Genomic DNA, 121,896 nt, shown 5'->3' on the forward strand with positions numbered 1-121,896 from the left:
AAGGGCAGCTGCCTTCCTCTGCAAACTCAGAACTCCTGCGATAATTTTCTGGTTATGTATTTATCATTGCCATGAGCTTTCTTCTAAAATGCTGATACTCTACTGTTTTCAAGTGTGCACAACTCTAATAACTTATATTAAACACATATGAAAACAAATAGAACTATGATTTACCTGTGACTTGGGTGTCTCATTTTAGGACATAGTTGCTGCCCTCCTCTTCCCAGAATCAGGCAACTATGTTGTGTCAATAAAGAAAGCCCATGGCACAGAGCTGGAATTTTCTCACCGGGGTTGCTGATGTTTCGGTAAGCTTTGGCCTGCCCACCCTCCCACTCAGCTTGTGGAGGAGTCTGAGAGTGGCAGAAATTGGAGGGCACAGAACGGAGTGCTTACTTCCTCTGTGTCAAGGAGCCTAGAGACAGTGAAGGAGCGGCCCTGGGTGACCCAGTAAAGACTTTGCAACTAGGACTCAGAGGAGAAACCACGGACCGTACATACATGTTGTGCAACTGTACTGTACTGCAGCCACAGACTACAGGGAGCAATTTAAAACTGAATTTGTATAACATTTAAAATGTGGCTTCTTGCTGGCAGTAGTCACATCTGAAGTACACAAGGCCGACTGTGGCCTCTGTAGACAGTGAAAACAGGGAAATTGCGCCATGGCAGAAACTTCTACTGGGAAGGTCTGATCCAGAACATGAATAATGATTATAAGAAATCTAAAGATGTGTTTCTGCTCTGCAAGTGAGTGTTGGGGAAATATAGACGTGGTTTGCTGAATATGTGGGAGGAAAACAGTATGTTAAGAGATCATTAAAAGATTCTCCATCCGTCAAATGAAAGACGGCCACAGAGAAGAGAGAGAAGAAATCAGGAATAATCAGATGGCGGTCATACCAGAGGCCCCTCCAACCAAGAGGACCTATCACTTTTTTTTTATTTAATTTATTTATTTTAAAGAAAACAAGCTATCTTTTTTCATTTTATATACCATTCTCTGTTCCCTCTCCCTCCCTTTCTCCTATTCCCTCCACCTATCTGCCCCCCATCTACTCCTCAGAGAGGGTAAGGCACATTGCTTTGGGGAAGGTTCACGGTCCTCCCTACTACAGCTAATCTGAGCAAGGCATCCAACCAAAGAGAATAGGCTCCCTGAAAGCCAGTACAAGTAGTAGGGATTAGTCCTGGTGGAGATTATTAGATATGGGTTAGTCAAGATGTGAGTAAGAGGCTGAAATTAATGGGCCAGGCAGTGTTTAAAAGAATACAATTTGTGTGTTGTTATTTCGGGGCATAAGCTAGCCGGTAGTCAGGAGGCCAAGAGCCAGGCAGCAGGAATACAGCCTGCCACTCAACACTACAACAAACTTTAGATGCAGCTGGACCACAGACCCAGACATGACCCTTGGCAGCAGCTTGGGCCCAGACTACATTCTGGCTCCAGATGGAAGCACTGATCACTCAAATTAGGATGGCTCTGGTAACAGCATGGCCCCCAAGCACCATCAAGGCCTCAGGTTGTGGCCCCAATCTTAGCATTCTATGTGACCTTTGGTGGCAATACAGGCCTTGGATTTCAGCACAGACCCAGCTGTGGTAAGGACCACAAACCAAGACATGATCCTCGGCAGCAGCCAGGTCAGGATGTCACCATTGCCCCAGATGGCAGTGTGGCCCTCGGACACCAATATGGCCCAGACCTCAGGCAACCATACAGCCTTCAGTGGTAACAGGAACCCCGGACATCAACACAAACCCTAGCTACAGTAGGGGATCCATCATTTCTAAAGCAAAAGGAAACCAGTGCCCAAAGGCTAAGTTTCTAAAGTTTGCTGGGATGTTGCTCAGCTTCAGAGGTTCCTTCATGGTTCATCCTGCATTGAGCTCCATTGATTTGAGGCCATGGTAGAGCAAACATGCTCACCTCATGATGGTTGTAAAACAAAGGGAGAGATAGAAAGGCACCAGGAACAAGATACACTCTTCAAAGGCATGCCTCAGTGACCCAGTTCCTCCAATCAGGTCCATCCCCTAATTCCTACCACTTCCTAATAATGCCAGCAAATTGGAAATCCATCAACAGATTGATCATTCATCAATTAGGTCAGATCCCTCAGGATCCATTGACTTCATTGGATCACCTGCCTGTTACCTGCGAACCAAGCCTTAATATATGAGCCTAAGGGGGACATCTGATATTGAAGGTGACTGGCCGTCCATAGGTCAAAGATACATTGCAAATTCAGTGTGTAGAAACTATGACTATCAATATAGTTAGAAGATTGATGTGGGATGCCTTTCTGTGTGCTGTGAATATGTTTTATTACCATTGGCTAATAAAGAAGCTGATTTGACCAATAGTCAGGCAGAATAGAACCAGGTGGGAATTCCAAGCAAAGATACAGAGAAAAAGGAGGCAGAGTCAGGGAGATGCCAGCATCTGCAGGGGAAGTAAGATGTAAGGTAACAAGCCATGAGCCTCGGGGGCGGGAGGGGAGAACTAGAATAATAGAAATGGGTTGAATAAGTTGTAAGAGCTAGTTAATAATAAGCCTGAGTTTTATAATTAATATTAAGTCTCAGAATGGTTATTTGGGAACTGGCAGGTGGGAGAAAAACCTCTAGTTACAGAAAATTTAAAAGGCACTTTCTACAGAGCCATCAAAGTCAGCATTTGTATATCAGGGCAAAGGCAGACATCCATATAAATTAATCCAAAGACGTTTCTCTTTTGCTATACTGTAGTGGTTTCTTAAGATAAAGACATTGGTATTCTGTACCCTCATCTTCCATCCCTCCTGAAAGCTCCATGGGTGGGATCCAATCAGCAGAATGATCTAGAACTATGCAACTCTCCTCTGCTGCACTCGTGGAACTGAACATAATAAAGAGCAGCTATGGGCTTGGGGGAGGTGGGATTGATGCAGGCTGAGACTGCTCTGTATTGAAATGCCAGTGTATTTCCTAATGAGAGTGTTGTTTACAAATTGACACACCCTTGGGAACACAAAGAGTGGGCAGGGCTGTACAAACGGGATAGAAAGGGTTTTCCTGAGAGGGAATTCAGAAGGTAAGAGTGTCAAATCCACCGCTCGACTGCCTGTCTTCCTGCCCTGTCTATGTGCCTGCAGATTTCAAAGCACTTCATGTCCACAGAAGTCTGCCTTCATTCTTCTAAGTGTTCGACCCTTTCTTTGTGATTGTGTCAATAATTACTAACGTTTTGGCACTTTTTCCTTATTTCTCCACTTACTAAGCTCTATTTTCTCTCATAATTTTCTATTCACACCTTTCTCCAAGGTTTTTCCGGTTTATGTGAGGTGGTCCCATTTTAATCTACCTGATATGCATGGGATATTAGTTATAGTCTTGATGTCTGTCAGCTAACTTCAACCCAGGGAGAACATTTAATCTGCTATTATTATTAAAAGAAGACAGGAAGAGAAAAGAGAGAGAAAGATGAGAGAAAGAGAGAGAAAAAGAACAAATAAATGACACATGATACCTTGTGACCAGCTATCACATCTATGATGTGATAAATATCTATGATGTTCCACATGTAGGTATAAAAAGGATACATGAGAATTGTATGTAAATGGTATCTAGGACTAAGCCACCAAGAGAACACCTTCCAACAAGACAGCAGCTACGTTTGGAGGATGACCCTACAGCCCAGTCCTGGGGTTGGCTTGGAACCAAGTCACACACGTGACAGGCACTGTGGCTCCTTCAGCTCCAGCAAGAAGCTTGTGCTGAAATCTGCAGGAACCCAGCTGTTTCAAAAAAAAAGTCTGAAGAAACAGGGGCTGATGTAAGGACAGAAATAGGGTTGTATGCTTTCAAGGTGGCGCTAACTGGCTAATAATATCTAGCTGAGGGGATGTGCTGCCGGCTCTCAAAGGCTTCTGCCAACACCAGCTAATTAACCTGTATTCTGAGGTGGGTGCACATCGGAATTGTTACCACTTCAGCGTGCAGAACCACTTAACTCTATCACACTTCTTGAAACAACATGCCAAGTGATCGCTAGAAACATGCCGGGTTTAAAATACCTGCATTTAAGCAACGTTGCTAGGAATTCTGAGGTGCTCGTGCATCTGAATTAGAATTCGCTGTCTCCCCTCCCTGGCTCTGTCTGGGTGGCTATCCAACCACTCGGATATCCTCCTCCACAACGCTCTCCTCTGCTATGCTTGCTCCTAAACTGATTGTTCTCAGTGGTGACCGACATCTCCAGTTTGTCCAGGGCCATCTCAGAATTAACTCTCAAAGTCCCATATCCAATCAGCCCAGACTGCTGGGCCAACCTGAGCCTTTCACACCCTGAAGAATCTGTAGCAACAACTACACAGCTGTAATAAACCTGTATCACTGTATAGTACTGCAGTTCAGTGAGTCACAGGCTGATTTTATCTTAAGGTAATAAAGGGTTTAAGATTAACCACCTTTTCATCTCTTAGGATGCCTAATTCAGGTACCAAGAATTATACACTGAGGGCTGGGAAAATAGCTTAGTTGGTAAAGAGCTAGCTGTGTAAGCATGAGGCCTGAGTCTGATGCTCTAGAACCCGTGTTTAAAAAAGAATACCAAGTGCTTTAGTATATGCCTACTGGCCTGCCAGCCTGACTAAGTCAGCGAGCTCCAGATTCCATGAGAAATCCTGTCTCAGGCACAGAACAACTGAGAAAGACATCCAGCCTTGATTGCTGCCTTCCACACACATGTGTGCAAATATGTACACACACACACACACACACAATCACATGCTCACTTTATTTCTTTCAATACCAGTTCTCTCCTATGACGTATTCAAACTGAGATGGCTGAAAGGCTTTGCCTTGGGAGCACAGGCTGTCTCCCCGCCATCTGCTATCAGGAGCTCTGATCTTCAAAGCCAAGGTCCAGAAAAAGAAAGACCCAGAGTGCTACCTGCCCACGACAGTCTTTTGGAGTGGGTCCCTGGGAAACCTGTCTAACTGCAGATGCCCAGAGCCCACTTCCAGAATTCCCCATTCAAAACCACTGCTCCCTAGCAATTCTGATCCAAGAGAGCTTCAAAACCCAGGCAAGAAAATCACTTGACCCACTTGGAACTAGCTGGAGGCTGTCAATGTTTAAAAATCTTGAACAGTAAAAACGCGTCTTTAAGAAGTACAAATATCATTTACTTTAAACAGTTTGTGTGGCCTTGGGTTTGTTCACTGGATGCCTTTAAGAGCGTTTTCTTTTTCTTTTTTTCTTTTTTCTCTTGTATAAACTGTATCCGTGCTTTTCTAGTTCTGATTTTCCTAAAATAGAAGAATTTAAGGACACTTGTGGAGTATTCTGGGAGTGGAATCCTTCCAGACCGTTGCAGTATTTCTTCCGATCTTCTTACAGTCGTCTCACCCACAACAGTCTGAGCAATTTACATATGTTCCGTCTCCCCCAAAGCCTTCAACTTAGCTCTCTAACAGGTAGTTTGTCTCTTTTGGGATAAAATATAAGTGATATGGAGAAAGAATGTCGTTGTTCTTTGTTTACTGACTTATTCTGGACATGAAGACCATGCCTGGTATCTGGAGACTTTCCATTTGTTGAATGAAATAGAGCACAAAATACTTACGTGATTAATTAAGTGCTGTTAAGAGCACAGGTGGCATAGAAAGGCTCGGAAAGCTCACAAAATTAACTCTTATTAGACGAGTGAGCGTGCGAGGCGGTACCGGTCCACAGGTGTGAACTAGTGTTATTTACTCACATCTTCCTATGCCAGGAACCTGGGTGAATAAAGTTATTCCAGGCTATACCTAGAGAGATGTCAGTGAGTCAGCCTGCTCTGCACACCTGGCATGACGACAACCGTGAGAAACTTCTGTCTTCAGTGTTAATACTCCGTAGAGTTCTTGGGGAAGCAAAACAGATAAGATTCATCTTTTCCTGCCGGGCAGTGGAGGCGCACACCTTTAATCCCAGCACTCGGGAGGCAGAGGCGGGCGGATCTCTGTGAGTTCAAGGCCAGCCTGGTCTACAGAGATAGTGCCAGGACAGGCTCCAAAGCTACAGAGAAACCCTGTCTTGGGAGGAAAAAAAATCGTCTTTTCCTAGTGGTAGGGGAACAGCTCAGTGGGGTGGGGGATGTGCTTGCCTAGCATGTGTGGGTCTTGTTGGACATGGTTTAAAGGGTTGACGTTGACATCCATAGGTTAGGGCTGCTTTTAGCCTTAGTCATGGGAGCTTCTCTTGGCAGTGGGTGGTGGTTAATGAGGAGACTCAGACCAATCACAGTGCTGAGAATAAAGGAATGTCAAGCATTAGCCCTAAACTGAACACAGTAAGAGCCAGAGGATGAGGGAGAGTGCTATGAGATGCTGGGGGCTGGACACGCATGACCATCATCGAATCCATGAGCTCACAGTGTCTATGGTGACCTGCACCAGTCGAGTAGCCCATGTTAAAACACTCATGTGCTAGTAAATAAGCCCCCACCCATGCTCATGCAAGCAATTTTAATTGAATTCAGTGGGTCACCAAATCAAATAAAAAGACAAGAAAGTCAGGGAGTGGCTTGTTGGTAAGAAGGGATCCTGTGGGAGAGAAGGGAGGATAAGAGAAAGTAAGGGGGGAGTTGACTAAAATACAATATATATATATAGATATATAGGTATATATATAGTATATATAAATATATATATATATTTGCACGCACATATAAATGTATATATGTGTATGTGTGTGGGTGTGTGGGTGTATATGTGTGTGTGTGTGTGTATATATATATATATATATATATACACTTTCAAAGGGTTGGTCTGTGGAATATTAGGGTTATTGATAGTCTTCGTTGTGAGCACCCTTTAGTGTTTACTGTCCCTTCAGATAGGCCACTCTGTAAGAAGATGGCCGGTTTGCGGATTTGGATTTGTTGTCGTTTTGTAGACTGGCTTGGAAGTAGCTACTGAACACAGGCTAGGCTCAAACTCATGGTCATCCTCTTCTATCACCACATGCCAAGACCGCAGGCCTGTGGAGTTTCTCTTGGGTGCACTGCCCCCAAGGTTGCAGCCCCACTAAAGGCTCCTCCTAAACAGTCTTCAGGATCTGCTGTGGCAGGGTAAGACAGGCTGAGTCTTAGCACATGGCTACCACAAAGTCCCTGACAAAAGCAGCCTAAATAAAGGAAGGTTTCCTTTGGCTCACAGCGTGAGGATATAGTCCATTGTGTCAGGGTGGGGCTGGCAGCAAGAGCAGCCCTATCTGTGACAGCAAAGTCATGAGCACTGGTCACACTGGAGAAGAAGAAACTCTAGAAGCCATGCCCCCCCCCCCCCCCCCCGCTTTATTCAGTCCAGGACCTCAGTCCATAGATGGTGTTGAAGCATAAATTGAATTAATCTAATCAATAAAAAATTAGGAGTCAAATATCAGAGTAAAACCTGGAAGATCAGAGAACCAGGACCAGCTGCCAGTCACTTCCTTCCTTTCTCGTCCCTCAGCGCAGAAGTGCTGAGATCCTGCACACCCCCAACTTATCACTTCCTGTCTCCACCTCCTGAGTGTTGGGATTAAAGGCATGAGCCACCACTACCCAGCTTCTATAGCTAACTAGTGGCTAGTTCTGCTCTCTGATCTCCAGGCAAACTTCATTTGTACAGAACACAAACAAATATCAAGCAACTTGGTGTCACTCCCAGCAGGGTGGCTCTTCTCTCCTCAGTTAAATCTCTCTGGAAACGTTCTCACGGACACACAAGGAGGTGTCTCCCAGGTGACTGTAAATCACACCAAGTTGTCAATCAAGATTCATCACCACAGCCCGTTCCTGGGAGCTGAGAACCCTGGTACCCAAAGTGCAGAGCTGCGGCACTAGGAGCTGGCTGGAGAGCTCCAGAGAGCATTGGGGACAAATGGTCAGGAAAGTAAGACTATGTAAAAAGTGGTGGACGGGGAGGGTGAGAGCTCGTGCAAACTCCAGAATACAAAAGGCCTGAAGGTGGAGGCTGTGTGTGAAGACGGCAAGACCCAGAAGCTGGAGGAGTTCAGTAGCTCAGCCAAGGGCTCTAAAGAGCTAAGAGACTTGACACTCAGCTCTGACTCTAGAGGGCCACCGGGTCTTAGCACTCTGATCCTAGAACGTTAAGCCTTGCCTCCAGCCCCTGGCACTGTAAGCCTCCTGCTTTGAAAGCCTGGAGCCTTAAGCCTCCAGTTCTCAAGGCTTACAGTGATAAGCCTCTGGATTGGAAGGCTGGCTTGTGAATCTCCGAGACTCGGGGTCATCAGTGCAAAGGGACCTGCCCCTTACAGTTTATGATTTCTAGAGAGAGCAAAGCATCCCCTAGTCATCCACTTATGCCTAGAACTCAGTGAGAGAACTCATTTGAATCATTTGAGTGACATCTGTCCGAGAGCAGACTCTACAAGTGATGCTGATCTGTTGATATCTCCCCCTGTATTTCGTCAGGACCTATCTATCAGAAAGAAAGATCTATCAGAAAGAAAGAAGTAATGAAAATTATGGCAAATTTAATTAGTTCCTGGCACGGAAGAATGAGCCCTGATCTATCGCATGTCATTAACCTTTGCAACTCCAGACCACACTGATTTGGAGGATAATCAAGAACTTGGCAAATACAAAACAATGTCATGTGAGTTCCCAGGCAGGTTGTGAAGACATATTGTTCCATGAAAGAGGGGCTCACCCCTACTTTACTTCTGTCTCCCACCTACACCTCCACTCTCACCAGGAGCTCCCTATGACGACTCAATACTGGCTTCAGAGGGACCTGCCTGAAGTGCACGTACCACTAGCCCTCCTCCATCCTTCTTGAGCATCCCCTAAAAACTGTAGGCAAGGAAAACCGTCCTATATCCTACATGGCTGACCTTTCAGTGGGGCATTCTATTGCCCAGTTCTGCTGGCTGAGAAAGCCTGACACTGAATATTATTTGCTTCTTAAACAGTGGTTGATGTTAGTTAGCTGGTTGGGAACCTGGAGGAAACAGTCTGGAAAATCAGTACAGGGAGATTGCAGGCGCCGTAGGATAGGCATCTAGAAGTGTCTCGAATGTGCATTCCCCAAAAGACCTTTAGTCCACAGTGGGAAAGTTGAAGAGTGGTCAAGATCAGCCCTGTAGTCACCGGCCAACTCTTTCCCAGCCACTGAGGGATTCCTCGATGGGCTTATGCACAGAGCTGGCCTGAAATCAGGAGTGGAATCCATGCATGGAGTCAAAGACGCGGGCTTCCTTCTTCAAAGCTGATCTGATTGCCTTCCCAGTGAGGCTCACGTTCCAAGGGCAGCAACTTTCAGCCGCTGTAGTCCCTTCCTGGTGGAACCAGCCTGCCCCCTGGTGGTGAATCACCTGTATTCAGTCCTTTCCATCCCTCCCGCTGTAGACATCTGCCCTCGAGGATACAGACTTGCTCTGGATTTGAATGAACATCTGCACCTACCATTGTTAGAGCAGCATCACCAACCACACACACCGCTTCTATCTCAGCAGCACACATTTCAGAAGAGAAATAAGTCAATGGGGTGATTCTGTGACCAACACTGGACAATGTACCCCAGAACTAGCACGCTCGTACACACACACACACACACACACACACACACACACACACAAAATGCAATGTTGAATGTTGTTTTTTTGTCCCCCTCGATTGTCAAGGGGAAGTAGAGTTGCTGCCACAACTGAGTCAATCTGCTGCAGGTGGGTGAACTCCATGGGAGTCAGGAGCTCTCTCCCGATAATGCCATTTTTTATTTTTATGATAAACTGCAGCAGGAGGTATAGTAACCCTCTTCAGTATTGGCTCCCCGGGATGTGAAATATACTAGGATGAAGACTGTGTTGCTCCAGCAAGTGTGTGGTCCTATCCAGGGGAAGGGATGACTGCTTTCAAAGGGAGTGTGGCAATGAGGGAGGGGAGATGCATCTGACAACTTCAAGTTCTTAATCAGATACAAAAACACGCTATTAATTGTCACCTAAAGGCTGATATTTTAACAAAGTTTCCTCTCCACTTATTTCATTATTTCTATTACATTTACTTATTTATCTAAATGTGTGTGTGTGTACACTCAGTGCATCTTCTTAGGCCCAAAACAGTAAAGCAATTACCATTCTGTTGCAGCTTGAAAATGTTCAATGACATCCTAGAGCCCACTCTCTTCTGGCCGACTGGCTGCTCAGGGAAGCATCCCCTGCTTTGCTGCTTCAATTTCCCCTCCTTTCATCATTTTAGCTGATCTCCTCTAGACCTCTTCCAGTTTATCTGCATCTTCTCAATACCATGGCAGTCTGACCGAATGCCAGGCAGTTGCCTCTTTGACTCATTATGTGCCTTGGGCAGCAAATGCAGCAAAAATCAAGTAAACATCTTATCCCATTATTATAATTGTCTTTCAGACCCAGGCACACAGACAGAGACTGTGGTAGTCAGAGAATTAAATGTCTTATGAAGGTCAAAGCCCACATGTCTTAGGGTTAGAAAAGACAGAAATAAATAATTTCATAAAATTGAAGAGAATAGCAGGAGCAGTGGGTGAAGAACCAAGGGTGTTAGCAAAGGTTTCTCTGCTCCCACAGGCTGGGAGACCATGGAGAAGTTACTCACCAGCCCAACTCCATTTCCTCATGAATATATATATATATATATATATATATATATATATATATATATATATATATTAGTACACAGGTCATCACAAAACCTTTCCCATCAAAGACACAATACCAACTCAGTAACTCAGTAATACCCAAACCAATGAAGTTCAATGATAATGAGGCTGAATCTAGACCTGAATTACACCCGAATCTCCAGACCTAATCCTACTGCCTATCTAAGCATGTTAGTTTTTAGGAAAAGGAAAGAGACTTCTGTAACTGTGAGGGGCAGGGTATGATGCCCTCCTAACCACCAGAATCTACAAATATTATAAGGCATGTTATAAGGCAAAGGAAAATGAGAGTGTAGGAATTAAAGTTGCCAGTCAGTTGAACTTGGGATACAGCAGTATATTGCTTTGTTCAGAGAAATAGGAAAAAGAAAGAAGGAGAAAAGAAAGGGAAAGTAAAGGGAAGGAAAGGAAGGAAAAAAGAAAGAAGGTGAACAGAAAGAGAAAGGAGTGGCAAGATGAAAGGAGAAAGGGAAGAGACCAAGAGAACGCGACGGGCCGAAGCATAGAACAGAGAAGAAGAGAATAACTGAGAAAGCAGGCAAAGGAGAACGGGAAGAGATAAGGAGGACTCCTCACGAGGAACCGAGAAGGACGGAAGAAGAAGAAATGACGAGGCGAAGCGATCAAGACGACATAGGACCCCGGCGAAGAGAAAGATGAAGGAGAGAAGGAGACAAGAGAAAGCGAGTGAAGAAAAATAGGGAAAGAGAGAAAGAGAAAGGAGAGGAAGAGAAGAGTAAGAGAGAAGAGAAAGAGAAGAGAGAAGGAGGAAGAGAAGAGAAAGGAGAAAAGGAGGAGAGAAGAGGAAAACGAAAAGAGAAAGGAGGGAAGAGAAAGAGAAAGGAGGGAAGAGAAAGAGAAAGGAGAGAAGAGAAAGAGAAAGGAGGGAAGAGAAAGAGAAAGGAGGGAAGAGAAAGAGAAAGGAGGGAAGAGAAAGAGAAAGGAGGGAAGAGAAAGAGAAAGGAGAGAAGAGAAAGAGAAAGGAGGGAAGAGAAAGAGAAAGGAGGGAAGAGAAATAGCAACAGTGTGCTGAAGAGGTAGTAATGCTATTGGGAAATTCTGTGTTTATTAAAAGTATAAAAACAGTCTGTATTAAGTCTAATTTAAACATTGCACAGTTGGACATGTGCATCTCGTGTTTATGTATAATATTTGTGTTTTTGCATAATTTAATGAATAATTTAAATTTTAAAAGGAATAATTAGTGGGCAGGTGAGATGGCTGGGCAGGTAAAGTTGCCACCAAGTTGGACAACCTGAATCCCCAGGACCACATGGAAGGAGAGAAGAGACTCTGCAAGTTGCCTCTCACCTCCACATGTGTGCCACAGCGTACACATATACATGCAAAATAACTACATGTCACTCTTAACACAGTGTGCACATACACATATACGTGCAAATTAACTACATGTCATTCTTAATGTTTTAAAAGTTATTCATGTCACATGTAAAATGGAATTCAGGTCTGGCATTAGACTTTGATCAATAGATTCTTCACTGACATTAACGACCAATTAGGCATTAAAAATTAAAAATAATGTAGAGAGAGCCAAGACCCGGCGAGCTCTTGCTGCCAAGCCTGATAACCTGAACTGATCCCTGGGACCCACATGGTAGAAGGAAAAAGCTCACTCCCACAAATTACACACACACACACACACACACACACACACACACACGAGGTGGGGGAGAATAAATGTGATTAAAAATTTAAAAATAATGCAGAAAAGCCAGAGAGATAACTCAGCTAGGAAAGTGAGTCCTCCAGTCCTTGTGCTTGATTTGCACAGGGATCATAGTTTAATCCCTGCCACCAATGTGAAGAAGACCAGGGCAGCAGTGCACCCCTGTAATCCTGTAATGCACAGGAGAAGCAAAGACAGGGATCCCTGAAACTTGCTGGCTGGGCAGTCCGATCAAATTGTCAAGCTCTAGGTTCAATGAGAGACATTGTCTCAAAAAATAAGGTAGCAAGCAGTAAAAGAGACTGCTACATGCACATTCACACACTCACTAGCACACATGTGTACACACATGTATATACCCCCACATGCATGTACACACACATGTACGCACATACACATGCACACATACCACACACACAAATACACACGCAATAAAAATAGGCATTAGAGACAGTTCTTCATCATGGAGGAAAACCCCAAATATTACAGGATGCCTACAAGTCCTGGCTTGTACTACAAAGTACTAGGAATGTTTCCAACTACCGTGACTACAAAAACATGTCCTACATATGAGCATGGTAGTACACACCTGTAACCCCAGGATTTGGGACATGGGGGCCAGTAGATCAGGAGTTCAAGTCAACCCTGGCAACATCATGATTTTAAGGCCAATCTGTCTCAAATAAATGAGAGGGGGGAGAGAGGGGGAAGAGGTATAGAGATGGATGGATAGGTAGGTAGATAGATGGATGGACGGACAGACAGACAGACAGACAGACAGACAGACAGACAGATAGATAGATGGTGGAGGATGGATGGAGAGATGATAGATGGATGGAGAGAGAGAGAGAGAGAGAGAGAGAGAGAGAGAGAGAGAGAGAGAGAAAGAGAGAGAGGTGACCCCACAGATTTCCAAAAGACTGAGATGAACTCTCAATGAACAACATGGTTCCTACAGTAGACCGTGCTGATCCAAGCACTCCACTTTGAAAGGAGAGTGATGGGTGAGGTGTGACAACTTGGGGTTTGTATATTTTATAGTTTGGGATGACACACAGTAGTTGAGCATATTTATAAGGTACAGTGTGGCATCCTATGTATATCGGTTAGATCTGATAACTGGCTTGCTTACCACCTCAGACACACAGCATCCCTTGGTGTGGGCAATGTTCTCTACAGACTGTCTCAAAGTACCAATTAACATTGCATGACCACAGCTACCCTGCTACACTGTAGAACATTAGAAGTTATCCCTCCAGTCTGCCTGAAACCCCTGGATCCACTGACCATCCTTTGTCCCTCCCACCAAACTGGCTTTCTCTCAAAAGCCATTGGTGGATAGAGGATCCCCAGCCTGATGGGTTAAGAGACTGTCTTTGTGCTCAGCAAGAAGACTTCTGCTCCCTACCCATAATATCCTGTGTGAGCCAGACCAGGGGGCAGGGTAGCCTGTAGACAGGTATTTACCACGCAGAGATGCCAACTCTTTTCTCCTAGATGGTTTTGGTGGGTTTGTCTTGTTTTGCCCATACATTGAAATTAACGTTTGCCCCCGCCCCCCAAAATGCAATTGACTCAGATCACACTCCCTTTTCCCACATTTTGCAAGCTGGTTCAGAATGTGGAACCAAGAAGGAAATACCAGGTTCTAATACTCAGAGCCACGTGCGTTCCAGAGAGCAGAGAAACCTGTGGAAGGGAGACCAAGGAGGGAAGCACTGCTTAGCAGACAGCAAAGCCATTCAGGACAATTTACACACAAGCAGCTCGCAAGTTTAAAACTGGCTTCTTTCTTACACTGAAGACTTCCTTCCCCCTCCTGCCCCCTGTAGCGTATAGGAGTAAGCGTCTTTAGAATCTTTCCAGGACAAGGAGGAAGCAAGGGCACTAAAGAGAAACTGCCTTCTGAAGAAAGGGGAAGGAAGAACTGGCTGCCACCGCTGCTGCTGCTGAAAATAAAAAGGCCTGTGCTGGTGGCAGTGATGACCTCACAACCACCTAGAGGGTCAGGGCCTTTCATGTTCCTATATAGACAGGTACTGTATCCACTGGAGAAACTGCACCCCAGCGCTGCTATAGTATCTGCCCAAGGCAACACAGCTAGTAGGCAGAAAGAGAGGAAGGGGTTTCCAACATCCTGCTTTGAAACCTAAATGAAATTTACCACTATGGATAAAGAAAGTTTTGTATACAAATAAAAATAGACAGACAGACAGATAGATAATGGTCTAGGAGGGACAGGAGAGAGACGGCTCAGCAGTTAAGAGTACTGGCTACTCTTCCAGAAGACCTGAGTTTGACTCCCAACCCCCACATAGCAGTTTTACAACTATCTCACACCCTGTTCTGGCCTCCATGGGCAACAGGCACATACATGGTGTACAAACATACATGTAGACAAAACACTCATTTATATATAAAGCAAATACATAAATTTAAAATGGAAAAGTGTACGGAAGACTCAGAGAAGGAAGTTGAAACAGTTTTATTTAAGACTTTGGGGGGCAGATATCAGCCTAGAATGGCAGGTACACTGACCATGGCTAAGAACAGTCTGTAAACCCTGAACACATGACCCTTTCTTCCCTTTTATTGATAGCCTGGAGGAATCAATCATCCGAGTCTTATCTATTCCTCAGTCACTTGCTTATCTTTGTCTTTTTCTCAACAAAAACTCTGTGGTTTCGTGTCCACATTTTGCATTATCTTTGTTTTATTTTAAAGCTCAGCTTTCCTGCGTAGGCAGAGGCTGCTTGTTCATTCCCAGCTGTCTAGAACCAAAATAATCACACAGAAACTGTACTAATTAAATCACTGCTTAGCCTATTAGCTCTAGCTTCTTATTGACTAGCTCTTACATCTCAAATTAACCCATTTCTATTAATAAGTGTATTGCCACGTGACTGTGGCTTACCGTCAAGGTTCCAGCATGTCTTTCTCGGGGGGGGGGGGCAAGTACACGGCTTCTCCTGACTCTGCCTATCTCTCTCTCTCTCTCTCTCTCTCTCTCTCTCTATATATATATATATATATATATATATATATATATATATATATATATAAAATTTATATATATAAAATGTCCAGCCTGGCTATATTCTGTTAAGCCATTGGCTGAAAGCAGCTTCTTTATTCATTTACCAATAAAAGCAACACATATACAGAAGGACTCCCACACCAGGCCTGTGACCTTGCAGACTTGACCTTGGCCTTGGCTTTTGGTAATTTTCTCTTCTAAACTTCTAGTTGGGGAGTATCTTAGCAGAGTTTGGGGGGATAGTTAGACTAGCAGACACTAGCAGGGTACAATGTTTTCCACTCATTTGTAGCTGAACCTAAGCTATCTTGAGGCTCCTGTGAAAAGGAACCATTAGCTGTCATTTCTAACATACATGAATTTCTTTTCAGTCATAAAGAATGAAGTTCTGTCATCTGCAGGAAAATTAATATAATCAGAGATAAGTATTGTCTAAGTTTCCTTTCTGTTACTGGAACAAACATCCTGTCCCAAAGCATCTTAGGGAAGGAAAGGGTTTATTCATCTTAAGGTTACAGTCTATTTTACTGAGGTAATTCAGGACAAGAATTCACACAGGAACTTGAAGGCAGGTCTGCTTGCTCCTCCACACAGAATCACCTCTACCCAGGAAACTTGTTCAAAGCCAAGGAAGTTCAGCAGAAACCATGAAGGAAGAGGCTTTCTGACTGGCAGGTAGACTTACACTTAGCTAGCTTTCTATACATTCTGGGTACACGAACAGCTACAGTGACACATGAACACACGTGTGTTCATACATGAACATGAGTGAATACACATGAAGGATAAGATGAGGTGGGGTGGGGAGAAGAGAGAAGAGAGAGAGGATGGACTGTCTCTGCCCAATGACCATGTAGCGGTCAAAGGTGCCACTTCAAGTCACTGTCATGATAGATTTAACAGATCAGTCGCTGCAGCTGCCTCTCAAATAACAAAACATGCATTAGATGCAAGCTTGGAGAGTTTTATGTGTTCATGGACTATGCTATAGGCAAGGAAGGGAAGATGAATGGTAGACATACAGTGAGGGTTCCTTGTATTTATTATTTTCCCTGTGTGTCAATGGATGTTCAATGAATGTCCACTGTTAACTAAAGGGAAGTACATACGGAACGTGTCAGGGAAATCCTGGTGAGACGTCTGATTCAACGCTGGTGAGTCACTGTGTCTGTTTCCATGGATACAGTCATATTTGCAGTGGATCCCAAAGCCATCCAGCCTCTGGTTTCCATAAAGGGGTGATGTTAAGAGGTTAGCACTGGTACAGTTCCTTCCACACACATGCTTTGACTTACTTGGTGAAGGAAAGCTTATGTTTTCAATTCTCCTCCTGTATTTTGTAGTCCCAGGAGGTGTAACATACAACTCAGAGATGCCAGGAAGAAAGCACCAGATGGGATCTGAGGGCAGCTGGTGATGGAGCTGGCGGGGGACAACAGGTGGTAGTTAAGTGTTTCATACGGAGCTCAGGTAGGAAGAATGAAGAATGACTGGACCACGTTAGATCGGATCGAAAGGGTCTCTGTCCTAGTTACCTTTAACTGTCCATGTGATATAGCCTTGTGTCATATGAGAGGACGACCTTGACTGAGATCTTTCTTTTTAAGACAGGATAGCTGTCCTGGAACTTGCTTTGTAGACCAGGCTGGCCTCGAACTCTCAGAGATGCACCTGTCCCTGCCTCCCGAGTGCTGGGATTAAAGATGTGTGCCACCCTTTTATTTATTTGTTTTTGAGACAGGATCTCACCATGTAGCCTTGACTGGCCTGGAACTCACTATATAGTCTAGGCTGGACTTGAACTCAGAGAGATCCTCCTGCCTCTGTCTCCCAACTGCTGGGATTAAAGGCATGTGCCACCATCCTCGGCTGTCTTAATTTTCGATTGATAGAGAAGGACCCAGCCCACCGTGGGCAGCACTATTCCCTGGGAAGGCAGTTGTGGACTTTATAAGAAAGCTAATGAAGCATGAGCCTGTGAATGAGCCAGCAAGAGGTCTTCCTCTGAGATTCCTGCTTCAGTCTCCTGACTGAGCTCCTGTCCTAACATCCTCAATGATGGACTGTGACAATAAATATAAGCCCAGCGAATCCTTTCGTCTTTCCTCCCTTACATCACTTTTGGTCAGAGTGTCTTCTCATAGCAACAGAGATGGAACTAGAACTGCCTCTCTGAGGAGACGACATTGAATGTGAAAGGCACCCCCATGGGCCATGTGTTTGAACCTTTGGTCCCCACATTGGTTGAGCTGTTTTTAATCCCAACACTCAAGTCGCAGAGGTGGGTGGATCTCTGTAGGCCAGCCTGGTCTACAGACCGAGTTCCAGGACAGCCAGGGGTACACAGAGAAACCCTGTCTTGAAAAAGAAAGAAAGGAAGGAAAGAAGGAAGGAAGGAAGGAAGGAAGGAAGGAAGAAAAAAAGAATTAAGTCTTAATGAAATATTTGATACAGCATCTTCAGTGTTCTTTGGAGTTGATAGTTTGATTTTATAATGGTCAATGCTGAAAATGCAAAATTACAAAAATCATAAATACACAGTAAAAAGAACAGCAGAAGTATATTTAGGGCCATTTCAGAAATTACTGAAAATTCTGTCCTAATCCTGAGCCAAAATTCTTCTAACAATTTTTTGAGTATATTATTTTTAATTGCATGTATGTTGGAGAGTGCTTGTGCACATGAGTTCAGGTACACACAGAGGCATCAGATTCCCTGAAGCTGGAGTTCCAAGCAGTAGTGATCTGGGAGCCAAACTCTGGGCCTCTAGGAGCAGTGAGCACCCTGTATGTTGAGCCATCTCTCCAGCCCCTCATTCAGCGAATTTTTATGAGCTAAATCAGGAACTCAAGCAGCAATCTTTAAAACCAAATATCCTAACATAATACACTCCCAAGATAGATTCATTTGATACTTACATGCTGAAGAATTAGAGCAGGCAAATATCAAAAATCTTTGATTCCATAATGAAAACATTATTTTTCTATAAGAATAGAAAACTTTTAATGGATAGTAAAAACACTGAATGTATAGCATACAATAGTCTTGAATCTAAACTGAGGTACTTCAGGCCGTGTTCATGGATAATGTGTGGTGTAACAGAACGGTGTGAAGCATGAATGTAGAGTGTTCGCTTCCAAGGCTGCAGCGAAGTCACGTGATGCAATATGTGCAAACACCACCAGAAACACCTACAATTCACTATTAGTTTTGAGTTAATTTGCCAGATTTTTTATGACCCTTCCACTGCGTGACCTAGTCCCGTACAACTTCCTAAGCCACAGTTTAAAAGCTGGGTTTTAAACACTAAAAGGCATGAATGACTGAGCTCTTGAGAACAGTAACTATACTCATCAAACTCATCACTGTCAAGATGATGGCGTGGAGCCTGCACACCTGCTCGGCCACTAGTCAAAAGCAGGCAACCTTCTGTATTGTGTGCATAAGTGCCCTCTGCTGTTCAGAGTGGGTTGGTCCATTAATGTGGATTCTTCATTTGAACAATACAGAAGTACTAAACAGCAGCTCTTTTAGGTTTTTGTGAATTCTTGTGGGGGGGCACATGATGAACAATTTTAAAGCAATTTCACTAACCATAATTGATAACACCTCTATAGTGAAAGATCAAATCCTTTGCTTCTCAAGAAAGCAGCATTGTGTGAGAGAAATCAGGTAAGTTCAAGGCTTACTCTTTTACTGTAAATTATCCAACATCTAGAATATTTTATCCTTGAATAAAAGTGTCAATTCATGGCTTATAGAAGATGGAAAAGCTGCTAACCCTTCATAAAATCTTCATAGAAACTCCACGAGACAATAAAGGTCTAAGGTTTCAAACAGCTTTGAGAAACCTCATCACATCCACATGTGTGATTTCTTAGAAAATGCATACAGTGGTATTTAAACTGGGCCTGAAGGGACGAGCTGCATCAGTAGATCCCTGTTGATGGAGAGAAAGAGCAGAGATGACACAGGGTGTGCTAGAGAGAGTCACAGACTCCGAGGATGGTCTGTTGGTGGGGCCCCAAAAGACTCACTAACTGGATGATGAGCTATGTGATTGGATCCAAGCTCCAAAGACACTATAAAAGGCATATGCAGTACACCTGAAGAGAGAAGGGGGAGGATAAAGAGAAGCCATCAAAGGACCTCTTACAAACAGACCCCAGGTCTCCAGATAATGTGCCATTGCAAAGAAAACAACAGGAAAATATTGAGAGGAAGGGGTGAAAAAAAGAGGTATTGACTGGGAGAATGGAGAACCATTTCATAAACATCACATAGAAGCTTTAGAAAAGTTAGGGTTTTTTTTTTCAGCAATAACCATATCTCTTATGCTTCCCAGGCTTTTCTGTGTATACTCCATACCCTCTCTCTGTTCTGTTTTAGTTGTTGTTGTTGTTGTTGGTGGTGGTGGTGGTGGTGGTGGTGGTGGTGGTGTGGGTGGGGGGAGACAGGATCTCATTATACAATCCTGGCTGGCCAGGAACTCACTATGTAGACCAGGCAGTCCTTGAACTCATAAAGATCTGCAAGAACTCAGCCAAGAACTGGGAATTGTATTTGCACTGGTGATTCCTAAGATTCAACCTGTGGTGGTTTAAAAAAAAAAATGGTCCCCAAAGAGAATGCCCCTACTAGGAAGTGAAACCTTGTTGAAGTAGGTGTGACCTTGTTGGAGGAAATGTGTCACTGTGGGGATGGGCTTTGAGGTCTCCCATGCTCAAGCTACTCCTACCTCAGTTCACTTCCTGTTGTCTGTGGATCGAAATGTAGGATTCTTAGCTCCTTCTCCAACACCATGTCTGCTGCCATGTCCTGCCATGATGATAAAGGACCTGCCATGATGATAGTGGACTAAACCTCTGAACTGTAAGACATCCCAATGAAATGTTTTATAAAATTTCTGTGGTTATGGTTTCTCTTCACAGCAATAGAAACTATAACTAAACAGAAGTTAGTATAAGGACCGGGGTATTTCTATGATAGGCCTGACCATGCTTTTGTTTGAAGGAATATGGACCTTGGGACTGTGGATTAGAAAAGCAGTTGAATGCTATAAAGTGCTGCTTACTGGGCCATGCTAGTAGGAGCATAGATGACAGTTGTGCTGAGTGTGATTTGATGAACCGTGTAGGCCTTGCTCAAGAGGTTTCAGAGAAAAAGAATATTAATATGTGGCCTAGAGATTGTTCTTGTGACATTTTAGTAAAAAGTTGGCTTATAGTGGTATTGAATCTGTGTTTTAATAAATAAAGCTTGCCTGAGCATCAAAGGGCAAAGCAGTCACACTAGTCAGTCATACAGGCCAGGCTGTGGTTTCACACACCTTTAATCCCAGCAGCTACACTAGTTAGCTACAGAGCCTGGGCAGTGGTGGTGCATGCCTTTAATCTCAGCCCTAGAGAGGAATATAAGACCAGAGGAGACAGGTCTCATGCTCAGTCTCAATCTGAGAATTTGTAGAGGCAGGATCACCTATTTTGGTCTGAGGTAGAGATAAGAGACAGTGGCTGGCTGCTTTGCTTTTCTGATCTTCAGCATGAACCCAAATATCTGTCTTTGGGTTTTTATTATTGGTGCTACAGTGGCTGCTTCTTGTCCTTTTCTGAAGAGTCTGCCTGAGGCTAAAGTGAAGAGATTTGGGTTAATTCTATTGGCAGAGAAAATCTCAAAATAGACTAACATAGACTCTGTCATGTGGTTTCTAGTGCCCATGCTTATAAAGATTTATAATGAAAAGGAGTGAGGTGATCAAGGAAAAATACAGAATATACAACTTGAGGAGAAAAAGAGTGCCAGGAAGTGGAATGGAAATAAGTCCTGTGTTCAAGAAGATAAACAGATTAAGACATGGAATAAAGATGATGGTGACCTCAGAACAAGCTCCCACACAGCTAAATTCCTACTTAAATACATACACATGTATATGAATACATAAGTAGTTACATGCAAGAGTTAAGGAATAATAATAAAGCAGTGTTTGTGATTTGGCTTAGGGATAGAGCACTTGCTTAGAATGTGTAATGCCCTAAGTTCCATCCCAAGTTCAGCAAAAGGAGAGGAGGAGAAAAATCCTGGATAGACTTCTTAACCAGCTAAGAAAGTCAATATCACACCCATGCAGTATGTCATGAATGTAGCAGAATCCCCTGCCAATCCCGCCCTGGTTACCCTCCATCCGTCTCCCTCAAAAGGAACTACCTTGTCTGGCTTTTCCACTCCTTATTTTGGTTGTTTAATATAGCTGCGTGCTTCCTTATATGTAATCCTGGTTTGACTATTTCTAAACATCGTATTGTCTTATTAGCTTGTTTTTCTGAGACTTTCCTTTGTTGCTCGACTTCAGGTCCTAGAGAACTTCCAGTGGAGTGGTGTTCACACTATCCATCCATCCATCCATCCATCCATCCATCCATAGGCACTTAGTTCTTTTGTGATCTCAGTTTCATCTATGCTTTGGTCCATGGACATTTGGATGGGTTCATGGGTTCCTTATTTATGTATTAGCTCTAACAAACATGGCACTCAGGCCAATGGTGGAGCTCGGTAGTAGAGCATATATTCAGCCTATGTGGGACTGAAGGTTCAATACTGAGCACCAAAACCAACAAAAGGCTGCCAAGGGTTTTCTCCAGTGGAGGCTGTATACCACACTAGACTTCAAGTCTGGAATGATGGGATAGTGCTGTGGGATAATGCTCTTGTACACTATAAAGACTTGTCACTCCTATTTGTTTAATAAAATGATGATTGGCCAGTAGCCAGGCAGGAAGTATAGGCAGGGCAACCAGATTAGGAGAATTCTGAGAAGAGGAAAGGCAGAGAGTCAGTTACCAACCAGACGCAGAGAAAACAAGATGAGAATGCCTCACTGAGAAAAGATACCAAGCCACATGGCTAAATATAGACAAGAATTATAAGTTAATTTAAGTTGTAAGAGCTAGTTAGTAATAAGCCTGAGCTAATAGACCAAACAGTTTATAATTAATATAAGTCTCTGTTATTTCTTTGGGACTAAATGGCTGTAGAACTAGGCGGGACAGAAACCTCTGCCTACAGAATCAACATAACTCTCCCCCTTTCTGCTAGCTGCACAACCATGATCACATCTTTCTTCCTGGACACGTCTAAACACAGTCAATAGCTGTTTAAGGAACAGCCATCTGGCAGTGACAGGGTAGATGGGTGGGACTGCCTTGCCAGGTAAGATGAACAGGAGAGCAGAGAGCACCATAGAGTGTCCTCTAGAGGACGCTCCCTAGAGAGGCTCTTGGATCTAGCAAGATGCACACTCCTTTTGAGGCAGAATGCTTACAGTTTTGTTCCTGGATATGAGCTGCCCACCAATTGTACTGCACCTAACAATGCACTTAGGAATTTTAATGCCCTCATGTCCCAGGTCTATTAAAAGCATCTGGTTACAGAAAAGGTATCAGGCAACTTCCAACCCAGCCTCACTTGTTGGCCACTCAGGCATCCTGATCCACTCTGCAGGAATACTGTATGAGACGACAGATAACTGACAGTAATGAGCTGGGGGAACCTATAAAACTGGGCATATGTTGAGTTCTGTTTACAAGTAAGAACAGGTGACGCATGAACCAGTTGGAAGCAGGACTGAATACGACTAGTCCATATGGTGCTTCCTAGCGACAGCTTGAGTCTTATTAAACTGAAAAAGGTTAGCTTTGTATCAACAGGACTTTCCCCAAACCTCGGGCTTCCTTCACCTCCTAAGTAGTAAAACAGGGTTAGAGTGGGGGAGGTTGAGGAGGAAAGCAGAAAGGGCAGGAAGCATAGGCAGGTTTCTTAAGGGGCAGCAACTCCCTGTGAAGACATCACCTGCACACATGGCATGGCTTCATCTTCATCACTCATGTTATCCTGTTTGACCAAGGACCCGGGAGACAGGCACTTCTCTCACTGGCTCCTTGTGGCTGGTACAACTGCTTTGATAGAATATGGACCCTCAGTAGCAGGTGACATCATGAATTGTTGTTATGTCCTCACTAGTTAATAAAGAGAAACCCTCACAAATCACTGGGGGCCAAATGTAAATGATGCTGATGGCGAGGCGTGGCCTGTCTCAGCAGATGCTGACGGCGAGGCGTGGCCTGTCTCAGCAGATGCTGACGGCGAGGCGTGGCCTGTCTCAGCAGATGCTGATGATAAGGTGTGGCTGTGGTGTGGACTGTCAGCAGATGCTGATGGTGTGGCATGGACTGTCTCAGCAGATGCTGATGGTGTGGTGTGGCCTGTCTCAGCAGATGTGAGTCTTTAATTTGTGACAACTGCAGACCATAAACAAGAAGAAGGAATGTGATTGCAGGACCTTCTATCTCAGTAAGCTCCAGCTGCAATCACAAAATACCACAGACTTGGTGGCTTAAAGAGTAAAAACTAGAACCTGGGGAAATAATTCAGTTGGCAAAGTCCTTGCCTCAAAAGCATGAGGATCTGAGTTCCATTTCCAAAATCCATGTTTCAAAAGAGCTGGGTATGGTGGCACATTGTAATCCTCCCATGGGGAGGTGGAAACAGGCAGACACTGAGGCTCATTGGCTCACCTACTTGGTCGGTTCCAGGCCATCTTGTCTCAAGAAAAAAAATGCAGGGTAACGGTATCTGAGGAAAAACACCCAGGGTTGACCTCTGGACTCACACAAACACATATGAACATACACCCCTTGTGCACCTACACATACATACAAATACACACACACACACACACACACACACACACACACACCACAGTGGGGACAGCTGACTTCTAAGTCTATCTGTACATACATGATGGAAAGGAGGAGGGAGTGCTCCCTTGGGCCCTTTCATAGATAGGGACATGTGTCTCCGTCATGAGGAATCCTTTTTCATAACCTCCTTCCTAATGCCGTCACACAGGGACAGGGATGCCAGTTGCAACACTTGAACTTGGAACATCCATTCATTCCACAGCACCCCGCTACCTTCTGGCCTCCGCTGAGAGGAAGGAAATTACATTAGAACTAGCTGTGTCTCTGCTCTGACAGATAAGCCTGACCTCAGCCGTTCCCTCCCATGCTCCTCGGAGGTGAGTACCACTACCACAGCAGTGCCCTTGCTGCAGTCTGGATCTTGGGTGTCACAAATGTCTGTATGTTAAAGGCCTGGTTCTCAAGATGGCACCACTGAAAAGTGTTTGGATCTGTAGGGTGAGGGGTCTGATGGGAAGTCCTTAGATCTTTGGGAACATGCCCTCTAAGAAGATTGTGGAATTGTAACCCTGTGCTTTTCCTCTTCTGCTTTTTTAGCAATGAAATAAGCGGGTTTGATCCAGTTGATGCTTGTGTTATATGGTGCCTTGGTGCAGGCCCAAAGCAACAAGGTTAACCAGTAAGAACTCCTCTGAAACTGTGAGCCGAAATAAACTTTACTCTTAGTGAGTTAATTATCTCATGCACTTTATCATAATGGTGGGAATCTGGCTGGCAGGTCCCTATCAACAGGAGATATGTTCCGAGATCTCCTGCAAACGCTTGAAACTCTAGTTAGTACCAGCCACTTTGAATACAACATTTTTTTCCTGTGCATACACACCTACAATAAAAGTTAACATCTAGAAAGGGTAAAAGAAATGACACCAATAACCCATAATAAAATAGAACAATGGCATACTATAATCAATAATAAAATTGCTGGTACCACTACTTTTGTACTTTGAGGGCCATTATTAAGTAAAGTTAAGTGTTACTTCACTAGAAGCACTGGGATACCTGAATGGCTGATAGGATAACTGAACTAGCTCCTTACTAATGGGTGGATGATTCATACAGCATGGATACATTGGACAAAGAGATGATTCCCATACTCAGTAAGATACAGTGGAACAGCCTGCGCACACGCTAAGCATACACTCCTCCAGAGGTCAACACCCCCAGCCTTTCGCAGTCATTTGTAAGTCATCCATGAAGGAACCCCTAAGAAAGAGCTCTATTGGTCACTTTGCAGACATGGAGATCTGAGAAGAAGGAGGTGGAATAGCTCCTCTAAGATCTCAGAGATGCTGAGCGCCAGGGTCAGGCTCCTCCTCAGAGCTCATGACAACCAATCAATGTCTCTTTCTACCTGACCACATTAAGTGATGGCTTGCACAACGCTAGCAATAGTAAGTTTATGCAATACTCCTACCTGATTCAGGTAAAGAAACTGATTTGAGGAACAGAAACTTGGTCAAAGTTGGTGCACTGTAACAAAGGAGAAAGTTGAACACTTAAAATAGAAAGATCTGTCATGTGATCAAGAGCATGAAAATTTCAGAGGTTGCTTGTCAAATGTCTTCTTTTCAGACTTGGAAACTCTAAAGTCCAGCACAGACTCCTCCAGGCCCCCATAAAACAACTGTTATTAGGAGAGAGTAGTCGTTTGCAAAACCACAAGGCCTCCCTTTGTGACAGCTTAACAAAGTACTATGAGGGGCCTAGAACCCACTCACCTTTATCTCCACTCTACCCTTGAGGAGAACAAGGCTGGGAGGAAAACAAACCAAACAAGCATTGGCTTCCTAAAACCAAACGACCAAGGGTTGGGCTATGGATTGTTATGCCCAGATCCGCGAAGTCCACCAAAAACCAACAAGGAGACTGAGTCCCATATGTAAAAGCAAAGAGCCTTTATTTTATACAAGTTTGCAAACTAGGTCTCTCCATGTGCCAAATGTATTAGAATAATCGGAGAGCCCCGAGCTCAGATAGAATTGGGGTTTTATAGTAGTAAGGGTAGGGGTGAGGGTTTTCTGAGGTTTAGGACCCCCGATTGACTGACATTTGTCTAGAGGTGTCCTGGTGCCTGTGTGCTGGCAGGTGATCCTATCTACAAAGGTTGGAACGCTAGGCATTTCCTTTGGATGCTCTGTTCTTGGGTGGTGTTGTTCGGGTAATCTAAGTTTGCGGTTCTTCCTGCAACCGGGTATTGCTTCAGGGTAAACTACTGAGACTCAAGCCTCTATTAAATTTATCGATGGCTGAGTCCTACTCTGGCAGGTGATAATGGTTGGAAATAAAGAACTTCCTTTGGGTGGTCTGTTTCTATTTAGCTTATTATGGCTGGCTCCCATATGGATCAATTGGTGGAGGTCTTGCCCAGCATGCACAAGGTCCTGGGTTCAAAGAGCAATACTGAATAAAACTAGATATAGTGGTATCAGCCTGTATTCCCAGATCTAAGAAGATAGAGGCAGCAGGATCAGAAATTCAGAGTCGGTCTGACTCAACGGTAAATTTGAGACCAGTCTGGGATAAATGAGACCCCGTCCTAAAATAAAATAAAATCGTGTGGCTTTTGAATCTCAGGTGGCTGGGTTTGTTCTGTGGGGCACGGTAGAGGAAGGTCAGGAAGACGTAAATTTGAACCCTGCCTTTGCCACTTTCTTAGGCTGGTACTAAGCAGCTTATTCGTGGATCCTCAGTTGACTTATTTGTAAAACAATAAAACTCAACCGCCTGGGGCGCAACAGGGAGAAGAGAATGCTTGAGAAGTGCCCAGCTGAACCCTGACCTAAGGCAGGCATCCCGAGCACTGGCCTTTGTTTTCCGTAATAGGCATAGCTTCTTTTTATTATTCTCATTTTTCGTGTTTTCTAGCCATTCGTCATACAACACAGAACTTAAAGATACAGTCCTGTTCATTGGTTTGGTTTCTTATGAGGAAGCTCTTGGCTGGGGATTATAATTTGCATATGGTTTGTCCCCTAACTAATGGTGTGCTAGATTAGCAATAATGGGAGATGGTAGAATCTTTTTTTAAAAAAATAGGTTTTATTTTCATTCATTTATTTATTTATTTAGTATGTATACAGTGTTCTGCCTGCATGTATGCCTGCCCACCTGTCTGCCTGCCAGAAGAGGTCACCAGATCTCATAGATGGTTGTGAGCCACCATGTGGTTGCTGAGAATTGAACTCAGGATCTCTGGAAAAACAGTCAGTGCTCTTAACCTCTGAGCCATCTCTCCAGCCCAAGATGGTAGAATCTTTAAAAGGTGGAGCCACGCAGAAAGTAATCAGGTCAGAAGACACCATCCTTAGAAAAGAATAGCACAAAAAAAAATCAGAAAGAAAACCCACAAAAAATAAAAGTTCTTGGATATTTTTGAACATTTTACTAAGTGAAAACACATATACATAGATAAAACTAAAATCTTTAAAAAATTTTAATTTCCATAAAAATTAAACTTTTAAAAAATTTTATTCATTTAACATTCCAACCACAATTCTCCCTCCCACCCCTCCTCCCACCCATCTTCACCTCTCCCCCAACCCACCCCTCATTCACTCCCCCCAAAAGGTAAGACCTCCCTTGGGGATTCAACAAAGCCTGACACTTTAAGTTGAGGCAGGACCAAGCCCCTCCCCCCTGCATCAAGGCTGATCAAGGCTTCCCACCAGATGGAAGGGACTTCAAAAAGTTAGCTCATGCACCAGGGATAGATCCTGGTCCCACTGCCTGGGGCCCCACGAACAGACAAGGCTACGAAATTGTAACCCACATGCAGAGGGCCTAGATCGGTCCCAATCAGGCTCTACAGTTATCAGTCATGAGTTCATGAGTTCCCACAAGGTTGGTTCGGCTGTCTGTAGATTTTCCCATCATGATCTTGATCCACTTTGCTCAGATAATCCCTCCTCCCTCTCTTCGACCGGATTCCCAAAACTCAGCCGGTGTTTGACTGTGGATCTCTGCAGCTGGACTCGGTGCTTGACTGTGGATCTCTGCATCTGGCCCTATCAGTTACTGGATGAAGGATCCACGATGACAGTTAGGGTAGTCACCAATCTGATTACAGGGGAAGGCCGGTTCAGGCACCCTCTCCACTGCTGCTAAGAGTCTTAGCTGAGGTCATCCTTGTGGATTCCCTGGAATTTCCCTAGCACCAGGTTTCTCCCTAACCCCATTATGGCTCCTTCCATCAAGATATCTCTTTCATTGCTCTCCCTCTTCCACCCTCCCCCAACTCACAGTCTGTACTCATGACTCATAAGAGGATACTACACATAGAGTCAATAGCCAGACGACAATCCACAGCTCCAGAGAAGCTGGGCAACAAGGAGGACCCTAAGAGGAGCACATGAATCACCCTGGGAAGGGGAATTAGACGAGAGCTCTTGGTAGAGTGGAGGGGATGGGGAATGAGAACATAAAAATTAAACTTAATTTATTGGGTATTTTTAAACATTCTACTAAATAAATCTAGGATCTGAAAGAAAATAAAAGCAAAGTATAAGCTACTTGGTGCTGAACCACAATCAGAGGGTGTGATACTGATGGTGGATATGCAGTTATAACTGCCGACCTGGCCACACACGCTACATGTAACATTCATTTTATATATATATATATATATATATATATATATATATATATCATACATTAAGACACAAAGATACAGAATTTCATGTCCGCCAGTGTATTAAAGGAACAGTATAATGCAGCCATCCAACCTCCAAGGAATGTTGGCTGCTTCCTTATTAAAAATTACTAAACGGCCTGAGAAGATGGCTCAGAGGGTAGAAGCCGTGCATTCAAGCATTAAGGCACAAGATCAGGAGAATGGCTGGGACTGGCTCACTGCCAGTCTAGCCAAGAGCACAAGGGACAGTGACAGACCTTTTCTCCAGGGAGTAAGGCAGAGAGAGGAATTAACTAAGAGACAGAAGTATCTCAGAAAATAGAAAATGTTTCTAATAGGGAAATTAGAAATAATGTTTATTATGAACTAATAACACATAAAAATGAGCAAACAATACTCCAATTTTGTGTTGCAAACTAGTAATTATGGTTCCAGCTCCCAATGGAATGGTATTACATGTTCATTGATAACTTCATTGTTCAGCTCACAGTGGAATGGTATTACATGTTCATTGACAACTGCGTTGTTCAGCTCGCAGTGGAATGGTATTACATGTTCATTGATAACTGCGTTGTTCAGCTCGCAGTGGAATGGTATTACATGTTCATTAATAACTACGTTGCTTGCTTTCTGTTGCTATGATAAACACAGAGGCACTGTAACCAAAAGCAACTCGGGGAGAAAGGTTTAATTTTTGCTTATGATTCTCAAGTCACACTTCATCAGTGAGGGAAGACAGGACAGGAACTCAAAGTAGGAAAGAATGTGGAAGAAAGAACTGAAGCAGAGGCCTTGGAGGAACTGACTACTGGCTTGCTCCCTGTGGCTTACACCGTCTGCACTGTTATGCAACTAAGGACCACCTGCACAGGAGTGGCACTCCCACGGTGGGGTGGGCCCTCCTGGAGTGGGCCCTCCCCCACCATCAGTCACTACTGTATAAAAATGCCCCCAGACTTAAATATAGCCCAATCTGACAGAGGCATTTTCTCTACTGAAGTTCCCTCTTCCAAAATGACTCTAGTTTGTGTCAAGTTGATAGAAAACAAACAAACAAAAAAAGCAAAAAAAAAAAAAAACCACAGCACATGGGATAAATGAATGAGGTAATAATCCTAGTAAATTGGTTAAATCAATAAAAAAATTAATGAAATTAGCATAAGTGACCATGTACATCCTGTGTATTACTATTTGTTTCAGGATCAGTAATACAAGTTGTTCTTGAAAAAAAAAAAACAACCTGCTTCCTTAGCAATAGATTTGGGCACTTCCTTACAGTTTAAGGATAACACCCTCAAACGCTGTTCCACTAAGTCGAATGCAGACACGGCAGAGCTGCTGTGCCGTAGGCGATCTCTTTAATGACACGATCGCAAGAGAAGAGTTCTCTAGGAAATAGATTCCAAAGAGGAAAAAAAAATCGAACTTTTACTCTCAGTGGGGGAGGGGCAAGCTCCGCCTGATTCTGATAAATGGGTGTGGGAAATGACAGGTATTCAGTCTTCCTCAGGCTGGGATGGCAATAATGCCACTTGGCAAAGGAAGTCAATGAAAATGTCATAGGTAATAAGCACAGAATCTGTCGGTCTAAGCAGCAGCACAGACAGTGAAGACTGATGAACGGATGCCATGGCATTATGAAATGACAGGCATTCCATCCAGGGCAGACAGACTCTAAGAATGGCGAGAATTATGGGGGAGTCCTAGGAAAACTTTAAGACACGTTAAAGACAGATCGCCTAAAATGCTTTGTCTGGACACTAAGGGAAACAATTTGCTACAAGACGTGCGGTAACAGAGGGAGCTAGAGGCTAATAGATCATCCTCGCACATACACTACAAGGGCATGGAAGATGCTCGGTAACGCAGCCACACAGCAAAACGTTGACTCATCCTATTTATAAGCCAGCTCTTGCCCTGTGTCTCAAAACATTTCCCAGGGGAAAATTCATGACAGATTTAAACTGATCCATCTGATTCTTCCCCTCGACTTTCTTATAAGCACAAATCTAGAAGGAAATAAAAATGTCCAGGATTAAGCGGTTGCCTTCAGTAATGAAACTGTGTAAAAGCTGCCTAGTAGAAGCCTGGCTTGAACTTGGAACGTGCTCCAGGAACTGTCTGTGAGCCTGAGGTGGAGCCAGCAGAAGACCTGGGTCCTTTGTTTCCCAGAGGGAGATGAGTCAGCCTTTTCATGTCCAGGGAGCCTAAGTTTTGTCTGAGGAGGGAAATAAACCTTCCCATATATGTATATACGGGTCCACAGCTTCTCAACAGGCATGGACTGAGCAAACACAATCTATAACTTGTAATAACAGGTTAGTAAGAATTGGCCCTTATCTGTGATGTAGGTAAGCTGGGTGATCAGTTATGTTGAAATCATTTCAACCTTTGTTATCCAGTAGAAATAAAAGAGAATTGTTTGAATTATAAAATTTACTGGTTGTGGAAAGTGGCAAAATATTTTCTCCAGCCTGCATTTCACCAGCCCTGGGAGGTAGGACTTTAGTCCAGTTAAACTGCAGCTGGCTGTCACTATTTGGGAACATCTTGCCGTTCTGCTCGTGGCTGTGGATTTTAGGCATCATGAGTGGATGTGACTGCTGATTATTTTCTTCCCTGGCAGCCTGCAGGGCACCCACTCAGAACGGTGAAAGCTCGTTGTGCTCGGGGAGTGGGCTTCCAGGTCAGACCTGGCACAGCTTTCCGAGTTCTGTATGAAATGCATGGCGTCTTCAGCAACAGGAACTCATATCTGCAAATTCTGGCAGGCACTTAAGGGCAACAGCACTAAGCCTGTATCATGTTAGGGCCCTCTTGAATTCCCTTGACCAATAACTCAAAGGGACATTCCTCATCCCTGGTGCTGGGGTTTTTGTTAGTTAGCATGTACTGTGGCCCTCAAGGGGAGCATTATCACTAGTCATACCACTAGAAATCATACCTAGTGGTATGACTTCACACACACACACACACACACACACACACACACAAAGAGTGTTATTCACTCCTCCTCTCTCCCTCTGTATTGCCCTTCTCCTCTCCCCTGCTACCCCCCTCATTTTTACTATCTCTCCCTTCCCAGCACCTGTATCCTACTATGGCCACTTTCCCAAACCAGTATCAATCTCTAACCGCGTTTTTAATACTTATCGGTAAGCCCACAGATAAGTGTGGCTCTCACTCCTCATAAAAGAACTTCTTTGGCAGCATATGGAAACCATTGCAGAAAGTCATAACTGGTCAAAATACAGAGAACCACTGGCCATGGGGTACCCAGCCCCAATTGATACACCTACAACCCAAAATGCAAAAGGATATGGAAACATTGCATGAGGCAGAGGACCAGAACACGTACTGTGAGATCACATCAACTGTGTATAATACGGAAGCTGTACCCATGCACTCTTAAAAATATGGTTGCCTAAACAAGACCTGAATAGTAATAATACCAGTTGACATCCCAGTGTGGATGAGGGAAATCTTTCAAGGGTCACGCCCCTTAATGAAAAGCTTTAGGCAATTGTTGACTAATGAGAGGAGAATCTGTCTTCCCCAGGGATGAACCTTCTTATAGTACGCAGGCCACCAACCAACCCAAGAGTGCCACACCCAGAGTGAGCTGGGACCCCAAGTGTCAATCATCTGTTAGTAAATGCACAACCTTGCTCTCGGGTCAGTCTGGTGGGGGCTTTTTTTCAACTGAGGCTCCCTCTTCCAAAATAACTCTAGCTTGTGTCAAGTTGACAGAAAAACTAGCTAGCACACATATGTAACAATAATAACTACAAAAATGAGGCTATGAATTTGAGGGGGGATAGGAAAGCCTAAAGGGGGGAGAATGAAGGGGAAGTAGTATAAATACAGTACAAATATAAAATGTAAAAGTAAGAAAATAAATATACTGTGTCCTTTCTGCTGCCTGTAGCTTAGAAATATGTATTACACTTCTTCTGGCTGGATAAGTATTTCAGGCCTCGTGAGCAAGCCATTTATTATCTGTTCTATTGACAATTCTGCATTGCAGTGTACGTAAATGAGGGAATCCGTGTTCCAAGAAAACTTTCTCTATAAAAGTAGGCTTAGCCAATAGTTTCATCACCCTTTATGAACTGCAGCATTATATCCTATCATGAAACATGCTTTCATGTATAGTAGGCAGAGACAAACGAGGTCTGGATGACACGGACACTAGAGGGGAAGCACTCGGAGGAGAATGAACTGCCGTGATGGTGGTAATAGCAAGAGGGGGACACAGAAAGAAAGAAAGAAAGAAAGAAAGAAAGAAAGAAAGAAAGAAAGAAAGAAAGAAAGAAAGAAAGAAAGAAAGGCTCCCGGAAAGAAAGGTCGTGAGAAGAAGGGTCGTTCTACCATCAACAAGACGGCAACCTGAGAATGCACAGTCACCATTCATAAGCTCATCCATGGAATGGGCTTCAAGAGCCACGCCCCTTCTCCACTTGTAGAAATTTGGAGAGTTGCCACCAGGGAGGTGAGGATGCCTAGTGTGCACTGCTACCAGGCTTGACACATGGGTCAAAGGAAGAAGGAATGTTCTATATCATTTTTGGGTACGTTTGTCCAGAAAATGTAATGAGGACGAAGAGTCAGCAAACCAGCTTTGTAGTCTGATATGTAGCACAAATAGTAAAGACTCAGAAACAGAAATTAGGGTTCAACCTGAAGACCAGATAAGCAAGGCAGTCAAATCACTAGAGAAGTCTTACCTCTACCAAGGCTGGGTGACTGCAAACTAAGCAGACAGCCTCTCTCTCCTCTCATTTTATATTCCCTCTAGTGCTGGGATTAAAGGTGTGACTCCCTACTACTGGGATTAAAGGCATAGGCCACCACCACCTGGATTTATTTCTGCATTGATCTTGTGTACCCAGGGTGGTCTTGAACTCACAGAGATCCATCTGACTTTGTCTCCCAAATCCTAGGATTAAAGGTGTGTGTCACCATTGCCTGATCTCTAGTGGCTTTATCTTTGCCTCTGGTCTTCAGGCAAGATGTATTTATCAAAATACAATTAATATATCACTACACTGATAACCCATGTCTCCTGTTACCATATAAAAAAACCTACAGACAGCCACTGTGGATAAGAACTAAACATTCAGTGTCAAAGATGTAAAACTGTGATAACAACAACAACAACAACAACAAAAGGAAAGGAAGGCACGAAGAGGCTAAAAAGATTACCTAAGAACTAGCAATGAGCCAGGCCATGGTGGTGCACACCTTTAATCCCAGCAGAGGCAGGCTGATCTCTGTGAGTTCAAGCCCAGCCTGGTCTACCAAGTGAGTTCCAGGATGGTCAGAGTTACACAGTGAAACCCTATCTTGACAAACAAAAAACAAAACAGCAGCAACAACAACGAAAAGTTAACAGTACGAGGAAGACAAAACTGTCAAGTTAGACTTACAAGACTGAACCAAATTTCCCCCTAAAGACTGGTAAGACTTTCAGGTCAGTAAGCACATTATGGTCGTGACACCCTTCGCTGTCGATTGTAGAATTACTCACCCATTTCAGACTGTGCACGTGAAACGCTCTATTACTTCCGTTTCCCTCACCATTACTTGTTAGCATTTGGCTATCTACTGACTATGGAGAGAATACCAGTCACAAGGCAGAGAGCCACAAAGGGCAACATCCATCAGTTCGCTTGCTGTGGTTTCTTATTATGAAAATCAGCACACAAGAAACAAAGTGTTTATAGGGAACCTGAAATCCATTCACGGGGAGCAGAGCCATCTCAGACTGCCAGAATTGGTACTGCTGCAATCTGGAGTCCAAGTGACACCCTCAAGTGACCTGTGGTCTGTCCCGTGGTAAAGGCTTGGTCCCAAGAGAGGTGCCACTAGGAAGTGGTGAACCGTATAGCCAAGTGAGCCCTGGAAAGGGGTGGTGGGACTCTCACCTTTCCTCTTTCTCTTTCACTTCCTCGCCACGTGTTGAGTGGTTTTGCTCTTCCACACATCCCCCCTGTGGTGTACTGCCACGGGCTAAGGCAATACTGGTGACAGTCTTCATACCTGGGAGCCCAAACCACCCTGTCTCTATAAATTGAACTTTCACACGTATTTATGACAGGGGCAAAAGGGAGCACTGCATGGACAAATATAAAAGCTTCCTCTTCATTGCCCTGCACCTTATGATTTTTTGGCAGGTGTGAATTAATTCAATTATAATAAAAATTGTTGCACTAGAAGCTTAATCTTGAGAAAAATAAATTAATGTTACCTAAAATTGTGTTGCAAATCAATTCCCCTGGTGTTACTATGCCTCAGAATAATATAATACAGCAACTCAAAAGGAGACAAAAGTGGGAGAGGCAGTTTGGACACATCTGAATACTTGAGAGTGCCTTGTTCATTTAAATGATATAAATGAAGCATCAATCTAGTGCATTCAAAATTGGCTGCTGTAGTGGGGAGGCGAGCAGGCCTGCTTTTTGTCCTGCCCAGATCCCGCATGACTAGCTTTACACCTGAAATAACAACGCACAAATTGTGTTCATTTAAACACTGCCTGGCCCATTAGCTCTAGCCTCTTACTGGCTAACTCTCACATCTTGATTAATCCATTTCTATTAATGTGTGTAGCACCATGAGGTGGTGGCTTACCAGGAAAGATTCAGTATGTCTGACCTGGCTGCTGGCTCCATGGCGTCTGCCTCATTACCTTCTTCCCAGCATTCTGTTCTGTCTACTCCACCCACCTAATTTTCTGCCCTATTAAAAGGCCAAGGCAGTTTCTTTATTAACCAATGAAAATAACACATAGACAGATGACCCTCCTACATTATTTCCCCTTTTTCTGTTTAAACAAAAAAGGCTTTCACTTTAACATAGTAAAATTACATATAACAAAACAGTTATCAAGCAAGAATTACAGTTACAATATTTATATCTATTTCATCTTTTATCATAACTAAGGAAAACTATAACTATCCATTCTTCAACTCTATCAAAGACTCCAGAAGGATATAATATTACCTAAGCAAACAAGAAATAAGCAACTTCTAAAACTCTAGAAATGACAGAGACATCTCACTGCCTGGACAGTCACCCAAAGTTCTTTTGTACCGTTGGGGCATCCATCTTCAGCCTACAGGCCCATAGTTTCCAGCAGACATTTCCATGAAGCAGGAAATTTCAAAGACAGTTCATTCACTTTCTTCTATATCCTGCAGAATGTCTTGCAGACTCTTTCATGAATCAGGAATCCCAAAAGACCATCTCACCTTTAGGCAAGTTCAGCAGTCCTCTTTCTGTGGGTTCTTTGTGTCCAGTTTATGCAACAGTCCAGGCAAGAGCAGTTTCTTGCCCAAATGGCTAACCAACTCCATAAGGAGCCTCTTTAATGCCCATCTTCCTCTTGAAGTAAGATTGGTGCTGCCAGGAGCAGACGTGTCTCATTCTCATGAAAAGCCCTAAGTTATTAAAACATTAAATGCCATATTCTGTAGTCTTTGAAAGATATGAAGAATGCCTATTTGAAATATATCTATGCACATCTAGAAAATCTAACTAACATGACTACAAGCTTGACTATTATCGATGATTATTCATTAACAACCTATATTTCCTAATTATACATTACATTTTTAAATGAACTACACAATCACAATACCTTAATCAAGATCAGAAATATGCATATACATATAACAAAATTGACCTTAAAATCCATACCAATGCAAATTATTCATATCTATATCATATCCCCCTTTAAATGTAAAAGAACATTTATAAACAATATTTGGAAATATGGGCATAGTTATTTCTCTCCAAACTTCTTCCTGCTGTCTGGGGGCGCTGTTAATCAGGTCTTTCATAGTATAACCTGTGTGCTAGATTCATCTCAGTCAGCAGTTGACTGAAGTGATTTTTTGAGGGTGTTCACAGCAACCTTTCAGGAGGGCGTGGTCTATCATACCATATTGGGATAGAAGCAATCCACAGGGTCTCATCCTCTGTGAAAACAAAAGAACTTTTCCAAAGCATCATAACCTTAGATCCAAATTTTGAAGTCAACGTATTTTCAAAATATCTATCTTGGATTAATTCAGCAGCATTTATAAACAAATATCTTTTAGCAGCTGTTGTTCCTTCCTCAGCATTCAAACAATTCAAAGAGAGCATAATAGCATACAGTATCAAGATTCTCTGTGTATTTTCCATCTTTGTGCGGCTTTATTTTAGCCTCTATTTTGTTTATTTTTATTTTTTGAGATAGGTTCTCTGTATATCTTTGTCCTGGAATAACTCTGTAGACCAGGCTGTCCTTGAACTCACAGAGGTACTTCAGTCTCTGCTGGGATTAAAGGTGTGAACTCACGAAGACTTGTCTGTCTCTGCCTCCCAGGATTTGGAATTAAAGGCATGTGCTATCACACCTTGAAGTCACAGAGGTCAATCTACCTCTGCCTTCCAAGTGTTGCGATTAAAGGTGTATACCACCACACCCAACTACTCTCTTTTTTTAAAGAACTTTAACCTTTTTCTTTTCTCTCCCAAGCCAGCATATATTTTTAAGACACAGTAAACCATTTAGAGATTTTTTTAATCTCTCTTTACTATATATCTCTCTTTTTCTGACTACATAAGTCTTTAAGGAGAGGATGAAAGCCGTGGCTTTAAAGACTGGATCCAGCCCATTCCTTAGCTTTCCAGCCTCATGGCGGAGGTACCAGCTGTAGCCATTTTTATTGCCACAACTCTATGGCATTTCAAGGTCCTTGCCAGCAAGCAAGCTGCAGCATTCTGTTCAGAGACCACACTCAGTCGGACTGCCTGCGTGAAAGAGTCAGAGTATGCCATGGCAGGACAGCCCAGAAGGCCAGCATTTTTAAACGATGCAGCTTTTTTCCTGCTATGGCTGAAAACCAAAAAGCATGCGTTCAGCTTTTTATTAACACCATTTAAGTGTTTCGTGGCAGGACCTCTTAAAAGAGCTGCAGGGTTTTGCAGCTAAGGCTGAGTCAGGAAGACTGGGAAAGAATAGAGTAAAGCTGTCCTGACTCTGTAGACCAGGTGGGCCTCAAACTCACAGAGATCCATCTGCCTCTGCCTCCCAAGTGCTGGGACTAAAGGCATTAATAATTGTTATATTGTCATCTTAGTCCAAATTCAGGCCACTTTCATCGTACAAGACAGTAGTGATTATTATAAAGGAACACCAGTTTTGGAGACTATCACTAAGAGTTATAGTTATAGACAATTCTATAGTGACTTAACCAAGATATTCTCAATGATGAAAAACAGAAAAAAGTAAGCAATTCAAGTTGGTGTAAGCAACCACAAATATATTGGCTCTCACAATTGCAGATCTACAAATAAACTAGGCTTCAGAGTTGGCTTACTCCAGTGGATATGGTCTAGTATCTCCAGTAATGCCCTGGGCCTCCCCATCATCCTGTGACAGCTTCCTCGTCACACTGGTGTCGAGAGATGGGCAGATGCCACACACCGTACATGCTCTGTTGCTTTCTTTCTTCTGCTTTCTGAAACAGGGAAATGTTTCCCCAGGATCCTCAGGACAGGTGCTCTCTGTTGCTCTTTAAAAGAGCAGATGCCCCATCCCTGAGCCAAGCTCTGTGTTCAAAGGAACAGCATGTGCTAACTTACGTCTGGTTGTCTGAACAAATCACTGGAAAGAGGGACTATATTGTTAAACTTCGCTTGAAGAAATCATGGGTTATGTTTTGGGATTGAGATTAATTTCTGAAACCTCGTGGTTATTAAGCAATAGAAGAGGTAGGGACCGGTATGATTAGCTCAGCAGATAAAGGTACTTGCTGCCAAGCCTGATGACCTGAGCTCAATACCCGAGTCCCACATGATGGAAGGAGAGAACCAACTCTCCAGAATTATCCCCTGATCTACAAATGTGCGCTTACATGCACACACATGTACACACACATAATTTTAGTATTTCTTATTGTTTTTAGCTAAAGGCTGTGGAAACCTCTTCCTGTGTTCAGAATAGAAATCAGGACTTATTTTCCCAGAACGTAAGTTTTGATGGAGATTGACAGACTTTGCTTTCCATGACTGAAACTAAAAATGTTCTCTTTGTGACCCTCCCTAGGCTCCTTTGTAGCTAGGGTGTGAACTTGCAACCAGTCTCCCTCCAGACCTCCCAGACAGTGAATCAAGAGAGCGATGCAAGGTAACAGAGACTGAACAAAATCAGCGTGCTCTGGCTGGGGCTAACTGACTATAGATACGGTTTCTAGGCGCAAAAGCATTAAAGAGCCCACTCGGGTCTGATAAACAGACGTATGGGCTTGACCATTGGAAAAGAGACTCTCAATTCCAAACCTAGAGTTTGAGTCACAGCCCCAGAGTCCCTTGAATGAAGGAAGGATTCCATAGTAAGATCAAAGTGGATATAATAAATCTTCGTCATGATCCTCCCCAAAACAGCTGCCTTCCACTGACCAGGTACGTGTGTACCTAGATCTTTGGAGGATTAGAAAGTGGGCCTAGTACCAACACTATTTCCTGTGAAAAGAGAAGGTCAGTTTCGATCAGAGAAAGTATTTACGGTCAGTAGGGTAATAAACTATGTTTTGACAAACATTTGTCTTCATGAGGCTCAATGATCTCACGGACCCATGCTCGTCTCTCTGGCTCCTGAGGGCATAAGTGGAATACATAAATAACAGAGTCAGTCAATCCCCACAGTGTCTCTCAGCTCCAGGGAGTGAGTGGGCCACTTGTCAATGGTTACCTCAAGGAGCTCTAGACGTTCGGAATGGTACATTCCAACCATGCCCTTCTCCAGAAGCCTGTCTGAGATGATGGGCCTAAGAGATGCGCAGGCTGTGGCGGATAGCACATACCGGTTAAACTCTCTAGTTCGGTTTCTGAATATGATCAGATGGGTTGAGGAGCAATAGTGTGTTATGAATGTCATCAGACCTGCTGTTCTGCTTGGCTGACAACAGTAAGTATATAGACTGCCAGACATGTCCATGAACACACATATCCGCCAAAGACTTGTCTCCATTTCAACATCTAGAACACGGGAAGAACATTGTCTATCTGTCTGTTTGTTGCATTTGTCTGGGGTGATGGTTAATTTTTCCCCTCCACAGTATGATGTTAGTTCTCTGACGCTGTGCTACAGTCCAGTCTGTGCAAACCTTGATCTTCTCACAGGGTGCTTAGACAAGGGACTCCAAAGGGCTAAAATGACAGACACTCATCTGGATGAAATGGTTCACACCAAAGAGTCAAAGAGGTAGCTCAGAAAGCTACAGAAAACTTGGAGAGGAGGTTGGGAGCATGCTCTCTTGTCTATCTGCCGCATGTCTGGCTCTCTCTCTCTCTCTCTCTCTCTCTCTCTCTTTCTGCAGAACAAGTTGCTCTACCTTGCAAGTCTTCCCTGAAAGCAGTGCGGCCTGTGCCAAGTTTTAGACAGGTAGAAGGCATCTGGGTGTGTGTCTGAGGCGTGACCCACTAGCCCTCAGCTTGGAGAACAGAAGGTCCAGAGCTAGTCCAGACTTCAGTACCGGTTACCCTACCACTCAGCCCCTGTGAGTCTGCTGACCCAAGGAAGCCTGACAAGTCTCTGGCTCACCAGGATGTGGTAGGAAATATCCAGTCTTTAGAGGACCAGCTTTTGGGTTCTGGGCCTCAAGGCCATTGGACCCTTCATATCTGTGTGTTCTGCACCCATGGGGTCAACTGATGGGAGATTAAAAACACATTTTTAAAATTGCCTCTGGGGCCCAGTGTGGTCTTGCACACCGTTAATTCCAGCACTCCCATACTGAGATAGGAGGCAAAGGCAGGAGAATTGTCCAGAAACTCTCTGGCCATCCATAAAGTACAACAGCAGAAACAACAAGAGAAATCCCGGGGTTGAGGGAAAGTAGCAACTCCTAAAATGTCTCCTAGCCTCCTCCTCAAGCAGGCAATGGCCTCTGTGTGCCCCCTCCCTAAATTAATCAATTTAAATGAAATTGTAGCCATTGCACATGTACTGAAAACACGCAGGCTTGTTTCACGTTTTGTCACCTGTCCGTCCCCACACAATGCCACATGACACCTGCACAGCACTGACACTGCATAGGATTACAGTCGCTCTACAAACAATTTAGAGCTTGGGGGAGGAGGTCCTAAGTCACACACAGATACTGAACTATATTCTGCACGTGGCGGGAGCACCTGTGGGCCTGGTCCATTTCTCGGCGAGTAGAGAGGGGCAAACACGGTGCTTGAGAGTTTGGGGTTTGGATCTCATCTCAACTGCTCACTGGCAGTGAGGTTCTGGGCTGCCACCTCACCTGACATCCCTTCCCTGATGGCCACTTACTATAGGCTGCTCCGGTGTAGCACCACGAGGGGAGGCTTGCCGGTAAGATTCTAGCCTACATCTGCGGCGAGCGAGCCCTGACCAGCAGGGAAAGATCACCATCGACATAGGATTTTTCTCTGATCACACTTTATTGAAGCGCTGTTTGGTTGAGGGAGAGCTGGAAGCAGGGGGGCCCTGAGCCGGGCTGGGTGGCGGCTTATATACAGGAGGACGGGGCGTGTCTACTGATTAGGTGACGTGGCAGAAAAGGATTGGTGGAAACCTGTTGCTAGGCAGATGTGGCGCGAAAAGTTCGCGCCACATACTTGTTTACTTTAGCCCTCGGCGCCATCTTGTAATGGCGAAATGTAAGTGCGGCCGCCACAGTTCCCCCCTTTTAATTTTATGACATTTAAAAGACAGTCAAGGCTGAGGTCAGAGGACCTTACCCTGAAAATGTAGACATGTCCCGTTTTTCTCAGGGATGGGAAAAATAAGCGGGACTACCCATATGTATAAGGTCATGATCTCCTGAGTGGATCTACTCAGTGTACTCTTAGGTGCAAAACCTCCTGTCCAGGACAACACATCCCCAGATTCAGGGGAACCTCATCGATCCCTCTTTCCGAGTGTAATGGCTCAATGGCCTTTGGGTGCAAAAGCAGGGATTAGGGTCAGGAGTCCTGTAAGATGCTGATCCAAGCTTGGGGGGAGTTACCGGCCTCCAAGGCTGCGAGGGCACGAGCAATGGCCACCTTTTCCCGTTTCCTTACCCGAATCAGCCTTAGAATCAGAAACAACGCCAATATCACTCCCGAAGTTAATATTAATCCTAGCACGCCAACCCTTGTCCATTCCTTAATATATGAAAAGGTATCTACCAGCCAATCTGTAAATTTCCCCAGCGAAACCATAGTCGCCTGGGTTTGATTCAAAGCCAAAATCTTCAAACTAAAATTGGCTTGTAATTGTTTCAATTTTCTTGTCCAATTGTCATTTAGATATTGAGTGTGGACTCATTGTGAACAGGAATTGGAATGGGCCATGTACGGGCCACAGCCCAGAAATAAGATTCTTTAGATTCAACTGGAACCGGCAGGTTCACCAACAGGATCAGGAGCAGCAACATCTCCTTGTTTTTTGTCAGGCTGTTTCAGTGTTGTCACGATCCTTGTCAGTCTGGTAGGGATCCACACCGGATCTGGCCGATTTTGAGGAAAGACATAAACAGCTCCCCTTCGGGGAATCGAACCCCGGTCTCCCGCAATTAAAGCAGGTACCTGATCTTCCCTGCCCCCTGGAGACTGCTAGCATAGCAGCCGTTAGACCAGCATTAGTTAGAGGGCCGCCTATCTCTCGGCAGGCCTTAAGCCAAGCATCCAGTCCTTTATTTTTTCACGGCATGATGGCTCTCTTACATTCTTTAGTAGCCTGTTCAAACACTAACTGCTGAACCAAAGGCATGGCTTCTTCGGCTTCACCAAACACCTTTCCTGCGGCTTCCATCATGTGAGCTACGAACTCCGAAAAAGGTTCAGTAGGGCCTTGAATAATTTTAGTAAGGTTGCCCGTCACTTTACCTCTTTTTGGTATCATTTTTTATGCTCTTGTATAGATTTTATTAATTTGTTGATAAACCTCCATTGGATAGGCTGTTTGATTAGCCGTCCATTGTCCCTGTCCTAATAACATATCTGCATTTCAGGGAGCTCGATTTGGCGTTTGTGCATTTACTCGAGCCTGAGTGTGAGCAGCTTCTACCATTATAGATCTATAATCTAGATATTGACCTGTAGAAAGGCATGCTCTAGCAATTTCCCACCAATCTGTTGGTGTCATAGCTCTGGTGGTCAACCGAGTCAGTAATGTGCGAGTATACTGTGCATTAGCTCCATAAGTCTTTGCCGCTTTCACTAAATCTTTTAACTCTTTATAAGGGACTGGCTCATGATATCTTTGTTGATTTTGATCCTCAAAAACAGGAAATACCACCACTGAAGGTGGATAATGCACAGCTAACTGCGCAAGAGTGCCCCTGTCAATGAAATGGCAGCTACTCCTGGGCTGCACGTAAGGAGGGGGAAACTCTCTAGTGGGCACTTTTAGAGCTGGCCCATATCTCTCCTCCTCATAACGTGCATCTTTCTCCTCTAAGCTCTCCTCCTCTGCCTCTACCAGCTCTTTTTTAGCCAGCCGCAAGGCTGCGAATTCATCCAGCACCGGATACAGGGGAGGTGCTGAAGGTTTATTTATCTTAGGATCCTCTTTTTCTTTTATATCTTTCTTTTTTCCTTTTTTGTTCCTTATTACCGTGCACTTTTCTTCAGTATCCTCCTCTGTCTTTGAACCTGCTTCTGAAAGGCTGTCGTGGTGTCTTGCCAACATTTTTTTTTTTTCTCTTAACTCCTCTACATTTTTTCCGTCTTTCAAACAGGAGTGTACTAATCTCCAAAAAGGATAAGTCCCCTTCTTTAATTGCCCCTGTTCCTTTGCTGCCTCCAAATCTTTGCCTAGCTTTTTCCAGCAATGTAGATTTAGATCCCCAGACACCGCAAACCATGGCGCCATGCGATCAATATCCCCGACAATCACCTTTATGGTGGATTTCGAGATTTTTAATCCTCTCTCCTGTAGTAACCGCTGTATAGGATCTACAAAATCGCATGCACCGGAAACAGACTGATCGTTGTCCATCTTTGCTTACTTTTCTACAAGAGGCTTACAAAAGGGCAGAAAAATCGCATTATCTGCCACGGACTTACTTTCGCTTTAGATGTTACAGCAGCGACATTCCTCTCCTGGTCTATGACAACGGATAAAAATGCAAAAGGCATAAACCACTACAGCAAAAACAACCACTGCTAATGCAAACCACAAAGGACTAATTCCTCCAAGAAGCATACCTGAGGATACTTACCGGCGCCGACCGCTTCGTGTGTAGAGTTCTGAATCCTCTTCGGCCCCACCCCCCCCCCCCCCCCCCCCCCCCCCCCCCCCCCCCCCCCCCCCCCCCCCCCCCCCCCCCCCGCGTGTGTCCGCCGAAGTTCCCGGGTTTCGGCACCAGCTGCGGCGAGCGAGCCCTGACCAGCAGGGAAAGATCACCATCGACACAGGATTTTTCTCTGATCACACTTTATTGAAGCGCTGTTTGGTTGAGGGAGAGCTGGAAGCAGGGGGGCCCTGAGCCGGGCTGGGTGGCGGCTTATATACAGGAGGACGGGGCGTGTCTACTGATTAGGTGACGTGGCAGAAAAGGATTGGTGGAAACCTGTTGCTAGGCAGATGTGGCGCGAAAAGTTCGCGCCACATACTTGTTTACTTTAGCCCTCGGCGCCATCTTGTAATGGCGAAATGTAAGTGCGGCCGCCACATACATCCATCTTGGGTCGGAGCTTTATTGCATCTGACCCAGAGAGGAGAGGCATGACGATTGCCCGAGGCGCCTGCCTCACTCCCAGCATCCTGTTCTGTCTACTCCACCCACCTATGTTCTAACCTATCAGGCCAAGCAGTTTCTTTATTAATTAACCAATGAAATCATCAGATAGATAGAAGACACACCTACATCACTCCGGGTGTGTTGTTTATGAAAAGTGTGTGGCGTGCGCTGCGTGTGAGTGCTCCATGAATATTCACTATTGGCTCCAGCATGTTGAGTGAGCACGAGGCATAGCGCCAGCAGGGTCTTCCATGTTTGCCCTCACCCCCGGCATTCTCATCAGTGAGAGGAGGCTTCTTACGGGTCCTGAAGAAACTCCATCACCACTCGCTGCCTTTCCACTCCCTTCTAGGAAACAAATGAGTCACATTAAATCATGAAGAGCTTCAGGTATCAGCTAGGGCGCCAGCACACCAAAGTTAACAGTGGCAATTCCTCTACTTTTGCCTGGGAGTCTACGCTGAGGTGTAACGTCACAAACCTGTGGCCCCTCTCACCCTGCTTTGCTAGGTGAGCTCTTCTGGCTGGGGGCTTCTTGTTAGATCTCTGGGCTGCAGGTGGCAAGACCTCACTTTGTTATGGCTGCTTTGAGAGCCCCGTGGGTTTTCTGAGCCCTTTCTTCCTACTTGCTTTGATCATTTCTTTCTGTCATTAGTGCCCCACGTGGGGTGAATAGGCGTCTGTTCATGTCTTCTCAGGAAAAGCCACAGAACACTAAGCTAGAGAGTTCCAAGAGGGGCATGGTGGGACACACTGGTAATCTCAGTACTCAGGAGGCTGAGCCAGGTGGATCTCAAGGGCTATCCTCCAGTGGGTGACTCAGCCAAATCCCATAATGTGAAGCCTGGCCACATCAATAAGGATAATTTCCCCCAATTTAAGTTAAACTAAACAGAAGGGAAAGCAGGAAAGACAGAAACGATTGGATACAAAGTCACCAAGGCTAAGAGTGGGGTGGCATTTCCAGTGTAAGCCTTTTCCACTCAACAGCGTCATGCCATGGCTGTTGGGCTAAGGATGATGGAACTATAGCCATGCGGTGCAGCAACTAGCAACTCAAAGGCAAGAACTCTTAGATTTAAAGGACGTTCTTCACAAACTCTTTGAATGGAGTTATTTACATATAAAATTTTTTTTAGGCTAACAATTCATCACATATAGTTTTGAGCAAATAAGTAGAAGTCAAAGGCACAAACCCAGCCAGCTGATCTTAGGACTCTCTAATCCTTATGAGGTTTGTATAATAGTTCACATGATCCAAGGGAAGAAAAAAATAATATAGCAGAGGTAAAAGAGACCTGAGAAGGAAAGAAGAGCTGAAACAAGTGTTTGAGGAGAGAGGGAAAGCCTTAGGAAGAAGAGTGGATCATTTACTTACGGTGACAGAAGAGGAGGCTAGGACAGGTGGATGCAGAAATGTTGGTCTGAGGAAGTCCTCCAAGAGACATGGAAGCAACATTATCATTTGAAAGTGAGAACGGGGCAGGCATTGGAAGTATGAGAACAGTTCATTCAGGAATGTCAGGTTGGTTTGATTCTCAAAATCAATCTCTGTAGGTTGTTATGCTAACAAAATGGGAGAGCCAGTGGTCATCTCCGTGGACAAGACAACTGCATCTGAAGAAATTCAATACTCATTTATGATTTCAAGGAATAAAATACTTGGTGCTAGAGCATGTGCTTAGCATGTGACAAGCTCAACCCTCAACAGACAAAAATACACACACACTAAATGTCTTGTGTAAGGCTTCTGTACATTTTTAAAAAATGAAGAAAATAAAATTTCCCTAAAATCCCAACTGCTCATGCCACTGAGTGACTCCCTCTTGAAAGTCTTGGTTCTTTCCCACACCCCTTCTAGTCTGTCTCACCTTTTGGGCAGTAACAGCATAAGAGCTTGCAGACAGAAGTTGGCACAAGCAGGAGCCACGCGGGGCCTATCTGGAATGAAACATTAGAAATAACCATTTGCTCTCGATTCTTTGCCCTGTAGTTTCTTGACCCTTTGGGGAATGAGATACTTTCTGGCCACATTTCCCACACCTCTTACAAAAATGAGTCAAAGGGTGCAGAACTGACCAGAAGATAACTCCCGTCCATTTTTGTCCTCTGGATGTTCATTCTATTTCCTCTCTCAAAAGTGCGAGCTTGTTGACAATGGCTTTCTCAACTTCACGTTTTCTCTCCTCCATTTTGAACAAATGAATCTGGATAAATCTAGGCTACTAGGAAGAAGGCAAGCTTGCAAGTCTGCAGTGTCCTTCTGGTTTTTATCATTTACATCTATTTATGATCCTCCAGCACGTTCTAAAGTAGGGTACGTTCTTACTGCTACAAGGTCAGCCACAAAGGACTGTAGTGATAAGACGAGCAGGCCTGCTTTTCATCCCACCCGGACCCCACACGGTTAGTTTACACGCGAAATAACAACACACAAATTGTATTCATTTAAACACTGCCTGGCCCATTAGTTTCAGCCTCTTATTAGCTAATTCTCCCATCTTGCTTTAACCCATATTTAGTAATGTGTGTAGCACCACAAGGTGGTGGCTTACCGGGAAAGATTCAGCATGTATGACCTGGCGGTTGGCTCCATGGCATCTGTCCCAGAGAGGAGAGGCATGGCGATTGACTAACTTCCCAGCAAAGGACAGCTCTTGTGAGATTTTGTCATTTGCCCCAAAAACTGTGTAAATAGAAGATTGCCTGGTCTGCCTGGAGCGAGAGAGAGAGACAAGTCCAGCAGTGGCTGTGTGAACAGCTGCAGAGGTCCCTTTTCTTCAGAATGGAGGAATGCGAGAAACTGCAGCTCAGGTATCCAAAGTCTAGCTGATAGCACACATCTCTAGAGCACCTTTTAAACCTCCCACGCACTGTCAACATAGAAAACAAACAACCCTTTCCAGTAAGCAACCCCTATCTAAGTTGCCCACCTCCAACACAAGGAGCTTTAACCTGAAATCTTGTTCCTTACACATGGACATCTCAAGAGGATGGGTTGCAGAGCAGGTGCTCGTTTGGGCTGCTGTTCTCTCACTACAAAGAGTTGCACTCTTAACCATCCGTTGTGCATTGACTCTCCAAGACACCAGTTCAGAGCTGAGCCTGTCGTCTTCTCCCTTAGTGTCCCCACTGGTTCCAGCTCAAATTTTCATAATTCCTTACCCAGACCAATTTCCTTGATATCTAAGATAAAATAAATAAATAAAAATAAAACCTGTTGGTTGAAGAGGAAGAAAAAATATCATCTTGTGAGCATCTTCAGGGTAGTAGTGATGACTTACAGTCAAGTTCACTGAAGGCTCATGTTTGAATACTTGGTACGAGCTGGTGGGAAACATTTAGGAGGGAGGTCTTCGTCCTGAGAGGGGGAATACTGAGAGCATACACAGCAATACAGTTTCTTGCCCAAGCTTTCTGCTTCCTGGCTCCCTCTGCCATGGACCAACCCATTCCAACCATCACATTTTCCCTGCCATGTTGGACCGTACCTTCTAAATAGTGAGCCAAAATGAACCTGTCTTCTCTCAAGCTGTGTCTGTCAGCTACTAGGTCACATGAGGAGAAAAGTAACTAATACACAGGTAGAGAGAAGGAGTATGCCATACTTGATTGATGCAGGCTCTCCCACAGATAACAGCAATGCAAGTGGACAAGCGCTGTCCTGGATATATGGAGCAAAAAAGGACTAAAAGGATTTTGTCTTTGCTTTAGCAAACAAGTGAGCACACTCCTCTCACCTTCATACAAATTTTTCCCTTATCCTAGTGTCCTCTAATGTCTGCACAACGTGCCTGTAAAATTCTCTTGACCTGCCTTCCTCTTCTGTGATGTGTAGTTCTTGGGCTTTTGCCCTCAACACTCCAGCCAAAGTGTAAGATAAATTTGTGGATACTAAACCAACGTCCCCAGAGCTTTCCAATGATTTAATTTTTAAATGATATGTAAGAATTAGACGTATTTACTTGGTAGTGTGGAACAGAAGGTGCACGTGGACACTGAGTAATGGTTAGCTCAGGGTAAATGGCACAGTCATTAAAGCAGACTTTTATTTATTCATTTAGGTTTTTCTTTTTTGGGGGGGGGGATTGAGACAGTAATTCTTTGTGTAGCCTTGGCTGTCCTGGAACTAACTCTGAAGACCAGTCTGACCTTGAACTCATAGAGCTCTGCCTGCCTCTGTCTTCAGGGCACTGGAACTAAAAGCCTGCGCCACCAGTAATCTTGCTTCTTTGTGTGCGAGATATATTTAGAATCCTCTCTAATGGCTATTTTGTTAACCACAACTATCATACTGAGGTATTTCTCAATCCTTACCCTGCTGGACTAGAACCTTCTCCCTGGACAGGGCTGATCACTCTCCAGAGGTATTTTTTTCTTCCCAAACTCTTGTTCTTAAAGTCTATCTGTCCTGTTTCAGTTCCTTCCAGTTGTACAGGATTGACCCCCAGAAACCCTCACTTACTATCTCAGGGCAACTCAAATGGCACAAGCCTCCAAAAGAAAACTCGTCCAGCTGTGTGACCTTGGGCATGGCAGTTAACTGAAAGAGGCCTTGCTCGCTCTCTCCGTTGTAAAATGAGCGCACTACTGATAGGCGCTGACACAGAACCTTGGCACGGAGATTAAATGGCAGACTCACATGTCTTGTAGACCCTGGCACGCGGAAAGTGACCTACAAGTGTTAACCACTACTCCCTCAAACTCATTCCCTTCTGTAATTACCAAGCTGGCTCAAACCCACCACCCATGCAAGCCCTTCAAGAAGCATCATGCATTCTGCTTGACACCATCCCTCCTGAATGCCATCCTGTCCCTGCCCCACTTCCTCAGTATGTCCTTCTTCCACTGCCTGATACCTTCAGCCTCATCATCCCTAGGGCCTGAAGCCATGCTATCCCTGATCCCACTTTTTTTCACACCCTTCTGAGCGCATACTTTGAACGCTGCCAACCTCCCCTTAGGAACAAAATCCTAACTCTATAGGACCGGGTCTGGTTAGCGCCGGTTGCTTTCCCTAAATTCCAGCACGTTGTCCTCCAGGGGGAGGTGACTGTACAACGCGTATGTCCTAGAGGGTCCCTTCTTTAATTCTGTTTTTATCTCACTCGTCATTTTCTCCGGGAAGTCTTTCCGAACTTCCAGTCCGATGTTTTGATAATCATGCGCTCCTGTGTCTGCCCTCTCCTCTAAAGTGAGGTTTCTGCAACAGAAAAAAAACTTTCATTTTTCACACACTCGACCAACCACGTTGGGTCAGGCTGTGAGAACTCGAAAAAAGTGGATCCGAGCAGCGCTTCTACCGAGAACGAAACAACTGGGTTTGGGGAAATTAGTGTCAGGGGTTAGGGAGCCCAGTCCTCGGAGGCCGCTCAGGGCTTCCTCCAGGTCCGCATGGGTGTCCTTGCGGGCACACAGCCGGAACCCAGGCAGCTGGGTGATCGCCGGCACGGGTGAGGTCGCAGCAGGGAGTTTAGGAAACTGCACACGCTCGCCCTCCGCGCTTTGTTTGTTGTAGCAGCAGGGCGAAGTCCTGCCCGGGCACCATGGCACCACGCACAATGCACCCGGCGAGCCGTAGGGACCCGCGCTCTCCGCCGCCACCACCACCGGCGGGAAGACGCCCGGCGTAGCGCCGTCACGCGCTGGTTTCCCCGGAGCGCGGCGTGGGCGGGGCCAAACGCGAGCGGGGCGGGGCCGTGCGCAGGAAGCGCTTGGAGGCCCGAGCTGTCCCAGGGTGCCCCGCGCGGCGTGCACTCGGGTCGCTGCCGCCATCCTGCTGGCGAAAGAGAGGCGAGAGACAGAGAGGCCCGCCCGCTAGCCGGCCCGGCCAGTGTGGGCCAGTGCGTGAGGGCGCGGGGGGCCGTGTCAGCGCGACGCAGAGCGCAGCCGCCACCGCCAAACGGACATGTTGGAGCCCCGCGCTACCGCCGCCTCCATTCCCTCCTCCGGCGCACGGGACTGAGCGGGGGCCCGCCGCTTCTGACTGCGCTCGACCGGCCCGGCTTCGCCGCCTCGGCCGCAGCCCCTTCCTGCTCGGCCTCGGCCTCCGCCGCTCGTCGCCTCCCGTCCTCCTCCCCCCCCCCACGCCCTAGGCCCTGCCGGCTCCCGGCCCTGCTCCGCCGCGGCGCGAGGTCTATGTGACCGGCGGGCCCGGAGCAGCCGCCGCCGCAACGCGAACATGGACGCCGTCAACGCCTTCAACCATGAGGTGAGGGGTGCTCGGGGCAGGGCTGCTGCGGCCCAAGCGGGCCGTTTCTCCCGCTGCCCGAGGGCTTTTCGAGCACCGAGTCGGGGCGGGGACGCTTCCTGCCCGGGGTTCCGGGGCGGCGGGCCTGAAGCTGAGGAGAGGTCGCGGTGGGGGGCTGACCCCGCGCCCCTCCCCCGCCATGCCCCCTTCGCCCCCTTCCGGCCTGCGCCGGCTCCGGTTCCTCCAACGTGGCCCTTGTGCTCCCGGCCCGATTATCGGCTCGGCAGGGCCGAGATCCCGCCAGGGGTTGCAGCGGAGCGCGGGCGGGAGGGCGGACTTAGGGGCGGGAGTTCCCGCGAGTTGGGGGGCCGAGGCGGCCGCCGCCGCCGCCTGCGCTCTCCTGTTGCTCAGGCCGCCGCGCGTCGGCCGCTGGACTCTGATCCCGGCTGGCGGAGAGTTCGAGAGGGTGTCTACCCTCCTCCTGCCTCCTGGCCTGACACGCTCACAAATAAACATAGAGAGGTGGTTCCCTATCCTCTCGAGTCTGGAACGTTCCCTTTCTCAACAACGTGACGCCTGAAAAGTTGAATGGGAGAGCAGAGTATTTGCCCCGTCGTAGTCGGCGAGAAAGGCTGCAAGAGTCTCGGCTTGCTCACCCTCGCACTCTCCTCCCGGAGTACTTAGTCCTCAGCTCCATTCTTCAGGAACATTTACGTGAACCCCCCCCAAAACCGGGAACAAAGCTGCCTGCCGCCTTTAAGCTCTCTGATGGTCCCAGGTGCCGCTTTGGGAGCATAAAGTCCATACCGTCTTATTTATCTGAATGGGTTTGGGAGGAGGAGACGACCATTGATGCTTTAAAACGCAGTTACAGACTGGAAATATTGTGGGTTGAGTTGGATTATATTTCCCGTTCCAAATAACTAAAGATAAACCAGCACACTGAAGAAATCTGATGTCATAGTTTGACATGTGTTGATGTGGTGTCAGAACTTGCTCCATCGCACGGTAAGATTTCTGTGGCTGAACTTGTAATAGGATTGAGGTGTTACTCCCCTTTCGATTTGTAGTGCCCTAATAGCCCACCAGTTAATCCCGCAGTTGAATATTTATTGCTGTACAGACTGCTGCCCCCCCCCTCCGCCTGATAATTAGTACATGTCTTCACAGACTGCAGCACTGGCACCTGGAGTTAGGAAGTTCACTAGGGGTGATTTTCAAATTAGCCAAATAATATTTCTGGAATTTGGATTCCCAGAAAATTGGTAATAACGCTCCAGATAGTCCAGAGTTCAGCGTTGATTTTTGTGGCATTGCCTGGGACATTTGCCTCTTGGAGGGCAGTGTTTCAGTTCTTTTTCCCACCCCCACCCCTCATGGTAGCAGGTGCCTGGCAAACTGTTCTTGGATAGATGGGAGCTTACACAAATGCCACAGTCGTTAAGATTTCAAGCACACCTCCCAAGATGAAAACTAACTTGTGTTTTTAATGAACAAGGATTTTTTAGTGTGCTTTTAAAGGCCAGGAATATTCAATCCTGATTTAAGGTATTGTGGAAAGTGCTGTCAAGTACTTTGTTAAGGTAGCAACATTAACCTCTGCATTTAGGCTTTGTAGAATACCAGGAGAGTGGTCAACAGATTAAGACTTAATGGCTGCTAAACCTTCTAAGGATGATAGAGTTTGAAGCTTAGAATGGATATAGCCTAAAACTGCAATAATTGCTTTGAAATACCGAATTTAGGGGTGTTTGCACATTGAGAAGGGGAAATGGTATTTTAACTTTTTAAATGGCATAATGAGCATTTTCTCATGTTCATTTTCCTTTTATTCCTCGTCTTTATGAACTTGGAAGTCCAATTTGTTAGGCATAAGTTTCCGCTGCCAATGCTTTCTGCTAAATTGCAAAATAAAACCTAGTTCTTCTGCCTTTTTGATTTGTAGTACTTCTCTACTATTTCTCCCCGTTCAGAAAACGTTATTGACTGGGTCCTTGTGGTATCTACTCTCCCAAATCTAGTGTTGTTTTAAACATGCTCGGCTGTTCTTTGTTCAGTTGTGTCTTTAACACTGAGAAAAATCTCTTTTGTCGCTTAGGGGTCTATCTGATAGAACTCTAGCTAAGTTTTTCCTTTGGGCTCTGCGTGTGCCCGGTGCCCAGGAGATGTCAGTGAGAACTTAGAAGGAGAAGGAACGGTGTCAGGGCTTCAGAGAAAGTGAGAGACAGTTTGAAGGGGCAGCAGGTCTGAGATGTGAGAAGTGGTTTGACTCTAGGAGCTGCCAGAAAGTAAGGGTGGTAGTTTAGAGGGTCATGTTTCATGTTTGATGCATTTGAATGTCGTGTGTAGGCTGTGGGGAATCACTGAAGATCTTGAGTGGTACAATAGCAAGATTGTGTTTAGCTTGTAGTGGTGTGGTGCTTTGTGGGAAAGGCAGGTGTAGTTCGGGAGAGGCGTGGAAGGATATGGGCCAAAGGAATTCATGGGCCTTGGTGTCTGGTAGAGTGTTGTCACTGTGTTCTGTGTGCTGAGGTAGTGACAGTGCTATCAGTACAAGTCAGTCATCAAAAGTACGTTTAGCGGCGATCAACATGGATTTGGTTTTGAAATAAGTTGCTCTTGTGTGGAATAGTCATGGATGTTTTTGGCAAGCAATCGGGCATGTAGTATTTAGAGTCAGAAGTAGCCAAAACAGGGACATTCTCTCTCAGATGGGTGCTGGTAAAAACTCCAGGGTGTAGGGGAGAGAAAGAAAATACCTACTATAGCATTGTAGGTATTGGCTTGTCATGCACTTTATATATGCCTAATTTAACAGATATATATTCCTGCAGCCTTGCACAGACATCCAGCTACATATAGAGAGGCTGGTTTTCTTTCTTTGGAGACAGGATTTCTCTGTGTAATAGTCCTGGCTGTCCTGGAACTTAATTTGTAGATCAGGCTGTCCTCGGAGAGGCTGATTTTTCAAATATGTTAAATAATAATTCACACAAGGGCACATTTCTAAACTTATGGCAGAGTCAGGGTTTGAAGGTAGATCTCTCTGCTTAACTGATAAATTTTGTAGACTACCAAGGGAGTGGCCAACAGATTAAAGATTTAGACCACTGAACCTTTTAAGGGTAACAGAATTTGAAGTTTAGTGTTGAATGGATAAGGAAATATGAGTCTTTGGTGGTTTGGTTATTTATTTACTTATTTATTTATTATGTATACAGTATTCTGTCTGTATGCCTGCAGGCCAGAAGAGGGCACCAGACCCCATTACAGATGGTTGTGAGCCACCATGTGGTTGCTGGGAATTGAACTCAGGACCTTTGGAAGAGCAGGCAATGCCCTTAACCACTGAGCCATCTCTCCAGCCCCCTGGTGGTTTGGTTTTGAGCATTTAGAGGAAACGGCTGCTTTATGTGTGATGGAAAGGGAGAGAGGCTAACAGTATATATACTAGAACTGTTGAATGGCAGACTATGTGTTTATGCATACTACACCATAGGATTTTAGTCTTGGTAAGGAGGTAGGCTCTGTCTAAGATTGGGCAGTTGGAGTGGCACTTCGTAGACCCTTGTCTCTATTAGATAAAAGGAGGGGCCTCTGGTGCATAGACAGACAGAACATCAGTATTACTTGAAATCAATTGTAAAGGAGAAAATGGAGCATATTTAGGGAAGGGTAGGAAAAGGAAGTTTTAAGGCAACGAGAGAAGGGAGGTGAGGGTCAAAAGGAAATGGACGGATTGGGAATGATGTCCAGGAAGTCTGTCTTTATAGATGGTGAAGAAGAGAGGTGATGTAACCAAAGGCACTCATGAACTTGGTATTTGGGTGCTTTATTCTCTCGAAGACACACTGCTAAGTCTTGAGAAAGGTGGACCAAGGCAGGTCCACTATGGCCAGTACTTTGTGCTGTGCAGTGTGCGTCTCCTCAATGTGAAAAGTTTAAAATTTTGCTGGTTTATTTTTTTTTTAAGGTTTATTATATATACAGTGTTCTGCCTGCATGTGTGCCTGCAGGCCAGAAGAGGGCGCCAGATCTCATTACAGATGGTTGAGAGCCACCATGTGGTTGCTGGGAATTGAACTCAGGACCTCTGGAAGAGCAGCCAGTACTCTTAATCTCAAAGCAATCTTTCCAGCTCCCTGAAGTTTCTGAAGTTAATGAAAGTTATAAAAAGTTTTAGCCAGACAGTGATGGCACATGCTTTTAGTCCCAGCACTAAGGAGGTAGAAAGTTACAGGATTTTTTAATCCTTTAATTATAAACTTAGGCTTTAAAAAGTAACATCCTGACCTCCCCATTTATCTGTTGTTCTCACCCAAGTGTTATTTTCAGCAGAGACAAGCAAATGATGAAATCTGACACCTGTGAAAGATATAGACAGAGTCTGTGTTTGTACTTACGTTGCTTATTGTGCATATTCTTTTTTTTTTAAATATTTATTTATTATGTACACAGTGTTCTGCCTCCATACATGCCCACGTGCCAGAAGAGGGCACCAGATATCGTTACAGATGGTTGTGAGCCACCATGTGGTTGCTGGGAATTGAACTCAGGACCTCCGGAAGAGCAGTCAGTGCTCTTAACCTCTGAGCTATCTCTCCAGCCCTATTGTGCATATTCTTAAACATGCTCACGGACTAATTCTACAGAGAATCCATGTTTGCTGATAAACTGCAGCAAGCTTTGTTGAGTGTGCTCCTGTGCACATCCACTCTGGCAGCAGTTTAGTCATAAATGTGAAGAACACAGCAAACTGTTACTGTGTGTGTTAGAAATTTAAACTGGGCATACAGCATGGGGACCATTGATGTAGCTACAGCCGGAAGCTCTGTTGAAAAAAAGCTCTGAATGAAAAAGGAATATGGGTTTGAACTCAGACCACGAAAATGGCTTTCTGAGAGTTTTAGCAGCATACAGTGCTGCTTTGCAGTGAGGGGAAAATGAGTAGTTTAATCCTCATATTTAAAGTCAGACAAGTTAAGCTGTGAATATTTGTTACGATGTTCTACTGTCGGTCTTAACTCGGCACTTACCTGAGTATCCTGGTAAGTAGGGAGCTTGCTGCCCCTTCCTCTCCTCACTGTAATTGCTGGTCACAATTGTTCAGTGGAATTTAGAGCTCTGATGAGGCTGTTCCTGTATTTTAACCTGCAGTGTGAGTCATTCTTTTTTGAGAGGTCTGAATTAAAAAAAAAAAAAATTCAAAATGCTTTTATTGTGTGAAGGGATAGATACTATTAGCTTGTTATTGCATCTGACTGCAGGATGCTGTTATTCTGGGGGGAGGGGTTGGATCCTTTTACAGCTTTTTTTTCTGTTCCCTATTCTCTTTTCATGGTAAAGAAGGAAAGCTGGCTTTTTGAACATTCCAAGCATTTATCCCTAATGTTTGAGGTAAAAATACGTTCCTCTTTAACATTTTTGTCAAGTATTTTATTCTGGAAAAAGCTGCCTACATAAGTAATAAATTGATTTGGAGATAATTTTTTAAAATTTTTTTTATGGTTTATTTAACTTTTACTTATAAGCATTAGTGTGAAGGTATCAGATCCCCTGCAACTAGATCTTCAGACAGTTGTGAGCTGCCATGTGGGTGCTGAGAATTTAACCTGGATCCTCTGGAAGAGCAGTCAGTACTCTTAACCACTGAGCCATCTCTCCAGCCCCTAGAGATAAATTTAAGAGTAATGGAAATGTTTCAGCTGGGTGGTGGTGGTGAATGCCTTTAATCCCAGTACTCAGGAGACAGAGGCAGGTGGATTTCTGTGAGTTCAAGGCCATCCTGGTCAACAAGAGCAAGTTTCATGATAGGTTCCGAAGCAACACAGAGAACCTGTCTTAAAGAACAAAAAAATGAAAAAGAAAAAAAAAAGGTTTGGTTTCTAAATACAGTGAAACAGAATTGGGGATAATCTATACCCAATCATAGAAAGATGGCAATATTGTGGTTTTGTTTCTTTAAAGCCAGAAACAAATTGTAGGTCTGTACACATTTAAATCTAATTTTAAACATACCTTGATAACAGTTTATTATATACCCTGAAGCATTTGTGTGGCTTGCAGATTACATTCCTTGCTTTATAGTTAAAGCTCTTACTGGTGTGTTTATTTCCCTTACCATGTAGCCCTCGCTCATTAGTCTGAAAAGCAGTGAAACTCAGGGAAACAGTTAAGAATTGGAAAGTAGGGTTGTTTTTATCAGGGATAAGTGATCATCGAGCTCATTAAAAGTGGACTATCCACTTACCTCTTGAAAGTTCTCAATCGTGTTTGGATAATTGGAGCATCTTGGTATAATCCATGCGATCACTAATCCTAGCTGGGCAGAATAGTTGACACTCAATGTAGTTCCCCCCCCCCCCCCAAACATCCGTTTCCACAGAATCATTTTCAGACCTAATAGGTTCTTGGATAAAAATGACCAGAGAAGAAATTTGGCTGGGCATGGTGGTGCATGCCTTTAATCCCAGAGGCAGGTGGGTCTCTTGAGTTTGAGGCCAGCCTGTTCTTCTACAAAGTGAACTCCAGGACACCTAGGGTTGCACAGAGAAATCCTGTGTCAAAAAAAAAAAAAAACACCTTAAACTTTGTACACATACATAGATTCATACCAGTTACAGGTAAGTATCACAGTGGAAAGTATGGTTGGTTAGTACCTGATGTCTTTTTAGAGTTGTAAAACTTGCTATGGCAGTATATTAAAATTGACTAATGAAAACTCAAGAGAGAAATTGGGGTTCAACCTGAAGATACCAAAAGCAAAACAGCCACCTACTGGCTTTACCTCAGTCTCAGTTCGAAATGGCAGTCCTGCTTCCAGGAATCTCAGAATGAGACTGATTGAGAGCTGTCTCCTTGTGGTTTTTAATCTTCTCTAAGGCTGGGATTAAAGGAGTGCACCACCCGGTTCCTATAGCAGCTAGTGTGGCTACTGGGATTAAAGGTGTGTGTTACCATTGCTTGGCTGTGAGGCTGACCAGTGTGTGGCTGTTTTACTCTCTGAACCCCAAGCAAGCTTTATTTATTAAAATAACAGTTGAAATGCCACAAGAGTGTATTAACTGTTGCAGTGGTTGTTAGTAACACAATGGTATGCTAATCTCTTCAGGTTTTAAGCCTATTTTATCAGTGGCTACTAAATTTAAGCTTTACATATTTTTGTTCAGTAGACAGTTAAATAACTAGACGTATCTTACCTTTAAAGAAAAAATAAATTACAGAGTTGTACATGAATGAGCAGGTGAAGAGGCAGGAAGTCCCTGGTTGCCAGTAGGGATTTGTAAAAAGCCTACTTGACAGTAAGATTGAGAAGTCCTAACGCCATCTATGTGACAGCATTGATTTTAGTGTCGGTTGTCATCTAGGTCAAAAAGTTACCCTAACTGGGGTCTGCAGGACGGCTCAGCAAATGAAAGTACTTGCTCTTGAGTGTCTGGTCATCCGGGTTTAATCCCTGGAGGCTAAGTAAATTTGAAAAGAGTGAACCAAGTCCATAAAGTTGTCTGGCCTCCACACACGCTCCACATACCACACACATTTGTTCTTTAATTCACTGATGATTTTCACCCCGAAGGCCCATGTCTGCTTCTACTGTGTTTATTAGCCGCTACACACTTCTACATAAATTCCCGGTTGCTGCTTGTCATTTAGTAATGACTTTCTGCATAATTTTTGTTTATGAACCTTTAGTTTTAAAGCTTAATATTCACAATATATTTGTTCAAAGCTGGTTCTGGCTCTTTGAAAATATATTAGAAGCATAATCTTGGGGATGAGGCATTCACATAAGCAGCATAATCTGAATATTGTTCACGCACACTCAGGTTTATAACAAAACTGGAGACATGGAACCCAAGCAAATCTCAGTTCTCTATCCTCTTACTTTGAAAGTGAATGCATTTGAACTGGCAGCTTGAGTTGGAGAAGTAGGTATTTCCTGATGAATTTGCACTGAGTGGATTCATACTAAAGGCATTGAAGTATTGGTTAATCTTAGCAGTAACCACTGCACTAGTCTGTAAGACTTACAAGTCTCCATGAATGAGATACTAGGGTGAGGTGGGGGGTTATTTTATTCCTGATGTTATTACTGCAAATATATAATGGTAAAAGGAAAAAAAACCAGAGCTTTATTGTGTTTAGACCTGATCCGCCATATCCCTTGCTATTCCCCTGCTGTGGTGACCCCTCTCTGAAGTCTGCTGTTGTGTTAAAGCAGGACATACCAGCTTTGCAGTCTGTCATCGCCCTCTCAATCATGAGGTTTCCATTTTGTCTCTTCCTTGTTCTTGGTCAGCATTAATTTTTAACTGAAGCAAAATTATAAAACCCTACCTATATAGGGTGTTACTACATCATCATCATCATCATTATTATTATTATTATTATTATTATTATTATAATACATGTCTTTTAAGTTTTTTGGAGATTTATGTGTATAAGTATTTTGCTTGCATGTATGTATGTGCGCCATGTACACAGTACTGGCAAAGGCCTGTTAGATTTCCTAGAACTGGCGTTACAGGTGGCTGTGAGCCACCATGTACGTACTGGGAACTGAACCTGGTTCCTCTGCCAGAGCAGCAAGTGCTCTTAACCATGGAGCCATATAACTCCTAGGAAGCAAGGTATTTTTTTAAAAATTAATGTCTGGGCTGGGGAGGTGGCTGTCTTGGTATAAAGTGTTTGCTATGCAATCATACTGTGGCTCCTAGGACCCACATAAAAGCTGGGTTTGGTAGTACATGCCTGTAACCCTAGCACTGGGGAGGTAGGAGCACGAGGATTTCTGAAACTTTGTAGACAGCTAGCCTTGCTGAACCAGTGAGCTCCAGGTTTGATGTGAGGCAAGCTCTCTAGAAGTAAGGTGGAAGGCATGTAATGTTGACCTTTGACTTCTACATATATACCCAACACACTTCATTCATTCATTGGTATGGATGATTGATTACCTGCTGTGTGAGCTGCACCTGAGACTGGAGTTAAAGACAGTTGTGAGCCACCTTGTGGGCACTGAAACTGCATACCTTTTTTCCCTTTGCAGATTTGGCTGGCTTGTAACATTGCAGCCTAGACAGTTTTTGAGCTTGCAGCTTGCTTGGCTCTGCCTCTGAAGTTCTGGGATAACATATGCATCGCCATTGTGACTGTCCAGATTTTTATAAAGGCCCACCATTGTCCAGTATTCTAAAAACCAGCAAATTGTATATTCTAGAATGCAGTTTTGTTATATAAATTATATTTCAAAACTTTAAAAACTCAAAAATGTTATAACGTGCCATTTCACTCTTTTCTTGCTTGATCTGGTTTTCTGTCAGATTGAAAAAATATCTTTTAGCCAGCTTCTTCATGGCTTTGTAAATCCTTTGATGATTCTGAATCTAAAGTTTATTCAAAGGGTATCTTTGTTTTTGACATGATATTATAAGAAGTTTCCAGAGGAGACACTTCGAGGAAAAACAGGAGTGGGAGATACTGTGCTTGCTCATTAAATATCAGCCAGGTGCTATAGCCAATGTTATATATCTGTCAAAATGATTTTATATCCTTTTTAAAATTTATTTATTTATTATGTATACAACATTCTGTCTTGATGTATGCCCGCACGCCAGAGGAGGGCATCAGATCTCAGTACAGATGGTTGTAAGCCACCATGGGGTTGCTGGGAATTGAACTCAGGACCTCTGGAAGAGCAGCCAGTGCTCTTAACCTCTGAGCCATCTCTCCAGCCCGATTTTATATCCTTAAACAAAGTATTTTTCTCTATTGAAGTCTAGGAGGAAATATTTCATGAAAAATGTTTCTTCATGGGTAATTCCATTGAGATACTAGTTCAAGTTCACTAGTGAAGCTAATAATAATTTGATCTTGAAACCTGGTGCCGTGTTAATGAAGTAGAGCAATGGCGTGGGTAAAACATGGGCATTTTAAGAAATTATTATGTGTGTATGATGGGGTGTGTGCAGGTGCCACAGTATGCATGTGGAGGGCAGAGACTTGGCCATAAACACCTGTAGTAAGAGGACACGGACCTGCTTTTTCTTCCGACTGCCTGGCTCCCGGCTAGTTTAACCCCCGAAATAACCACATAGAAATTGTATTAATTAAATCACTGCGTGACCATTAGCTCTAGCCTCTTACTGGCTAACTCTTACATCTTCATTCAACCCATTTCTAATAATCTGTATGTCACCATGAGGTTGTTGCTTACTGGGAGAGATTCTAACCTAAATCCATCTCAGGCTGGAGATTCATGGCGTCTGCCACACTTCCCTTGTTTCCCTTCTTTCCAGAATTCTGTTCTGTCTACTCCGCCTATCTAAGTCTGCCTTATCAAAAGGCCAAGGCAGTCTCTTTATTCAGCCATGAAAGCAACACACAAACAGAAGAACCTTCTTCTACACCAAACACCTTTACTTGCTTACCCACCCTGCCAGCCCCATACATTACTGGAAGCATCTTCTGGCACATTTCTTGAGCAAGTGAAAAGAAGTTTTGGATTGACTGCATTTTGGTGAGAATGGGGGTTAAGAATGGAAAAGTCCTGGCATTAGAAACTGGGGCTGAATGGCTAAAATCCTGGTGAGGGAAGTGCACTTGACTCTGAAGTGAAAAAAAAATGAATGCAGGATAGATTTTTGGAAATTGTAGAGGAGGTTCTCCAAAATTAAGCATAGATTGGGGGTATAGTTTAGGGCAGATCATCGGAAATTACTTTGAAAACTAACTAATTTTTACATTTATGTGAGTTTATTTTGTAAAATGTTTCTCTAAGGTCTAGAATTAGGGAATTTGATGCATTTGTGGGAAACTAATAAGTGGAAAGAAATGTAGGGAGGAGGGTTCTGGAGGGCATTATGTGTGGCTTTACTGTAAAAGTGTCTGGTTTGAAACGTGGAAATCTGAGGACTAGGTTTATAAAGAAGTAGGTGGGGAAATGCACTATTTACAGCAAAGTAAAGGTCTTGGGTTGGAGTGCATCTCGGTGTGAGAATTCTCGCCAAACGTGGAGTCCCAAGGGTGGTCCCTAGTACCAAGAACAGAAGGAAGGGGAGGAAAAGAATTCAAGACATTGCTCATGGGAACAGTACAGCAATACAGTATTTTTCTCCTAGTTATTTAAAAATTTTTCCTTTTTGTAGTTTAACCATTTTTCTGTTTATGATAGGCCTGTCTACATACCTTGCTCTAAGCAGTTGGAAAAGGATTGGTTTAAACATTTAGGCTTCAAGGGATTTGACACCAGAAAATGGAATTTACACAAAAATAAGATACTAGTAATTAAAAGGATCCTTCCTTTAATACACAGATATCAATAAAATACGCTTAAAACAGTAGTTTTCCATATTTGTGTTATATATCCACAAAGCTCTGGTAAGACTTTAAAGAGAAGGTTTTTTTTTTTAATTGTAGTTTTAAAAAGTATTATTAAAGCTTTCCAAATATAGCTGGCAATATATAGCTAAGTTCAGTATTCCAGCACTACTACTTTCCAGAATTTCCAAGCAGTGTAGATTGTTAATTTCAAATAAAATTTATTTCATAAGGGCTGAAGAGATGGCTCAAAGGTTAAGGGCATTGCCTGCTCTTCCAAAGGTCCTGAGTTCAATTCCCAGCAACCACATGGTGGCTCCCAACCCTCTGTAATGAGGTCTAGTGCCCTCTTCTGGCCTGCATGCATACACACAGACAGAATATTGTATACATAATATTTTTTAAAAAATTATTTCACGAACAAGTCATACCTGATACTAATGACTCTCTTTAGTTGGCCTTTGATTGATTGATTTAGCAACTGACTAGTTTTGGGTTTTCAAGATAGTTTCTCTCTAATAGCCCTGGCTGTCCTGGAGCTCTTACTTTTAGGTAGATCAGGCTGGCCTTGAATTCACAGAGATCTGCCTGCCTCTGCTGGGATTGAAGGCCTGCATCACTCATTTAATTACATTTAAAATAATTTAAAAAACAGACGGCACATATCTGTAATTCCAGCACTCAGGCTGAGGCAGGCAGAACTTTAATTTGAGGCTATCTTCAGAGCTAAACCTTGTCTCAAAAAGAGAAGTTTTTGTTTGTTTGTTTTGTTTGTTTGTATTTTCGAGGGTTTCTTTGTAGGTTTGGATGTTTCCTGGAACTAGCTCTTGTAGACCAGGCTGGCCTTGAACTCACAGAGATCCATCTGCCTTTTCCTCCCAAATTCTGGGATTAAAGGTGTGTGCCACCTCGGCCCGGCTGCCTCTGCTTTGTATTTGTGTCTTAGACCCAAATTAAAATTAACTTCTAAACCCATTATTGTAATGTTTTTCATTTTGAAACAAGTGCAAATTAGGGAAATTAAAATTAGAAAATGAAATAATCCCACTAAGTGTTATACCTGTTCATTTAAGAAAGGTGTTGCTTACATTGGGATTTTTCCCCTTTGAAGACAAAGTCTCAACTATGTTTCCCTGTGTAACAGGAGCTTGTTTTATTTCTTTTCTGGTTAGTAACTGCGAGAACTTTGGGAGCATATCATTATTGCCTTGGGTACATTTCTGGAGGTAGAATTTGTTAAATGTTATGGGGTCTTACTTTTTTTTTAGTTCTGTAATTATAACTTCATATTTTTCTGAGGAATTGAAAGGCATCAGCTACGTCTCACCACCTTTTGGCTTTATTCTGGACTCACCACTATAGATAGATGAAGAATTACAGTTCATTTTAATTTTTATCTTGAGTTTTGCTTGATAGGGTTGCTCATCGATTTACTGTTTATTAATGTTTCCTTTGTTAATCGAGTTCACTCTAGTAGACAGTTTTACTGTCTCTTGGATCTTTTTTAGTTGTATTCATGGAGAGAAGGCATGTGCCTACTGCACGTGGGGAGGTCAAAGGACTTACCTGCAGGACCTTTGAGTCTAGGGCATCAGACTCAAGTCCAAGGCTTAGCAGCAAGCACTTTTCCTTGGGGAGCCTTCTCACCAGCCCTGCTCTTGATAGGTCTGTACACCAGAGCCATCTTTCAGTAGAACAGCATAGTAGTGCTTGTTTTTATTGTGCTTGCCTTCCCAACATTCTCAAACATAGCTTTTGTAAATGACATGTTTTAAAGCCCTAACATGAAACTGTCAGAAGGCACTGTATGCTACCCTTCACCTAATGGCTCTAGCAGTAAGTTTTGTGAAATTGTCTTTGAGTCTAATTAGCTGGATAAGCATTTTTTCCAGAAATGATTGTTATCTTTTGTTAAGAAATGTCTGTGTCATTTTATGTTTGTTATTAAACACCCCAGTTGTGTTGACTTTAGTTTTTGATTTGGTGTGAACTAATGCATCTGATACACTGAGTCAATGTACAAAAGAGGAGAAAGAGTAGAATTGAATGCTCTTGATGCCTGTTCTCACTGGAAGGCTTCAGCAGCTGAATGTCTGTGTGGCTTCTAAAAGGGAAGCCTGTGGGGGTGAGAGGATGATTTCCAGGAATGAGTTCTTGCCTCCATGTGGTTCTGGGGATCCAACTCACTCAGTCTTTGATGACAAGTGCCTTTGCCATCTCACTGGGGTTTCTTGATTTTTTTTGCTTTTGTTTGTTTTCCTTAAATTTTATAATTAAATGGAAATAACAGGACTTGAATGAAAAAGTGCTTTGTCATCTTGGAGTTTATATAATAAGAAAGGAGAAGTAAATTTGAGAAAAACAATTTTTTCATGTTTAAGGGAAAGAGGTTGGGCTAAGTACCTTTTGAAAGAAACGCAGGAAGGAAAAAGTACTTAAGGAATTTAAGAATTAAAGAAATGTTCAAGGTGTTGGGGAGATGGCTCCATGCTTACAGTGCTTGCTGTGGCAGCACATCCCGGAAACCCTGTGCTGGAGGGCAAAGGCAGGTCCTGCTCAGCTAGTCTGAACAGTTAATGCCCTCCGCATACAGTGAGAGACTCTTGTCTCAAACAAACAGTAAAGGACATGTACACACCTTTCTTTTAAAAATTAAGAGTGAGGCCGAAGAGGTGGTTCAATGTTAAGAGCATTTGTTCTTTCCAAGGTCCTGGGTTAGTCACAGCACATACATGGTCGTTCACAGATGCCCATAAATCTGGTTCTAGGACGCACATGATATATGCTAATGATACTCATAAACATTTTAAAAATTAAGACTGCTATGTAATATCTTGTTTGTTTGTTTGGTTGGTTTTTGGTTTTTTAAGACAGGGTTTCTCCGTAAAACAGTCCTAGCTGTTCTGGAGCTCACTCTGTAGACCAGGCTGAGCTCGAACTCACAGAGATCCACCTGCCTCTGCCTCCTGAGTGCTAGGATTAAAGGCGTGCGCCTCCACCGCCCAGCAAGAGTGCTGTGCAATACCTTACTTATTTTCATTTCCTTGATAGCTTAATTTTCAGAGTAGAACTTGGAGAGTCTGTGCCAGTTCATTTTTATTTCTTCCAGTTCTGTTTCTCTTACTCTTACAAATATCTAGTCATTGCTAGTTACCAACAGTCAGAACTTTCTTAGTTATTAACATGAAAAAAAGTGTTTTCTCAAGTGAAGACTTTTTAACAATTTTTTTTCAGAAAGGCCGTTGACTATGACTTCATCCTGAATCAGAAAAATAGAGGTCAGATGAAGTTATCAAGTAGTTTTAATAAACAGCATTAGGACCATCAGTTGAGGTCATCCTAGAAATAAGCCCCCCCATATGACTTAGTCTAAGGCATACAAAGTGAGCACATAAAGTGAGATGAAAGTTGACTTAAGTAAAAAGTGATTTCCAAACACCTAAATAGATTGACTGGAGAGACTTCTAAAAACCCAGCAAATGACCATGAAGATGGGGTTTTATTGGAGGTGATGATGGAAAACAGTCCGGGGAGTGAGTTAATCACAGTTGTTATCAAAGTGGATATGCACTGTTTTATTTAAAGCAACAAATACACCTCTCTTGTATTTATTGGATGCCAACAGTGTGATTCCTTGAACCTGGGGCTGTTGTTACCTTATGTATCAAAATACTGGGGGTTGAATGGTCTTCACATGGAGTGTTTATCCTGGGTTATCTGAGGGGGGTCCTGTATAATCATAAAGGGTCCTTATCCAAGAATCGCAGGAGACAGAAGGAAGAAAGGGCGAGCAAAGATCAGAGAGGGAGAAGGCACTGTGCTGTGCCTTGAGGGTGGAAAAAGAGGCCGTGCACATAGGCATGTGGTCAGCCAGGAGAAGCTGAAATAGCGAGGAATGGATTCTACTTGAGTCTCCAGGAGTGCAGCCCTTCTACCATCTTGATGTTGGCTAATGAAAGTCTGCCTTCCAAAATTCAGGGCATGGTGGGCACATGAGAGATCCCCACTCTGCCTGAGGCTGAAATGGAGGTCAGTACAAGCAACACTTGCTGTAACCACTGGTATTGATTGATGAAGTCACTAACTAAAGTCTGGTACTCTTGTATTTTCACTATAAATATTTCTCTGAGTGTAGCATTTGGGTACTGTCACATCAGTGTAAAAATAAGAGCACTTGGCTCTGCAAATTTGAGGACCATGTGGAAAGCTGGTAGGATTGTGTAAGCATGATTGTGACCCTATTGCTGTGGTGAGTGGACAGGAGCATCCCTGGAGCTTAGCTGCAGGTTCACTGAGGGATCCTGTTTCAGGGGAATAGGGAGTGGCAGAAGAGTGTTCTGTGACCTTTGTGCTCTGCCTACACACACACACGAGTCACATACAGGTACACAGACAAAACTAGTCATTTTTTAAAAATTGAAAATCCCAGCACTCGGGAGGCAGAGGCAGGCGGATCTCTGAGTTCGAGGCCAGCCTGGTCTACAAGAGCTAGTTCCAGGACAGGCTCTAGAAACTACAGGGAAACCCTGTCTCGAAAAACCAAAAAAAAAAAAAAAAAATTGAAAAACGATGATTCTTTGGCTGTAGAGATGGCTCAGCGGTTAAGCAGTTAAGCCTTCCAGAGGACTTCAGTTCAATTCACAGCCATTTGTGATGAGATCTGGTGCTGGCATGTAGGCGTACATGTAGGCAGAACACTATACATAATAAATAAAATAATCTTTAAAAACATACCAAGATTCTCAGGGCATTATGTTGCTCATTTACTGAGTGCTTATATGCCAGGAATTAGGCTTGGGATATATGTGCATTGCCTTATTTAGTTTAGACAACCATAGGAAGCAAGATGAGCACTATTAAAATACTTTTTTTTTTTCAAATTAAAAAAAATCTTGTGGTGCTCGCTTCGGCAGCACATATACTAAAAATTGGAACGATACAGAGAAGATTAGCATGGCCCCTGCGCAAGGATGACACGCAAATTCGTGAAGCGTTCCATATTTTTTTTTGTCTCACACAATTTTCTTATTGTAAATACCTTGTTTCTCATCATAGATTGTTATTCTAACATATTTTGTTAAATGTGTATCAACCAAATTAAAAAAAGACTTTCATGTTAAAAAAAAAATCTTGTGGTTTGGAATGGTTAGTTAGAATGATATTTATGAATGATTAAGTTCATGTGTATGGGATTATTTTCATGCTGTTTGTGCAAGTACGTTGGGAGATGACACCTAATCAGATACGGTTGGGTTACCAGAAAGCTGATGCCATCGTCATGAAAACAGGTTATTAAGCTGTTTAGCTGGCGGTGGTGGTGCATGCCCATCACTTGGGAGGCAGAGACAGGAGGATCTCTGTGAGTTTGAGGTCAGCCTGATCTACAGAGCTAGTTCCAGAATAGCCAAGGCTACACAAAGAAATCCTGTCTCAAAACACACACACACACACACACAACTCCGAGAGAAGAAAAGAAGAAACCTTGATCCCTTGCTTTCCTGTCTTTGTGCTCTCTCACTGTCCTTTGCCATGAGATGCCATGGAACACATGTCTTCACCAGAGAGGAACACCTTGGACTATCCAGCTTATGGAATTATAAGGAATTTCCTGCAGCATCTGGGAGAGTGCACCATGAGAATTGTCTCAGTTCAAGTGAGGCCCTGGGTAAAAATAAAAATTCCTTAAAAATTACATAGTGGGCTGAGAATGTAGTTGCCCTGCACACCGTTTTAAAAATTGCCTAGTGTAGAGCATTCTGTACAGTTAACAGAAAACTAAGACATTTGCCAAGGTTTGTGTGGTTAGTAGAATGCCATTTGCTTTATGTGATCCACAAGTGTGAATGAATTCCAGAAGAAGCATAGTCTAAATTCTTGTGTTCCTTGTCCTAAGTCTATTTACCAGGCAGGGCAAGGGATGAGGCTGAGGAGTGGTCTTTGTGTCTCAGGCTAGCATGAGAGAGGACCATGTCACAGGTAGCCTTTCCTAACAGTTGATAGAACAAAGAGTAACTCAGGCTGGTTGGTGCAAATGAACCACTCCTCATCTTGGTGCTTTTGAGGTCTGCTGTTATCAGTGTAAGAGGAGTTCATGGCTCCTTACCCTTCTTCGTGGTGGGCTTTTCCCATTGATAAATGAATGGAAATGCAGGCCTGTGCGGAGGGAGGAAGCTGTACCAAATGATCTGTGAACACTCACTGCACAGGTAAGTAGCAGTACAGATTACAGATTTAGAGTCTAGTCTTCTAACTCTTAGTCCCTCAGTGTCTGGTGTTTTTCCATATTAGACAATGTTGGAATAACAGTTTTATGATTTTCACGCTTTGTGTTTTAAATTGGTTCATTTTTGTTGAAAATTTGTTGAGATTTGTTTGCCGAGACTGAATATTGGTTAGAAATAACCAGTCTTGGGTTTTTCTCCCCTCCATTTTAACATTTAAGCTTTATTTTTCTCATTTTAAAATGCCCCTCCCCATCAGTGCTTTCCTATCTTTTAACCACAATCCACAGGAAGACTTATAATTTACTCTTAGAGTTATGTGTTAAGTGCCCACAAGCAAAAGTGCAGATTTTGTGAAACAGGTACATTTGACTCAGTCCTACCTCAAAGTCAATTAGTTTTGCCTTTAAAATCCTGGGGTGAAAACTAGACTGTTCCAGAGGGTGAGGTTTCTCTTGGCTGTGTGTTGGGAAGTGCTGGGACTCCTGTGAGTGGTGGCATGCTGGCAGCCTGCTAAGGCTGCTCAGTGTTTGAGAATCTCCCATCCCTCCACCATGTGCTTGAACGTTGTTGATCTCGTATCTCATTTGTAAGACAGGCTTCTTTTTCTCTTGTCATTATTCCCTAAATAATACATCTTAACACTTGTTTTTACATAGTACTTGGTATGTATTAGATAGTATAAGTGGTCTAGAAATGGCTTGAAAGTACACCAGAGAAAATGCAATGTCTATTCAGTTTTCTATAAGGGACCTTAGTGCGGAGCCAGTGACACAGGATGCATGCATTAAGTGCATTAGTTGTGACTTCAGCCTGTAGCTTGGAACGCAGCGCAGTACTCTGAACTGGTTCCAAGGTGTCCTGGTAATAAGCTGACCTCCTGAGCATTTGCTTTCCACTAGGTGCTGTATTAATGATTTGATATTTACATTCCACACTTAACTTTAGTAAGCAGAGCCTGGCATGATTTCCTTTCTCAGCATTAGCCAAACTTCGTGGGCAGTTAGTTGATTATTGGATCTCTGTTCTGACTGAGAATAACAAATTATGAAAAGTCAGTAGCTGTAATCAAAGTTTGGGATTTTCACAAGGCCAGCCTTTTTAAATCTGAGAGATTCCTCAGGCAATACTGGTGACCCCCCCCCCCCTGACAAATTTTTTGTTTAAGATTATTAAATTGCAACTTGGCTCTAGATGAGGAGAGGAAGGACTAAGTAATAAGTCATTTACTTTAGATATGAGAAACTTCTTGTAACTAGAAAACAGATTAACAATTTGTTACTTATTTTTAACCACTTCCTATTTTGAGACAAGCTCCCCACTGAGTTACCTAGGCCGGCCTTGAACTTATAACCTCTTCCTTGGCTTCTCAAGTAGCAGACATCATGGACTTTTTTATTGGGTTTGGCATAATTGATTTTAATTAAAGAAAACAAAATTGAGATTGGTACATGTGAGGAAGGGTGGACATAAATACCTGGAAAAGAAAAAAGACAGCTATTAAGGACAATTTTAGATAATTCCATTTAGGAGTTGAATTAATAATAAAATAACCTTTAAATCTCCAATTTTGAAGCATTCCTAAAGTGTTCTTTCTCCAATTACATCAAATTCAAATTCACAACTCTTAAGACTTAAGGAGAGTTGTTAAAGCAGAGTCAAGGTCCCTGGGAACCTTCTGCTTAACAGTTCTACAGTATAAGCTAGGCATGTTGCACACACTTTGATCCCAGCACTGAGAGGCAAAGGCAAGGTGGGACTCTAATTTCAAAGCTAACCTGGTCTATTCATTGAATCTTATGTCAACCAGGGATACACAGTGATATCTTGTTTCTAAATAAATAGTTTTGAAGATGGTCCTGCTGCCTCTCTCTATGCTGAGTTCAGTGATATTTGAACTTTTGAGTGAAAAATTAACTCCCCAATACATTTCTGTTTACATACAATCCTTATGACTTAAAAAACTCGTGTCTGTGGTCTGCAAGGTAACTCAGCGGGCAAGGGCTATTTAAAGGCATGAGAGAACCAGAATCTGTCCTTGGTATCAAAAGTGGAAAGAGAAAACTGACCACCTAAAGTCCTCTGTTGTCGGACCCTCCTTCCCCCACCACCACATGTACCATGACGTGCTCACACCTGTATTTATGTCACATAAAAATGCACACTAATGGACAAAAGCTTCATGTCCTATATGAAAGAACAAAGTTTGGTTTGTATTCTTAGCCTTAGAGTATCTTCTGATAGTGCTAGGTGCTTTTGAGTTTTAAGATTTCATTTTGCTCTGATGTTGAGTTTTAAGGCTTCACTTTGCTCTGATGTTCTTTTGTGCAGCTCATTGTACTTTGTTGTATTTCTTAACTTTCAATAGACTCTGGGTTTCCTTTTAGCACAAACTCTTCAGCTTTCTTTGGAAGATACTTGTTTCAGACATGGACCTGTTAGTAGTGTGTTAAAGATTCATTTGCACATCTTGTAGCTGTTGAGTGCACAGACCACGTTCTCTTTCATTGTCAAATGAATGAATGCAACATTCAGGGAGGAGAATATGCCTGCTTGGCGTGGGTGTTTTTTTTTTTTTTTTTTTGTTGTTGTTTGTTTCTTGAACTCCCTATCACGGTCAGTGCTCTCTGCATAAATGTAGTTGATAAACAGTATAGGATGCACCATTAGGAAGTGTCGACTTCAGAAAAGACTAGATTTGACCAGTTCAGATTCACTTCTTGGGCATCACCTAAAATGTGGAACCTTTCTAAGAGTCATGTGAAAACAGATCTTAAAGGCACTGAGGTCACCCTGCTACCTTATGCATGCTAGATATGGAAGTAATGCTTTTCTTCCTTAGGCACCTCTTGTTACTCATTTGCCCGAATGTTGGCTGTTGGTATATTATAGCCTGTGCTTTTATCTTTGAAATGACAGCGATGGTCTGTTTTTGCTTGGAAGAAGTAGCAGTCTTGTACACCCATTGGGCTTTATTTTAAAAGAAAACAGTGATTTGCTTACTGTTGACAAGACTTAACATGTGCAGTGAGATTCACGTATGAACTTTCCTGCAGCCTTTCTCTGTTTTCAGTTACATAAATGGGAGGAATAGTAAATGTGTGCTATACGTTTATGAATCAGTTTTAGAGTTTTTAAGTTGAAATACTTAAATACGTCGTAGTTCTGATTTGATTAGCTTCGCTCATTACTGTGTGCTTTCTACTTTTCCATTTAGTGTTATTCTCAAGGAGAACATTTTTGAGACAGAGGGTGGGGGGGAGTTTGTTTGCACATGCACACAGCCAGTAGAGGGACCCCTGTGGCTAGAGTTAGAGACTGTTGTGAGTCCTTTTTTTTAAAAATCTCTTCAGAAAATGAACTTGTATGTGAGATCTTAAGTTATTTCTCCCATTTTCTTAACATGTATAGAAATTATGTATCCTTTTCTGCTTAGAGTATCTGAATCCTATATTGGCTGTATCCAGCATCCCATGCCTTTTCTATGTGTAGGTATTCACTGTCCCTAATTTAAAGAGCTATAAAATTGTGAGTTTTTAGGACATGCTTCCAGGTAGGGCTGCTTACCCTAGGAAGAGACTTGTTTCTTAGACTGATGTTTATGTCTAGTCAGTATGGTATGAGTAGCACATACACACTTGAAACATTAATGTTAGCTGGAAGGAAATGGAGATAGCTCATGGGAGGTTGACGTTGCTCACAAAACCCTGAAATGTGCTTGTCAGTCATTAGACCACTCTTCAAGTGAATGTTGTTACCTAAAGAGTGTGTGAGTGAGTGCGTGTGAACGTGTGTGCAGAGAGGACAACCTCTCATGTCTTTTGGTTTCTTTGAGTTTACTCAGTCTTTGTGCTGCAGAACCATCTCCCCAGGCATGGGAACTATATCCTTGGCTGACCTGGAGCTCACAGAGGTCTGTCTGCCTCTGTCTCCCAAGTAGCTAGGAGATTAAAGGCTCACTGTCATACCCAGGCCTCATTTCCTCAGATCTTAAACTGCTTAATCTCAGGGTTTATATTTATAACCCTTTCAGACTCTGATTATTAACATCTTAGTTGAATTTAATTTATTAAATGTATAGAAATTTAATTTGGGGGGAAGATCAGGGCGTGTTTGGGGTTACCTGATTGCTGTAAAGAGTCATTGGACTAGTCTGACTATGAGTGCTGGGCCAGGTTTCACATGAAGTTTTAATTCTCACACTAGCATCACAGATACTTGGATCTTTTATAATGGCGTTTTAAATATTACTTGACTTTTTACGTTTTTGTCTGAATGACCTTAAGGTTATTGAAAGTCCTTCAAAGTCTCAATAAAGATCTGGAATTGAAATTAAATAAATACTAAATATTGATAAAATCACACTACTGCCAGACTCCATCCAGAGGAGGTGTGTTGTTTTCCTTCACGATTTTTTTGGTTTTTTTGAAAGACTAGTTTTGTAACTTTTTAAATGTTTTTGCCTTTATGTTCATACTTTTCTTCTTTTCTACGTGGTGAATAGTGTATAGAAAAGTTTCTGATGTTGGACGTGTAGCCAGAGTGACAAGTAGCAACAAAGGCCAGTGGGTATAAATATTTTTGTAAAATGGGGGATTGACCTCTGAATTGACCTTTATTTCTTGTTTTTTTTTAAGCTTTTTTCACTGATGGACATGAAACCTCCCATCTCTAGAGCCAAGATGATCCTGATTACTAAAGCTGCTATTAAAGCTATTAAGGTAAGAATATTTAATGGAAATACTTTCTAAGTGTTTTATTATTGGCAGGGGTGAGGGGCGTGCCAAGCAAAGTGCTTTGTGAAGCCCGTTCTCCTCTTCCACCTTATGATGTGGGTTTCAGGGATCCAGCTCAATTTTCTGTAACAAACACCACACCCACTCAGCCATCTTGCCAGCTTCGATTTTGAATTGTTTAAAGTATTCTTAACATCAGAATTTATCTCATGAGTTAACTTTTGCCAGAGCTTTGTGACTATACTATTTTAGTCCTTACAAAGCAGCTGTGAGAAAAGTCAAAATGTGGGCTTTGGGAAATGAAGTAAGTTAGTTACCCAAGATGACATTTTAGTAAATGGAAATTTAGGAATGTTTTACTCATGTGGCAATAACCTGGTACTTTGCGTCAGGAAGGTTGGTCAATTAAGAAAACTCATTCATTCTCTTCGAAATGGAGGATGTTGTTTCTGTTTTGATTAATTCCTTTCTCAAGTTTTTTTTCCAGTTGTTGATTTTGAACTGTTTCTAATGGCTCTTTGAGTTAATTGCTAAATTTTTAAATTAAAATTTTTAAGGTTTTGAGTGCTCTTACTAGCTGGGGATGTAGAAATGTATATAATCTGGCTGTGGTTTCCCCTTCTTTTTCAGCTTTACAAGCATGTTGTTCAGATAGTAGAGAAATTCATCAAAAAGGTAACTATTTCATTATTATGTATGATATATATATATACATATATATATGTATATATATATATATATATTCCCATGTTGTGTGGATTGAGATTGGATGTGTGCTCCTAAAAACACTCTAGAAAAAAAGTTGTTACTGGGGTTGGAGCCATGGCTCAACAAGCTAAGAATACTGAAGGCTCATCCAGAGGACATGGGTGCTCACATTCTTCCATAATTTCAGTTTCAGGGAGTCATATGCGTTCTTTTGGCCTCTTCAAGCCCCAGACATGCATATGGTACATAGACACGATGAAACTTTCATACACATAAAATGAATGTTTTTAAAAAACTAATTGAATTTTTTAAACACGGAAGTTTTACAAGGTATTTTTTCATATTACTTCCATTCATTGACTATTGTAGAAAAGTTTGGGGCCCAGCCTCTGTCATACCTGGCGACAAAATTTGTTGTCTTTGTGTAGGACCTTTTCCCAAGCCTAAGGGCCTGCCTGTTTCATACCTTTTGGCCTATCCACTCTGACATTTAATTCTCCTGTGAGTTTTCAGATGAAGTTACTTTTTAATTTAATTTAATGAAGTTACTTTTTTCCCTGTTGCCATCACCACGGTTGTGTCTTGTCTTAAAGTGTATCTAATCAGCAGATCTTTCTCCATAGGAACTGAGAGTGGTTTCAGACATCTTAATCAATTGATCTGCCTTGGGGCCATGAAATGAATGGTAATGGCTTTGTCAGTTAGAAGCTTCTTGGAGCAGCAGGTCAAAGGGCAAAAAGTAGATGAGGAGAAAGAACATTTGATTGCATGTATGCTTCTGCTTCCAGTTACTACAGTGTGTATCTGATTCTGCCTAGGTTTTATTTATGTATGTGTGCATTTGTAAGGAAAGTGGACACAGTACTGGTTGTTGACGTGCCTTTCCTACTGAATATATTATAAACATCTACAAAATAACCCCTCTGTGTGATTTTTACTGTGATTTACTTAGCCAGTAGTTATTTTTTCATTGAAAATGTTTCAATACCTAACCTTAAAGGAAAACATACATACATGTTTTCCTTAGCATAAATTCTTAACTGTCAAAGAAGGCTTTATTTTTGTTGCTGAATTGTTTTCCCAAAGGGCTATACATTTTCCTACAGAAATGCCTGTAGTGTTTTGTTTTTCCTTCTTCCAGTTTATAGACTCAAATGACCTTTCCTTTTACTTGTTTTGTTTTGTTTTGTTTTTTGAGACTGGGTTTCTCTGTAGCTTTGGAGCCTGTCCTGGAATTAGCTCTTGTAGACCAGGCTGGCTTCAAACTCACAGAGATTTGAGTGCTGGGATTAAAGGCATGCGCCTCTGCCCAGCTCCTTTTACTTTTTATTTCTCTGGTAAACCTAACATGTTTAAAGTAATTTTTTAGTAATTTCAAAAGGTGGAAATCATTGAATCAGATTCATTAATAATAACTGAATTTGTAGGAAAGTGGGATGGTAATGGCCTCTGTAAAGTTTTGGAGAGGAAGTCAAGCACCTGGGGGCAAGTCCTTGGAGTCTGAGATAGCAAAGAATGTAACTGTCCGTAGACTTGAAGTTTGACAGCTAGTTAGGTGGCTGGAACACTTAAGTAGTTTCTACGCAGTAGACGATGGGTGTGTGGAGCTGCATACTTGTGAGATAATGGGTGTCAGATTTGTTTTGGGTCTCCCTTTTGGGAGGTGGGGAGACAGTGTTCTGCTCTGTAGCCCTGGATGGCCTAGAACTCACTAAAGAGGAGCACACTGAGTCTCCTAGATCCCTCCTGTCTCTGCCTCTGGGGAGCTGGAATTAAAGGTGTGCGCTACCACACTCACTGGTTTTCCTTTTTCTTAGACTAACTGTGTACCTTTATCGTTGCAGTGTAAACCAGAATACAAGGTTCCAGGATTATATGTCATTGATTCCATTGTGAGACAGTCTCGTCATCAGTTTGGAACTGATAAAGATGTTTTTGGGCCAAGATTCTCTAAAAATATAACTGCTACATTCCAATATTTATATCTTTGTCCATCTGAAGATAAGGTATGGTTAATCACTTCTAAAATTTTGCATTCTTGTTGGGTTTATTTTATTTTTATGTGTTTAGATTCATGTTATTATTATATTTAATATAATAATATTTAAATAATATTATTCATATTATTTAAAGCCTGTTGTGTTATATGGAAATATCTTCATGTAGTAAATTCTTGAGTCTTAAGTTTAATTTCTCTGTAGTGCTCATTTCCTAGTCTGGCTTCCTTGTGAAATGGCAGATTCACATGGTCTTTGCACAAGGACTTTCCTCATGTTGAATTGCAGAATCTGAGAAGAGCAGTAATTGCTGGAAGTGTGGTGTGAAGAGTTGGCTTAGTGGTGGGTAGTGGGTCTGAAGTTTCGGTTAGGCAAGGTAAAGTTCAGAGATCTGCCAAACATGGGACTTAAGGAACAGCTCAGTGTTGTACACTGCACATTACTGGAGAAGGTGTGGTTAGTGTTGAATGTTCTTATCATAGTGCAGAAAGCACTGTCTTTAAGATGGTATCACTAGCTGTGCAGGGTGTCACATACCATTGATCTCAGCGCTTAGCAGGTGGCTGCAGGAAGATCTGCTAGGAACGGTAAGCCTGAGCTACAGCAGTGTCCTTGGATGAGGAACAGCCCTATAGTGGAGAGACTTCTCCTCCCAGTTTGCTACTTTTTCTAGAAGGCCCAGAATTGTTCTTCCCAACATGCAGGAATATAAGTGATATTAATCTGCAGTAAGACTGCGCGTGTGGGGGCTGGAAAGATGGCTCAGCGGTTATGAGCATTGCCTGCTCTTCCAAAGGTCCTGAGTTCAATTCCCAGCAACCACATGGTGGCTCACAACCATCTGTAATGAGGTCTGGTGCCCTCTTCTGGCCTGCAGGTATACACACAAAACAGAATATTATGTACATAATAAATAAATAAATATTTTTAAAAAAAAGGACTGCGCATGTGCGCGGTTTCACAGTGAACTGTAGAAAGAAGGAATATGACAGTTAACACATAAGTGCTCTGAATAGGTGGGAATTACAGCAATTTTATTGAGTACTCACATAACCTCATGCTTTAGCTTCCCTGAATTCTGAAAGAAAATATGAAGCAGAGGGAAACATGAATTTGTTTTAAGCTTGATCAAAACAGAGAAAGAATACTTACTTCCTCTCTCATGTTCCTCTGTCAGACTTGAGATTCAAAGAAAACCCTAAGGTAAAGGCCAGCAGACATGCAAGTTTAGTTAGGAAACAGCCCTTTTTCGAGGCATCATTTTTGTCTGCCATAACTGTGGCCCACTTTCTCAGCATGGAATCCTGGGTACAATACTCAGTAATGAAAATGGAGACAGTTTACATAAAGAGGAACACTGGGTATTAAGAGTCTGTGTGTATATTCTTAGGCTCTTGAAGCATAATTTTATAAAATGATCCCTTTGAATAGGCATTAAAGCCTGTACCCATGAATAACAAAATTTTGTTTGGATCTCCTTCATATTTTCTTGGCCATAAAACATCTTTTTCTTTCTTTTTCTTTTAAAACTTTTTATAATCTTTTTATTTTATGTGCATGGGTGTGAAGGTGTCAGATCCCTGGAACTGGATTTTCAGACAGTTGTGAGCTGCCATGTGGGTGCTGGGAATCGAACCTGGGTCCTCTGGAAGAGCAGCCAGTGCTCTTAACCGATCAGCCACTTTCTTAAAAACTGGTTTGTTTTCATTGTTTTGGGTGCTGGGGTGTTGGGCCTCAAATTTGCAGTCTTCCTTTTTTGAGTGCTGGCATCACAGTGAGTGACCACATGCAGATAGTCTCTTAAATGATTAACTGCCTTGGTCATCCTGCAGAAATTTTTCACTTCATGAACTTTTCTAAATGATTGAATTTTGTCAGTGTTCTCCTTTGTAACTCTTGTAAAGAACAGTGCTATCAAATAGTATCTGTCTTTTATTTGCTCTGTGTGTAGTCTGTGTTTCTTTCCTCAGGGTATACCACAGAGGAAAGGTTAATCTGAGTTCTTTGACTGGGGAGTGATTCTCATGGATTTTTTTTCCCCGATGAAACAGTAATGGTTTCTCTTTATAGTCAGATATGATAAGCTGTTTCTATAAATATTTATTGTATGTTCATTTTTTTGCTTATAACAGAGTAAAATAGTTCGTGTGCTAAATCTTTGGCAAAAAAATGGAGTATTCAAAATTGAAATTATTCAGCCTCTTTTGGACATGGCAGCAGGAGCCAGTAATGCTATCCCAGTAGCAGAAAATGTCACCAACAATGAAGGTACAGTGGTGTGTCTGACTGGAAGAAAAGTTCCTGAAAGTGCACTGGTGTCTTGGCTTTGTTTTGTCCTATTCTGGTTGGTTGGCTTTTGTTTCATCATATTTCATTTTATTCTTTATATGCCTGTTTGTTTTCTAATGAGGGACAAAAAGGAGTGTGAATTCAGAGAGGGGAGGTGGGGAAGATCTAGGAGGAATTGGGAGGAAAACCATAATTAGACTATATTATATAAAAAAGCTTGATTTTTTTTTTAACAACTTTTAAAACTTTAAAAATAATTGAGTTACTGTACATGAAAGGCTTCATTTCTGAATTGATAGACCTTTCCCATAGGAAGGAAACTTGAGTTTGCATTTGGAAGGTAGTTTTTCTTCCTATAATTCTTTTTTTCAAATGAGAATGTGCACACACACCCCTACCTTACTAACGACAAGTTAAACTGAACGGAATTTTGTTTTAGCAGCAAACTTGAAAGGCATTTTAAACCAGGGGTAAGGGGAGGGTGTTGACTTTTGTTTTTGTTTGTTTGGTTGGTTTTTTTTGCGGCCTAATGCACTTTGCTTTTTAGGCTCACCTCCACCCCCAGTAAACGCCTCTTCTGAACTTGCACAAGCTCCCACAAACTCCATGCCTGCTGTACCACAGTTGCCCAGCTCTGATGCCTTTGCTGCTGTGGCTCAGCTGTTTCAGACAACTCAAGGCCAGCAGGTAAGCTGCTTAATGCTCCAGTGGCTTGCAGAGCTAGGTTCTGTTGGTGCTGTTTCCCATTGCTCCTTCATATGCTCCTTGATGGGAAAGTATCCTTTGCTAGGGAGCTAATGTGATGAGTTAGAGCTAAGAAGGCAATGCGGATATGAAAAATAAGGAAATGGTAGTACTTCTTTGAAAGACCTTGAGCTGTTGAAGTGGCAGGTGTTGTTGCTCACAATTCTAGTATTTCGGATTGATTCAAGATTATATGGAGTGACATTTTCTGTATTTCTAGAAAAGTCGCTGTTACAATTCCATGTGTTTTCTCTTTTCTTTGAGCTTTGTTTGTCTCTTTGGGATTGCCAGCATACATTTGAACTGTAAGCAATACCCTGTAATATGTTCATTCACAAATTTAGCCATTAGTGAAAGGTGGATTCTTTGTCCAGTTTACTTACTGCCTATGCTATTTCAGTCCCTCTGAGATTCTTTCCTTTGTAGTAAATTAACTTTGATGATGATGCTTTGTTGTGTGGTTTATCGGTTTTCCCATTCTTTAAGCTGCAGCAGATCCTTCAGACTTTTCAACAGCCTCCAAAACCACAGTCTCCCGCCCTTGACAATGCTGTGATGGCTCAGGTTCAGGCTATCACAGCTCAGTTAAAGACAGCTCCTACACAACCACCTGAGCAAAAAGCTGCTTTCCCCCCACCTGAACAAAAAACTGCATTTGACAAGGTACGCTTCTCACATCACTCCACTTGTCTGTCTTACCCATGTGCATTGTGGGCTCTCTTCCGCAGCTTCTCTGGATTGTTCGTTTTTGTCTGTGGTTTGAGTTTTCCTCCTCAATATCAAAATGTTTTTTCCTGGTTACACGTGTCATGCAGGCTCACTATAAACAGTTAAAGAATAAAGAACAGCAAACAGAAGGAAAATCTTCACTAGCCCCACTCGTCCCTAGCAGTGATGCTGTTGGGTTTTGTTGTATGTTTTTCCAGAAGTAATATACTATGAGTCTGTGCTTTTGTTTTGATCTTTATTATTAGGTCTGTGTACATTCTGCATGAATGGTTATTAAGACTCCAGTAGATGGAGCCCTCAGATTATCTGTTTTGCTACTGATAGACATTTGCTGTTGCTGCGATAACTGTAGTTACCATGTCTGTGATGTGAGTCCTGGGGTGACCCCAGCATCTCTCTGCTTACTCAGTGTGCCTTGCTATCCTTAGCTCTGTTTCTGTGTGGTTGGGACCAAATACCAAAGAGAACAAATTGAAAGGGAAGATTAATTTTGGTTCCTGGTATCAGAGAGTTGAATCCATGGTTTGCAGCAGGACCACATGGCAGATGAGCCTCTTCAATTTAAAGTAGACAGGAAGCAGGGGAACGGAAAAGGATCCTGGAAAAACATGCCCTTGGTAGCTTTCTTTCAACTAAGTGCCATCTTCCAAATTTTCACTTTCTCTTAAAAAGGCTACCAGCTGGGAACCAAGTGTTGACCTGAGCCCATGGGAGCATCTCAGAATGAAACTTAGTAGGCATGTTTAAAATACTGCCACCAGGGGTGTGGGTAAACTGTGGGTGAGCTGTGGGGTTCAACCCAGACAGCTCTACTTTTGTCTTGTGTTTTTGTTGGGGTTATGATTGTTTAAAATTTCTTTTTCCAGTTTCATAGTTTTAAAAAAAAGATGGTTTTAAAATCATAGGCATTAAATGGCATGTTTGATTTCATGAGCTCTAAAATTTGATTATTTCTAACATAAGATAAAATTTTTATCTACCAATGATTAGTAATCAGTGTTGTAGGTAAACACCAGTTTTCATTATTTAACTTAATGATTAATAAGTGACTACTGATTGTAAGAAAGACTGGATTAAGTTTTGAGTGAAAAAGGAATAAACAGGACTAGAGAGATGGTGTGGCTAGTAAAGTTTTTCTGTGCCAGCATGGTGACCCGAGCTTCCATCCTAATATCCATGTAAAAGCTGCATGGAGATTGCTGGTTGCCCAGCCCAGCCTAGCCTGTGAGACACAGACCAAGACCAAGAACAGGTGATGAAGATACCGAGCACAAACCTGTCTACACACACACAGGAGGAATGTATATATGCAGGGGAAACAGAATAGAATTGTAAAGCAAAAAGAAGCTGTTCCAGGGTGCTTTGAAAAGATGTTTGTATATGTGCTTGCAGGTCTATTTCCATGAATAAATGAACGTAAGTTCCTGTGTGGTTTCCATTTGGAAATCTCTCTGTTCTTTATTACCACCACCACCACCACCCCCCACTCCACCCTCTGAAGAAAAGCTCTGTATTCTTCTAATAGTTCTCTGCTTCCTGTGTCCTGTGTTTGTCTCTCTAGTCCTTCTGGAGTGAAGTCTGTTTTACATTATCATTCAAGGGTTTTTTAAGTGCTTCTATTTTTAAAGTGGCTAATTTACCTCTTTTTTTGTTTTTCTCTATAGTCCTACTTGTTTTCATGTCTGATTTTTGTTGTTTTGGGGGGGTTCTTTTGTTTTTGTTGTTTTGTTAACACTGCCTTGTCACACCAGTGTTTATTTCTGCATCCTAACAGTTAAAGAGATACATATATCTGGTGCTGGGAATTGAACTCAGGGTCTTAGCCAGTGCAGGCACCTGACCACTGAGCACATGTATACTATACTTTACTTCCAAATGTCCCTCTGCTTAATTGTTTTTCAGGCTTACTTGGGCTATTCCTGGTCTTATGTCTAGGTCCTTTGTATAAATCATAAGTAGTTCTATGATGGCTGAATGATTGCATGGGAAGATTCTTCTTAGATTTATTTTATATGTATAAATGTTTTGCCTCAAAGTATATATGTGATCCATGTGCATGCCTGGTGCCAGTGGAGGTCAGAAAGGGCATCAGATCACCTAAAACTGAAGTTACAGATGGTTGTGAGTCACCATGTGGGTGCTGGAAACTTGAACCGAATCCCTTGGAAGAACAGTCATAGCTCTCAGCTGCTGAGTTGTCTCTGCAGCTGTGTGAGATTTTTCTTAAGAAGTTAGTGTAAGAGAACATTCCGAGAAGCAAAGACTAGAAGTTGAGGTACAGTTTTGTGCTGTGGCCCTTGGGAAGCTTCTTTAGGACACCCTAGTTCTTGTTGGGAAGATTGAGTCCAGAGCTCTCTTTTTTGTTGATTGATAATGTGATCTCAAATATTTTACCTTCACAGTGACAGCCATATGACATTGGACCTTACAGCTGTTCTCTATATTAGATATCTAAGTTTTAATATACATCACCCATCAATTCCTGCTTATTGGGTGGACATAAATAAATGTACCTCTTTAGCTTTGGTCTGCACTGCTCCAGAATCTCCACAGTAAACTCCAGTGTTTTCCTGGCTTTCTTTATGTAGGCCTTGCTGCTTTCTTGTTTCATTTATCCTTGGATTCCTGGTCTTTTTTAATGCTCCTTAGCACTTTGAATTTGGATAATAATGCCATAGAGAAAAGGCTGACGTTTATCCTGTTGTAACTGGTTACAGTATTGAGTGCGTAGTTTTCTAGGTGGTTCTCTTGGGATTTCTAGATAGTCTGAATCTGATAATCAACCTCTGCTCCTGATAACTTCTTACACCAGTGGTAGGGAATACTGAGTAAAGACCTTGGCTATGGGAATACTTAGCTTGCTGCTTTAACTGAAGTAGTTGTTAGTTCCATCAAGTTTCCAAAAAGGAATTCCTCTGCTGGGGAGTGGAAGTATGGCTGTGTATGTGTGCTTTCTGTGTTCTTTATTGAACTAAAGTCTGTTTTCAGCTAGGCACTGGGAGCACTTTTATTCAGATTTTTCCTACATCTTTCATTTCCTCTAAACCATTGAAAATTAATTCTTTTGCTAAACCTAAAGATTCTATAATTGATTCAAGTCTTTCCAGATCAATATGTAGACTATTAAAACTTAAATAATGTATCTTGTTGGTACCATAAGATAAATTAATATAATATAATCTGCAAAGTACCTGAAGGACAGAAAACAACTAGTGTTTTGTGAATAAAGAAATTTGCTGCCGGATGGCAGTGCACACCTTTAATCCCAGCACTTGGTAGGCAGAGGCAGACGGATCTCTGTGAGTTAGAGGTCAACCTGTCTACAAGAGCTAGTTCCAGGACAGTTAGGGCTGTTACAAAGAGAAACCCTGTCTCAAACAAACAAACAAACAAACAAAACAACAATTAAAAAAAAGAAATTTGCTATGTCATATACTCTTCACACTGGGTTTAGTTCTGTGTACCGTCTTGTCTCAGGAAAGCCCTTCCAGTCATGACTCTTGAGTTTATAAAGTATACCATAAATCTGTTCTAGGCAGAACAGTGCAGAAAGCATGAGTTAGGGGCCTGAGGTGGAAGCCATGGGCACAACAGGCATAGCTGGAAAGAAACATTTGCATGCTGGAAGCTGAGCACAGGCATTTGAAGTACAAAATATCAGTGTCCACTGTGATTCAGCATTCACCAGCTGTAGTTTTGGTTTATGTTTCTTAACCTCCTGAACCTTGGTTTCCTTGTCTATGTATATATTTTTAAAAATAGATCTATATCACAGGTTTTTTATGATTGCAAAATATAACTTTTATGTTGTATATTCCCTGTTTTTAATAAGATTAATTTTTTAATGAGTTATGTGTGGGAGTGATATATATATATATATATATATATATATATATATATATATATATATGCATATGCCATGGTATACATACATGTGGAGGTCAGAGGACAGACAGTTTCTAGGAGTCTTCCTCCCTCCCCTTGGTTGGGTTCCAAGGATGGCACTAAAGGTGTCAGGCTTGCATGACAGGCTAACCATCACCCTGGCTCAATAAGTTCTATTTTAAATTACTGTTATTTTTAACTTTTTATCTTAAAATGCTATTATTTTTATTTTTTTAAATTTATTTTTATTTTTAAATTACTGTTCTAGATTTGTGAACTTCTGGATTATTTGAGTTTTTAATTTTTATTTTATTATTTGAGTTTTTAATTATTTTTATTTTATATGCATTGGTGTTTAGCTGCATGTATGTCTGTATATGCGGGTATCAGATCTTGGATTTACAGACAGTTGTGAACTGCCATGTGGGTCTTGGGATTTGAACTTGGTTTTTTTTTTTTTTATAACCAGTTAGCACATGGTTGAATTAATGAGTGGTCGGTGAAATCCCATAATAGGGAGCGTAGATGAGATAACAGGGGAATAAGCAGGTGATCAAGAAGGGGAGAGGTTTTAGGTGAGATGCTAGGGATTATAACTGGCCACCCATTCATGAGTTCAAAGAGTGAGCAGGCGGTGGTGCTCTTAACCACTGAGCCATTTCTTCAGCCCTTATTTATTGTTCTTAATGAAAGTTTCTGGTAATTGGTGTAAGTTGTAAAGTTTTGAGAAAGAAACTGCTAGAGTAAACAGCTAAGAGACTTCTGTTCCTGTCCTATACCATAATTTTTTCTTTGATTATATTAGTATATTCTTGACTGGGCAGTCAGTCGACATAATAAGTCTAGCTGCCTGAAACCACACACATGTTGGCATGTACACAGAGCTCTAGAAGCTTCAGTAAATAAATATTTAGATACATAAGTGTATGGCTGAATTTATCATGAAATAAGTGGTTAACATTCAGAAAGAAAACACTGCTTTTATGATTGGAGAAAAAGTAGAATTTAAGTTGTATTTTTCTAATGTGACATTTATGTCAAAATTGTCTCTCTTTGGACCAAACTCCTCAGGACATAGAAGAGCAAAAGAATCTGTACATAGTGTGGTAGGGGTGTAGCTGATGCAGACATCTGTTACTCTGTAAAGTTTCTGGTTTGGTGACTCAGTCTATATTTTAAGTGGAATATTGCCATACACATTACAGAAGCTGCTTGATAGATTTGATTATGATGATGAGCCTGAAGCTGTGGAAGATGCAAAGAAAGAGGATGCTGCTGTCACCGCTGCAGCCTCTGCTGCTGCTGCTGCTGCTGTCCCTGTCCCTCCTACACCCACTGTGGCCACACCTGCTATTGCTCCTGCTGTGCCAGTACCCTCTACCACCTCGCCCCCTCCTCCACAGGTGCCATTGTGAGTCTCTTCTTAATTCTTTGATAGTTGGTAACAGTTAGGGCTGAAACACATTTCAGTGGGGTCTTTATTTTATAAACTTACATTAATACAATTTGTATCCTTTTCAGAGTTAGAATTTTAAATGTGGCTTTTGTGTTGGACAGTGTTGATTACCTGTGACTCTTGAGTGACATTCTGCAATGTAAATGTGACTAAGAGTCTTAAGTGCTTTTGAATAAGTAACTGAAGTACCTTGTTTTAGTGGCTATCCTGGGGATGGCATGCAGCAGACAGCCTACACACAACATCAAAGTATGGATCAGTTTCCGCCTCGGATGATGGGAATGCAGCAGGATACAGTGCACCATCAGGTACTGTATCCCCTAAGCTCCACTTGAGGGCCATTTGTCCTATCCTGCGTCCAGGCGGGTCCTGCCCAGCATATTCGTCCATGCTTGGAGGGAAGCATGAGGATTAAGAAAGAGACTAGAGACAACTGATAGAGCCAGGAGGGCATCTAGGAAATACTGAGATTCACCTCATGTTTATTTCTCAAAGACTTTATATGCCCTGATCCATAGAGGAGGGGGGAGGCAAGAGATTTCTTTACCAAGATGGAAAGAATAAAGTAATTAACTTTTCAGTACCCAAAGCATCAAATAACCACACCCTAGGTCAAAACATCCTGGTAGTAGCCACACCCTACTACCAGACCTCCTGTCATATAACCTTAAAGGAGCAGAGAGTAGGTCTGAACTCTCTGACCTTTAGTCAAGGGGAAATGGGATCTGCTTTTGTGGGCTTCCACAGCGTACAGGCATTTTTCTTGTCTTGAGTTTTATGAATTCAAGATCTGTTTTTGGAGACCTGTTTGTACCTCTGAGTATTGTTATTACTGTGTAATTTGCTAAGGAGAACTGCAGCCCCAGTGAAAGCTGTGGAATGGGAACTATTTTGAGTTGCTTTTTATCTTAATTACAAGTTTATAAACATGCTCATCTTATAATAATAGATATTTTAGTTAAAGTAGTTTAGTGACATTACAATTCTGTTTCCTTTGCTGTACATCTCTTTCCTGTGTGCTCTGCTGTGGAGTGCTTTAAGCATTGGTGTTGGTAATATAGACCATTGGTATTATGCAACAAAAACATATAGCACACTGGGTGTTACAGAAATTAGGAATTGGGTTATCGAATTTATTTTGCTAAATTCTGTAAGCTCACTTTGCTCTGAATCTACATTAGGGGTGGAGTGGGGACTTTAAAGACACAGAGCCCACACCCGATTAGATTACATTTTAGGTAATCTGTGGGATTTGTGGGGGGTTTGTTGTTGTTGTTGTTGTTTTTATACTACAGTGGTTTTTGTGCACAACCAGCCTTGGGAAACATTGCTTTATAGCCTGTGGGAAGGGTGCCTAGATACAGCCTTAAACTACCTGCGAATTTTCTTGTCTGTTATTTCCAGATCATTCTTTTCATTCGAAGACATATAGTTGGTACTATGATTTTAATGGCTTATTTAGGAAACCTGTTCAGATAATGAAGAAAACACATGAACATACTGCCAGATAGTTTATTACACACATATTGCTATCAATTTCTGTTTGCTGGTTAGTTGATTAGTTTTTCAAGACAAGGTTTATTTGTGTAACATCCCTGAGGCTGGCCTTGATCTCAGAGATCTGCCTGCCTCTGCCTCCTGAGTGCTGAATTCAAAGGTGTGCGCCATCACTGCCCAGCTCTACCAACAATTTTACTTACTTACTTACTTACTTACTTATTTATTTATTTATTTATTTATTTATTTATTGTGTATGCAGTGTTCTGTCTGTCTGTATGTTTGCAGGCCCAAAGAGGGTACCAGATGTCATTATAGATGGTTGTGAGCCACCATGTGGATGCTGGGAATTGAGCTCAGAACCCCAGGAAGAGCAGCCAGTGCTCTTAACCTTTGAGCCATCTCTCCAGTCCCTCTACCAACAATTTCTAAATTCTTACAGAAAGGTATTTTGGGACGTGATTAATTGAGTACCATCAGTTGGTATTGGGATTGTACATGCAGAAGCGTCAGCTTGTTCTTTACTCTTATATTGTGAATTTTACTTGAAATTTTAAACACCCTTTGGTAGACTTTTTTAAATTGCACACATAGGAATGACATTAACACACAGTCCCAGCATTTGAGGTACTGAGGCAGGAGAATTGTATGTTTCAAGCCAACCTGGGTTACACTGTAAGACCATTTAATTTGTTGTCTTGTTTTGAACTTGTTTCTGAGACAGAAACTTGTTTCTGTGTAGTTCTGTCTGTCCTAGAATTCCATTTTAAACAAGCCTGGTCTTTAACATATGAAACTCAGGTGTATACCATCATGCCTAGCAAACAAAATACTTTTTTCCCCAGGAATCTAGAAATTAAAGCCATTTTTTTCTTCTATTATAAAAGTTTACTTACTGTTAAAAAGTTGAAGGAAGACGATTGGTAATCGAGTACCTCTTTGGCTAAGGGCTAGTCTTTCATACTGCTACCTTGGGTAAATAAAACAGTATCTTGAATCACTGTTGAGAATTGTGAGTCTTAGAACCTGTCATCTATGTCATACTTGAATGTGTAATAGTGGTTTTGAGAAAAGTTAGACATAGAGAAATTAAGTTGCTTTTCTTAATTAAAATTTAATGAAGTTTTATATAAAATAAGTTATTTTTGGCTGCTAATACTTAAAATAGATTTAACTCTTCTTTAAAATGAAAGGTTTCACTTCCTCCTAATGGACAGATGCCAGGATTTGGGCTTCTCTCCGCACCTCCATTTCCTCCCATGCCGCAGCCTGGGATGCCGCAGCCTGGGATGCCTCAACCTGGGATGCCTCAGCCTGGGATGCCTCAGCCTGGGATGCCGCAGCCTGGAATTCCCCCAACTCCACCAGTACAACCAACTTTCCAACCTACTTTTCAGCCACAAAATGAACCCCTTTCACAAAAACCACATCAGCAGGTAATAGTTTCTTGGGTTGATTTGTATGCACATTCCTTCTTCTTTGACTGCTGTTTTGCTTTTTCAGTATGTTGAAGATCTTTGGGTACTCTAAAAGTTGAGTGGAAGTCACACACCACAGTACTATCAACTGAGTGCTAAAGCTAGTGTGTGTAGGCGCCTAGTTCACAGTGTTTTATGGTGTTCTATTATAGTGTCGTTTGTACAGAGTAACTTCCCCCTTGGTTTGCATACTATCAAAAGATTTTGTTTTTTCCCTCAGTGGTGACTAGTTAGTATTTGGTCTGACTAGAAAATTAGTATTTCTAAGATTTTTGGCCTCTTGCCCTTACGATTTCCAGATTTCTCATTTTCTGATTTTTTTTTTTTTTTTTTTTTTTAAGGAAATGGAAGTAGAACAGCCTTGTATCCCGGAGGTTAAGCGGCACGTGCCGGAGAGCAGAAAGTCAAGATCTAGGTCAGCATCCAGGTAACTTACAGGAAAGCTGCAGCTGTGTGTCAGAGGAGACAGAAGAGTCAGTTACAGTGCTTTCTTTGGTTTTGTGTTGAGATAGATAGGGTCTCACTCACTGAGTAGAGCAGGCTGGCCTTAAACTCTGAGCAATTCACCTATTTTGCCTTCTGTGTCCTGGGATTAAAGATATGTCCACCATGCCTAGCTTGAGGTTTTTCTGATATCCCTTGATCCATAAGCAGAGGGCGTCAAAAGTAATTCAGTTTTTTAATTTTTTTTTAGTCCCATCTTGGGTTGTAGTTAGTTGGTAGAGTGCTTGCCTAATGTGCTGAATGCCCTGGACTCCATCATTAGCAGTTCACGATCTGGTGGTGTATACCTGTAATCCCAGCCTTTGGGCATTAGAAGTTGGAGGCCAGCTTGGGATATATGAGACCCTTTCTAAAAAGACTCAGAATAGTAAGAATGTCTTCAGATCCAAAGCTCTTCACCTACATTTCATCTGAGTTGATTTAGTGCCTGTGAGTATGTGGTTTTGTAGGAGTTGTATGTTCAGTGTTGCCCACACACGTGGAAATGCCACATTGTTCACAGTTCACGTGTGTTTTCAGTTGCTAAAGAGAAGTCATCTGTAGAAGAAGGTAATAGTAGCAGCCGTGTTTCCAGCCCTGACGACTGGCTTCTTAATGTGCAGATGGAATTGTGGGCAATGTTGGAGATGTTCAACAGAGTACAGTCACAAATGGTCTAGCCATGTTTACTTTTGTTTAAATTATATCCATGCAGTCCCTGCTACTGAGTTCTTGTAGAGTCAAACATTCACTCACCTGGTGTGTTTCATTTTTCAACTTAATATGTGCTTCTTTACCTTTTTTCTTTGTGCCTCCATCTTATTGATTAAAATGTATTAGGTCACCAAAAAGAAGAAGATCTAGATCTGGCTCTAGGTCTCGGAGATCCCGCCACCGGCGTTCTCGGTCCCGGTCCAGGGACAGGCGCCGGCACTCACCTCGGTCTCGTTCTCAAGAAAGACGGGATCGAGAAAAAGAGAGGGAACGGCGACAAAAAGGCCTCCCTCAGATCAAGTCAGAAACTGCCAGTGGTAAGAATAAACCTTTCTGCACACTTACTTCTTGGACTTTCCATGGTGTGGGTCAAGATGTTTTATGACTGTTAGCAAAGCCATAAATGAAACTTTATCATTATGATTGAGTTTTATTCTGAATAGTGTTTCCTTATGTCTTCCTTGTGTACTGCAGTCTTAGTGCTGCTTTATACAAGAAAGTGTCTTTCCACTGGCATAACTATGTCTCTCTTTGATAAGGATTTAGCTGTTTATAAATTATGTTAGCTTGTGTTATCTCTTGATTTTCATCATTTTCGAATATGTATAGTAGAAATACTCTTTTTGTAAATTATTAACTATAACAATTTAATTCATAATAGTGATCAGTATTTACAATGAGACTCATACATAGGAGACACCATAAAAAGAAACTCAGGTTAAGAGTGAGTGCTATACATGTTACTGGCTGGGTTGCTTGGTAATAGAGACTTAGGTTCAAGTCAAGAGTGACACCTTCACAGTGTACAAGAGCATTATCCTACAACATTCTGTTCTTTGTCTGCAGATAGTGACAGGCAAGTCACTTAGGACCTGGGTTTTCATGAGCATTTTTAGGTCTAGTCACAAAGTAACCATTGTTTTTCCAATTTAACGTCCTGGTTTAATTTCTAAATACCTAATTTTCTAAACTCTTTTAAGTGTCTAAAATTTATAAATGGATATTCCTGTTTAAACTTTGGCATTGTAATGTCATAGAAATGACATGTAATGGTGTGCAGTGCTGCTTGGGATAAAGTGACTGTTTTCATAACTGATTGATTTTCAGTTTGTAGTACCACACTGTGGGTGGGACAGCTGGACAAAAGGACTACTCAGCAGGATGTTGCCAGTCTCTTAGAAGAGTTTGGTCCTATTGAATCAATTAATGTGAGTACTTACTCCCCTAAGGGTGCTGATTAAGATGTGCCCAGTTGTTGTTGAGACTCTTGCACTCTGAGGGAGAATGTGCATAGGCTTGTAGGCGGCAGCTGCAGGCTGGGCTGCTCCTGCTCACTTCAACATTATCTGTAGTTGTTTCTTACACAGCCATGTTTAAGTTAAAATGTTTTTCTTGGAAAGTATGTAACAAAATTAGCACAACTCAATTAAAACCAAAATTGAATGAGTTTAACCCTCCAGGTCTGTCTTTGAGGGTGGAAGGGGAACACCCAGCTTTGTTCGCACTTGGCAAGTGCTTAGCAAGACCTTGAGCTCTTGCACACTGGTGAGGGGGGCTACTGCTGCTGGCTGGGGTCTGTACCGGGGTCTTTGTTTTTGTCATTGCCTTGTGTAATGCTGAAATATTTTGGACAGATGATTCCTCCCAGAGGTTGTGCCTATATCGTAATGGTTCACAGGCAGGATGCATACCGTGCCCTCCAGAAACTGAGCCGGGGAAACTATAAAGTGAACCAGAAATCCATAAAGGTACATTTTTATCTTTTATAAAAGGGTTTAATGTAGAATTATGGAGTTTTGGGGGGATTTCTTTTATAATTTTTTAAAGATTTATTTATTTATTATGTATACAGCATTCTGCCTCCATGCCAGAAGAGGGCGCCAGATCTCATTACAGATGGTTGTGAGCCACCATGCGGTTGCTGGGAATTGAACTCAGGACCTTTGGAAGAGCAGGCAGTGCTCTTAACCTCTGAGCCATCTCTCCAGTCCCTTTTAAGTATAATTTTGCTGCTTGGATATGGCTTGAGGCATAAAAGCCTCCTTAAAAATCCCCCTAAAAGCAGTTGCACATTAGTTGACATACAGTTTTATGTGACAATTTCCTTAGTTTCTTTTTGATTAAGAAAGTTTTTTTTTCCATGCAGTGTATTCTAATGAAGCTTTTCTCCTCCCAGATCCTACCCCACCCCCAATTCCATACCCTCTCTCTTTAAAAGGCAAGCAACAACCCAAAGGGGAAGCACAGAAAACATCATACACTCCACAGTGCAGAATCAAAAACACACAAGCAAAAGATCAGTGAGACAGAAATGCCCAACAAAGCAGCTGAAGACTAAGTTCCCCCACCCCTACCCCCCAGAAATAAACCCAAACTTGTTTAGTGTTGGCATCCACTGCTGGGCATGGGACCTCCCCTGAAGTTACTATACCTAGGGAGACTCCCTTGGAAAAGGGTTTTTCCTTTGTAAGAAGATTTCAATTGCAGATGACTTCTTGGTTAGAGGTGGGAGCCATGTCTGCTTCCCTCTCTCAGTGCTGCCACCCTGTCTGGCTTAAATTAGAGTCTCTGATATCCTCCCTTCTTTTCTTCCACATAGTTCCCTGAACCCTGAGGGGTGTTGATGAAGCTTCCCATTTAGGATTCCGGGTCTCTGTGTTATCTCCCATCAATTGCAAGCTTCTCTGGTGATTGCTGAGCAAGGCACTGATCTGTGGATATATAAGAATACCATTAGGAGTCATTTTATTGTTAAGCTAACATAACTTTTTTCCCTTGGATTGTCAAGACAGGGTTTCTCTAACATTGGAGCCTGTTCTGGTACTCCCTCTTGTAGACCAGGCTGGCCTTGAACTGACAGAGATCCACCTGCCTCTTTCTCCCAGGTGCTGGAATTAAAGGTGTGCACTGCCACCACCTGGCGTAACATAAAATTCTTAATAAGTTTTTTTTTCTTAATAATGTGCTAGGAATTTAACCAGGATCTTAATGTAGGCTGTCAATGCCTCCAGCCAGCTTATTTATTTACTTGTGTATTCATTTAGAAACAGGTCTCAGACTGGCCTTGAACTCAGCTCCCGATCTTCCTTCATCCACTTCCTAAGTACTGGGGTTACAGCATGCAATACCACATCTATCTAGCTTTAACTGGAGCTTTAAAGATAATGTTTTCTAGCAAAATTTTTATATAAAAACATGAATGTTCCACAACTTAAGGTTTGCCATCTCTTCTTTGAATTAACTGTTAAAAATATCAACAGACATAAAGAAAAACACAAGTACACAAACAACCATCTCTGAGGGGTCTGATTCAGTGTTGCCCTGTGTTAGCACCTTCGTCTACCCTGGTGTATACTGTAAAAAGATGTTGCCATATCTGTAGACCTTGAGTGGTATCCAGTGCAGTGGGCGTCTTCTTGATGAACTTTTTCTTTGTTGTATGCCGGTTCTGCTGGGTGTGAAGATATTTCTATCCTGAGGCAAAATGAGAAGACAGAAGAGCCACTAACATGTGTCAAGGAGTCTATAAGTGCCATACGGGGACAGCAGTCCAGGGTGCTCACTGCTGCCTTGTTCAGATGAGTAGAGTGGTGGTGGCGTGAACTCTGAAGACTTCTGACCCACTTTTCCTTTCCTTTCTTTGTGTATTTTCACTGGTTATAGATTGCCTGGGCCTTAAACAAAGGAATAAAGGCAGATTATAAGCAGTATTGGGATGTTGAATTGGGTGTTACTTATGTCCCGTGGGACAAAGTCAAACCTGAGGAGCTGGAGAGTTTTTGTGAAGGAGGAATGTTGGACAGTGACACACTTAACCCAGGTAAAACAATGTTTAACTTTTTTCACAGTTCATGGCCATGTAACATATTAACTTTATTCTTTGCACTAGGAAGAGTTTTGGGTAATCTTAAAAGTTCTAGGTATAAGCTAGTCTCTCTGCTGTTGATTGAAGATATTAGCAGGAGAAATACAAACCCTGGTTAAATTCTGACTGTTAATAATTAGAACTTTGCATTAAAAATGGACTGCTTAGACTCCAGTTGCACATAGACTGAGAATCAGGAGATACCTGTAAATCCAGAGCCCTTTGATTACTAGAAGCATTTCAGGGTGCAGACACTGATTAGAGATGCTTACCAGTAAGATACAAGTGTTTAAAGCCCCACTCTGACCCCAGATATTTGTGGTGATGCTCAGCTCTGTGTTATGTTTCAATTCATAATTCAATTCAATTTCTTTTGAGAAATTTAAGCATCCCAAGAAAACACACATTCACACACATGTATTAGACCAGGAAGTTGAGTTGTTTGTGGAGAGTATTATTATGAGTGCCGTGTTACTAGTAAGATTGTGGTGGAGATAATGGATGTGTAAGAAGTGTTAACTTGACAACCAGAAGGAGGGAAAGTGGTGTGATGGTGCTGAGGTGCCCACCGCCTTGGATGATGCATGTTTTCACGTAGGAGGAGCTAGATTTCTCTTCAGGCAGATGAGCCTACCATGCCCAGGTGTGCACTCATGGCCAGGATGAAAAGAATAAGAAGGTGGGATCCTGGAAGTCAGGTCCTAGGAAGTTTCATTGATGAGACAGAAAGTTACTGATCACAGTTAAGCCCCAGCAAAATGTTTTTTCTTGCCTAGAAGATAGTTAAAGAGGTGGAAGGGTGTTGTAAGAAGGCTGCTAGCTTGTTTTCCTGGCTGCCCGGCAGCTCTGCCCCAAAATAACCACTCAGAAACTATATCAATTAAATCACTGCTTGGCCCATTAGCTCTAGCTTCTTATTGGCTAACTCTTAATTTGACCTATATCCATTAACCTACATCACCAGCGGCTCCATGGCTTCTCCCTGACTCTGCCTTCTTCCTCCCAGCATTCAGTTTAGTTTTCCCCACCTAGCTACGTTCTGCTCTGCTATAGGTTCAAAGCAGTTTCTTTATTCATTAATGCTAATCACAGCACACAAAAGGGAATCCCACATCAGAAGGGTGTCTTCAGTTTTTTTTAGTGTTAGGGAGTTACTGAAAAGACAGGCATTAGAAGTGGAAGTGTCTGAATCCATCCATTCTGCTTACATATTTCTGTTGTCAGTTTGAATAATTACTGAAAATTAGTGTAGGGATTTCTTTAATGAAGCTGTTATTTTCTAATTTTCAATGTTTATTTCTATATTTAAAGTTGTAAGTGAAAATGCTAAACATTTCTTGTTACATTCATAGATTGGAAAGGCATCCCCAAGAAGTCTGAAAATGAAGTTGCTCAAAATGGAGGTGCAGAAGCCTCCCACACAGATCCAGTGTCACCCGTACCTAAGCCTTTGCCTGTGCCTGTCCCTCCTATTCCTGTTCCTGCGCCTATAACAGTGCCACCTCCACAGGTAAGGCTGTTAAGAACATGATTTAAAACTTTAAGGGTCTGAAAGGTTGCTTTTTAAATCTTACTGTTCTGTCTAAAATAAAAGTGAATAATAGTTTTTTACATTTGGATATATCACCTCTATTTTTGAACAACTTTTTTCATGAATGTCAATAAAACAATTAATTTAGATTGTTTCACAAGTGTTATTTGGATGACTCAGTACCCTGACTTAGAGTGTCTTAGATATTGAACTCCAGAACCACTAGTAATTTATCTTGTTTTTGTTTCTTATTAGGCTTTCATTCTTTAGGGAGTTGGTATATTCTAAACTCAGATATTCATACCCAAGTCCCAGCTGCTTTGTGGAAAAAGGATTTTTTTTCCTGCTTGTTTGTTGGTTGTTTGGGTGGTTGGTTTTCAAGATAGGTCTTGCTGCTCTCGAACTTGAGGTTCTCAAGTGCTAGGACTCCATGAGCCTTACTGATAGTTTTTTACTACACTTCATATTTGTCAGGTGTTTGGTAAGGGTCACTGGGTGTGTATTAGCTCATTTAATCTCATGCTTATTTTATGTTGGCATGTTCTCAGTTTAGAACACTTAAAAACCAGGAAGACAGTACAGATAATTTGATTTCAATATTGTTTATCTTAGCCTACTACATAAGTTGTCAGCTGTTCTTTCTTAGACTTGTATTTACCAATTTTTAAACTATTTTGCCTTAGAATATTTTTAAATGTCTCCTATGCTGTCAGAACACCGGTAGAACCCAGTGAAATGCAGTGTAAATGGCCAACTTACAGGAGAAAGTAGAGCTTAGATTTATAGCATTTAGGTAGGCACAGGTTACCTACCATCTTTTTAATCCAATAAATGTAGTGGTTTAATAAAATTTTAAAAATACCTGCTTTTATTTTCTTGGTGCACATGCACTGTATTTGAGAGCAGCTAGATATGTATTTGGCTTTTCTTTCCAGGTCCCACCTCATCAGCCGGGCCCTCCTGTAGTTGGTGCTCTCCAGCCACCTGCTTTCACACCTCCCTTAGGAATCCCCCCTCCAGGCTTTGGGCCTGGTGTTCCTCCTCCTCCACCACCATTTTTGCGCCCAGGATTCAACCCGATGCATTTACCACCAGGTACACTGACACAGCTGAGACTACCAACAGTTTGGGGCTCTGATAAAATGATGCAGAAGGCATTGACCTGATTTCTCTTACTCTAGGTTTTCTTCCTCCTGGACCCCCACCTCCTATAACTCCACCAGTATCCATTCCTCCTCCTCACACTCCACCAATAAGCATCCCAAACTGTAAGCATGTCTTTCCTCTGTGCTGGCTTGATGTCTTGGAGTTGGGGTAGGGAGGGAAAGTGAACACACAGTAGGGTCTGTAGTCTGGTTAAGGCTGTTGACCGGAAACATACCTAATTACTCAGCTTCACATGTCAATGTGATTATATTCCTTAGCTGCTATCGCTGGTATAAGTGAAGACACTACAAAAGACTTATCTATTGGAAATCCCATTCCAACAGTGGTGTCTGGGGCTAGAGGAAACGCCGAGTCTGGTGACAGTGCGAAAATGTATGGCTCTGCTGCGCCACCTGCTGCACCCACGAATCTGCCTACCCCTCCTGTAACCCAGCCTGTTTCACTTCTTGGTAAGTTAATTATTTTTTTGTTGTTAGTTTTTTTTTGCCCCTTCAAGTTTGGCTTGGAAGATCTTAAATGGTTTGTGCAGTTCCACTTTACCAGGAGACATCTTCATGGGTGCCATTATGGCCCTGTTGTCTTCAGCAAAACATTTTCATCTGCACATATTAATTTGATACCAAAAATCAATTAAAGTAATTTCTATGCAAGAAATGCTTACATGTTCTTAACATGATTCCAGACTTCCAGCTCTGAGCAGCTGGTTTCTCATATATAATTCTCTGTTCTTATTCCTCTAAAAATCCTGGAAAAAATTTTTTTTTAATATATAGACTGGCAAGTCCATCATCTATGACAATCTTAACAGACTGGTATTGTTTCCTGTGTGAGGATTGTACAGTGAGGTTAGAGCTGAGGCCATTCTCCCCGGCTCCTGGGTTTCCTTCTGCTGGAGCTGCTCCTTCCCACAGCCCCATCGCTGCAGTCAAGGGAGGTACAGCCTGGAGGTTTCCCAGTTATCCTTGTGAGGGTGTACTCTAGTTTGCTTCAGTTACGTTAAGTACATCAATAGTTTTTATAATAACCATCTTTTAAGTTAAAAATTTGTATTTGAAATGATATCACCACGTATAGTTCATATTTGATTCTCCTAATGGGAAGTTAATGCTTCTGAATGAGTCCTTTTTATTTTCAGAGTGTATGTGTGTGCACATTTGCTTTAGGAAAGACTGTTGCTGACCTGAGATGTAGGGTTGTGGGACAGTGGCTTCAGGTAGCACACTTTACTTCATTCCAAAATCTTCTGGAGTGAAGTTTTTACTTTGTACCCCATAAATAGTGAAAAATGCCAATTTCTTTTTAAGGTGAAGTTAGGACTGCTCTTTAGTGTACATAATGAGTTTTAATTTTCTTAATATACAGAGGAAGGACTGTTAGGAAGATTTGGGGAGATGAATTGTTTAATGAAGGGTTGGTTCAAAGCTTGCACTGTATGGGGATGGCATGGATGGACGCACCACTGGACTGGGAAATAAGGGAAACCAACATTGCCAGACCTCACTCGGTTACAGCTATTTTTTGTATTTCTAGTGTAGTTGCACAAGTATCTGATGTAGTTTTCTAATTGGCCCTTTCCTGCACACCCTCTCTACCCGTGCACGTCTCTGCCTTGGAAGAGAATCTGTCCAAGGGCCGTGGTTGTTAGGCTCCTTGAACTGTTACAAAATTGTGTGTATTTGTCATTTTCTTTGGACTTCATAACTTCACTTAATGAGTAGAAAGATTTCATGATCTCCAAGAGTTTGCTAGCTACTGCTTGTAAGTAGTCCTGTTTGGAGTGAGTACCTGCTTCTATTTATTTCTTACTACCACCCAACAGACACTTTAACCTTTGCAACCAACATGAAACAAGTGAAACAAATCAAGATTAATTTGGCATGTGCACATTGCTGAGGAATACTCACATACCTCACATACCTTTCTGTGTATTTGCTCACAGGAAAGCTCATTGAGTCCATAAGTGAGGTGGGATAGGTAAATGGGAGACTTTTAATGTGGGCTCTTTGATTTTGGTTATCTTTGTCTATAACTTTTAAAGCAAAATTGGAAAATGAAGGGTTATTCAAATCCTTGGAAGGTTTAAAATTTGAATTAAAGTAAAAACGGAAACTATTTTATTAAAATCAATTCTTTAAACTAACATGGAATAGTCTAGTTCCAGTTAACAGAAGGAAACATCTGGAAACGTGCTGGGCCTTGTGGCACTGTATTCCCAGAACTCGGGAGGCTGAGGTCCAAGGATCTTGAGTTGGATGCCAGCCTGAGCTACGTAGCAAGCCCCTGTCTCTGAGAAAGAAATCTTGAAAAATAATGGTCACATAAATCTTGACCTTTCAGAGAAATGAGTTTTGGTTTTCTTATTAATACAAAGGTCTAATATGAAAATATTCTTGACCTGATTTCTACATTGTAGTAAAGCAAGCCCTTTGAAGGAGGTGAATGGGTTTCTCCCCTGAGCTGCCATTGTGCTCATTCCAAGGCTTCTGGCGTGGTGGCCCTAGTCCCTCACAGTCCCCACTTCCAGCATTCTTCTCTTGCCTTTAGTTGCCATCTCACACTGCCATCTGTCACAAGAGTCAAAAAGGAATCCAATCCCTGCAGTATTCCTTGGACATACCTGTCACCAGTAAATTTCAATAAGTTCTCACCCATACCTCTGCCTGCTTGAGAGGGTGAGCTTTTTTCAAGTGAGATGTTTTTCCTTTGTTGTTGTTGTTTTGTTTTGTTTTTGTGTGTGTGCAAATAAAGGAGAATTTATTCAAAAGAATCACAGTTCCACCACTTGGGAACGCAAGAATCACATTATGGTATCACAGTGGACCGGGAGCTGGTTGCCGGTGTAGTCCTCCTGTGGGAGCACGGAGGCTAGATGCTCCCGTTCTTAATGGTGCTCTAATGTGTACTGTAAATCTGTAGAAGGAGATGCTGTGTTGACCAGAACACCTTAAACCTCTAGAGGCTAATGCTGAAGTCCCATTTCTTCGTCTGTAAAGGGGATACGATGGCATCGACACGCCAGGGTGTGGTGGTGATTCAGTGGCTAACATACAAAACCGCCCACCTGGGAGGCATTTAGTGAACAGTGGGTGCTATTACAGGTAAGAAATGCCATAAGTGTGCTTAGGACATCTAGAAACAAGTGTTTGTACTCCAGTCTGTGCTGACACTGCTGAGCTCTGACTCATTATAAGCTCTGGTTTGCTCTCAACGAGAAAGCAAGATTTTTAGAACAATAGTCTTTGTATAGTTGCTTGTGCATTTGAAGGAAGATAAGACCAGATCACAAGCAATCAAATCCATTGTTTGACTTATTTAGAAAAAAATGTTAATCATAGCAGCATTTTACTTAATAGCACAACTCAGTATTGAAGGTCTCTACATAGTAGGTACCAAATAGTTTTCTTGCAGTGTGTCAGTATTTTTGAAGCGACACAAGCCTGTCAAATGTTAAGCCGATCAACATTTCACATCGAGGACTAGTTGTAATGGCAAGGAAGGCAGTGAAGAGCCTGGTGCTGCTGTTGATTTCTGTCATCAGATTTGAGTTTAGGTGTCAGTTTGTAGACAACTTACTGTTTCTAGAGCTGAGCTGAGGTGCACTCCCCCCCCCCCCCCCCAGTAAATTGAATTTGGAAGAACACAAGCTTCCATTATTTTTTTAAAAATATTTTTATTCTTTGAATAATGCTCATCATTTGAAAATATAAATGACTAGACATACAACAAGTATTCGTTATTACTTGATTTTAAAGAACACTGTGTTCAGTTAGCGTCTCATGGGCCAAAGTAGCTGAAATCAGTAGTGGTTTTGTCAGACCTAAAGATGACATCTCCAGTTGTCAGTCATCTCGGAGAGAAGATGGTGGCAATTCAGTTCATCCTTTTGATTGTATGAGCATTCATGTTTGCCTTTCAAATCCGTTGTATGATATGTATTGCTAATATTATGTACAGCGTATTTATTAAAAAGTTAATTGTAAATGTAAAGTTTGGGTTACTTTGGTGTTCCAAGCAATAAAAAAGTACACAAAAAATGTTTGTTTGTGTTACCTATCTGTCCTGTGTTAACAAGGATATCCAGAGTATGCTTCAGACACAAACTGCCAGGTGGCATGAATTCCTCTGTGGAAAGTGAAGCCACTTCCCGACACATGCACTTACTTGTTAATTCTCAGTACAAAGAGATTGTCACCTTCTCACCTTACTTGCTTTTGTCATACTACTGCAGACGGTGAAGTTTGTAAATAAAATTTGACTTCTGAGAATAATCTTACAAATGGGGGTTACTTTTTCTCTGCTGTAAGTCACAGTGGTTTTGAAGCCAGACTCACATGTTGATGGCCCATTAGTGGAGTTGCTGGTCTGTGGGTTGGTACCCTTAAGTCTACCTGGCTGCAGAAGGCATTTAAACTGATCTCGGACTAGGGCACCACAAGAAAAACTGAAAATTAAATTGTTTAGTAAATTATACTAAAATGTTTTTGATTTTATATCATTAAGTTAGGAGCCCTAAAATGTGCCTAGAAGTCTTCCCTACATTTTGCTGATTCTTTCAACATGGGTATTTGATTTCTGATGGTTTAGCTTTGGATTTCTCTGCTCAGTCATTGTCTTGAAGTTTATAATTTTTATAGCTAGTAATTTAAACAGCATTTAAATTAGAACATTACTACACCAATCTGCTAGTTGCGTACTAGTTATAATATTAAATATCAATAGAAAATTAGAGGAATTACATGTTTTTTCTTTTTTTGAGAGTAATGCCTGATTTATAAAAACCGTGCATTTTGATACTTTTATACTGAACTTTTGTATCGTTACATTAAATTACAAGCTGGAAGGATATACAGAAGGCCTCTTGACATTATCTTCTAAGAGTGTTCTTTTCAGAGTATTAAAAATACCTAAATTGGTGTTGTAAACACTGTAATATGTTGTTCCTCTGGTCACTAGTATCACATAGAAATGACTTTGAAATATTCCTCACAGTGCCTTCAGCTTAATGTATACAATGTTATTCAGTGGATGGACTGGATAAGGCAAAAGTAATGGTTAAATATATAGCAGAAATTTGCCTAGGATGTGAATTTATGCATGAATACAATATGTTATCGCAAGAGGTGAAGCTCTTCAAACAGAACGTGAGGAAAATAGTATGTCAAACCTCCAAGGGCTTGCACATTGTCTCCATGTCTCCTGAGGCTGTCACTAGGAAGGCCAAGGTGTTGTTCACTAGCCTGAAGAGAACCTGTCATCTTGTTTCTAAGGGACATTTTCAGTAGAGTAAGAGGGCAGAAACTTGGGAATCTAGATAGGTTTTGATAGATACAGATATTTCTGTGAAGAATTTCAGGTAAGACTTGTCTGGCTAACACTGAAAGACTACAGAAAATTATGTTGAATAACAGAAGCTAACTGTGTATTAAGTTTACTAGCCAGTAGTGTAATTCTCCTTTAAAAGTCATAGATGTGTCTATTGGTTAACATAAAGTAGTTAGCTGGTAGCACAGAAACGGTTTTAAAAAGTGGTTATAAACGGTGCAGACTAATAGCTATACAAAGTCTGTTGTCTATGTACACAAAATACTTCGTGTACAGCAAAAAAAAAAAAATCCAAGCCGTCCTTAAAAGATGACTGTCTGATCAGATTTCATTTAAAATTCTTGAGTCCATATATGGTATGACTTTGGACAAGACATCTCAGTATACCTTCTTCCTTAACTTAAAAAGTCTCCCGTTTCTCCGAAAGATTTCTGGTGACATGTTAAGGTCCTGTTTGTAACAGTAAATGGAATGTGCTTTCTCTTACTCTTGACAATGATCTTCCTCTTCCAACATAGTCCACTGTGAACATTGCCTGGGAATGTTCTCAAAGTAAATGTTGATAAATATTATGAATTGGTGAGTCTAGGGGTAGGACACCCAAATGTTGGTTTTATTGTTGTGTCAGGGTTTTGAAGATAGGATATCAAAAACAAAATGCCTTTTGTTGATTGATTGATTAAATAAATACTTACTTGTATATTTGCCTACAGATAAGGCATTGGTTGAGAAGTTAAGGGTAGTGAGCTGGAGGGAGATGTAGTTCAGTACACTTGACTTGTGTGTACTAGTTCCTTGGTTAGATTCCCAGCAGTACACACAAAAATGAAATGAGTGGCCGATAGATGCTTTCCTCAGGTGTAAGAACCCCCTCCCCATGGAAGATACTACAGTGACCATTCTCTAGGTCAAATTAAAAAACAAGTAGCAGTCAGTTTCAATTAAGAAAAAACTTAAAAAGTGCCATAGTTTTCAAAGTTTAGGATCTCTCAGGTTTGTTATGTTGAAAAGATTCTCAGCATTTTGGGACCCATAGTCTCTGCTCTCATTGGCGGTATCTTCTTGATGAGACTGCTCATCATGCAATCACCATTCAAGTGTCAGTGTTAATCCTGGGTCCGTGTCTACTGAGAACCTACTCTGTATCGAGTATTCCTTCAGGTGCTAAAGATAGCAGAATGAACAAAATGAGATCTGTCTCTCTGGTGGTTATTCCTTTGGATAATAAGTAAACTAATATTATCACATGGAGTCTTCCAATGAAGAGAGAAGAAAAGTAGAGGTGTGTTAAGGGTGAAGACACTGAAGATAATGAAATGTGCCATTTGTTATCAGTAAGATGGCCAGAGTGGGCATTTGGAGGAAGTAACATTGAGAAAGAAACCCAAGTAGAGGAGAGAGGAAAATAAGCCACGTAAGTACTGAGATTTGGCATTTCGGGCACACCAACAAAAGAGAGAACCTGGACTAAGAAGCAACTTTACCTGGAGGAGCCACGAGGAACTGGTAGAGCTAGAACAGAGCAATCTCAGGCTGACAGATGAGTGTAGGGGAGTTGTGGGAGTCAGGGCATGCAGAGCAAAGTAGTGCTAGGTTTTAAGACAAGCTTTTTTTTTAAGGAACAGTCTGGGAGCTGATAGAGTAGTTTGTGATCTGAATGCATTTTAAAGGTAGGCCATTCAGGACTGCCCACTTTTTAAGTATGCTATTAAAAGCATCAAATGTGTATGCTTGTCACATGTACATGAGCAGTTGGCACTATGACTTTGTCATTCTTGAGATGCACAAATCTCAGGGGTGCTGGCTATTTTGGAGCGTGAGGGTCATATTTATATGCTCTGTTTTAATTTTGTCCAGGTGCAAGTGCCAAGTACACTGGATAAATTATAAAGGGGAACACTCATACACCATTACATATGGATAATATTTAATGCCACAGAGGCCAGTGAGTTTCAGAAACAATGGGTATGTGGACATAATCCTAGAATTCTTCAAACATTTCACAGTTGAGACTAAGTTGCTAACGCTAAGGGACATAGATTGTACTTGGCAGGATCTCTAAGCAGTTGGTGCACATTAATGAGTTGCCGGAGAAGCAAAGGGAGGAAAAAGCTCCCAGGGTCTCATGGCAACAGATGATGGCATTAAAGTCATGGTAACCGTGCTGCATTGGGAGCCTGGCATTTAGCCACCCATGTACTGTTTTATCCAGCAGAGGGTAGAGAAGGCGCAGCCAGTGGACTAGAACACGGAGAAGTAATCTGGAGGCCATGCAAGGGCAAAGGGGGAAAAGATAGGCTCCCAAGTGCCATCACTGTTGGCTCAAAAAAAAAAAAGTCTTGGTATGGTGGCTCATGGCTGTAATCTCCAAATCCCCAAACCCAGGAAGTAGGAGAAGCAAAAGAATCCTAAATTGGAAGCCAGCCTGGAGCATGTAACAAGAAGCTGTCTCAAAACTAAGTGCTGAGTCTTGGCAGCAGGCTTTAACAAAACGAAGGCTCTTGGTGACTTGAGAAAAGTTCACTGAAATGAAGGATTTAGAATTCTGGTGTAGGGACAGGAGAGAATGGGGGTGAAGAAATATATATAGATGTGATTTTTAAAAAATCCCTGGGGAGAGTTGCTTTATAGGGACATGGTAGGTAAATGCTGAAAGATAGCAGAGAGAGAGAGTGAGTTTCTTCATTTTTATTCCTAAACAGTGGGTGATTCTGGGGAAGCTAGTCTGAGAGAAGCAAAGGGTAGTGTAGGGTAGCTTAGTAGAGAGGTGATAGTGGGGCCAGCATGGAGCAGGGGCTTTGATGTGGCACACACAAGCATAAAACTGACACAGGCGCAAGTAGGCTTTGGAGGCTTCAGGATCAGGTGGGAAAGTAACAAAAGGTGGTTTTGCAAAAAAACAAAACAATGGTATGTTCATACAATGGAAGAATATTTGGTATTAAGAACTCGTTCGTGCTACAGAACTTGGATGAGCCTTGGAAAAATGCCAAGTGGAAGGAGCCACTCACAAAGGACTACGTATTGTATGACATTGTATGATTTTTTTTTAATGCTGGTTAATAGACAAATTCACAGAAATAAAAAAAATAGCTGGGAGGGTGGGGATGATTCATAGAGCAGGCTTTCTTCTAAGGATAATGAAAGTATTCTGAATGTGCAAAGGCCATTGGCTTGAAGTTTTTATATGAGCACATTTAGAATGTGGAAAAGTTAACCACAAAGCAAACCAGCTATAGCTGGTAGACTAAGGAGAAGCATTAACCTATGAAATAGATGCTCAGGATTGACTGGGAAAATGGAGAGTTGCTGATGAGAGAAAAAATGTGTTCTGTATTTAGGAGTTTCCTTTAATTCCTTGAGTCAGTTTGCTTGGACTGGGGTGGGAAGGATTTGGCTTCCATGCTTAGGCCCAAATTTAAGTTAGTATTGGGGTGAAGGCGTAGCTGTGAGAGGTCTGTCATCAGTCTCCAATGTCACAAATTTTAAAAAAATACCAGTGTTGGGAATTTTCTAGGAATCTATGATGGGAGGGAATCAAGGACTAAGAGGAAGGAGATAATTGAGGAAGTCTCAGGATCCTGGGCAGGGTGGTTGGGATTTGGATTGAGTGATAGTGGTTAGTGACGAAGCTTCCATTACCTGCTAGAGGTGAGGCAGTGGCCACAGTGGAGTAGAAGGCCGGGTTAGCCAAGTAGAGATTGAGGGACAGATTCTCGGCCATGTACACTTGTGCTTCTGGTCCTCACCTCTGCACATGGGAGATCTGTCTGTTCTTTAAAGATCCATTTATGTTTCATGCCCTCTGTGGGACTCTGCTGAAAGCCCTTGTGTGTGTGTTTATATGTATCCTTTTCACATCAGGTGTTGAGGGCAACCTCCTGACATGTGTCCCTTAGTCACCATGGTGGTTGTGTCTCTGTAATTTAATCATGAAGCAGCCATTTTGGGGATCATTCGGAAATTGGTCAGTTTAGTGGTGTGTTTTAAGTTAAACAGACTTCAGTGTAATTGTGTTTGTTGTCACACCACCACGTTACCCCACATAGCTGTAGAGTCCTGGCTAGTCTGGAGCCCAGCATCCTTATGCCTCCACAGTCAGTTCTGGGATTACAGGCAGGCATTTCAATGTTTTATTTCCAACCTGCTCCCAAGCTTTGTTTGACTAGGAATTTGTGAGTGTGATGTGTTATCTCCCCAGTTCTGAGCTTTCTGTTTAATATTGGCCAATATTAATGCCGTGTCTCTGCTCTGCCTGCTGAGCCCTATGTATTAGTATGAGTAAGCTCATACTAATCTACCTATTAGGGTCTGGGCAGCCGGAAAACGAATGAGCAGCCTCCTGACAACGCCTATGTGTATCCATGACTTGCTGCCTACACATCCAGCGAGGTAGTCTGATAAAATAGGACATTGCTCATTGATCTCCTAAAATTGTTCTTTCTGCATTCTTGATCTTGCATTGACACCTTTATCCATGCAGAGATCCGTGTTTCTTAATTCCAGAACTCAGTCCTGCCCACTAGCTACCCTCAATCTATTTCCTACCCTAGTTCCTGTCTTTTGTTTTTGGGGGGGGGGGGGGTTAAGAACCTAATAGTCTGTCCCTCTTTGCTTTTTCAAAACCAACGGGATCATCCTCTGCTCATGATCCCTCTTTGGTTTCCTCCATTAAATAGGCAAAGACCAGATTCTTTATTATGGCATTCAAGGCCCCTACATTGTCTTGGCTGACAGTCAGCTTCATAAGCCTTGTCTATGGGTAGGGTCTCCTTCCTTTGCCTCTGAGGTTGTCCTGCTGCAGTGTACCCTCTGCCTCATGGGAGTGCTGAGCTGTTGTGAATGCTCCCAACCCCTCCCCTCTATTACACTGCCCTACCCATACTGGTTTTGTATTTTTTTCTACCTGGCCTTCAGACCCAACCCAGGCCTCTTCTGTGATTCCTATTCAGGTCCTCATTGGTTAGCCCAACCCTCTCTGCCATCTGTAGCAATTGAAATTGAAAGGAAGATTAGTTTTTAATCCTCAAACTTAAATAGGTTAATAGTAAAGTTTGGGTTTATTAGTTTTTTAATTTATAACTACAAAGCTTACCTATTCTAGATAAACCTAATTAAACATAATTATGGCCAGCATATCTTTTTTACTTCACAAATCTATATTGCACTGGTGTGTAATGCCAGCCTAGATTCCCTAGCAAAAGTTAGCATCACCTGTGTGCCTACTAAAAGATTCACTGTATAGATTTTAATTATATCCTTTATTACAGAAGCAGTACAGTTTTACTGCAAACACAGCAAAAGGAGCTACAGTTAAAGGGGTAGGGAGCTGAGTTTACCCAGTGTCTGATGGCCAGTGGTGTATGTGATCTATAAATGTTACTTCTTCCCTGTACCCCACGAGGACATCCTTTCTGACACATCTTCCCAGCTGATAGAATGAAAAGGATTTGATTGTTTACTATCTAGAACAAATACCAAATAGATCCATGTGTGGAAAGTAAATTGGGCAGGTGTTTTGTGTCTTTTTTAATTGTGCTTTATGGGAGGTTTAAATACATGATTACTGCAGACATTGGCCCAGTTTATTCCTGCATCTTCAAATCTACCCTATTACAAGTGGTCCTAGGGACAGTCCCTTATATTTAATAAAGACCCTCATTTTATCCTCTGTGATAGGGAGTTGACCTTACATCTTCCATCCACTGTCTGCTTGGTGCTTAAGGACTCCCCGTTGCCCGGCATGAGGTCTAACTTTGATTTCTCAGACTTGTCTGAGTACTTAGAGCATTTTGAGATTGTCCCCGTGAGCCTATAGATAAGCACGGGAAGATGCCACAGCAACCTAACAGCATACATTGGTTCTCTTAGTCTTTGAGAACAAACTTTTTCTAATAACTGTACTGCAAGCACTGGCTGCGTTTGCCACTTGAGTATTTTAGTCTTAGTCTAGTCGATAGTCTGTATTATTTTTATTGTCTAGGATTTTCTTTTTTTTTTTTAAGATTTATTTTATTTATTATGTATACAGTGTTCTGTCTTCATGTTTGTTTGCACATCAGAAGAAGGTATCAGATCTCATTATAGATGGTAATGAACTGCCATGTGGTTGCTAGGAATTGAACTCAGGACCTCTGGAAGAGCTGTCAATGCTCTTAACCTCTGAGCCATCTCTCCAGCCCCCTTGTCTAGGATTTTCTAGTGGCATTCTGAAAGTCCTTGCCAAATTTACCCATTTTACAGGGCTTCTCAACTTACAACCTTACATTATGAGTGTCATTGGCCTAAAATTCTTCTCAGCTACTAAACTTGACTTTAAATTATAATTGATATTGGAAGAACATGGATTTAAAATATTCTGCTTGCTTGGTGGTGGTGGCGCATGCCTTTAATCCCAGTACTCAGGAAGCGGAGGCAGGCAGGCAGGCAGATCTCTTGAGGCCAGCATGGTATACAAAGCAGCAAAGTTCCATGACTGGCTCCAAAGCTACTGGGAGACCTTGTCTCAAAAAACAAAAAACAACAAAATTAAAATGTTGTTCTTCGTCCTATTTGTTTAGTCACTAAACAAAATGTGTCGAGTGATAGTATCTGTAGTTACCTCAGCAAGCACTGAACTCTGTCATTTTAAGTGACAGGTACATTTCAAAAGTAACTCCAAGCGTGGTGATTCACCATCTTTAATCCCAGCGCCAGGGAAGCAGGGATAGGGAGATCTCTTGTGTTTGAGGTCAACCTGGTCTACAGAGCAGCAAGTTCCAGGACTACCAGGGTCACATAGTAAAAAAACCCTGTCTTGAAAAAACAAAACAACAACAAAAAAAGGCAACTCCTGACTAGATGATCTTTGTGTACTCAGAGGACTTTGTTGTTTAAGTAAATACATGGCTGAGTTAAAACATTGTAAGCTGGTATTCAGGCATTGAATGGGCTCGTACATGGTTCACAGCTGAAGGAGGAGTTTTGGTTCCTCCTTAGTACTGGTGTGTACAGAAAACATAGGCCCTTCCCTTGCAGGGCTTGCTAGTTTTCTACAATACTGACTCAAGTTACACACCTGAAATTAACAGTGTATTTCTGTCCCGTCAGCTGACGGTCACAATCCCAATCTTACTCAGAGACTTTGGTACATGGGCAGATGATGTGACTGCTACCTGTGTTTATCAGGACCAAAAGAGATCCTTGTTTTCCCCTCCTCCTGTAAATCTGGGTTGAACTTACATAATTACAGGGCCAGGATGAGCAGGCTCCCCTACAAACCAGAAACAGGCCACGAGTGAGCTGGTGACTGTAGCCAGCACCAGCGTCACCAGTCTCACGGTGGCCAAGGATCAACTCCAGCCCCATGTTGACCTAGGAGATGACACTTTCAGCGGGGCCTAGAAAAAAATGAAAAATAAGCTTTATCATAGGTCCTAGAATGATGGTGGATACTGCATAACTACATAAAGTAGTCTGAGTGGGCTCATTAGGACATGGGATCAGGTTATACACTTTGAGAGAACACATCCCACTGTCTTGACATGCTGGCAGTGAATATAGACTTTTATCTCATTGAGACCCAGGACTGTTAGATGTCACAACTTCTGAGAGAAGACTGACAAGAACTGCATTACTACAATTTCCTTGTTCAGTATTTCTTGTCCTCTACCTGAATTGGATACCCAAAATATGAGTCTACCTAATTGCTGACCTTGGTTGTCACTAATGTGAGGTTAGTTCAGCGTGAATTCAGAGCGAAACCAATTCAGGACTGAATGGTGTTTTTCTTCGCACGGGAGACAGCTAAAATAGACAGTTAACATTTTGTCTGTGTTATCTTTCAGGCACTCAAGGAGTTGCACCGGGTCCTGTAATTGGGCTCCAGGCACCATCTTCTGGTCTTCTTGGTGCCAGACCTGGCATGATCCCACTCCAGCGGCCCCCAGGGATGCCTCCACCTCACTTGCAGCGGTTTCCTATGATGCCACCTCGCCCCATGCCACCGCATATGATGCACAGAGGTCCGCCTCCAGGACCAGGGGGCTTTGCTATGCCCCCACCTCATGGAATGAAAGGGCCCTTTCCACCACATGGCCCTTTCGTTAGGCCTGGTGGAATGCCAGGGCTTGGGGGCCCAGGCCCAGGCCCGGGAGGACCAGAAGATAGAGATGGAAGGCAGCAACAGCCACAGCAGCAGCAGCAGCAGCAGCCTCAGCCACAGCCACAGCCACCACCACAACAGTCACAGCCACAGCAGCCACCACCGTCACAGCAGCCAGCACCAGCTCAGCAACAGCCACAGCAGTTTAGAAATGATAACAGGCAGCAGTTCAATTCAGGTAGAGACCAAGAAAGGTTTGGAAGAAGATCTTTTGGAAATAGGGTGGAAAATGACCGGGAACGTTATAGCAACCGTAATGATGATAGAGATAATAGTAACCGTGAAAGGAGAGAGTGGGGAAGGAGGAGCCCTGACCGGGACAGACACAGAGACTTGGAAGAGAGGAATAGGCGCTCTAGTGGGCATCGGGACCGAGACAGGGATTCTAGAGACAGAGAGTCTCGTAGAGAAAAGGAAGAGAATCGAAAAGAGAAGCACGAGCTCCCAGACAGGGCAGGTAGTAGCAAAGCCAGTGAACCTCCCCTTAGCCAAGTGGGAAACGTAGACACTGTTTCAGAACTTGATAAGGGGGAGGCCATGGCCACAGTGGTAAAACCTGAAGCGTCACCTGCTGAGGCTACCTCATCCGTTGAACCCGAGAAGGATTCTGGCTCAGCAGCAGAGGCTCCTCGCTAGAGACTGGCTATGACAGAATGTGACAGTGACACTGGGTGTAGAGCTGAGGTGTACAGATGCTGTATAATATTTGCTCCTGCTACGTCACCCCACAGTAGTTGATGGGGACTGTGAGCAATTTGATTGCTTCCCTTCTATTTAAAAATAGCCACAAAATAACAAAAAATACTGAAAATATATTACCCTTTTTTGCTGTAACTTTTTAAAAGTTTTGACTTTTAAAAGTTTACAAATCCTAATTAGAAGTGCTCTCTATTTTTTTTTTTTTTTAATTTAAGACAAGGTAACGGTGAAAGCTCCTCAAACAATAGGGATGTTTTTAATAAACTCTATTTTCGTAACAAACTTTAATGTGTGCTATTCTTCATACACTGCATTAAGGTGGAAAAGGATGTTAACCATCAAAGTTTGAGCTGTTGATAATATATTGGAGTCTAGACTTTTGGGGGAAAGGACACGTACATGAATTCTATTTTAATATTTTGATCATAATTTGATAAGGTAAAAATTATTGATCTTAACGTTAAACTAAGAAACCTGTGTTCTTTTTCCCCGTTGGCTTTGTGGTAATGTTGCCATAATTTGTCAAGAGAGATTTGCTAAGAGAAATAATTGGATTCCCAACATTATACATTACACAACAAATTACCTGATTGCCTGGGCATCACTTAGAAAGTTGAGTGTGTTGTTTATAATCATTCTGTTCAAATTTCTAAGGTGTAAAGCAAGGTCAAGGTTAATGTATGCAACCAGAAAGCGTTTTTATAGACTAGGTATAGTGTAACATCTCTTGTAAGCTTTGTTTCCTTCATCTTCAACCACCCAAGAGTACACTGCACTTTTTGCTACTACAAACTGAGACTCGAATAGTATTGAACGTGCTGACGTAGAAGTCAGTGACTTAATGTCAGGTATTACAGTTCTCAACCTTCCTAATGCTGTGACCCTTCTGTTTTGGTGACCCCAACCATAACAATTTTTTTTTTGCTACCTCTTAACTGTAGTTTTGTTACTGTTTTGAATCGTAAATATTGGATGTGGAACCCCCCCCCAAGGGGGTTCTGACCCACAAGCTGAGAACCAGATATACAGTCTAAACGTTACTTTTTCCTAAACCTACATTAAGGACAGCACAATGACTCAGCCAGTAAAGACACTTTGTGCTACCCTTGATGGCCTCAGTTTGATCCCTGGGACCCAAGTGGTGGAAGAACTCGTTTTCCTCTTGTACACATACCCTAAAAATAGGTAAATGTGATTTTAAAACCACAAGGTCCTAAATGGACTTAGCTGTAGAGTGCAGAGAAGTTCCTTTTTGTATGGTCTCACTTGAATTTTAAATGCAAGGTCTTTGTGATAATGCACCTGTCCCGGTTTTAGTTTTATGCTGACCCTACTTAGATTTTTAAGTTTTTGCTCTAGAATACTTCTGAAAAAATAAATCCAATTATCCAGTGCCCAGATTTCAAGAACAGGCTTGCATTTCCAACTAAAAGTACTGAGAAATGACCCACTAAGCAGAAGAGCTCTTGTGACTACACCAGATGCTTCTCTCTGCATTTGAGTCACCCCACTCAGCACTACTTAAGAAATCTGTGAGTTTCCTCAAACTTCAGCATAGCCACTTAGGAACACATTCTAGTTTTCAAACTTGGAAACACCAAAATTTGTACTTTACCAATTTAGCAGTCTCCCAAGGACTTGTCTTTGAAAAAGTATGTGATTGTGGATGAATAGGACTATGGCTTACACCTGATTTGTCAAAAGTATTTCAGTTGAATGAACTAGTTCAGATATCCACAAGCCAGTTAGGTTAGTTTTTCCTTTAAAAGGAAGTCTTTTTTGGGTACGTATGTATGTGAGACACTCAATTTCATTAAATTGTGTAGTAAAGTCAGGATTTAGGCAGAACCTCCAATTTGGTTTCCTCTCCCTCCCCCAGTGCTGCTGTGATTTTTCCAGCGCACCAAAGCATGACACCAGCTTTGCCTGGAAAGTAGAGTAGGTAATTGCCTTTTACAAGTTCAATGTAAGTTATTAAAAGGGCTTTTTCTTATAATCTCTAAATTTTTATTTTAAAATAGCTATTTTGAGTCTAAATGAAGAGCTTTAGGTAATTTCTCTGAAGCTACTAATGAAGGGCAACATATTTCCTAAGACCAAGTTTGGTTTGGACTACCAGTCAAGGCCAGCCATACATTTTGATGGAATCATACAAAACACTTTGAAAACAGAGTGCTATGAAAGTTAGCATCACTCATTCTTGCTGATGCTTAATATATGTAAAGCACTAACTGCAATTTTATATTTGTATACATTACTAGGCTCAAAATAAGTGTCACATATGTTGTTTAATCACAGGTTTAAATGAGAATTAACTTGAGTTTCATACCCATGTATAACTAAGTCAGGAAAATAGAGACACAGGAAACCGGCTTTAGTTCAGCAAGTTATAGAACTATACACATCTCCCGAGCATCATCAATCAGTTCTGATTACAAGTTCAGCAATCAAAGAGGAGTCACACAGTTACACTTTTAATATTACAGTTTAATGTTCTGGGTTTTTCTACAGTTTAGCAGGACAGCAGATGCATTTGAGACTCAGCCACACAGGGAATGTTTACTGGGCAATTCCAATCACACCACAGGCCAAACGGCTTCCGGCATTTCCAGTCTTTGTACTTTCATCGTTTCCACCTTTGCCCAAGTCATCTTCTTTCTCATGGACCTTTGAAAAGAATTAGGAACATTTAGCTTTGGGCAATCAAGTAATTAATTAGCACTTCTTTCTGGCAATACCACAAAGACTTAAAATGGTCACTGACATTACAAAATGTTCAAATCTATTAGTAAATTAAGCTAATATTTATACTAGTAGGTAAGAGCAAACTAAGTTTTTCCTTGTTAGTGGCAAAGACATGTTACCTTTAAATAATATGTTACTGTTTCTAACTGAAACACTGAAGACTCAAGTGACTGTACCAGGCCACATGGTGTTATCCTCACACATACATACCCCAAAATTTCTTGCTATCAGAATCTCATATCAATGAACTACAGGCCTACAAATAAGAAGCAATTCTAAATATCTTTATTTAGCAACAAAACTTTAAATCTTATTTTTAGAACATTTATAAATGACTGTTCTGCTTCACCAATAGGGCTGAAGAAAATTCTAAGGATAAAGGGTCAACTGAAAGGAAGTGCCTACTGAAAAGGTAGCTGCCTGAGGTGGGCAAGAGCCTTTACTGCTTGTTCTGCATGAACCAGATTCAGCTCCCGAGGGTAACTTGGGAAGACGGCTCCCATATGGTAACCAAGCGATGATAACCTACAGACTTGAATATTGACATCCATCGCAGATTTTACACTCAACGAAATGTTTAACTGGAAGGGGGCAATCATGGCAAGAAAATCTGTTTCTTCAACTTAGACCCAGTCTGATCAAATGTAACCTGCTTTCTACTACATCTCAGCAGAACAGTGTTAATGGACCTAGGCAAATTAACTTTTCACTATCATACCCAATAAAAACTTTTTCCTATTCTGAACTCTTAACAATTTATGTGATTCTTTAGAAACGAGTCTGACCACCATGAAGTAATGGAAAGGTATATAACCATGTTAGAAGAAATCCTACACGTTCTTTTTTTTTTTTTTTTTTAACATTTATTTATTTATTATGTATACAGTGTTCTGTCTGTCCGTATGCTTGCTGGCCAGAAGAGGGCACCAGATCTCATTACAGATGGCTGTGAGCCACCATGTGGTTGCTGGGAATTGAACTCAGGACCTCTGGAAGAGCAATCAGTGCTCTTAACAACCTCTGAGCCATCTCTCCAGCTCCCTACACGTTCTTAATACGAAAACTTACCACCATTGTTCGGCCAATGACAGAGTGGTCTCCTGAGAGTGAGATCACACGATCTTCAATGGACACATTGGCCACACCATCCTTTCCAGCAGTCACATTGCCCAGGTCTCCCACATGCCTAACATGAAAAGAGCATCAGGTGGATAAGCACTGCGCCCACTTCTTTCACATGAGCAGAGTTCAGGAGCTAAATTAACCTCTGACCAAGTCAAACGTCAGTGGACTAAGAAGTGTACAATACATAACCAACATGACCACTTTTCCAGATTGACAGCAGTCTGGAAACAAATTTTAAAACATACAGCGAGGACACCCTAACACAGAGATCAAGTTTAAAAGTATGCTCTGGGAAGTCATGATTTGGGACATACTTCTCATTTCAGGGATTGCAGCAAAGGATGAACTCACCTCCTGAGTTAGAATACTTGAGCAAAGCTTTGCTCCCTCCCAGGCCTCCAGTATAAAAACAAGCCAGTCCTTTAAATAAGGGCTTTCCTGAGGCTTCACATATAAATGGAGTCTCAACGAGCTTCTGCATTAGTGTCCTGTTACACAGTGACTTTACTAGTGGCTGACAGCACTGTTATCCTTGACACTTTCTGTATCAGTTCATCTTCAATAAATGCTGCAAAACTAAATCATATTCAGAGTCTCCATTTGTCAAGACCCTTCCCCACCCATTCCAGCACTTGGGGAAGTTGACTGAGTGCAAACAAATACAAAGGCAGAGTAGGGAGACCACTCAGCTGTCTCACAGGTGGGCTCTCCACCACCGTGCACATGGAGCATGGTGCTCACCTCTCTTGATCCGCTGGTCCGCCATGTTTCTTGGAGTGAGGATTAAAATGAGGTCCTGCACTGGTACAGCCTATCCACCAGAAACCAGCAGTTAGATTATGAAGCAAACGCCTGTATGTAACAATATAGGCATTTTCACCACTTCCAACACAGAAAACATTGGCCTGGTGTGTGCTGGATGATAGAAACAGGAAACAACACTGGTATAAACAGCAGGGCTGTATAGCCTTACACACATTCTCAAGCTACCTTCTTCCTCTAGGCTGCCACATTTTCCTCCCCATCCCCTTTTGGTTTTGAGTTTTGAGGCAGGACTCATTATTACAGCCCAGGATATCTGCAGCCTATGATCCTCTCGCCTCAGCCTTCCAAGTGCTAAGAACAAGAATGTCACACCATGCTGGCTCTCACAACTACCTTTTAAGTGGAGCAGATGTGATCTTCAATGGCTCTTCTGAAGTTAAAATCCCACATCTAAAGATCTTGGCTTTTAAGAAGGTGGCATACCTTTATGATAAAAGCACTTGTCTTTAAAGACCATGTGCCACCAAGCAGCTCACCTATCTGGCCTTTACTTGGGGCAGGCAGATTCCTAAATAAAACCCTATGCCCAAGGGCCAAGGCTGCTGCCCTACACAGCTCAAGGGCTGTAACCAGTATCACAGGTACTCACTTGGCCCCAGGGATGCCTCACAAGGAACACACTGATAACAATGCAGGAAGTCCTTTCACTCAGGCTTTCCATTGTTTACAATTTCCACCCAGGCCCAGAGAACAAGTACAGGGCAGCATTCAGAAAGGAGTTTAGCAAATCAAAGCTATCAGAGCTGAGGCAAGGCAACTTGGGGGAATTTTAATAAGTATCCAAATGGATGAAACACGATCATAAGTAACTGTGGACCAAATTATGTCACATTACACACAGGTTCTTCTGATGCATGCCATAACCCAGCACACACAAGACTAAAGGAGGATGGTACAAGTTCCAGGTCAGCCTGGGCTATGTGAAGAAGGGAAGGAAGCAGGAAGGGAGAGGTAAAGGGAGAGAAGGAAAAAGCTCTAGCAACATGGGTGAGTTTCTTCTTACAAGTTTGTGAACAAAATTCAAATTATTCCTCCACTATGGCAAAAAAAAAAAAAAAAAATCACTAAATTCAATTTAACCCCTCTTTTTACTGACTTGAGAAAATACACCTCATTCTAAGCATCAATGCCGCATCTCAGCTCTCATTGCTTCTGTCCCACTACGCCTCTCACGCCAAACACTGTGTCTAAAACCCACACTCAACCCCCAGCTCCAAACACCTTAAAGAATTATTCAAAATAAGCGGGAGCTTGATTTTTTGTTTGTTTCTGTGCTTTAAACTCAAGCCATTATCACAATCAAAAAACATCAACTCCTTCACCTTTTCACACTTAAGGAATCAAACATTACTTCCTCAAGGTTGACCTAAGTGGTTTTTTTAACTTAAATCTCAGAGAAAGGGGGGGGTGAGAGAGAGAGAGAGAGGGAGGAAGGAAGGGAAGGGGGAAGGGAAGAAGGAAAGGAAGGAAAGGAGAAAGGAAAGGAAAGGAGAAAGGAAAGGAAAGGAAAGGAAAGGAAAGGAAAAGAAAGAGGGAGGGAGAGAGGTTTACTCTTTTGTAATCGTTAGCAATTGAGTCTTGACTCAATCCCATTTGTTTTCCTGATCAGCCAGGTACAGATGGTCACTAGCCAGCATAAGACCAACCTTGTGTATTATCTCCAAACTGATGAACATGGAACCCATGTTGGCCTTCAGTCAATCCTGTAATTTGTCCTGACACCAAAACTGGTTCACCACTTGCCTTTATTTAAAAAGAAAGAAAGCAAGAAAGAAATTAGGGCATCAAGTTTGAGTGCAAATGCCTCCGAACAAAGGGAACTGCTGGTTACACCTTTGCCCTTCACAATAAAGGCACAAGAGTACCCCCAAACCAAACTAGACAACACTATGCCTGGGTGCAACCACTCCAGCAGCTCAGCTCCAGGCCCCTCTCCCTAGCAATCTCAGCGCTTGCTATGCCGCCAGGTCGGCATTCTCCTGGACTGCACATTTTAAAATCGCCTAGCAGAAGCACAAGACTAAGGGCGCTCGCTACTACATGTCAGGCCTCACAGAGAGACGCGCTGGCCGCCCAGGGTCCTTGCTTTTCATTCTCAGCACTCAGGCGCTATCGCGTCCACCTGGGTCTAACCAGGGCTACTTAAAAAAATCTTATTAGGCATTCAAACCTAGAGAACAGCCGACTTAACAAAAAGAAAAGACAGCAACAACACTAGAGTAGAGAAACCGAGGAAGTATCACCCCCCATCCAGGCGGCCTGTGGTGATGGTTAACTGAGCTGCAATGTTACGATCAAAATTCAAATTAGTATAACTCCAGAGAGACTGTAACAAGGAGAAAATGCAAGAAGCTACTGCATTCCTAAAACACACATGCTGAGATCTTCCTTTTTATCTTGTTTTTAAATCGCTAACTTTTTCAACAAAATAAGGGAGGGCAATTTTGATTTTGGTAAAGTTGGCAACAGGCTAAATCAAACAGCGTTGATAGCCAAGTTATTACAAGTGCCAAACTGGAATGTGTAACTATCCAAGGGTCTTTTTCGGGTACAAAGGGCACCAGGACTATGCAGCTCCTCTGGGAAGGAGAAAGAAGACAGAAACCTGGACGCAGGTGGACCCTAGCTGGTACTTAGCTTTCTCACAGCGGTCGATTACATGTGGAGGAGAAAAAAGGCAAAAAACAAACAAACAAAAATCTTACATAGAAAAAGAGCAAAATGCATTCAAATGTCAAAGGAAGTGCTGACACCGAGCCAGGTGAAGAACTAAATTTCACGTTATCAGTTCTCCCTCGCCGGAGGAGTTGATGGGAGACACTTGCATTCACTACAGAGTCCGGCTTCTCACGTTTACGTAAAACATTCTAGAGCGCACAACCACACTCTATTTATCACATATTCTCCCGGGATTAATCTAAGTCTAACAAACTCCTCCTGCAGATGGCAACCTCCCTGAGGCTCTGGACACAATCTTACCACAAACACCGGCCCTGTGACGCATGTGTTTCTGCAGTATTAACAGTAGTTTTCGAAAATATCTCTCCATGCTTTTCTTCAACATATCCTCAGGCACTCGCTGCCCTAAAAACCACCCAGGCGGGCGTCTTTCTGAAGCTTTGAGAGCAGAAAAAAAAACTGAACGACAGTCCAAGGCCATCTTTCTTTCACCCTTCGGCCCGACCCTGACCTAGCACGCAACAGCCCGCGACGTTGTTTTTAAACGAGCCAGAAACGCCTCCGGCTGCGTTTACTCCGGGTCCTCGGCACCACGATCGAGTATCTGAAAAACCCACTCAGCCGGTGACCACAGAGCCCTGAGCCCGTGGACAGGGACACCGGAAAAGCAGCAGCCCCAGAGAAATAACGGACGCCAAGAGGGCTCTGTCGGGCAGGCCCGAGCGCTCCGGGGCGCGGAAAGGGACCCGCCCGGGAGGCCCCGCGACACCGGCGTCCTTCCTCCTCCCCCGGGCCCAGCCCCTGCCCGAGGCCGCGGTGACTCAGCACCCAGCGGGGCGCAAGCCGCGGCGGGGGCGTGGACGGCTCCCTCCGTTCCAAGTGCGCGGCCTGCGCCCCGCGCCCGGGCCCCGTTCCCCCGGCCCCGCGTCCCCGGGCCTTGCCTTCTGCTCGAAGTGGATGGTGCCCTTCACAGGGCCGTCGCCCTTCAGCACGCACACGGCCTTCATCGCCATGCTTCGCGAGAAGAAGCACGGCGGCCTCGGGACCCGAAGAAGGCAGGAAAGCCGAACAGAGGAATACGCCGCAGGAAAGGCCGGCGCAAAGCGAAGCCCTGCCGCCGCCGATCTTTTATACGCTCGCTTATGGGCACGCCCACCCTGGCACGGAACCAATCGTCACCCGCGGGCTCCGCCCACCCAAAGTGGCGCTCCGGGGCCGCGGGGCACGCTGGGGGCGGGACCGAGAGGAGCGCCGGCTTCTAGAGCGCGGCGGCCGAGAAAGTTCCAGGGGCGGCGGCGCTCTAAAGACGCAATTGTCGCCTCATCTCGGGGACGGCCGCGTTGTCGCCGCGGAAACCGAGAACGCGAGGCCCGCCTGGCGCGCCTTGGAGGTCAGAAGCACCCGGGGAGCGCGCCGCAGTGGCGCTTTGAAGGCTGGGGTGCGCCGAGTTGCTTGGTGTGTTAGCAGTTTTCTCGTCTGCCTGTTTTCTCCTCATGAGGTTAAATTTGTAAAGCCCCATGCCCTTTCCCTCAGCTTTCAGTTCCGCAGCACATAGCCCATTGCTTCTTTTGATTTTGTTTCTTTTCCTGGTGCTGGGGATTGGACTGACGACCTCCCACGTGATACACAAATGCTCTCTCTACCACTCAGCCATCTTTTTTATTTTAAGGCCAGGTCTCACTGTGCATCCCTGACTGCCCTGGAACTCACACTGTAGACCAGGCTGGTCTCGAACTCAGAGATCCGCCTGCCTCAGCCACCCGACGTGCACCACCACCACCACCCGGAGTCCTTTTTATTTTTGAGATAGTGAACTTGAATTTGAGATCCTCCTGCCTCGATATCCGAATAACTAGAATTGCTTGTCTGCCCCACCATTCCCAGTTAAGTTCTATATATTCTATTCTTCCCTGTTTGATAGGTCTCTACTTAAGACACCAGAATGGTAACCGAGTAACTCTCAGGAATAGCCTGTGCTTTAGTGGCTTAAGCCTCGACTGGAGGACAGGATGCCTGATGCAGTCTGTCAAGGGAAAGATTTCTAAGTGCTATGGACTGAGCAAAGGGTACAACTACTTCTAAACTATCTAGAAAGACCTAGAGAAGTCACTGTAGCTAAGAAGGGGCCTCAAGAAGAGAGATGGAATTCTTTCTTTGCCTTAAATTTTTTTTAAATATTTTATTTATTTGTTATGTACACAATAGTCTGTGTGTATGCCTGCAGGCCAGAAGAGGGCACCAGACCCCATTACAGATGGTTGTGAGGCACCATGTGGTTGCTGGGAATTGAACTCAGGACCTTTGGAAGAGCAGGCAATGCTCTTAACCTCTGAGCCACCTCTCCAGTCCTGCCTTAAATATTTTTTATTGTTTTTATTGAGCTGTATCTTTTTCTCTGCCCCTTCCTCCCCCCTCCCTTTCTGCCATCTCCCATGATTCCCCACGCTCCCAATTTACTCAGAAGATCTTGTCTTTTTCTACTTCCCATGTAGATTAGATTCATGTATTTCTCTCTTGGGGTTCTCATTCGTTCTCTGGGATTGTGAATTATAGGCTGGTTTTCCTTTATGTCTAAAAGCCACTTATGAGTGAATACATATTATATTTGTCTTTCTGGGTCTGGGTTACCTCAATCAATGTGATGTTTTCTAGATCCATCTATTTGCCCGCAAATTTCAAGATATCATTATTTTTTCCACTGTGTAATACTCTATTGTGTAAATGTACCACATCTTTATCCATTCTTTGGTCGAGGGGCATTTAGGTTGTTTCCAGGTTCTGGCTGTGACAAACACTGCTGCTGTGAACATAGTTGAGCACATGTCCTGTGGCATGATTGAGCATTTGTTGGTATTGTGGTATTGGTCTAGAGGTACGTTGTTTCCAAATTTTCTGAGAAATCGCCATACTGATGTCCAAAGGGGCTGTACCAGTTTCTACTCCCACCAGCAATGGAGTATTCCCTTTTCCCCACAACCTCTCCAGCATAAGTTGTCATCAGTGTTTTTGATTTTGGCCATTCTTACAAGTGTAAGATGGAATCTCAGAGCTGTATTGATTTGCATTTCTCTGATGAATAAGGATGTTGAACATTTTCTTAAGTGTCTTTCAGCCATTTTAGATTCCTCTGTTGAGAGTTCTCTGTTTAGGTCTTTACCCCATCTTTTATTGGATTATTTAATCTTTTGATGACCAATTTCTGGAGTTCTTTGTATATTTTGGAGATCAGACCTCTGTCCGATATGTGGTTGGTGATGACCTTTTCCTTTTCTATTGGCTGTCGTTTTGTCTTGTTGACAGTGTCCTTTGCTTTACAGAAGCTTTTCAGTTTCAGGAGGTCCCAGTTATTAATTGATTCTCTTAGTGTCTAGCTGCTAGGATTATATTTAGGAAGTGGTTTCCTGTGCCAATGCATTCAAGTGTACTCCCCACTTTCTCTTCTATGAGGTTCAGTGTGATTGGCTTTATGTTGAGGTCTTTGATCCATTTGAACTTGAGTTTTGTGCATGGTGATAGTTATGGATCTATTTTCATTCTTCTACATGTTGATATCCAGTTATGCCAGCACCAGTTGTTGAATATGCTTTCTTTTTTCCATTTGATATTTTTTGCTTCTTTGTCAAAAATCAGGTGTTCATAGGTTTGATATCTGGATCTTCTATTTGGTTCCATTGGACCTCCTGTCTGTTTTTCAATACCAGGCTGTTTTCAGTACTGTGGCTCTGTAGTAGAGTTTGAGTCAGGGATTGTGACGCCCCCAGAAAAAGAGCCTTAATTTCTAAGAGTTCTCTATCGTTCTAGAGCTTTTGTTCCTTTTCTATAGAAGCTTGTTCTTTTTTCATGGGTATTCTACCCTCTTTCAACTCTCCAAGAATAACAGTACTGTAGTGTATCCTGCTTGTAAGTGGCTTCATGTGAGTTCCAGACCCTCCTTATTTACTTTGTTTAGCTCCTCCCAGGCTTTTCTGAAGTCTGGTGGTCTGAGGAATGTTCACATAGATGAATGAGGTACACCAGATGTTTTGTACAAGAAACAGGGCTCGGGGCTGGAGAGATGGCTCAGTGGTTAAGAGCATTGCCTGCTCTTCCAAAGCTTCTGAGTTCAAATCCCAGCAACCACATGATTGCTCACAACCATCTGTAATGAGGTCTGGTGCCCTCTTCTGGCCTGCAGGCATGCATGCAAACAGAATATTGTATACATAATAAAAAACAAACAAATAAATAAATAAGTGAAAAAGGGATCTTGTCTGGCAGATGTCATCGCGATGTGCTCTGGCAGGGAGACTCTCCAGACATCAGTATTTGAGTATCTGGAAGTCCCTTGACTTATCCGGTGAATAATTGTCAAACCTGCCCAAAATGTTTGTTTGCCTGCAAGTATTCTAGGAACTGAGAGGCACACAGTGGTAGCCATTTCCCCCTCTGTATGCAGGCCTGCCTGAATTTCAACTTTCCAGGACAGAGTAGACAGATAGAAGACAAAACTAAGGATGGCTACAGAATTTCAACCTTCCTCTTCCTCTTACCTCACCTCCATGTATACACACACATGCACGCACGCACACACACACACACATCACACACACACACACACACACACACACACACACACACACAAAGTACTGCCTGTAGCTCTGTAGTAGAGTTTGAAGTCAAGGATTGTGATGCCTTCAGAAGTTCAGAAGTTCCTTTATTGTACAGGATTGTTTTGGCTATCCTTTTCCATATGAAGTTGAGTACTGTTCTTTCAAGGTCTGTGAAGAATTTTGCTGGGATTTTGGTGGGCATTGCATTGAGTCTGCAGATTGCTTTT

At 42.6% G+C, this 121,896-nt stretch overlaps 2 protein-coding genes, 1 long non-coding RNA gene and 1 other non-coding gene across 11 annotated transcripts; 2 read left to right on the forward strand and 2 right to left on the reverse strand.

Moving 5' to 3' along the window:
• Nucleotides 1–44,571: 44,571 nt before the first annotated feature.
• LOC119825152 lies at nucleotides 44,572–50,098 on the reverse strand. Its single transcript, XR_005287173.1, has 4 exons — nucleotides 47,092–50,098; nucleotides 46,408–46,477; nucleotides 45,915–46,153; nucleotides 44,572–44,884 (listed from the first exon to the last, which is right to left on the reverse strand). It is a non-coding gene; the product is annotated as an uncharacterized LOC119825152 (long non-coding RNA).
• Nucleotides 50,099–50,298: 200 nt separating this feature from the next.
• On the forward strand, nucleotides 50,299–109,910 carry Scaf4 (SR-related CTD associated factor 4). 8 transcript variants are annotated; one of them, XM_038344688.1, is made up of 20 exons: nucleotides 50,299–50,747; nucleotides 72,901–72,984; nucleotides 73,630–73,674; nucleotides 75,552–75,713; nucleotides 77,837–77,972; nucleotides 78,541–78,680; nucleotides 79,224–79,400; nucleotides 84,557–84,762; nucleotides 85,007–85,115; nucleotides 87,498–87,740; nucleotides 88,124–88,209; nucleotides 89,106–89,296; nucleotides 90,087–90,187; nucleotides 90,614–90,727; nucleotides 92,643–92,799; nucleotides 94,197–94,354; nucleotides 95,311–95,470; nucleotides 95,557–95,643; nucleotides 95,800–95,991; nucleotides 108,691–109,910. In XM_038344688.1, the coding sequence occupies exons 1-20, from the start codon at nucleotides 50,718–50,720 to the stop codon at nucleotides 109,641–109,643; spliced, it is 3,531 nt and encodes a 1,176-aa protein (XP_038200616.1). In that variant the 5' UTR covers nucleotides 50,299–50,717; the 3' UTR covers nucleotides 109,644–109,910. The 8 variants fall into 8 exon arrangements, with proteins under 8 accessions (XP_038200616.1, XP_038200620.1, XP_038200618.1 ...); XM_038344692.1 differs by having other exon boundaries at nucleotides 95,866–95,991; XM_038344690.1 differs by having other exon boundaries at nucleotides 88,124–88,197.
• Nucleotides 66,940–67,047, forward strand: LOC119825869. The gene has a single exon (XR_005287326.1). It is a non-coding gene; the product is annotated as a U6 spliceosomal RNA (small nuclear RNA).
• Nucleotides 109,911–112,172: 2,262 nt separating the features above from the next.
• On the reverse strand, nucleotides 112,173–118,201 carry Sod1 (superoxide dismutase 1). Its single transcript, XM_038346188.1, has 5 exons — nucleotides 118,022–118,201; nucleotides 116,048–116,144; nucleotides 114,318–114,387; nucleotides 113,520–113,637; nucleotides 112,173–112,373 (listed from the first exon to the last, which is right to left on the reverse strand). The coding sequence occupies exons 1-5, from the start codon at nucleotides 118,091–118,093 to the stop codon at nucleotides 112,266–112,268; spliced, it is 465 nt and encodes a 154-aa protein (XP_038202116.1). The 5' UTR covers nucleotides 118,094–118,201; the 3' UTR covers nucleotides 112,173–112,265.
• Nucleotides 118,202–121,896: the final 3,695 nt, after the last annotated feature.

The sequence above is a fragment of the Arvicola amphibius genome, chromosome 10 (assembly GCF_903992535.2).
Source record: "Arvicola amphibius chromosome 10, mArvAmp1.2, whole genome shotgun sequence".
Taxonomy (NCBI): Eukaryota; Metazoa; Chordata; class Mammalia; order Rodentia; family Cricetidae; genus Arvicola; species Arvicola amphibius.

Coding starts and splice junctions, on each gene's coding strand:
- Scaf4 (XM_038344688.1), top strand. CDS start 50,718: ATGGACGCCGTCAACGCCTTCAACCATGAG. Junction 78,681..79,223: donor AGACAACTCAAGGCCAGCAG/GTAAGCTGCTTA, acceptor CCATTCTTTAAG/CTGCAGCAGATCCTTCAGAC. Junction 92,800..94,196: donor CAGTGACACACTTAACCCAG/GTAAAACAATGT, acceptor TTACATTCATAG/ATTGGAAAGGCATCCCCAAG.
- Sod1 (XM_038346188.1), bottom strand. CDS start 118,093: ATGGCGATGAAGGCCGTGTGCGTGCTGAAGGGCGACGGCCCTGTGAAG. Junction 114,388..116,047: donor GTTTGGAGATAATACACAAG/GTTGGTCTTATG, acceptor TCTGGTGGATAG/GCTGTACCAGTGCAGGACCT. Junction 112,374..113,519: donor TCATTGGCCGAACAATGGTG/GTAAGTTTTCGT, acceptor TTCTTTTCAAAG/GTCCATGAGAAAGAAGATGA.